Source organism: Schistosoma haematobium, chromosome 6, assembly GCF_000699445.3.
Source record: "Schistosoma haematobium chromosome 6, whole genome shotgun sequence".
Lineage (NCBI taxonomy): Eukaryota > Metazoa > Platyhelminthes > Trematoda > Strigeidida > Schistosomatidae > Schistosoma > Schistosoma haematobium.
In genome coordinates, this window is record NC_067201.1 from 10,204,245 (window position 1) to 10,332,505 (window position 128,261).

The following is a 128,261-nucleotide window of genomic DNA, read 5'->3' on the forward strand; positions in this document are numbered from 1 at the left end:
TCCTTCAGTTTGTTTAGTTCAGGCATATCACATAGCAGTGAGTTCAGGCTAGAGTGAGCGTAAATAAGGCATCCTCCGCCTCGTCCATTCAATCTATCGCTTCTATATAGGGAATAGTTATCTAGAGATATGCTTCGGTCGGAAATATTACTGTTAGTCCATGCTTCAGATATCATAATAACTGATGGTTGATATATGGATACAAACAGGGCTAAATCCGTCTTTTTGTTGCAGATCGATCGAGCGTTGATAAGACATATATTAAGCAAGTGGCCTACTAAGTTAAAATGGGTGAGGGTATTTCGGATAAAGTCGTCGTAACCCTCGAGAGTGTAAGATGAGTTTGATGTGAGGGATTGGATGTTCTTCATTAGCTCGGTATTTTGATAGTTAAACTTATTGGGAGATGTATCAAATGAGCTGGTGAAGTTGATTGGGGAGTTTACCCAGGAGGAAAGGGTGGGAGTACTCTGTGATGGAAACTGTACGGAGGAAACAAATTTATGGTTTGCATGTGGTTTGAAATAACCTGGGCTATATGCTTCAACAGAGGTGTCACTAGAGGTCTTATTCCAAAAAAATCTTGTACAGGCCTACTGTGAAGTGTATGGTTATTTACAAAATAGTCTTGATGGTTAGACTCGTAGCCCCTGTTATGGCTATTTACGTTAGCGCGAGAGGGGTCTGCTACGCGTAACTGGGAGGAGTTGCGACTGTTGTTATACATGGGAGCCGTTGTTATGTGATGGGTCGGTACTAAAGGGTATGAGAAGTTTTCTTTTTGAGAGTAATTACAGTTGCGATCCTGGGGAATGTAGGTAGGGTGTGGAGTGAGAAACCTATTATTACCGTTCTTATTTATGGTTTTAAGCTTCAGGGGGTGATTTGGGTGGCCAGTTCTCTGGTAGTTTTCGTTAGTCTGTGTGTAAGAAGGCTTGCTACGCTGAAGCCCACCACCCTTTTTGCAACTTGGTGTTGAAGGCAAGTTATACGATAGCAGCGGGGAGAACCTGTTCACTGTTCTTGGGATACCTATAGAGCAGTTGGGTTCAATCTTACGTGTTTCCCTATTCGGTATCATGAGTTTTGTCTTCCCACCCTTTATTTTCAGAGCAGGATTCTTTCGTTGTCTTTGTGAGATGAACTTACGTTCATTCAAGTCTACTTGTGGAATATCTTTAAGAGGACAAATTTTCAAGTGTATAGGTTTAGTTGCACGTGTGTTGTTACACGACTCACATTTTAATACATTACTGAATGAACAGCTGGGATTAGTCATGTCGTTATGGTTTTTGGGGTCAGTTGGGGTCCGTATCTTATCCAAAGGTTTCTGATCTGTAGACTCATCTAGATCAACAGAGTGATCAGCCGTATGTGGAGTGGTGTCATGCTTATTGTTCGTGTGTTTTAAACTATTTGTTGTGTTGCAAACTGTCTCTGGCTGATTATTAACTGTAACACTCCCATTCAATTCTATCGCTTCGCGTCTTCTTACACGACGTTGACAGGGCGTAAGGTCTGGAGTGACTTTTATATTTTTGTATGGAATTAGTGGGCTAATGTTTTTGCTCAAATCAATAAACTGCTTAGCATCGTTACAACAGCCAAACATAAACAAGAGGGGGCAAGTTGATCTGTCTGACTTTTTTCTAAGGCGGATGACTTTGCAGTTAACGTTCGGCATACCGTATGCTCTAAGGCAAATATCTCTTAACTTAGATGGGTGTGTGCGGTCGGGGAGGTTATACACAACTGCATTGAAGGAGGACATTACTCTCTTCATCACTTCTTCAGCCACTAACTCCAAAATACACTCAGCTTTAGTGAGTTGCTCAAGATTTCTGTCTGTATCAAGGCCCCATATATGAGTGAGGGGTGCTAATTGCTCAAGTTTGCCGTTAATTTCGGATAGAGAGTTTTGTAGCTGTCGGATGTCATTACTATATCTATCAGTATTTTGGTGTGTATGAGGTGGACCATTGGACTCTTTAGTTTTTGAAATTTTAGATTTAGGCCTTGGTAGCACATACTGTCTAGTAGACTGTGCTGACTTTTCGATGCGCGTAGGTATAGTGTCTTGTATGTCAACCAGTCTTACCGTTGGCATACTGCACGTAGAGATAGAGGGGCTGCGACATGGAGAATCTGGTGACGATAGAGACATTTGTGTACAATACACATATTTTTCAGTAGTTAAAGGTTCGACATTGTCAAGCACTGAGTCGTCAGTTGTAGGGGTTACAGATTTGGACCTTTTATTTGGCTTAGAAGTTGGTGAAATTCCTCTTTTACTGGAGTTATTGGACATGATATGAAAATAAGTGAGCATAGTGCTCGTTAAATTAAATATAATATCTGAGTATTAGTTGTTATTAAGTATTAACCTGGTTAATACTAGGATTAGAGACTGTGAGTATATAATAAATTGCAGACCTATTTACGACTTAAGTCCGCAATAGGTACAATACGAACTGGTAATTGTCCGTCGAATAAAAATAAGTTTTTTTCTTATGTTTCGAGGTGAGATGTTCCCGATGTACAGGATAGGATGATAATCACAGTATAATACACCCTACAAAAGAGCAAGTCGAAGAATAGGCACGCCATAATAAGAAATCCAATGCTCTATTAAGGTTTTTGCTATAGTTTCGGCTGCAATGTCTTTTATGGGTACTGTTACAGGCTATCGCGTGAATTTATCAATGCAAGTGAAAATGTAACTAAAGCCATTCGAAATCGGCAGTGGTCCCACAATATCGACATGTATGTGCTTGAATCTGCTATCGGGGTAACGGAAATGACCTACTGCGGAACTGGTGTGGCGATTTATCTTAACTTTCTGGCATTTTATACACTCTTGCGTCCAGTCACGAATATCCCCGTTCGTACTTGGCCATACGAAATGCTTGCTGATTAGTTTGATGGTGGCTTTTATTTCAGGATGCGAAATATTGTACATAGCTTCGAAAATGTTTCATCTCAGTGGCTTGGGAATGAGTGGTCGTGGTTGGCCCGTAGAAATATCGCACATGATGCTTACTTTTTCCAATGGAGTTTCTTCGACTACTAACGAGGTTGTATTGGCAGACTTTAGTCTGTTTAACTCGACATCGATATTTTGTAATGCTGCTAATTTGTGATAATCGATTTCGGATTAGATGAGAGCGTTTACCATCTTTCTGGATAACGCGTCTGCCACTTCGTTATTATTGCCTTTGATATACTGTATGTTAAAAGTAAATTGGGAAGTGAATTCTAATTGTCGAATTTCCCTCGGCGAGCAGTTATCCTGTTTGTCGTTTAGTGCTTTTGTGAGGGGTTTATGATCTGTATATACTGTGAAAATGGTACCCTCAATCATGTGTCGAAAATGTTTTATTACTAAGTAAATCACTATTAGTTCTCTTCCACATGTGTTATATCTCGTTTGAGTAGGATTTAATATCCTAGAGAAAAATGAAGGCGGTTTCCATGTACTGTGTACTAACTGCTGCGATACGGCTACTACTGCTATGTTTGATGCGTCCGCCATGACGGCTAGTGGTGCTTGGTTCTTTTGTCGTAGTAACATCGTCTTCTCGTCTAGCGCTCGCTTAGCGTTCTCAAAAGCCTGTATAGCATCCGCTGAAAGACGGAATATTCGGGTATGTCCTCGCAAAGCGTCCGTCAATGGTTGTAATATTGTTGCTCAGTTTGGAATAAGTCGTCTATAATAATTTATCAGTCTCAAGAATCGTCGTAATCTTCTTTGTGGCTTGGGCAACGGATAATTGCGAATAACAGCAACTTCTGTCGGAAGTGGCATGATACCATGTGAAGTTATCATATGACCTAGGAGTTGCAGTGATTGCTTCCTAAATGCATACTTTTCCACGTTAATAGTGACGCCATTTTCTTGAAGTTTCGTAAACAACTATCGTACATGTTGTAGATGTTCTTCCACGGTAGCGCTAGCTACTAGTATATCATCGATATATGCGTATACTTGTAACAGCATAGGTTGGTTGGTTAAGAGTTGACCCCAAACAACCAAGCATATGCCAAAACAGTATTGTTCAAGTATTCATTCACTTCCTTATTTTGTGTAGGCGTTATATTTCCTATTCGCAAAAACTCAAATAATCCTAATGGAGTGGTTACAGCCGTTTTAGGTATATCTTCTGCCACCACGTGAATATGGTAATAAACCCGAACAAGACCAATTTTTGAAAATATCGTGGCACCTTCCATATTGGTAGTAATGTCGTGGATATTTGGTACCGGATAGCTGTCTGCTATAGTTTACTTGTTAAGGACTCTATAGTCTTCACATCGCCTGATTTCTCCAGGGACTATTTGATGGTATTATGATACCGGGCTTCATCAATTTTTCGAACTCTCGTTTCGCAATATTCAAACTTATTGGGTCTAGCCTTCGTGATCTTGCGTTAGTCGGTGGACTTTTCGTTATAATATGGTGCTGTACAGTATGTTTAAGATTTCTGTTATCATATGCCCTCGTCGAATCAGTGTACTCATTTAGAAGCGATCTATATGGCTCGCTTTTGTCTTTTGACACTACTAAATACATGGATGTGTAGAATTATGGTATACTATGATATTAGTACTGCTCTAATAATAGACCTAATCCTAAAATTGTAGCTTTGTCATGATATAACTGCCTAATCTATAAGATCTTACGTGGAAGTCACACCATCGACTACACCAGCTCACTGTATCGTATCAATTACCAATACATGATGTAGAACAAGGTTAGTCTAGAGAAGGAACAATATATTTAATATGGATAGAAGATATAAGGTAACATTCAGAGGGACCACGCCTGCCATCCGATCAACTCCAATTCATTCAACTCATTGTTCGCGCCTTCTCCATTGTTAGGTGTTTATCCGCGTTAAATATTGAATATCTATTTTCTGAGTAGTCTCGTGTTCAGCTTTGTGGATTGTGCGGTTATTGTACAATGCCACTACACTACTCTCCCACCAGAATCAACGTGATGTTGGTTCGATACCGAATTGGATGGGATCGTCGTGCGCCGGAGGTTACCAAGGATAATAAGAATCCTCCGGTATGTGATGATAAGCTGAAAGATAAATCAAAAAGAAGGCGGCAGCATCTGGTCGGGAAATACATGTAATAATTTTTAAAAAAATCTGCCTTCATGCTTAACACACTTAAAATGACAATTTGAGTGAAGATTATTTGAGCTATAAAAAATGGGATTACAGTAATAATAATAAAACAATGCGTGTTAATAGCCGTTGGTTAATAACTTGACGTATAGGTAGTAAGTATTTTGTGTTTAGAAATATTAAAGTAATGAATATTGTAGAAATGTTAATATTGGTATTAGTTTTGGTTTAAATTATGAAACCAATTTACAATTATGCCGGTAACCTATCCATATGTGATTTCCAATTGCATCTGTATTAGTAGGCTAACTGGAAGAACAAAAGTATTACCATGGAAAAGAATTCCAACTAGTGTTCCAGTTAGTTTGATACGGATTATTTAGTTACGGGGAGATTTTCTCAACCTCATTTTTACTTGACCGTGATAGAATTTAGTAATACTACTAATACACATGAATGTTCATCAAAACAAAATTTAAATACGTGAGTGATGATTATATGAATTTTGGACAGATAGCTAGGAACAAATCGTTAAACATGAGTGTATTCGTAAGAGACATGCTCCGGACTCAATGTTCTGATCTGTGGCAGACTATTTATTTATACTTATATTTGCCGGCTGATGGTGCATACAAGTTAGTTGCAAGTGTGCAGTTTATTATGAGGCGGAATACGATTCAATTGAGATATAGTGATTATAAGTTACTGAAATCAGTTAAGCCTGTGTCACATTACTAAGTGATGTGGTGCTGTAAGATGTACTCGGCCAAATACGTTTTTACAAGATGATTAACCGTGAGTGATGCTCATGTGATTATCAGGGAGTACATAAGTTGTAACCAAGGGAGTACACTCCCAACTCATGTCTATGATAATGGCTTGAACCTTAGTCAGTGTTGGGGTAAATTCGACATTGATGTTTTCAGTTTGCAGGAGATTTGCTCGACTGCTTATACTGATTATTTGCATGCATGATTGTGTCGCTAAACCATCAATTAGACTGACAAGGTTTTGAGATATTTACTGAATGAACAACTGATAGAGAAACATACTGTAATCATCTGTAGTGAATGAAGATAAAAGAAAAACAACACTAGTGATAATTATAAGTCAATTTGCTGACCGATTTTGTTAATAGTTTCATTAATTTTATCAATCATATTACGTGATTGTCAAGTCATGACAATGCTTTATGACGATATCCTGAAACTATTACGTTTAACTAGTTATAGTGCTGAATGAGGATTAGTCAGTGGAAACATAGGTATTGTTGCTTTGGGTGATTCGAAATTATCAGAAATTTATAACGTTAAAGAATCCGAGACGCCTAATTTAATTATAAATATTAATTCAGAAAGATTCGTTTAGTGTTAATTCTAGTAGGCTACGGAGTTTTGATTTTAAACGTTTGTTTGGCCAACAGCCACCTAGGGATTTAGTTATTTTACTAGTGCAGTTAATAGTACCTAAATTTTTAGCCTTATTACCTAAACTATGTTCGCATTTTAGGCTGCTAATATGATTAATCAATCCATAAAGCCAAATACGATTAGCGACAACGACTATGATGGGTTTATTGATAAATGTTAAAGTCGATTCAGATGATTCCTAAATTAAGAAGACATGAAGATATAGTGTAACGTATGTGCGGGCCAGGTTGACAAGCAGGTTGTTGACGTATATGACAATTTAAAAATAATGAACATGATCAGATAAATAAATTCCAAGTTAAGACTGCTTGTGAAACTTCAAGCAGGAATATGACGCGTTATAAACATTCCATAAGAAGTTACTGCATTTAACCTAGGGACACTTACAAATATATGGCAAAAGCAACTGGAAAACATATACATGTTAAGTACAAAAAATCACTAAGTAAAATAGTTGAACTCGCCTGGATTATTTTTGAAAATCAGATTATTCAGTGGACGACATATATAACGCCATTCGTGAGGAGTAGTAATGATCCAAAAGCATCCAGAATAAAACATGCAGTATGGCAATCACTTCCAGGGTGCTTGATGCTGTTGAGGTTTTTGGGACTCGCTCTGATCAGAACAACTGAATGAATCCAGATAATTGTGTGTGCCATCTAAAATGAACTTATGATTGCAGAAAACTTATAGCTGGAACTCACCGTATTTTTGGAGATGCGTCATCCTTGTTGTTTGGCAATGGAACTCGAAAATATGAAATTAGGCAGGCAGTGGTCGGAAGAAAAGATATTACAGGATAGTGCATAGTTTAAAACAGGATGAGGTGTTAAGCGAAGGAACACTAAGAATTAGATCCAGATAACTATTCAATCCTTGATTGCATTGTTAGTCAATGTATATTTACGCTATTTACAGGTCATATTTGCTAGAGCTTGATGTTTAAACAAGTCTATGTCGCTGAAGCATGTAAATGCTATTAAAGCTTGTTAACGAACCATCAAAGCTAATTAGTTGATATAGATGATCAACTTTTATTATCGATTGAGCTAGAAAGTTATGTGAACTAATAGATATAACATTACGATAATATATGTGACCATTAATCAAAGGACTATTAGAATACTGGGTTTACAAAAATAAAAACCGATTGAGAAGGTTAAGGTGGAAATAAGGATTAACAATAATAGGTTGCGTTTCTTTAGTTGGGCTCACCAATGTAGAATTATGGTCTACTATGATATTAGTACTGCTCTAATAATAGACCTAATCCTAAAATTGTAGCTTTGTCATGATATAACTGCCTAATCTATAAGATCTTACGTGGAAGTCACACCATCGACTACACCAGCTCACTGTATCGTATCAATTACCAATACATGATGTAGAACAAGGTTAGTCTAGAGAAGGAACAATATATTTAATATGAATAGAAGATATAAGGTAACATTCAGAGGGACCACGCCTGCCATCCGATCAACTCCAATTCATTCAACTCATTGTTCGCGCCTTCTCCATTGTTAGGTATTTATCCGCGTTAAATATTGAATATCTATTTTCTGAGTAGTCTCGTGTTCAGCTTTGTGGATTGTGCGGTTATTGTCCAATGCCACTACACTACTCTCCCACCAGAATCAACGTGATGTTGGTTCGATACCGAATTGGATGGGATCGTCGTGCGCCGGAGGTTACCAAGGATAATAAGAATCCTCCGGTATGTGATGATAAGCTGAAAGATAAATCAAAAAGAAGGCGGCAGCATCTGGTCGGGAAATACATGTAATAATTTTTAAAAAATCTGCCTTCATGCTTAACACACTTAAAATGACAATTTGGGTGAAGATTATTTGAGCTATAAAAAATGGGATTACAGTAATAATAATAAAACAATGCGTGTTAATAGCCGTTGGTTAATAACTTGACGTATAGGTAGTAAGTATTTTGTGTTTAGAAATATTAAAGTAATGAATATTGTAGAAATGTTAATATTGGTATTAGTTTTGGTTTAAATTATGAAACCAATTTACAATTATGCCGGTAACCTATCCATATGTGATTTCCAATTGCATCTGTATTAGTAGGCTAACTGGAAGAACAAAAGTATTACCATGGAAAAGAATTCCAACTAGTGTTCCAGTTAGTTTGATACGGTTTATTTAGTTACGGGGAGATTTTCTCAACCTCATTTTTACTTGACCGTGATAGAATTTAGTAATACTACTAATACACATGAATGTTCATCAAAACAAAATTTAAATACGTGAGTGATGATTATATGAATTTTGGACAGATAGCTAGGAACAAATCGTTAAACATGAGTGTATTCGTAAGAGACATGCTCCGGACTCAATGTTCTGATCTGTGGCAGACTATTTATTTATACTTATATTTGCCGGCTGATGGTGCATACAAGTTAGTTGCAAGTGTGCAGTTTATTATGAGGCGGAATACGATTCAATTGAGATATAGTGATTATAAGTTACTGAAATCAGTTAAGCCTGTGTCACATTACTAAGTGATGTGGTGCTGTAAGATGTACTCGGCCAAATACGTTTTTACAAGATGATTAACCGTGAGTGATGCTCATGTGATTATCAGGAGTACATAAGTTGTAACCAAGGGAGTACACTCCCAACTCATGTCTATGATAATGGCTTGAACCTTAGTCAGTGTTGGGGTAAATTCGACATTGATGTTTTCAGTTTGCAGGAGATTTGCTCGACTGCTTATACTGATTATTTGCATGCATGATTGTGTCGCTAAACCATCAATTAGACTGACAAGGTTTTGAGATATTTACTGAATGAACAACTGATAGAGAAACATACTGTAATCATCTGTAGTGAATGAAGATAAAAGAAAAACAACACTAGTGATAATTATAAGTCAATTTGCTGACCGATTTTGTTAATAGTTTCATTAATTTTATCAATCATATTACGTGATTGTCAAGTCATGACAATGCTTTATGACGATATCCTGAAACTATTACGTTTAACTAGTTATAGTGCTGAATGAGGATTAGTCAGTGGAAAAATAGGTATTGTTGCTTTGGGTGATTCGAAATTATCAGAAATTTATAACGTTAAAGAATCCGAGACGCCTAATTTAATTATAAATATTAATTCAGAAAGATTCGTTTAGTGTTAATTCTAGTAGGCTACGGAGTTTTGATTTTAAACGTTTGTTTGGCCAACAGCCACCTAGGGATTTAGTTATTTTACTAGTGCAGTTAATAGTACCTAAATTTTTAACCTTATTATCTAAACTATGTTCGCATTTTAGGCTGCTAATATGATTAATCAATCCATAAAGCCAAATACGATTAGCGACAACGACTATGATGGGTTTATTGATAAATGTTAAAGTCGATTCAGATGATTCCTAAATTTAGAAGACATGAAGATATAGTGTAACGTATGTGCGGGCCAGGTTGACAAGCAGGTTGTTGACGTATATGACAATTTAAAAATAATGAACATGATCAGATAAATAAATTCCAAGTTAAGACTGCTTGTGAAACTTCAAGCAGGAATATGACGCGTTATAAACATTCCATAAGAAGTTACTGCATTTAACCTAGGGACACTTACAAATATATGGCAAAAGCAACTGGAAAACATATACATGTTAAGTACAAAAATCACTAAGTAAAATAGTTGAACTCGCCTGGATTATTTTTGAAAATCAGATTATTCAGTGGACGACATATATAACGCCATTCGTGAGGAGTAGTAATGATCCAAAAGCATCCAGAATAAAACATGCAGTATGGCAATCACTTCCAGGGTGCTTGATGCTGTTGAGGTTTTGGGACTCGCTCTGATCAGAACAACTGAATGAATCCAGATAATTGTGTGTGCCATCTAAAATGAACTTATGATTGCAGAAAACTTATAGCTGGAACTCACCGTATTTTTTGGAGATGCGTCATCCTTGTTGTTTGGCAATGGAACTCGAAAATATGAAATTAGGCAGGCAGTGGTCGGAAGAAAAGATATTACAGGATAGTGCATAGTTTAAAACAGGATGAGGTGTTAAGCGAAGGAACACTAAGAATTAGATCCAGATAACTATTCAATCCTTGATTGCATTGTTAGTCAATGTATATTTACGCTATTTACAGGTCATATTTGCTAGAGCTTGATGTTTAAACAAGTCTATGTCGCTGAAGCATGTAAATGCTATTAAAGCTTGTTAACGAACCATCAAAGCTAATTAGTTGATATAGATGATCAACTTTTATTATCGATTGAGCTAGAAAGTTATGTGAACTAATAGATATAACATTACGATAATATATGTGACCATTAATCAAAGGACTATTAGAATACTGGGTTTACAAAAATAAAAACCGATTGAGAAGGTTAAGGTGGAAATAAGGATTAACAATAATAGGTTGCGTTTCTTTAGTTGGGCTCACCAATGTAGAATTATGGTCTACTATGATATTAGTACTGCTCTAATAATAGACCTAATCCTAAAATTGTAGCTTTGTCATGATATAACTGCCTAATCTATAAGATCTTACGTGGAAGTCACACCATCGACTACACCAGCTCACTGTATCGTATCAATTACCAATACATGATGTAGAACAAGGTTAGTCTAGAGAAGGAACAATATATTTAATATGAATAGAAGATATAAGGTAACATTCAGAGGGACCACGCCTGCCATCCGATCAACTCCAATTCATTCAACTCATTGTTCGCGCCTTCTCCATTGTTAGGTATTTATCCGCGTTAAATATTGAATATCTATTTTCTGAGTAGTCTCGTGTTCAGCTTTGTGGATTGTGCGGTTATTGTCCAATGCCACTACACTACTCTCCCACCAGAATCAACGTGATGTTGGTTCGATACCGAATTGGATGGGATCGTCGTGCGCCGGAGGTTACCAAGGATAATAAGAATCCTCCGGTATGTGATGATAAGCTGAAAGATAAATCAAAAAGAAGGCGGCAGCATCTGGTCGGGAAATACATGTAATAATTTTTAAAAAAATCTGCCTTCATGCTTAACACACTTAAAATGACAATTTGAGTGAAGATTATTTGAGCTATAAAAAATGGGATTACAGTAATAATAATAAAACAATGCGTGTTAATAGCCGTTGGTTAATAACTTGACGTATAGGTAGTAAGTATTTTGTGTTTAGAAATATTAAAGTAATGAATATTGTAGAAATGTTAATATTGGTATTAGTTTTGGTTTAAATTATGAAACCAATTTACAATTATGCCGGTAACCTATCCATATGTGATTTCCAATTGCATCTGTATTAGTAGGCTAACTGGAAGAACAAAAGTATTACCATGGAAAAGAATTCCAACTAGTGTTCCAGTTAGTTTGATACGGATTATTTAGTTACGGGGAGATTTTCTCAACCTCATTTTTACTTGACCGTGATAGAATTTAGTAATACTACTAATACACATGAATGTTCATCAAAACAAAATTTAAATACGTGAGTGATGATTATATGAATTTTGGACAGATAGCTAGGAACAAATCGTTAAACATGAGTGTATTCGTAAGAGACATGCTCCGGACTCAATGTTCTGATCTGTGGCAGACTATTTATTTATACTTATATTTGCCGGCTGATGGTGCATACAAGTTAGTTGCAAGTATGCAGTTTATTATAAGGCGGAATACGATTCAATTGAGATATAGTGATTATAAGTTACTGAAATCAGTTAAGCCTGTGTCACATTACTAAGTGATGTGGTGCTGTAAGATGTACTCGGCCAAATACGTTTTTACAAGATGATTAACCGTGAGTGATGCTCATGTGATTATCAGGGAGTACATAAGTTGTAACCAAGGGAGTACACTCCCAACTCATGTCTATGATAATGGCTTGAACCTTAGTCAGTGTTGGGGTAAATTCGACATTGATGTTTTCAGTTTGCAGGAGATTTGCTCGACTGCTTATACTGATTATTTGCATGCATGATTGTGTCGCTAAACCATCAATTAGACTGACAAGGTTTTGAGATATTTACTGAATGAACAACTGATAGAGAAACATACTGTAATCATCTGTAGTGAATGAAGATAAAAGAAAAACAACACTAGTGATAATTATAAGTCAATTTGCTGACCGATTTTGTTAATAGTTTCATTAATTTTATCAATCATATTACGTGATTGTCAAGTCATGACAATGCTTTATGACGATATCCTGAAACTATTACGTTTAACTAGTTATAGTGCTGAATGAGGATTAGTCAGTGGAAAAATAGGTATTGTTGCTTTGGGTGATTCGAAATTATCAGAAATTTATAACGTTAAAGAATCCGAGACGCCTAATTTAATTATAAATATTAATTCAGAAAGATTCGTTTAGTGTTAATTCTAGTAGGCTACGGAGTTTTGATTTTAAACGTTTGTTTGGCCAACAGCCACCTAGGGATTTAGTTATTTTACTAGTGCAGTTAATAGTACCTAAATTTTTAACCTTATTATCTAAACTATGTTCGCATTTTAGGCTGCTAATATGATTAATCAATCCATAAAGCCAAATACGATTAGCGACAACGACTATGATGGGTTTATTGATAAATGTTAAAGTCGATTCAGATGATTCCTAAATTTAGAAGACATGAAGATATAGTGTAACGTATGTGCGGGCCAGGTTGACAAGCAGGTTGTTGACGTATATGACAATTTAAAAATAATGAACATGATCAGATAAATAAATTCCAAGTTAAGACTGCTTGTGAAACTTCAAGCAGGAATATGACGCGTTATAAACATTCCATAAGAAGTTACTGCATTTAACCTAGGGACACTTACAAATATATGGCAAAAGCAACTGGAAAACATATACATGTTAAGTACAAAAAATCACTAAGTAAAATAGTTGAACTCGCCTGGATTATTTTTGAAAATCAGATTATTCAGTGGACGACATATATAACGCCATTCGTGAGGAGTAGTAATGATCCAAAAGCATCCAGAATAAAACATGCAGTATGGCAATCACTTCCAGGGTGCTTGATGCTGTTGAGGTTTTTGGGACTCGCTCTGATCAGAACAACTGAATGAATCCAGATAATTGTGTGTGCCATCTAAAATGAACTTATGATTGCAGAAAACTTATAGCTGGAACTCACCGTATTTTTTGGAGATGCGTCATCCTTGTTGTTTGGCAATGGAACTCGAAAATATGAAATTAGGCAGGCAGTGGTCGGAAGAAAAGATATTACAGGATAGTGCATAGTTTAAAACAGGATGAGGTGTTAAGCGAAGGAACACTAAGAATTAGATCCAGATAACTATTCAATCCTTGATTGCATTGTTAGTCAATGTATATTTACGCTATTTACAGGTCATATTTGCTAGAGCTTGATGTTTAAACAAGTCTATGTCGCTGAAGCATGTAAATGCTATTAAAGCTTGTTAACGAACCATCAAAGCTAATTAGTTGATATAGATGATCAACTTTTATTATCGATTGAGCTAGAAAGTTATGTGAACTAATAGATATAACATTACGATAATATATGTGACCATTAATCAAAGGACTATTAGAATACTGGGTTTACAAAAATAAAAACCGATTGAGAAGGTTAAGGTGGAAATAAGGATTAACAATAATAGGTTGCGTTTCTTTAGTTGGGCTCACCAATGTAGAATTATGGTCTACTATGATATTAGTACTGCTCTAATAATAGACCTAATCCTAAAATTGTAGCTTTGTCATGATATAACTGCCTAATCTATAAGATCTTACGTGGAAGTCACACCATCGACTACACCAGCTCACTGTATCGTATCAATTACCAATACATGATGTAGAACAAGGTTAGTCTAGAGAAGGAACAATATATTTAATATGAATAGAAGATATAAGGTAACATTCAGAGGGACCACGCCTGCCATCCGATCAACTCCAATTCATTCAACTCATTGTTCGCGCCTTCTCCATTGTTAGGTGTTTATCCGCGTTAAATATTGAATATCTATTTTCTGAGTAGTCTCGTGTTCAGCTTTGTGGATTGTGCGGTTATTGTACAATGCCACTACACTACTCTCCCACCAGAATCAACGTGATGTTGGTTCGATACCGAATTGGATGGGATCGTCGTGCGCCGGAGGTTACCAAGGATAATAAGAATCCTCCGGTATGTGATGATAAGCTGAAAGATAAATCAAAAAGAAGGCGGCAGCATCTGGTCGGGAAATACATGTAATAATTTTTAAAAAAATCTGCCTTCATGCTTAACACACTTAAAATGACAATTTGAGTGAAGATTATTTGAGCTATAAAAAATGGGATTACAGTAATAATAATAAAACAATGCGTGTTAATAGCCGTTGGTTAATAACTTGACGTATAGGTAGTAAGTATTTTGTGTTTAGAAATATTAAAGTAATGAATATTGTAGAAATGTTAATATTGGTATTAGTTTTGGTTTAAATTATGAAACCAATTTACAATTATGCCGGTAACCTATCCATATGTGATTTCCAATTGCATCTGTATTAGTAGGCTAACTGGAAGAACAAAAGTATTACCATGGAAAAGAATTCCAACTAGTGTTCCAGTTAGTTTGATACGGTTTATTTAGTTACGGGGAGATTTTCTCAACCTCATTTTTACTTGACCGTGATAGAATTTAGTAATACTACTAATACACATGAATGTTCATCAAAACAAAATTTAAATACGTGAGTGATGATTATATGAATTTTGGACAGATAGCTAGGAACAAATCGTTAAACATGAGTGTATTCGTAAGAGACATGCTCCAGACTCAATGTTCTGATCTGTGGCAGACTATTTATTTATACTTATATTTGCCGGCTGATGGTGCATACAAGTTAGTTGCAAGTGTGCAGTTTATTATGAGGCGGAATACGATTCAATTGAGATATAGTGATTATAAGTTACTGAAATCAGTTAAGCCTGTGTCACATTACTAAGTGATGTGGTGCTGTAAGATGTACTCGGCCAAATACGTTTTTACAAGATGATTAACCGTGAGTGATGCTCATGTGATTATCAGGGAGTACATAAGTTGTAACCAAGGGGAGTACACTCCCAACTCATGTCTATGATAATGGCTTGAACCTTAGTCAGTGTTGGGGTAAATTCGACATTGATGTTTTCAGTTTGCAGGAGATTTGCTCGACTGCTTATACTGATTATTTGCATGCATGATTGTGTCGCTAAACCATCAATTAGACTGACAAGGTTTTGAGATATTTACTGAATGAACAACTGATAGAGAAACATACTGTAATCATCTGTAGTGAATGAAGATAAAAGAAAAACAACACTAGTGATAATTATAAGTCAATTTGCTGACCGATTTTGTTAATAGTTTCATTAATTTTATCAATCATATTACGTGATTGTCAAGTCATGACAATGCTTTATGACGATATCCTGAAACTATTACGTTTAACTAGTTATAGTGCTGAATGAGGATTAGTCAGTGGAAAAATAGGTATTGTTGCTTTGGGTGATTCGAAATTATCAGAAATTTATAACGTTAAAGAATCCGAGACGCCTAATTTAATTATAAATATTAATTCAGAAAGATTCGTTTAGTGTTAATTCTAGTAGGCTACGGAGTTTTGATTTTAAACGTTTGTTTGGCCAACAGCCACCTAGGGATTTAGTTATTTTACTAGTGCAGTTAATAGTACCTAAATTTTTAGCCTTATTACCTAAACTATGTTCGCATTTTAGGCTGCTAATATGATTAATCAATCCATAAAGCCAAATACGATTAGCGACAACGACTATGATGGGTTTATTGATAAATGTTAAAGTCGATTCAGATGATTCCTAAATTAAGAAGACATGAAGATATAGTGTAACGTATGTGCGGGCCAGGTTGACAAGCAGGTTGTTGACGTATATGACAATTTAAAAATAATGAACATGATCAGATAAATAAATTCCAAGTTAAGACTGCTTGTGAAACTTCAAGCAGGAATATGACGCGTTATAAACATTCCATAAGAAGTTACTGCATTTAACCTAGGGACACTTACAAATATATGGCAAAAGCAACTGGAAAACATATACATGTTAAGTACAAAAAATCACTAAGTAAAATAGTTGAACTCGCCTGGATTATTTTTGAAAATCAGATTATTCAGTGGACGACATATATAACGCCATTCGTGAGGAGTAGTAATGATCCAAAAGCATCCAGAATAAAACATGCAGTATGGCAATCACTTCCAGGGTGCTTGATGCTGTTGAGGTTTTTGGGACTCGCTCTAATCAGAACAACTGAATGAATCCAGATAATTGTGTGTGCCATCTAAAATGAACTTATGATTGCAGAAAACTTATAGCTGGAACTCACTGTATTTTTTGGAGATGCGTCATCCTTGTTGTTTGGCAATGGAACTCGAAAATATGAAATTAGGCAGGCAGTGGTCGGAAGAAAAGATATTACAGGATAGTGCATAGTTTAAAACAGGATGAGGTGTTAAGCGAAGGAACACTAAGAATTAGATCCAGATAACTATTCAATCCTTGATTGCATTGTTAGTCAATGTATATTTACGCTATTTACAGGTCATATTTGCTAGAGCTTGATGTTTAAACAAGTCTATGTCGCTGAAGCATGTAAATGCTATTAAAGCTTGTTAACGAACCATCAAAGCTAATTAGTTGATATAGATGATCAACTTTTATTATCGATTGAGCTAGAAAGTTATGTGAACTAATAGATATAACATTACGATAATATATGTGACCATTAATCAAAGGACTATTAGAATACTGGGTTTACAAAAATAAAAACCGATTGAGAAGGTTAAGGTGGAAATAAGGATTAACAATAATAGGTTGCGTTTCTTTAGTTGGGCTCACCAATGTAGAATTATGGTCTACTATGATATTAGTACTGCTCTAATAATAGACCTAATCCTAAAATTGTAGCTTTGTCATGATATAACTGCCTAATCTATAAGATCTTACGTGGAAGTCACACCATCGACTACACCAGCTCACTGTATCGTATCAATTACCAATACATGATGTAGAACAAGGTTAGTCTAGAGAAGGAACAATATATTTAATATGGATAGAAGATATAAGGTAACATTCAGAGGGACCACGCCTGCCATCCGATCAACTCCAATTCATTCAACTCATTGTTCGCGCCTTCTCCATTGTTAGGTGTTTATCCGCGTTAAATATTGAATATCTATTTTCTGAGTAGTCTCGTGTTCAGCTTTGTGGATTGTGCGGTTATTGTACAATGCCACTACAGATGCATGATCAGTTGTCACTACTCTTATCACTACTGAATAACCTCCGTTCACGAGCCGGTTTTGTCGGGTATCCACTATTAAGTCAAACTTCTTTAAGAAATCAATACCAATTATAGGTACGGTTCATCTGCGATAATGAATTCTCAGCGGAATGAAGTACTACGACCAAAATTCAAGGTTACTTTACGTTTGCCATATGTTTTTATTTATTCATTTGCTGCCTTAGGCGTAGGTGATGTATTAATATTTCGTGTTTCGTTACTCAGTGGAAGCACGACGCTTACTTCTGCTTCCGTATCCACTAAGAACTGAGCGCCTGTTACTCTGTCGACCCAAATGTCGTTCTAACAACAATAATTATAACGATTACAAAACAAAACTTCAATTTTGTAGGTTTCCGGAGCAAAAACTCTCAAATACCAAACCAGTGACAAAAAGAAACCAAAATGCCCGAAAGAAGTGATATAAACAAACAAGTTCAAAGGCTAAGTAAAACAAATACATCCAAAAACACAGTAAAATTATTGATGTACAGTAAAAAGGTTTTAATCGGCCAAATTTCTTCAGTTCTCCCGTAACAAGTAGTTCATATGGGATATATATAGCCAGTCTAAGTGGAAAAAATATATGTATAAGAAGTACTGCAAACATGGTTGATTAACCAGAAAAAGAAATTATAGAACTCGTCTGGGTTGCTTTTTGAATTCGCCATTATTGCCAGGGTTAGTTGTATGAGTTCATAGTACATGCTCACAGGGAATTTGTTCTATGTTTCCCTTCAACATTTCTTTTACTTGTCTACCCTTTTTATGTTTTTGATTAACATCACTCATCAATTGTTAAGGAATACCCAGCTTATGTATCAAGTGTTTAAAAAAAATTTAACATAACACTTATATATCAAAAGTAAAAGATCTGGGGAGTTGTGGGTAGTATAATATCGCAAACTGCTTTTTTTGGAATGTTTTTGTTGGTTAAATAAAATAGGTGAGACGGTATGAGGGAAAAATTTTTTAAATAAACGTAGGACCTTATTAGATACGTGGTCAGATTTTATTCTACAGCCAAAACTGTCAGTATCCTGGACTGACTAATCGGATGTGCCCAGCTAACCGTTTTAATCGCTTGTAAAGACTTATCGTTTTTACATTTCGATTCCGTAATTCTTTTGTCAGTTAAATGGTCTAACAACACGTATGGTGGTCCATGATCGAGATAAACCGGTTTTAACCTATCAATACTTACGGAGTCGATGTTTCCATGTATTTCTACCATGAAATATCTAGATTTTCTCGGGACAACCTTGAAAGGACCCTCGACTGGAGGGCCAAGCGGTGCTTTTATTTTGTCACATCTTATTCAAACGTGCGTGCGATTACTTAGATCTTTAGGTATATATATAGCGCGATTGTTCACGAGTATTAGTTGGCTTAAGTTTGGACATATGGTCCCGTAGTTGATCTACATAATTTTCTAAATTAAGTTTTTGATTGTCAGTATTAGGGTTAATAAATTCACCTGGTAGTCTCAGAGTTGTTCCGAAAACCAGTTCCGCAGCTGAACACTGTGTGTCAGTCTTGACAGATGTTCGTATTCCCGACATAACTAACGGTAGGAATTCCGTCCACTGATTGGGGTTTGAGTGAGATATCAGGGCAGCCTTTAGCTGACGGCGGAAAAGACCTGCCATCCCATTAGCCTGAGGATGATATGCAGTGCGGCGTATCCTATTGGAGCCTAGAAGTTTAGCCAAGTTATTAAATAGTTCGGATTCAAATTACGCTCCTCTATCAGTCGTTATTGTTATGAGCGTACCAAAAATGGTTACCCAGTTCTGCATGAAAACCTTGGCTACTGTTTCCGCTGTGATATCCGCTATCGGGATGGCTATAGGGAATCTGGTAAATCGATCTATGCATGTAAACAGATTATTAAAATCGTTCGAACGTGGTAAAGGGTCTACCAAGTGGACATGCACATGGGCAAAACGTGCATCTGGTTGCGAGAAAACACCTATGGGTGAATTTGTGTGACGATTAACCTCTGATTGTTGGCATGTTGAACACTCTCTAACCCACTTGTGTACATCCTTCTGTAAATTCGGCCATATATATATGGCGTTGATTAGCTTAATTGAAGCTTTTGCATCAGGATGAGACAACGAATGAAAGTTATTATATATCAACTTTCGCATACTTTTGGGAACGAAAGGTCGCAGCATTGCCTTGGTCGTGTCACAGTAAATTAGAATACCATCGATAGGTGATGGAAACTGTTTTAAATTAAGACTTGAATTGTTTGTTTTCAGTAGGTTTTGTAATTCTAGATCCTGCTCTTGTTCGTGTCTCAACGTCTCGAAGTTTACTGTAGACTGCTGTAGCACGTTCATTTTTAGTCTGGATAAAGCATCTGACGCCTGACTGTCCTGACCTTTGACATGTCGGATATCGCTTTTGAACTGTGATATATAGTCAAGGTGTCAGACTTCTCGAGGTGAGTGTTTATCGGCTCTCGCTTTTAATGCATTCGTTAGTGGTTTGTGATCCGTAAAAACCATAAATTCTCTGCCTTCTAACATGTGTCGGAAGTGTTTAATGGTCAGGTAGACTGCAAGAAGTTCTCGCCCGAAGGTAGAATACCTTGTTTCGGCTGGAGCGAGTCTTTTCGAGAAGAAAGCAATTGGTTTCCAGGCGTTTTTAACCAGTTGGTTAAGGGTGCCGCCTATTGCTTTATCTGAGCCATACACCATCAAAGCAGGTGGGGAAAGAGAATTCGGGTACATCAACGTAGTTGCTTGAGCCAGTTTATCTTTAAACTATTTAATGGCTTCGACAGCGTCAGAAGACAGCTTGAATTCTTTTGATTTTCCTTTAAGTGAATCTGTCAAAGGTTGCATTATTTGTGCACAACCGGGTATGAATCTGCGATAAAAGTTAATTAGACCTAGAAAACTTCTCAGTTGTGTAAGAGAACTAGGTATGGGGTATTGTTTGATGGTATCCACTCCTTTGATCGGTGTAATCCCCTCTGGGCTTATTGTGTGACCGAAAAGTTCTAGAGTTCGAACACCGAAAACACACTTTGATGTATATCCATTCCATGTTCAACCAGTCTTTTTAACACTGCTCGTACATGCTGTTCGTGCGATTGTAAATCGGGCTGGCAATTAACAAATGGTCTGTATACCCCTGTGCAAATGGCATATCTCGAAGTAGGTTATCCATGAATCTTTGAAATGTTTGTGCCGCACTTCTCAGGCCAAATGGCATGCGTACAAACTCAAATAGGCCAAAAGGTGTAGTAGTAGCTGTCTTGGGAATATCTTCATCAGCCACCGGGATATTGTGATATGCCCTGACTAAATCAATTTTAGTAAATATGTTCATACCCCGTAAACCGTTTGTGAAATCTTGGATATGTGGTATTGGGTACCTATCTGGTACAGTTTGACGGTTGAGGGCTCTGTAATCCCCGCAATGTCGCCATTGAATATCAGAGGGACAAATAATACCTGGTTGTAGCATACAGTCAAATTCGACCCTGGCGATTTTGAGCTTATCTGGTGCTAGTCTTCTGGGTTTTGCAAACACAGGTGCACCTCCGGTTTTGACAGTATGACTTACTTTTAGTTTGTCTTTGAAATGCTGTGGGTTTGGTCTAGTTAAGTTTGGAAATTCCGCGAGTATATCTTGGAATTTCGCAGTTGTTACTGGAGGAGTTTGAATCAAGTTAAGAGATGTGATGTGACTTTCTTTGCCTTCTGTGTAATTTGAAGTTTCTTTCAGTGTTAAGCGTCTTTTAATAGTGTCAGCTAGAAATTCGTATCTCTCTAGAAAGTCCATCCCCAGTATTGCCAGATCTAAATCGGCTACAGCGAAAACCCAGGGGAATCGCCTCCTGAACCCGAAGTCTAGTGTTAAAGTTTTCTGCCTAAATGTCTTTTATTGGCAGCTCGAGATGTAATTGTGGGTGTTTCTCGACTCGGCTCAGTTTTATTTTGAGGGATGATACTAAGAGCAGCGCCAGTATCTACCAGGAAGTTCAAGTCAGAGTTCCTGTCTCCAACATAAAACAAGCGACTGTTTAGGCGCCCCTCCCCAGGTCGCGACCTGAGGAGGGGTTACTCGTTTCCCGCTTTCTTGGAATTTTGCTTAGGCCAGGCGCATGGTTGCATGCACTTGGTTGAGATGACGCCAAACTTCCAGTGATACCAGTAGAACTGCCCAGATTGTCTGGACAGTTGTGACCTGTTTTTTTACTTGGGTCTTGTTCTTTGTGGTGACCGGCTCCTGTTTCTCTGACCCATTTGCATTCTGGTGACAGTCTCGGTGAGACTTTTCACACTCGCACTGAGTCCTTCTATGACTGGGTCTTTTGCTGGTTCTTCTTTTTGTGTGTGATTTATCGTGCGTGATCCAGTTTGAGGACCTCTTTCTATTATTCTATCGACTATGCGCGCTAAATGCGATAAGGAATTTTCAGGGTCTTGTGCATCCAAACAGTGTTGGACGTAGCATGGGAGAGCTTGTATCCATTCTTGTTTTAGGACTTCTTTACCCACTATGTTATCACCCACTAAGATTTGAAAGTGATGTAAAAACTGTGACGGCGACCTATCACCTAGTGTTTCTCCTTGGAAAAGCCTTTGAATTCTTTGACTGTCTGATAATGATAAACGGTTCATTATCTCTCTTCTTAAGATGGTTTATAGTTGTGGCGGACCTAAAATCAAGTCACGGACTTCTTTGGAGACTGAAGGAGGAATGATAGAACACAAGTCTCTATAGCGATTCCCTTCAGATTTGATATTGTGTCTCGTGAAATAATATTCTAGTTGAGCAAACCACAACTCAAGATCACTGGAAGTCGGGATTTCGTAGTCATAACAGTGTCTATCTCCACTGGTGACAAATCCTCCAGGTTTTGGGTTTGTATTGAGTTTGACATGAGTTATGTGACCAATATAGTAATGAAATTAGCAAAAAAGGGTACTACATAACGAATACCCTAAGATAAAAAAACTATGTATATGCACAACTTAGTTTACGGATAATCAGAAGGTCTACTTTTACGACTAAATAAAAAATATAATATTAATAACAAAAATGAGGTTAAATTTGTATTCAGTAGGGCTCACCAGTTTCGTGCCTCCAGGTAATACTCGTGATATTGATAGAAAAAACCAGACAAGTAGTGAATAGGTCTTTATTTAGATCTTCGCGCTGTCACACTGGAGCGTGGGATTATTTGTTCAGATAAACAAAGCCTCTCAACATTCAACACAAGATAATAGGAAACATAACGCCTACACAAAATAAGGAAGTGAATGAATACTTGAACTATACTGTTTTGACATACGCTTAGTTGTTTGAAGTGAACTCCTAACCAACCAACCTAAGTTGTTACAGACTACTTGGTTGGGGTCCACGTGACTATCGTAACCAATGGTTGGAGACTGTGTGAAATGGCTCAGAATCGATCACAATGGCGTCAGTGTATACACTCTCTGTCTCCCCTTAGACCGTGAGAATAAAGTCGCTCTGTATCTTTCTTTTTGCGGACTAATTCTTTCTTCCTTACTATACCCTTATACACAATTTCTCTTTTATATATTTCTACCATTGAGGTAACTACTTGTATGAATCCGGTGTTCATCTTGTCGTGGTGATGAGGTATGGCAACTTGGGCTGATGAATATTTGTGCCTGATCCTACATTGCAGCTGAATGACTGATGTAAGAGACACAACCTTACCAAATAAAGCCAACCTTTAATACTTATATATGCAGAACTTCACTCGTAAATACTAAAAATGTTCTAGCCATCCCATACGTTTCAAAAGATTCCACTATCGTACTCCTCACTAATGAAAAGGACCTGAGTGTTTTTCTACGTGACAGTCTACGTGTTTACTTTCTATTGACATTGTGTAACCAATAAGGCTTATTCACTCCCGAGGTCTCTTTCAATAGCCTAAATTCAAATTATTTTAAACCGTTTTCACTGCCCAGTTGAAGTCTTATTCGGAACTTCTACATTATATCTCCCCACGTTTGGAGGAAAATTGCTGTCCTGGGACGAGTCTAAAAGCGAGAAACTTGAAAGTTTCCTGAACTAATAAACAACTTCTGTTCAGCTTTCCTGAAAGCTTTGAATTTGTGACCTGTGTATTAAGAAAGACATGGGAAAATAGAACCATAAAATATCGATTCGGAAATGTCCAAAACAGGGCTTGAATATGCTAGGGTAACAAATCAGACTTCAGAGAATATTCTTTGGAAACAGTATGCAAACGAGCTCGAACAAAGTTCCGCACAAACGTTTTCTTGGCTAGAATCACCAAGCTGTGATATATTACGCTAAAAATAATGGTAACGGCGGTTACTTGAGAGTCGTTCAAAGGAATATTAGACACTTATTTTAGTTCCATGGGCACCAAGTCTGACTGATCTAGGTTATACTTCAAGTCCACTTCCACTATAAACTGATTTCTTTCATGCTCATCAAGTTCCACAAGGAATATAAAAGAATCAGTCAGTTCCGTGATCAAGAACGCTCTCTTCTATTACCCGAACTGTGGTCCCAGTGAATAAGTTTGCTTTTTGGCTCTCCAAGATAAGATAATATGTAGTATACATTTGAACCATTCTGTTAAATAAAGTTTGTGTCTCGCAGTACCCCGCCACGCTCAAGTGTTTGCGTTTCTCCTGGTACCTTGTTTTTAAGTTGTTATAGATTAAGTAATATACCTCTGGAAATGGGTGATCGATACAATATTCATACCCAGTTAGAACATTTGCAGTCGAAATATGTTGGTACGCCACATTCTGATGCCATTAATATTCTTTTTCTTTTAGGTACAGGTCATGCTGACACCACCAAGTGGGAATGGCTAACAAACCAGCATAGAGATAGTTGTGCATCCTATCTGGGTCACTTCGACACACTTAACTTGTTTGCTATATGCGAAAATGAGTGCAAGGCGAGGGTTCGATTTAACCTTCTCGAGAAAATGCTTCAGCCATGTGGCCCTCCTCCAGAACGTCCTGAGGCATAATTTAGTTCTTAATTCAAATACTCCATAGTGTATTCCATCAAACTACAACCTCTAACACTTGGTTTTGCCTGATAAGACCCAAATATACGAAAAACAAGATCAGAGTTCTTTTTGTGTAGTGTGTTGGGTCGCTCATCAGGAGAAGCGTCATTCCCTGTGTATTCTCGTATATGCTGTACCAATTTCACTTTTAATCATCCCAATAGTTTCATTACTAATACGTTAACTCAATTTCGTTAATAGTTTGTGATATTATTTGGAGCTTGCAAGATAGATTCAGCCAACAATTTTTTATAGATTAGTGATGTAGCTCAACTGCCAGAATAGCTTGAATAACCATTCAGTCAGTTGTTTCGAAATTAATCGTTCGAATCAAGTTATTAAATTACTGCGTTCTATGTTTTTTTTCATGGCGACAGCATCTATGTTTATGGGATTACTCGTACTTGTCATTGTAATTTGTAAATATTTAGAATCACAGTTCTAGCGTTTTGTCCGGTGGTTCTTCAATTGGTTTTTGTAACAAGTGACTTATGTGTCTTACTGTTAACCACGGAAGACCCATTTCAATAGTGAAAGACACCTCACACAAAACGTGTATTAGACATATTTCTGATTAAATAAAATGACTTCATCGGAAAACACACGTTGACTGAGGTGGCTGTAAACCTTTATTGCGTACTCCGAGTTGGTTGGAATAAAGCTAAGAGCGGCTAAACAAAGACCGATAATTCATCAAGTCACTGATTGTTAGTCTGAAGCCTGTTAGGAGGAGCGAGTTACTTGGTTGGGGCCCGCTTAGTGGTTGTAATCAATTTCCAAAATCATAGATCGCAACGCAAAATTGGTTGCGGTTGCTTTCGTTCCCCATTTAACTGTACATCTTGATTTCATCCCATGTTTTTCCCTTCCTTTAAAATTAGTTATATTACTCGGTTTTCTGCACAAATTGGTATGATTATTTTCTTTGATTCCATGTAAATTATTTTTCACACTGTTTTGCTCTAAGGATTGGCAACCTTAACCAAAACACACCCGTTACATGTCATATTTTATTAGTGACTGGTTAAGTGTTTTAGCAATCACCCTCTTATGTGGAATACAGTCGTATTAAACAGCGCAATTTATGCTTACCTCAATGGCACATTTCTTTATTCATTGCAAATAACGGAAGCAAGGACTTTATCAACACGTACCAGCATTTCCTCGAGAACTTATGAGACAATAATAGCATTGCCTCTGTTGACCTTGCTTGGGCTGTTACCCTGTTTTTTGATATACGCTTCCCGATGTAAATGACAGTTAGTGAATAATTTAAAGGTCAGGACCGGCCTGCATCAGTCTAAACTAACGGTAAGGAAATAAATAGTTGGGTGTATCAATCACTTCACTTATCCCATGTTGAGACTACTTGATTGGAGTCCTTGTGATTGACATAACCAGTGCTTAGAGACCTTGGATGATATAGATTAGAATTGGTCATATTGTAATTTTTCAAATCCTGAGTCCCAAATCCTCATGGTTTCTTCCTCCCATATCTAACCTTTTCTATTACAAGTGGTACTGTCCTTACATCTACTATCATAGGATTTATCTCACTGTGTTAATGTGATGTGACTTCCAATTGGTCAGTCAGTAACAACGTAGAACCTCGTACGTACGTACATCAGTTCGAGTTGCCATGCCACATTAGCACAGAGATGCAGTTGTCGATTCAAATCCCGTAGTTGTAGAGGTAGTAAGAGTATAAACAGTAATCGGAAAGATTAGGGTTTGAACGTGTTATTCAAGAAGTACAATCTGGTGAAGTAAATTGGGAAAGAGAAAAAAAGGGACATGAAGAATTCAGAAGATTAGAATTTGGGAGAACACAAAGAGTGTATGCACCTGCGCCATTGCAAACGATTTTGAGCCGTGTCATTTAAGGTGATATGACTTTATTTATTTGAACACAAATGTTGGTACAAGGGGGCACCAAATATAAATGCGCCACACGAAACAATGAGAATGGGGAGATAAAAAAGTAAGGAGCGCAAACGAAAAAAAGAAGATGAACAATAAAGAACAGATTAACGTAAGGAAGTGTAATAATAATAATGGGGGAAACGGAAAGGTGCAACCAGAAAAAATCTTTCAGTTAAGGAAGTTCCAACCACTTTTTATGAAGAAAGTACAAGAAGGTTACAGCAGGATCGCCACTGGCTTCTATTTTGAGCCATATCTGATAACGTATCTAGCCACTGTGTTGCACCATCTCAAGGACCCCGGACAGGGAGTCTTGAACGACCAACACAAGCCAACCCTTTGCAGCTTTCTTTCATACCCCGAAACCATGTCATACACTGACCACTTTTCCGCCTTCAACTAGTTCCAGCGTCGGCAAGTGATGCACGACGTGGAATTCTCTGGGACGACATCCGTAGAACATGTCCAAGCCACTGAAGTCGATGTCTCAAGATAGTGACATCAATTGGATTATCGTTTCTGCACCCGAACACTCGATGCAAAACCTCTGCATTACTAACATGGTGTTGCCAATGGATGTCAGCAATCCCTTGGAGACAGCGATGATCAAACACAGAGAGTCGTCTAACATTCTCAGCTCGGAGAGGCCAGGTTTCACAAGCATAGGGCAAAACTGCTCTCACCGACGCGTTGTAGATCCGACCTTTTACAGCCAGACTGACATCACGAAGGCGCCAAGGTGGCCCAGATTGGCATAAGCTGTTCTGACTTTCGCTATACGTGCATTGGTCTCACCACTCACACCTCCACCAGCACTTATGCAGCTACCTAGATACACGAACATCTCGACTACTTCTATCTGCTCACCATCCAGGGTGAGTGCAGGGTTAGAATCCTGCCACTCTTGTAGAAGTACTTTTGCACTTCGAAGGTGATATGACAGCTTGAACCAATGCAAATGTGCCAGGTTCTACTCTGGTTATGACTGACCGGGAGGTAGATTTCTCATAGTTCGATAAGAAATTCTAGTAACAAGTAGCAAAAAGTATAAATACTTTGTGACAGTCTGTAACAGAGATTGGATTGTGTTGTAAATTTAACGGAATTCTATATTACTGAGTTTTAAAACCCGACAAACATCTCAACCATGTCACCTTTACCGCGTTACCGGAACGTTTTTTGTTCGCCTTGGAAGTATTCTAAAGTGGCTGTTACTTAGTGATATTAAAACAAACAAAGAAAATGGTCAAGTTTAACCTGATTTGAAATAATCCGTCTTAGTACTTAGTCATGTGAAAGACTTTTCAATGGCAAATCTAACGTATTATCCTTTTTATCATCACAGGCTGTGAAATCTAACCAGATATAAATATATGTAAGATGATATACCACACTCTCTTAAAGTGTTTATTTAGCGTTTTCCTCTAAAGATATATGAAGTATACCTCACCTAACCTACGAAATCGCTGTTTTAAATGTTCTAGGTCCTAGTTAGTCGTAGTTAAATCGACTTCAAATGTATCTGAGTTTAGTTCTTAATAAATGCTGGTCATGATATACGGAATGCCAGAAACGCTAAAGAACACTTCCTGATCATAAATTTTTTAAACCAAAGGTCAGTGGATTATTTAATTTTGCTTCAAAGTAAATCGGGAAGTAAATTTTTTCGGGGTCAGAAGAAATCCTTTTGATCAAGAGATTTTCTCGTATTTTGTCTAATTAAAGCAACCCGTTCTTTGGTCTATATACTTAAGATGATATGACCTAGGGACACATGTACTTCAGCTAACGTACCTTGGTTAGGCCACCACAAAAGATAAACCGAAGTTGGAGCTAATGCCAGTATTTCATTAATAAAACTGAACGGTTTGATCTTCTCTAGAAATCAACTTACAACATCAACATGTATCGGTTACACAAAATGGGGCGGCTAGATTCTACCTCGATTACCATCTGTTTGATCTCCATACTAGGATATGTAACAAACTGAAGAGTGTGATGAAAAGTAATTAGCATTAGCAGGGAGAACCTTGGTTTCCCGTGGAGATATTTACTAAACTACATTTTAGACTCCCCTTCACTTCTGGTCAACCTATGATAGATCACAGTTACAGGACGTTTGTGTGATTTCGAAATGATACTGTTATAATTGCAGATGTTATAGCGGGATTTTCATTAACATCCGACTAAATGAATAATGGGGAATGAGTGATTTGAATGCATTTTGAACATTCGTCAACTGACTAGCATAGAAGGGAGGATAGTACAATGCATATATTATTAAAATAGTGATCAAGATTGTTAGGATTACAATTGGCTCTCGAAATAAATTATCGCGCGGCCATTAGGCATCATTTTGGCCTACTATGCAACAGTCACACACCATAGAGTGAACCCAAGCGTGAGATTTACGGGTTTACAGACCACATATCTATTGCCATCAATATGATCTAAATGTCCTCAGTCTGATTCTAAGTATAACGTCAAAAGTTTGCTAACTAACACTTATGGTATAAAGTACAACAACATATTGTACGGAAATTACCCTGAGAGTAAATAATTCGAGGACACACACTATTCCTTTTGTTTACTTGGTAGAAAAACAAATACCATACATATTTATAATCGTAGTAGTTATATGACTTCAATTGTGTGTTAAGTGTACAAGCAGTACCATTTAAGTACTACATAACAGAATCTTTTAAAATAGTATTATAAGTTTGTCGAAACAGATGTCATTATGTACTTGAGTTGTTGTGGGCTTTCTTTTATTTGGTTTTAATTTGGCATACATCGTTGACTAACAAATGGTAAGTCATCGGGAATTAGGTTATGATTTTTCGATTAATCTAATTGTCTAGTAAGGTGCAATCTACTTATTGATTTGTTAGTAGGTCGTAATGTAACGGCTCAATGTTAAGTGTTTGATACTGATTTTCAATGGATTTCGTAGATTTATCTGTATAGAAAAACGATTCCAAATCACCTCATGTGGCAGTTATTATTTATTACGTTTCGTGGACTATCAACATGTCACAAGGTGGGTATTTGTAAAGTTTAAATGATTAACTTACCTCAGCTGGGCAACCATTTAGCAGGTGTCTTGTCCTCAGGAGAGCTCACGCACGATCTATCAGGGATCAGATTTAAGGCAAGTTGGTGATTGAGTCTCGATAGTTGAGAAGGTAACACCGGCGTTTGAAGCGAAAGGTATTTAGTTTAAGTGTTACTGTGAAAGGTACATCCAGTACCGAATGGGACGAAGCATACCTTCTAGATTTCGCCACTATAATCCATTCATCCTATTCTCTTTCGATTTTTCTTACGGAATGATAGGGAGTGTGGAGCCATTCAGGGGAATATCTACAGTGAGAATACCGATACGGGCAGGTGTTTAATCTACAGTTGTGTTTTTTTAACAAATTAAGAGTCAGGATTAGTTATTTTGCTGATAGACGATTAGATCTGTACCCCAAAATGAAATCTAATAATGTGACGTTAGTTGGAAAACTCATGCATGATAAACAGTATCCAAAATGCTGAACAGAAATCATTTTTGACAACACGATTATAAGTATTGTTGTGAACGAGGACATAGTTGGGAACAACCGATTGTATTTAAATACAAAATTACGGAATCTCCTGGTAAGATATAAGGATCATACATTGAATATTTCATTTGCAAATTTCCATCCTTTGTCCTTTACATTCTGTGTGATTCTTCCAATCCACAATTCCTTTATATTCTCTTCAACTCGATCTTCTTAGCCTTCTGCTGCCAGGTTTTCCACTTCCGATTGGTGTTACCTACTACTTATGTCTATCAATATAAGTAGCACACACCATAGTATTCTTTCGTTTAGGAAAAATTCGTGTTTATTCAGTTAATCTTCAGAATAGGTTATACTTATGAATGAACTCAAAGCAGTTTTAGCGTTAACCAATGTGACATAAGTTTGTTCTTCTTTATACCACCTTTTTTTACAAGTTTTCAGTGGAGATGGAGATAAGTATTTATCTCAAACCACTTTCATATATATCTATAAACTCACACATACTTTTCGACACTAGAAGACTGGTAAAACATAAAGATAAGAGTTTACCTGTTTCTTTGAATATGTCACAGAAACCTTCAGGGTTAAGGAACCTTTTGCTACTTGCAAGTAAGATCGCTTTATCTGTAAATTCAGAGCATAGAATAGATAAATCTATTGATTTTACAATGATAAATCGACCGATGCCAAGTAAGTTATATTAGATATCTGAATATAAAGAAAGGATTTCTTGTTGATCTCTGGTTTCCATCTTTTTTTTTGTTTCGTCTAACTATGCGAATATGAAATATATAATAATTTCAGGTAATAGACATTTCTGTCCGGTATTGATTTATGTGTATATATATGTCTTAAATGGCTTTCTCAATGTACACTTCCGTAATACTGGTACCACTGTGACAACGTCAAGAATGCTCGTTATCGTTTTAGTTTTAAGTAATTCATTATTAAGAATTCAGTGGATATTCAGGGAGTTTACCCTAGACTGGTCTTAGCTGAACAACTAGTGTTATGCTTGTCTAACTTCAATCAATTGAAGGCCTTGAGCAATCGCCGGTGGGGTCGTTGATACCCACCGTTGGGGAATCTCATAGTAAGGAGGAACTGTCCCAATGGTTCCTGATTCCCAGTAATCTTTTTAGCTAAGGTTAGTCTTTGATACAAACTACGAATACATCGAAATTTCTACTAACCTTCTATACTAGTAGTTCAACGGACAACAGAACATGCTTTCTTAAGAGTTAAATGTTGAAACCAAGATATTTCAGATTACCCTATCTGCATGAACTACTAAAAATGCTCAAATCTGATGGTTACATTAAACTAATAATACTGATGATCAATTCCTCAGTTCATAAATTCGTTCGACTGTTGGCGAATCATCTTTAGATTATTTGAACGATACCTTTCAATTTGCTAAAATACTAGAAAAGGTTAAGAGCACTGATAAATTCATGGTTCTGTCTGATGTCTCATCATTACTTATCACAATTATATTAAATGATACCTTACAAATAATATTCATGAATATGTTGAACTTCTTCGTTTAACAAAAAATGAATTTGAATAGCGCTTACTACTTTCCACCTAAAGATATACAATTTCAACGGTACAATACCTTATTATCTATAAGTTGAGGAATTCTTTATGAGTAGCCCATTTAGTTTAGTCTTGGGAGATACATTTATACTAAATCTAGAGCAATCAAAAATGAAGACAGTTATTAATGAAACAGAATTGTACGTTAGGTTTACTGACGACACGTTGATTGCTTGTGGTAACTTCAAACATGCTTCTTCATAAAGTGCACAGTATATGGTTGACAATGAAACATGAATATGATGGTAAATTTCATTTCTTTGTTGCTGGTATTCAGCGCAATTTGAATTATCATATTGTAAAGATCTATTCATGAAAAAGACACTTCTGGTGGATTTTATTTGAATTTCGATAATTTCTTTCTAATAAGCTATAAAAAGGCTTTAGTTGAAGTATAACTCAGTCGTATACTGAAACTATGTTTAGAAGAGGAGATCGAAGAAGGATTGACCGTTGTTGAAAAACGTCTGCTACTTACAAAAGTCTACCAATAAGTATGGATAAAGTAAATAGAATTTACTAAGGTCAAGAAAAAGTCGATATTTCTACGACTTAGTTTTAGAGGTGAATAAATAGCTAGCATGATTAATTCTAGACTGACTGTTGTTCTGAAGAGGACTTATCAAGGTACTAGACTTGTTTCGATTTATCAAAAATATTGCTCAATGAGACGGACAAAAGTGGAAAAAAATCCCTACCTTATTTTTTCTCCAATCGCACCTACCAATTTACTTGTTTAGACTTGCATAGAAGTAACAGAAAAATGGGTTCTTGTTTGCACCTTGAAACACATTCTTCAATAATTAAGATTACGAGATAAACGTGTTTTCAACAGTCTCATTTCCCGTGATCTGCTTCATGATAGACACAGTGCTGATGATTCTAGAATCTGTCAAATAATAATCAATACTCAAACAACTGTGAATTATCTACGTTACGCCGATGCCATCACTATTAAAATGTTGAAGTCAAACCAATGTATTCGAAGGGATACAGTTGTAAATATCTATTCAGGTAATTTCTGCTTTTTATCGCTCGATTACGTAATATCTTATTATGTATTCTCGAAAACAAATTTCTTTTACTTTTTTCTTAGCTTTACTCATCCTACCTGATTAATCTATCGAATTTCATGTCTGTTATTTAGTAACTTAGACATACATTTTCATTTTCTAGAAACTTGTCTTCATGTATTTTTAAAGCTTTTCTTCTAAACAATGTTCACGCTTCATAACATAAATATTTACCCACTTTATCACTTTTTTTAATTCTCACATACTTATTGTCATTAATCTACTACTCTTGATCAATATGGTTATTTGAATTTTCCCATTGTCGTTGTGATCTGAAATTGATCAGTCTCTTATTAGCTTGTATGTATCCTGTACAGATTACGTTGATACCGTAATTAAATCACAAGTATTATAAGCAACAATGGATGGTGACTAACTGTGAATTCCAGGACATCCGTTTCGTTTTATTGTTACTATTGTTTTACAGGTTGTTACAAGCAACTTCACATTCACAAAATCAATGAATTCGTCATATTCTACTACACTTGTGATATTTATCATCATTTTTTTCTTTTAAAAAAAGGCTGAACAACATTTCTGTTGTTTTTCTTCGTTCTAGTCAAATATGATCCATAATGGAGTATCAATGGATCACACAGATTATTTTAAGAGATATGAATATTCATAATAACAGTGACAACAACAACAATAACCGATTACCAGAATGACATACTATTGTTTTGTAAACAAATCAGTTTCCAAAATAAACGATCACACACTTTTTTTAATCATTAACTAATCGGACGGATTTACAAGTATAGAGTTATACCCAAACTCTTCCAGAAGTTTTCCATAAACTATGCATTCCGTTATTATTATTGTTATTATTATTATTACTATACAAATGTCAGTGCTACGACGTCACATTCAACGCTACTAATGAATTTTTTCTATCTCTATCTTTGCCTTATTTTCTATTTTCCTCTCTCAATGTAGCACATAAACATACAGATACACACACACTTTTTGTTTTTGCTTATATTTCCGTGATTTTTATATTGTCAAACTAATAAGTCTTAAAATTGTGTGATATCTCTAAGCTTGATCACTTCCATTTTGATTAATAAATATTGATAATTCTGTTTTCTTTCAACAGATGAGATCATGAGTCAATTGAAGATAGACCACCATGGAAAACCTGGAAGCACTGGACGGCCGTTTCGTCATATTGTGGGATTCCTCGGCAGTGAGCATCTACGACCTCACCCTGCGGGATTCGAACCCAGGATCTATCAGTCTCTGTTTTCTTCTAGGTATTTTTAAGGTTGAATTCAAATTTATTTACATAGGCAGAGGATGAACACATACATTGTTTAACCTTTTATTGTGACTTTTAAGTTCGGCTAATTATTATGTGAATTATTCGCCAATCGGAGTTGGACTTAGTAGTGTGCCAAACCAATTATGTATCAACTGGTATGAACAGCCTGACGTCCTTATTAATCCTTTGTTCTCTTAGTCCTACCAGTTGAATCCAGAACACTAATACCAGCTTTCACTCATTTAGTTCAAACATACCTGGTTTAGATACAAACTAAGACGGACCACATCACACCATAAAATAGGAAATAACATTTGTACAAGATCAAGCTAAAAAGTGACTGTGAACGTGGACATAACTTAAAAACATTAAATCGTATGACAATAGTCTATAGGTCAAAATAAAGCCTATAATAAAAGGAATATAGATATACACAACCTAGTTACTATATAGTTATACATTAAGAATATATATAATATTAGTCCATTATTGGTTCTCAGAAGTTACCCTCAGTTTAATCTTCACTAGGATATAACACGATTATGAGTGTATATACCAGAGTCTATATTTATGTCTATGCTTGCACGTAAATATTTGAACAATCAATAATTGAGTTTCGATAAGTCTCATTTTCGTTTAAACAAGACATGGTTACTAGAAATATCGGAAAATTAGCTTAGTTAATTTCTTCAAATACCGAAAACACCAAATTGTGTTTGATTTTAATCAACACTTCATATGAGTTTTAATGTAAAATTCTATATTCTCTTTTTTAATATCATTTCACTTATTTCATACAAATTTCAAGAATGATCCCTTTGACTACACTTTCCTTATCTCACTTCTTCAAATGTGTGTTATGTTTGAAAGAAATTCCCTATTTCTAATCTGTTTGGTATTTTTTACATTTTAAAAATGTTACGATCTATACTTTCTCAAAATATGTCAATTTAACTTATGTTACCATAAAGCTTTAAAGCAAAATACTAATAAAAAAATTGACAAATGATAACAGAATGATTGTTCATTGTTTAATAACTAAGGAAAACCATAAAACTGAAACTATATTGTTTGATGAATAAATCTTACAGTTACAATAGCCAGTATTTATATAAGTGAGAATTGTTCTAAGCTGATTAAGACTACTTTATTAATTTATAATTTTTGATAATGCAATGAGAAGACGAAAGTTATCAGAATTATGTAATATATTTGAGCAATACATTTTGAACAATCTGATCACACATATACTTGTTAAGACATTTTTATACGAAAAATAAGAGGTTGACTAGACAGATTAATGATAAACCGTAACAAAGAAAAATAAAGTATCAGAAGGGGATTTTGTGGAGATTTTAGTAATTTAATAGCTGAATTCGTGAATCAATTAAAGCTAGACCACTATTAAAGACCTGGAAGTACTGCATGGTCGTTTCGTGATCTAGATGTTAGGCATTCACGAGCGAGACCAGTAGTTCCTGGGGCGGGATCGTGGATGCGCACTGCTGAGGATTCCAATACTAGAACGAAACGGCTGTCCAGTGCTTCCAGGTTTTTCATGGTGCTCTAGCTTTAACTGGCTCATGAATTCAACTATTAATAATAAGGTACACAAAAACAATACGATAAACACTAGATAATAAATCAGTATTACCAGGGTAGGTTAAGGGTAAGAACAGATTGGTTTTGAACACATGAAGAGGGTTTCAGTTTCCGTATATATAAGGCTTCAATAAACCTTAGTATAAGCCCTTGAAGACTCTTTTACAACACTACAAAGGCTGACTTTATATAAACCTTATGACCAGTCTCAACCAACTGTTTCACAATGGGGGAAGATGTCTGTCTATCCTGTAATCTTGTTCGACCGTTGGAATTCATTTTTTTTGCAGCCATTTAAGTATGTGTTCTTACAATCTTACTTGCAGGTCATGATTGCTCCTCCCTATGTACGTGTTTCCCCATAGACACAGACGTATGTGACAATCGCTTACGTGTTGTTTGGGTTTTTGGTGAAACATAGACCTTGTCTTTTTAAGAATGACAAGTTGGGCTGTACAAACTGTCCTGTTGATGGCTAATTTAAGTCTCCGTTTCAATATGAGACTATTTGAGTCGCCACTAAATGGTAACATAATGTAAACTCTCTTTCTGGGTGATAAAAGCGTCATAGGTCTAATCGTATTGCAGCCCTTTCAAGGTTTATACACTTCGATGAATAACCGTTATTCACTAATGTTTCAGTTAAGAGCTTCGTCTCTACTTCAATAGTATCGTTAGTACAAATATGATTGATTCCATTAAGTAAATCCCTTATTAATCCACGTTTGTAATGAATTGCGCAATGACCATGGAAATTAAAATATTGCCCTATCCATATTGGCTTTCTATATACAGAACGTTTGATGGAACCATAATCTCTCCTACTAATCAGTATGTCTAGAAAAGAAAGTTGGTTATTCTTCTCTTCTTCGTATTTAAGGGAAATATGCTTTTGAATTATTTCAATAGGCGCTTCACATCTTCACGTTTACCCTCCATGATTATGGTCTCATCAACGTACCGTTTATACAGACACATCTTTCGAATTGAGTCTTCAATTAGATCTTCAACATATCCCATGAACACATCAGATAGCAACGGTTCTAAAAGGCTACCCAGAGCTACGCCATCGATTTGTCGAAAGTGCTCACCCTTAAAAATGGATTTCACATTGTCAGTACACAATAATAATAAATCTTTAGGAGTTTTAACAGGAAATGGTAATGCAAGGTTATTCAATGAAATATAGTCACAAAATATCAATAGTTTTCCCAAGAGGTACATTTGTAAATAAAGTATTTACATCAAAGGAGCACATTGTGTTTGTCTTTATATTCATATCCATTAAGTACTTAATTAATCCAAATGATTCAATCAAGGAATACCTACAAAATTGATTTCGGACATTTTACAAGGTTGTGTGTAGGTGACTGACACACTGATAGGATTGGACGTAAGGGGGTATTAGGCTTATGAATTTTTGGTAATCCATATAAATTCAGATACACAGAACCTACCCTGGTAATACTGATTTATTATCCAGAGTGGTTATAATAATGTTTTATATACTTTATTTTTCTTTGTTATGGTTTATCATTAATCTGTCTAGTCAACCTCTTATTTTTCGTATAAAAATGTCTTAACAAGTATATGTGTGATCAGATTGTTCAAAATGTATTGCTCAAATATATTACATAATTCTGATAACCTTCGTCTTATTGCATTATCGTGATAACATATAGTTACCTAAAATGTCAAGATCGATTCTCATCACTGTTAAATTCACGTTTACAAAATGTACAAACGATGGATTTCTGAAGAGACTAGTGATCAAATACCAAATGATTTTGTTTGAGTGGTTATATTTCATAAAGATACAGCAAGTCAAAACACAAGGTTAATTTGTACATTCTTTTACTAACTCGGTGAACAAGTGACTATGCATTAAAGTTATTTATTGATAGAATGACATGTGAGTAGTTTAATACACGTAATTCCCTTTATCATCTTGAACAAAGCAAGAACTAAGATTTGAGCAGAATATCATGAATTCATTTTATTTCATTTGATCCTTGTCAGCTGTTTACAACCGGTGATATTTAAAAATCATAATAAAAAATGGGTTTAAATTAATTACATGAAAGAGTTTAGTTGGAAGTTACTTTGAAGGTATATCAGTATAGTATACTTATTTACGCCTGTCATCCCTCGTGGAGGAGCATAGGCCATCCATCAGCATTCTCGACCCAAAGCTATCATGGGCAATCCTTTCCAGTTACTATCCGTTCTTTTCATGTTTTCTTCCAATTCTCAACGCAGTGTGTTCTTCGGCCTTTCTCTTTTCCGTTTCCATTCAAGATTCCAAGTTGGCGCTTGCTACGTGATGCAGTTTGATGATTTACATAATGTATGTCCTATCCACTTCCAGTGTCTTTTCCTAACTTTTTCTTCAACTGGAAGCTGGTTTGTTCTCTTCCACAGTAGGTTGTTACTGATGGTATTGCATAACCACTTGTTTTTAGCTCTTTGATATTTTATTACTATGAATGTTGTAGTATGTTCTGTTAAATACGGTATATATTGTATATATATTTTATTCAGTTTATTAAATTTATTTATACTGATATACCTTCAAAGTAACTTCCAACTAAACTCTTTCATGTAATTAATTTAAACCCATTTTTTTATTATGATTTTTAAATATCACAGGTTGTAAACAGCTGACGAGGACCAAATGAATTGTAAGCAGTTGTCATTTTAGTTTTGAATAAAAGCACATTGAAATTAGTCAACCGGAATTCATTAGATTTAAACATTTTTGACGCGGGTAAAACAACTTCCATAAATAGATGTTTTGAAGTGAAATAACAATTTCCTTTTATAGAAAATCTTATTTTTGTATTAGATAAGAATAATCTCAGTTTGTTTGAACCCTGTCTTGATTTAATCAGTAGGATTGATTAAATATTGAAATACGCTCTCCCTATATTAGAAAAAACTCACAATGTGTAGGTATTTGTTAAGGAGGCGTTTTTTGTTGTTGTGTGATTTGATTAGATTTAGTTTACAATTGTTAAAATCAATGAATAGATTACTAATCAATAGATGGGTGAAGTATTATTGATTTGACCGGTTAATGATTACTCATGAGACTGGATAATTGATTTAGGCTCCTGAATAATTAGAAATCAAAGGCAAGATCATTAACTAGATGAGTCATTTTTTTCATGTCATCAAAATAACATATTTACAAAATATGAACATAAAATAAATGGGATAAAATATCATAGGGGATTAAAAGTAATCAGCTTGTTAGTCATTCATTGTTCAATCAATAAAAAGAAACTGACTGTTTGACTTAATCTTTAAGCATCGTATCAGTATTATTCTATCACTTTTTGTTCTCATTGATTTTATCGAAATGTTGACACTAAATACCATTTTTATACACCCCTTCATCCATCGCACAATCTATAATTGAATCGAGACAAAAATTTCATTAATCAGAACAAAATTTTCCTGAAAAAATAAGGTAAAATCCCAAAGGATAAAATAATAATAATAATCAAGTAAGACACTTTTTTCTTCTCGATTTACAATAAAATTTAATTTCTGATAATAATCATCTGCTCACTAGTGACTGACTTCAAGAGGCATTTCCTCGAGTTCTTGTGAGAAGCCGTTATCAGTGGAGTTCAACCAGGTCAGTTGTGAGATATCAACTCACTGAAGATATTGGTGTACGGTGGCGCAATTTCGTGGATTGGTTGAAGTTAGACATTAACACCGTCGGATGCCGGCCGTCTCAAAGGTCTAATGGTTAAGCGCTCGCGCGCGAGACTGATAGGTTCTGGGTTCGAATCTCGCGTGTGGGGGGGTCGTGGATGCCCACTGATGAGGAGTACCATACTAGGATGAAACGGCCGTCCAGTACATCCAGGTTTTCCATGGTGTTCCAGCTTCAATTCACTCATGATTTCAACTATCGAAATAAAATTTAAATCACTTATTATTAAATTAATTATCTTATAGGTTCAGTCGAACTTTATTTTTGAAGTTGTTCAGTAGACTTTAAATTTTTACAAATTGTAAATCAGTTACTTTTCTGCCGTTTTGTTGTTGTTGTTAAGTTAGTGAACTGAATAATACATAGTGTAAAGAAATGTTAGAATTCTCAGCACAAGGTACTTCAACAAGTTTCGTTTACGAAAAAAAACAAAAAAGAAAGGAAAAAGGTTAAAAGAATCTGAAAAACTGTACAACTTTCCAAATTAGAGACTAGGTTAACTCTAACAACCTGTTCGTCACAGAGTATATTTGCTAGGTATTGAAGAACTTTTATACTTTTACGTGCATGGATTTTGATGTAAATACATCTCGTTCTATCAGAAGATATACAAGGGGAAAGATATGAGTGGTTAGTATCTGATAAGATAACACCTGCCAGGAGTTTGCATAACTTTAGATGTCTATCTACAACCATATTAATTATGACCTCAAAAGATTTACCGCATACTTTGCTAACTGACTGCAGCACTCTCCGCAATACAGCAAAGTCCTTTCTCAAAAAACCGGGAAAGAACATTGGGAAACAGTAAAGAATAATAGGTAATGCGCAGGAATTGACAAATTGTAAGAGTAAATGACGAGTAACAGTAAAATGTGAGAAGACCAAGAGAGATCAGAGGAAAAGATAACACCACGCTAATTAACCTTCGATAATGTGTTTATCAAAGAGCCTCCAATGGCACAAGCTTTATAGGATCCCAAAGTGGTGGTTAGATGCCGTTCATGTCTCATGTTATAATTAACAACTTGACATTTATTTAAATATTGAATGGATGATTTTTAGGAATGTCTCGAATTATCTAATTTTTGTTGTTGTTGTGAATAAATGATTATTCCTGCTTTTAGTTGACTGTTTTCACCACACTGTTTGAGATTATTCTTGTTGCCAATATAAATAGTTGTCCCATAACAATTTTAATTTTTGTTGAGAGTAATAAAAACTATCGTAAAAGTTCAATTTTCTCTTTCTCTCTTATTCAGTTGTGAATTATTCACATTGAAGTGTTGTTGTGTATTAATTGTTCGGTCTATTTAGTTTGTATAGATTCTGTTTGTATTAGATAAACCTCCAAATCAATTATAATCCTGAAATTATTATACCATAAGCCGCCTTAAAACATAATACTTATCATATTGTTTAAGCCTTTAGTACTGTTTGAAGTCTATCAATTATATCTGACATATAATTATAACATTAAGTGACTTTATATCATAATGCACGTAATTAAGTAGTATTGAATAATTGGAAAAAAAATCGATAGATGACTTTACTTTCAACTAATTCATTAAATGGCAAGACAAATATATTTGGGTAACCTTAAATGTATACAAATGTATAGTATAATAGTATATTTTAATATAGGATAGAGATATTTCGGTGATACTAGGATTAATGGATGACATTTTAGCTACTTTACATGAACTTGAGAAGTTTTATTCACTGACGGAGTTCGAAATCGGGGTTGAGAATCAGTGTTAGAAATTCGGATTAAGAATAGGAATTAGGGTTATAGCTTCCATCATGAACTGACTTCAGTTGGGATACCAGAACGTTGCATAGCAAAGTGAATGAATGAAGTTTTCACTAAAATCCAAGAGGTACTGCTTTAAATGTAATTAACTCATTCATAAATTATTGTATCACTGTGCTAACGACCAAAAGTTGATGGTTACCCTATAGATAATATGTCGTCGGCTATTTATTGATCATAAGATATTGAAAACTATTGATCTTACCAGTAAGGGGTTGTGGAAATTGATGAATTTCATTGAAAACATGAACCAGTTGAAGTTAGACCACCATTAAAAACCTGGAAGAAACGGATATTCGTTTTTTCTAGTATAAAACTTCTTACCTGTGGGTATTCACGACTTTGTAACAGGTAATTGAACCCAGGACCTATGATCTTACTTACGAACGCTTAATCTCTAAGCCATTAGATTGACATCCAACTTCATCCACTTATATTAATGTGGTATTCATATGTAGACATCTGAAGACAATGATTGTTAGTGACTAGTACCAGGTATAAGGTATAAATTTGAATAAAACATTTGATCTAAGTTTAAAAAATAGTATTCGATCCTGATGTTTAGTTGAATTTAATGAAATTCTATTGTCGTATCATTCAAATAGGTGAGAAGCTTCTTTAACTTTGACATTTTAAACACATTTATGGTTTTATGTAAAATAATGAAAGCGCTTTATCTATATTCTATTAAACTGCTTTGAAAGTGAATAACAATTTAACTCTTCTTATTATTAGACCCACAATAGCATTGTCAATACATCTTTATTCAGAAATTAGCCGTTTAAACGCAGTATTAGTTTTATGATGTATATTCTACTTCTTGTGTAAATAAGATAACCAACTGATAGTGTTATTTAAATATAAATAAATTAGAAATCATACATTATTTGATAAGTACAATTTGTGTAATATGTATCTCATTATTTCATCGAGTAAAAATGTAGAGTATTCAGAGAAGAACATTTTCTTTTCGATGAAATCATTTACCTAAGCTGTACATTCATTAGATGGTGGTTGGAGGTAGTCGACAGGAATCCGTGGACCCGGGTTTCGTGCTACTTGGCACTCGTCAGCAAGGTGTACCTGTAATCTTGAGGGAAGTGGTGCTCCTTGGCGGATTCGATCCCGCGTCACCCAGCTTCACAGTCAGAGACGTTACCACTGAGCTATCCGGGCCGCGACCAACGGAAATATATGCAATGGATTTTGTATATTACTTATTTACGTCTGTTAACCCTAATTGAGGAGCACAGACCGCCCACTAGCAAGCATTCTTCATCCAACACTGTCATGAACAATCCTTTCCAGTTACTATTCATTCTTCTAATATCTGCTTCTAATTCTCGACACAGTGTGTTCTTCGGCCTTTCTCTTTTCCGTTTCCATTCAAGGTTCCAAGTTGGCGCTTGCTTCGTGATGCAGTTTGATGATTTGCATAATGTCCTATCCACTTCTAGTGTCTTTTCCTAATTTCTTCTTCAACTGGAGGCTGTTTTGTTCTCTTCCACAGTAGGCTGTTACTGACGGTATCCGGTTAAAGGACATTGAGTATCTTGTGTAGATAATTGTTTATAAATACTTGTACGATTTTGATGATGGTTGTGGTAGTTGTCGAAGTTTCAGTTCCGTATAGTAGAGCTGACTGTCTTGACGTTCATATTGAAGATTGTGACTTTGATAATGGTTGAGAGTTGTTTTGAGTTCCATATTTTCTTCAATTGTAGGAATGCAGCCCTTGTTTAGCCAACCACCGTCTTTATGTCTGTACCAGATCCTCCTTGTTTATGGATAATGCTGTCCAGGCACGTGGAGGACTCCACCTGTTCCAGAGTTTCTCCACCAAGTGTGATTGAGTTGATGTTCTCCGTGTTGTATTCGTGGATCTTGCTTATTCCCTTGTGTATATTGAGGCCTACTGATGCAGAGGCTTCTGCTGCACTAGTTGTCTTTATTTGCATTTCTTAGTGTGCATAGGATAGAAGGGCTAGGTCATCTGCAAAGTCCAAATCGTCTAGTTGCGTCTAAGCTGTCCATTGTATTTAGTGCTTTCCCTCAGATGTGGAGGTCTTCATTATCCAGTCAACTAACAGGAGAAAGAGGGAGGGGGAGAGTAAGAAGCCTGGTCTGACTCGGGTCCTCACTCAAAATGCAGCTGTCCTTCATGCAATCCTTGATAGTGTACTCCGTCCTAAGGATTCCGCATTATGTTGATGATCTCAGATACACCATAGTGTTGAAGAAGTTTTCATTCGGTTCTCTTACTCACACTGTCAAACGCCATCTCAGACAGGTAAATTTATGTGCAGTGACGAGTTCCATTCAACTGATTGTTCAATGATGATCCGTAGTGTAGCGATTTGGTTTGTTCACGATCTATCCTTACGGAATCCAGTCTGCTGATCTCGAAGTTGGGCATCAGCTGAATGTTTGGTCCGGTTGAGCAACACTCTGTTGAAAACTTTTCCTGGTACTGACATTAGTGTGATTCCTCTGTATTTCTTTGGTATCTTGATGAGGCGTCCTTCTTTCCAGTTCATCGTCACTTGTTCTTCATCCCAAGTCTTCCTGAATAGAATGTGGAGCATGTTTGCAGTTACTTCTATGCCTGACTTCAGTATTTCAGGTAGTGTGTTATAAGTTCCTACTGCTTTCCAACTCTTGGTTTGTCTGGTGGACATCCTGTTTTCTTCAACTATTAGTGGAGTGACAGCTATAAAAAGGTCTGTGGGTTCTGTTCGATGTTCAGTAGGTTCATTGAAGTTGGTCTATTCAATAATTCTTCAAAATTTCCTACCCATCTGTTCCTCTATTCCTGAATTCCAGTGATTAGATTTCTTTCTTTGTTCTTCACCGGTCTCTCTGGTTTACAATATTTTGCTACTGGTTTCTTCATTGTGCCATATAGTCGTCTCATATTTCGTTCTCTTGCAACTTTTCCACTGTCATTGCTAGGTCCTCTACATAATTCTGTTTGTCGGCCCTAATGCTCTTCTTCACTCGCTTGTTATTTACTGTGTATTCAGCTTCTGTCTTGAATTTCCTTGTTCTTGTTCGACTACTGTTAATTGCTTTCTTCTTCTTCTTCCTTTCTTGAATCATGTCCAGGGTTTCGATAGAGACCCACTCTGTATGATGATGCTTTTTGTAGTTCAAACCCTCCTGACATGTTGAACTTAGTGTTTCTTTGATCCCTTTCCAATTGTCCATCATGGTGGTTTCTTTTTCTTTCAGTAGATGTTGTAAGGCTTAGAACCTGTTGTTTGGAGTTATCTTGGATTCGTTGAGTTTGTTAGTATATTGAAGGAAGTCTGTATTGAACCTGGTTCTCACGTCTTCTATTGACCTTCTGAATTTTTTATTGATACAAATATGATCTGTCTGGTTCTGTGTAGTGTGATCCTGTGAGACCAATTTAGCTCTGTGTATGGGTTTGTGTGGGAATATTGTGCACTTAAATTTGCGAAACTCTCACGATTGTCTTTGTTTTTTCCCAGTCGGTCTAATATCGTCCCATGGTATCTTCATATCCGATGCTGTCCATTCTAACTTTGGCGCTTAGGTATCCCAACAGGATGGTGAGATCCTTTCTTGGGCACTTCGCTATGACTGCTTGCAGCATCTAGTAGAGGTGATCTTTATTGTTGTCGTTGTTATCATTGGTGGGTGCATAACATTGGATAACATTCATCGTGATTCTTTCCTTCTTTGTTTTAAAGGTTGCCTTAAAGATACCGTAGCCATGAGATTTACATCCTATAAGTGCTTTATATGCTTCTTATGACAGCATCAGAGCAACTTCCTGAGCGTGTGAAATATTTTCTTCGTGACCAGAGTACAGCAGCATCTCTCCCGTATCTAGTTTTTGCTGTCCAGCTTGGGCCCAATCGGTTTTTTCTGATTTCGAGAACTGTTATGTTGTATATCTTCATTTCTGTAGCTATTTGATAGATCCTCCCGATTTCCCACATTGTTCGGACATTTCATGTATTTACATTAGTTGTTGCTATGGTTGCCAGAAGTGGCATTGGCCTTGTAACTTTCGAAGAATATCAGCTTTCACCATGAAGAGTCACAATTCTTCTAACTGAAGATCCTTCAACTCCCAGGTCAGGATTTATGTGGTTTAATTTATTTATTCTGGTTAGCATTTTTCTTTAACAAGATTGTTTTCTACTGGTTAAGGTTTCTGACCCCATTCACAACCTTCTTTCTTTATACGGTCTTGATACTGACAATAACCCTAGAAGAATTACAGGCGAATTTTTTACATGCTATTGGCTAATTAAAAGCTAAGTGTTCTAAACAGCAGACCGTTAATGAAATATTATAAGTTATTAATAAATTTTCACTTCATTTATCAGACATGAAAGTATTCAATACAAAACAAGGGGTAGTGGAAACAATTTGTATCTCCAGTTGATGAGACTTCTACCTAAAGTTTATGTTAATGATATGATAATGAAAGCTCTATGATCAAACCATCCAATTCAGAGAACAAAACTCCATCAAAAACAAAACACAAACAGGTTATAGTATTCATATTATTGCTGAGAATCCCATTTACAAAGAAACCTATTTCAAAAATTTTACCATTTAAATAATACAACGTTATGAATGCCATGATCAAAAAAACAAAACAGCGAACAAATAGACAAACACATACATATATATTTCCATTCGATATATTAAAGATAATGAGGAAAGTGTTTTAAAAGAACACATTTTTTGTGCTTAATGAAGGACGAATAGAAGAAGGTAAATAAAACAAAACAATTAAAAAACCCTGTTGATACATTGAATATTGAAATATTTAAACGGTTGTTTGTTTGTTCTTTTTCTTTTACCTTAAATAACTTAATTCAATGAATATGATTTAACATTAGATTAAAATGATGGAAAACAATAGTGAATGTGTTCACAGAGAAAAACTATAATGACAGAGTAATCATGATCATAATAGTACTTATTATTATTATTATTATTGTTATACAAAACTGCCCGATTTCAAGGAATTCGCCTTGAAAGAATCCTCCGGAATATTTTGTTGATTTATATTATTTAACATCTTATTTATTTGTTCTGTACTTTTCACAATATTTATTTGATTTTGATCATTTGATATATTTATCATAACATGTTGTTTTGTACAATTTTTTAATGAATTTGATAATTTATTACTATTATTTATTGTTGATGGTATTCGACAATATTGTCCTGGTGAAGTACAATAATTCAATGATGATGATGAAGAAGAATAGGTTACAGGAGTTTGAGTAAGAAGAAGAGATTGATTATGCAATTCATTTGATGTATTCATTAACGGCTCATGATGTTGTTGATGATGTTGATGATGATGATAATGATGACGATGAAGATAAATATCATCATTATGCGGAAATAAAACTTTTGGTACAGTCATATTGGATCTATGAAAGTCTATATTATTTGTTAAAAAATGACAATTTGCCGGCATCAAATGTTTAACATAATGACTATGATTATCTGGAAGATTTAATGTCATATAATCTGATATTGGTAGAATACCGTCTGTACAAACAGTATAAATACGTGGATAACGATTACTGTTAGGTTCATTATTATTAATATTATTACTATTACCATCACTAGTATTATGTAATTCTGGTTGTGATTCATCTTGTGAAATATTTGTTTGTAAAAGTTGATTATGTTTGGTAGTAATTGTATTACCAACAGTATTAATTGTATCATTAGGTGAAATTTCACAAGTATCATGTTTATACATTGTATCCATTTCAACAGAATTCATTACAGGTACAAATGTGCTTATTTGTGGATAAATACATTGATGATTCATAGTTTTGTTAGCATAATTAAGCTTTTTATCATTACTAATCTGTTTTTGATTTGGATTGGTTGGATTAAATTCACTATGAACACTTTCCCAATCATTAGAAAATGGTATATCCATTGTCATACCGAGTACATTATATGATTTATCTGTAAAATATAAACACTATAAATGATTAGTAGACAATTCCTAGAAGGATAATATATAATTATAGTAACAGAGAGCCCTATGTTATAATACAATTCAAGTCATTAGCTTTTCGAACTAAAGGATTCGACATAATTCTGTTGACTAACTCTATATGAGACTGTTAACATAGTCCAGAATAAATGAAGACAACAAAATGAATTATAAACAAGACCATCAGTATGAATGAATATAACAATTATGGAATAACTGAAAATTTTCACTTCTGTACAAAGTGACCGCTGATAATTTTTTTATTCAGAACAAAACAACCAAACCTTATCCATTAATCAATTTAGTTCAAAGATTACAACACTACCAAAAACATTCACCTGAGATACAAGTCTCTATCATTTTAAAGGTTCTGTTTTTACTTAAATTATTATACTATGGTGTATGCTATATATGTCGGCAGACATAAGCAGTATATAACAGCAAACAAAAGTGGAACGCCTGTCAACAGAAACGTTGAGGAGATTAAATCAAATAAAACAGAAATGTAAATAGATAGCAATTTTAATAATAACAGAAATGAAAGAACAATGAAGTTTCTAAGAGACAACTGATAGAAAATGTTTTATTTTATGAAGAAAACTCTGTGATTTTGCATCAAATAATAAATTGATCTTCCTCATCCGAGTATTCGTGCACTACAGTACTCCGTATTTATGTAAATTAGAAAGATCATTTAGAAGACAAACTAACGTTACAAAGGTTACACTCACTTTTATCTTGATTTAATGCATATGATTTTGAAGAGTTCACGGTTTTAATACTTTTCGGCATTGTTTCATTATTCTAAAAAATCAATAATGTACAGTATATATATATTCAAGTTAAAAGTTATCGTCTTTTTTCTTAGATTTTATCTTAGATAATAATGTTTATTATCAATTAAAAGATATATTGTTTGGTAGGAAGAGTTATAAACTATTAACTATACAAGTAGTATAATCAGTGTTTAATCATCATTTCGATGGAGTTTTATTCTCTGAGCTGTATAGTTTGGTCGTGGAGCTTACATCATTCTTCGGAACGACATCATCAGCACAAACTTCTGGTAGAAGTGAAGTGTTCGAATTTCGCTACATGTGGTTTATAGCTTACCTTGTAGACCTCGATGTTGATTAGTTTTTGTTGACCTTAAACCATACCATCTAGCTCAGAGAACAAAACTCCATCAAAATCATTCACCTAAGCTATAAATCTTTTCCACCATCTCAAAATTATCATTTTGCTTTCTATCAAAACACTAACATTTGTTCAATGTATGGAAAGCATTAGTCGATTGAAAGAATTATTGTAAACTTTTGAACATTCATTATCTACTGTTTTATAATGTTTACTAATCAACAATAATGACTTTAACTGTTAACACATTGACAGCATAAAGATTTAACGCCATACCATATTTTTAGATTATTAAATGCGTTCATCATGAGGTCTAAATATCCTCCCATTGACCACGGGTTGGTAGGTCGTCAATGAGGACTGTTGAAAAGTTCAATTTTCAGTGTTTATCTAGCTAAAGTCAAGAAGTTGTGTAAACAGGTCTGCAAACTTGTCATTTTCTACAAATTTCCACCTTTTTTAATGATAATAACGATGTTCATAAGAAACTATTGAAAATATTCGCAGAATATCTGATTTAAAAAAACAACAAGGCTAGATTGAATTACAAATACTATCTTTTCCTAGTAAAGACATAATAATAATGGCTTTTGGCGTAAAAACATTCGAACTCTAAGAGTCTAACCGGAGGTTATCCAAGACAAAGTCAATAATTCTAACCGTTACATTATCTAATACTAACAATATCTAGTCAACGTAAGTTAATTAAATACCCACCCTCCAAAAAAAACAACTGAACATTTAACTTTGAAATAAATAGTATTTTAATTCACTTGGTATTGTTTGACTTGTATCTTCCCATTGAGGTTTAAGACTGCAATTGATCAGTCTGTTATTGGCATCTGTGCATAATGTGAGTATGCCTCGATATTACCTTAATTCACAAGCTATTTGTAAGCAATGATGGATAGTGGCTAGCAGTGGAATCCAGGACGCTTGCACAAGCAAGTGGCTATTAGGGTTCAGTAGCTGAGTGGATAACGCGATGGCGTTTGAAGCGAATGGTACTGGATTCGAGTCCCAGAGTGAACATCAACTCTGTGAGATACAGGTACATCCAGCTGACGAGTCCCAAATAGGACGAAACGCGCGTCCTGCTAGCCACTATCCATCATAGACAGTATTTTATTTAAAAAAAGAAACCGCGCCTAGTTTAACAATTTAAAAATGTTGCTATCATTTTTTTAAAGATCTCAATATTTTAAAACTTTAATAAAACAATCTATTCACAATTTGATACAATTTCAAATGTATCATTTAAATCGAAAAAATCATTTATCTGTAAAATGATAAGATTGAATTTAACTGATAAATTATAACATTTATCCTACTTAAATTGTTTATTAGTGTGATGTAATGTGAATGAAAAGTTCATTTAGTTAGTCAATTTAATTTGTTATTCACAGTTGAATAAACAATAGATATTCATTTTATTATAATTTTACTAAGAATAAATATGTGAGACAATTAATACTGTGTAAATCATTGAATTTATAATTTCATAATCTTTCTATGGAGGTTTCTTTGACACTACGATGTGCTTCAGAAGATAGTCAATATTATACAGAATTTTTGTGATGGATTAAATTGCAAAATCGTGCATATTTATTTATTTATTTGGACACATGAATATTGGTACAAGAGAGCGCCAATATATATGCGCCACACAAAACAATGAAAATTCGAGAGGAATACAAAGAAAGAAAAAAAAGCTAAGGAGCGCAACAAAAAAAAGAGAGAACAATGACGAAGAGATTGGTGTAAGGTAATGTGCTAGTAATCAGGGAACGCAAAGGTACAATCAGAAGAAATCTTTCAGGTAAAGGAGACACAACCACTTTTTATGAAGAAAGTAAAAGAAGGTTACAGCAGGATCGCCACTGGCTTCTATTCTGAGCCATATCTGATAACGTCTCTAGCCACTGTGTAGCACCATCTCTCAGACCCCAACCAGGGAGTCGTGAAGGACCGACACAAGCCAGTCCTTTGCAGCTTTCTTTCATGTCACGACACCATGTCATGCACTGACCACCTCTCCGCTTCTTCCAACCAGTCCCAGAGTCGGCAAATAATGCACGACGTGGAATTCTCTGAGACGACATTCGGAGAACATGTCCAAGCCACCACAGTCGGTGTTTCAAGATGGTAACACCAATTGAATTATCATTTCTGTGCCCGAACACACGATGCCGAGCCTCTGCATTACTGACATGGTGTTGCCACTGAATGTCAGCAATCCTTCGGAGACGACGATGATCGAACACAGAGAGTTGTCTAACGTCCTCAACTCGGAGAGGCCAGGTTTCACAAGCATAGAGCAAAACTGCTCTCACCGACGCGTTGTAGATCCGACCTTTTACAGCCAGACTAACATCACGAAGACGCCAAAGGTGGCCCAGATTGGCATAAGCTGTTCTGACTTTCACTATACGTGCATTGGTCTCACCACTCGCACCCCCACCAGCACTTATGCAGCTACCCAGATACACGAACTTCTCGACTACGTCTATCTGCTCACCATCCAGGGTGGATACAGGATTGGAATCCTGCCAGTCTTGTAGGAGTACTTTGCAATTCGAAGGTGCAAAGCACATACCATACCTACGGACACTGATTGCCAACTGATTAAGTGCGGATTGCATGCCTTGGGCATTATCGCACAGTAAGACAATATCATCCGCATACTCAAGGTCGAGAAGTCTTTCTCCAGGCAACAGGTCCACACCACCATTACTTACATTCATCAGAGCTGTTTTCAGAATGTCATCGATGGCAAAGTTGAAGAGGAATGGTGAGATTGGGCAACCCTGCCTAACCCCACTGCTCGAATGGAACAATGGAGCGAGGTGGTTGTATGCCCTCACTCTGCCTGAGGTGTTTTTATATAGGGCTTTTAGGATGTTAATAAACTTCTCAGGCACACCCTTCTTCAATAGACAATCCCAGAGAACAGTCCTGTACAACGAATCGAAAAAATCGTGCATGGAGGATAGCTGACAAACTCGTTCGAAGTAAAGATCGGTGTCAGGTAAGGTTGCTTACTCTCACTCTTCCTCTTTCTCCTGGTGATCAACTGAATCATGAAGACATCGATATCTGAAGAAAAGCATGGGATACAGTGGATATCTAGGATGCAATTAGATGATCTAGACTTCGCAGATGATCTGGCTGTTCTATCGCACATGCAATAACAAATGCAGAAGACGACCAGTATAGCAGCAGCCTTTTGACGAAATGGATCGATAAATAAATTAGAATAATAATAATTTGATTGGTATGTTTTATGTTTTATATAGAAAAAATTGGACGTGGAGCGTTTTGTTCTAATTCGGACTCGTCAGTAGGATGTACCTGTATCTCAGAGTTGATGTTCACTATGAGACTCGAGCCCATTACCTTTCACTTCAAATGCCCACGCGTTATTCACTTAGCTACTGAGTTCACATAGCTACTCACTTGTATCCTTTATGCAAACCAATCTATATTAAACACAATAAACCTAAATTCGATTTTAATCAATCAATAACAGATTAATGAAAAGGATTTTCCTTTTTTGAGAAAAACACTTCTGATAAAGTGAATTTTGAATTCGTCTATTATTCTCATAAAATTATCTCTCTGTACTACTTGAAGTACTAATGTTAAATATACTCAGAGAATAACTTACCAACGGACGATTACGGTTGATGACCAATTGTATAACATTACAGAAATGTTTCCATTTACTGGTATGACCGTTGTTTTTCCCATCGATTTGATTGTTCATGTTATGATTGTTATTGTTGCTTTTATCTGAAAAATGCATAAGAAACAAGAAAACAAATGAAAAATTATTTAAATAAACTTGTATCAAATGGAAGATTTCATTGATTTATTTATTATCATCTATTTTAACACAGATATTGGTACAGGGAGGCACCAAATAAATATGCGCCACACAAATCTCACTCGATATGTGTGGGGGCTGTGATACTGCACGGGTGCCCAAACCGAAGCAGGAGGTTTTCTTAGGGGGCCATTCCCCGAGCCTTCGACCTGAAGGTTTGATCCACAAGGCAGTGGAGCATCGTGAGGAGATGCAGTCCCATGGAAGCCGATGACCAACAATTGGTTCATAAGCCATTTGTTCCCGCAGGATACTGGAGCCCATGTGCACTATTGGTTTGGAATCCGGTTAAAGTGCCGGACATTCGCTTTTCGTCCTCTCATTTTTGTAAACAACACCCCCGCCACTAGAATGCAGTGAGTAGGACTTCCCTGACAAAGGCTATATACGCGTGGCCGTGTGAGAGCATTTGGAGAGGGAGAGCGGACTCTCCCCATTCTCGGCCATACCAGGGCATTGAAATTTATAAAGAATCACTGCGAAATTAATCATATATATAAATATATATTAAAACCCCTCAGTATTTCATTGAAGATCCCAGATGCTAGGAAAAAACTGAAAATAGTCCGACTAATCAACATTCTTCAGAAATTTCAAAGAGAACTTTAGAAAATGATGAATAATGTTTTAGTTAATATGGCTGGGCAATTATCGATGTTCCTAATCAATTTTAATATGTTTTCCAAAATGTTTGAGCCTAAAATACACCACTACCCTTTTTTTCTGAACATACATTGAATTTCGAAGAAAGTTTATTCCATACTTTCTGTCTTCTGTTTTCTGTTTGGGATTCAATAAAAGATGATTTCTAGGAAGTAGAAAGCTAATAAGAAGCAAGGGTCAAATCGTTTAATTACAATACTTATCAATACGTAAGTACAAATTAACTAAAGTATTGGTTAGGACCAATGAGTATTTTGCGTAGATTTAGAAACCCCTCACTAGTATAAACCACTGAGTACCCATACACAATCAAACTAACTAAACATGTAGTCATTTAGCTTATGGGTTCAAATACGATAGTACTAGTTTCAGTCTCAGTTTGAAGCACACTGTAATCATTATTACAATGTTATTGTTTATGAATATTCCCAATTGGTTCTGACCTGGTTCACTTCATTGATTACGAGCGGCCTTTCGGTACAATTTTTAAAAAATCTCTTTGGTGGAAGTAAGTCAATAATAAGTACAGGACTGTGGTTAAGATATATATAAAATGCTATTTCATAAAAACAAGTTATTAAAAAAGAGAATTACAATGGAAAGTAGTGTGTTACTGACCGATGAACAACGAGTAAATTAATATGAACAAATTTTATCCAAATACAATTCAATACAAACAAGTTTCTAATTCTTATCACCCATAAGTTCGCAGATATACTCAGAAACATACATTTTAATTAGTCACTTTATTATTTTAGGCTAAGTTTATCCTCGATGTTTACAAATTTACCGAAGTATGTTGTATCTAGGATTTCCAGTCATTTATCTGTTCATTAAGTTAGTGAGTTGCTGATCAGAGATCCATACTCCACGAGGAATAACAGGCGTAAGTAAGTGCTGCATATTAGAGTGTAATCATCATTAAAGACTTCGTTTTGACCCCGAATGTTCATCAAATCTGTTTTTCACCTGATATATTGAGATGTACTTAGTTGATATTCCAATACAAGCCAGATATGGATAACCACATGAACTGAAAATGAAAATAACACTCTAGTACATAGCACTGAGTCTCTAAATGAACCAAAAAATAGGCAAAATTCCTGAAGACAACATAAGTAAAACATTACAGATAAACTCGTGTCTATCTGACAAACAAAATTTGAAATTTTATAGGGAACGAATACCTTGAATAGCGTTACAATTTATTTAATATAACAAAAACAATTTTAAATCGACGTACAAGACGTTTTGGAAATAATCAGAATAATAAAAAGCTGTCGACAATGAACAATTTCCATGGAATTTATTAACCTGGTAATGTAACATCATAATGCAGTTATGAATGATATCTAGTTGAATGTTGCTTAACATTTAAGATCCCTTCAACCACTATTAAACCATTGAGATTTAGACCAATAATCAGAGTTTCTTAATTTGGCTGGAAAGCTGATATATGAGCAGGATAAAGGAAAGCTAACAGTGACCAAATCAAATGTGGCATCAGTTCGTGAAGTCAGTAACCGTTGGATCGACTTGTGTAGGTAGATGCAGACTATCTGACTTGAGTGTGAGGAATTATCAATAACAGTGGTTAAAATTTTTATTTCACATGACTCAGGATCTTTCTCAGTGTCCCTAGTGCATTCGATCTTTCTCTCCCTAAATCTCATAAGAGCTAAACTAACTGTAAATGTTATTAAACAACTGACACCTAATCACTGTTGAAGAATATTTCTAAATACAAAGATATTTTTGTTTAAATATTCACAGGTCAAATGAGAATAAGATGGGGATTTGTTAGAAAATTCATGCTGAAAACCCTTCATTGTAATCAGTATCTTAGGAATTAAAATCTAATCATGAATATAAGTCCTCAGATGATCTAGTGTATCAATTGTTCATGATGAAAATTTTAAAGCTATCAAGTTCGCTTTAAGCTGAATTGTTTAACTATAAATTTTCCACTGTTATTTCATCGACAATAATATCATTGTAGTGAATGAGAACGCAAGTTGAGACAATCGAATGTATTTGAACACAAAATTACAGAATCCCTTAGTAAAATCTGAGAACCATACAGTAAATACTTCATTTGCAAAATGTCAATCTATTATCTTAGATTTCATTATTCTCTCAATTCTACACCAATCATTCGTTGTTCTCATTCATTTTTTTTCCCGATCTTTTTAACCTTCACTTTCGATTGATAATCTATACTACTTATATCCATCGACATCAGTAGCACCTACCATATCAAAAAGAAATCAACTATTTTTACTCAATAAAACCATTTTCTAAACTCATATCATGCACACACAAAAAAAAAAGAAGAACTCACCACTTTTATATTGATATTGTTTCATAGTGTTATTATGTAACTTATTACGATCAATATGAAGTCCATTTCTATTTAATCGAATCGTTTGTACACCATGTAAAGCATAAGTTATTAATAATAGTAAACATACTAAAATAATAATTACTAATCCAATACCTAAACCAGTAATTAATTCAGTACTATTTTGATATGGATTAATGATTTCCATTGGTTCAGTATTTATAGAATTTTCATAAATTGGTATTAATCTTTCTAAATCATTATTATTATTATCATTTTGTTGATTATTTTGTAATTGAATTAATGATGGTGATTTGAATGATAATTTTTTATTCATTGATTGAGTATATTTCATTTTGGATGTAGATAATAAATTTGATTGATGATGATGATGATGATTTATTTGTTGTTTATCACTATCCAATAATTTCAATTGTGGATTATTATGATTATGATTATTATTGTTACCATGGATTTTGATATTCCTATTTGAATAGAATCCCATATATTGATTTTTATGATATTCATTCAAATCAGTTGATGAATTAATTAATTGATCAATAGTATCTAAGTTAGTTTTTATGTTTTTATGATTGATATTTAATAGTGAATTATCATGATAATGATCATTATTGTTCATTATTTGTTTATTTTGTTTTTCATTCATAAAATCAATATATAATAGGGCATAATTTCGTCTTGATGGTATACCACAATCTTCAGCTAAAATAATTAAACTTTTAGGTATTTTTTGTAAATTTTCACTAGTAATTAATTGATTAATTCGTATCTCACCAGAAATTTGATCAATAATAAAATAATTATTTAATGATTTATTATGATGATGATTAATATTATTGAATGATTGATATGAATTATATGATAATTGCCAATATCCTTCATATGCTTCAAGTTTATATATAATTTTACCATTATCACCATCATCTAAATCAATTGCATGAACTGTATAAATTAATGTACCAGGATTTGTACTATCTATATTGAATATATTAATTCGTTCAGTTGGTATATTTAATGTTTTTAAATTAGGATCATTTAAAGTTGATCGAGTATGATCATGATCAGCATGAATATGACTTATATTCAGATTTAAATTATGATTATTATATGATGGTTTTAAAAATTTTGGTGAATTATCATTCACATCTCTTAAACTAATTGTAATGGTTACTGTTGAAGATAAAGTAGGATTTTTACCTAAATCACTAATTATAATTGGTATTTCATAAAAAGGTGTTTTTTCACGATCTAAATAATAATTATTATTATCAATACTTCTATCATTGTACATTCTAATTGATTGAACAAATAGATTACCATCTGAACGTAAAAACCATTTTGGACTATTAATATTATATTGATTTTCATAGCCTAATTTAAAGATGATTTTTCCGTTTTCTCCAATATCATAATCTTCACCATTTAAACGTCCAATAAATATGTGGCGATTTGTTGAATGATATTGTCTTGTACCTAAAGTTGTACTACTACTACTACTACTACTACTACTTCGATTATGGTTACCACCATTGATCAAATGTTCCATAGTTGTATCTTCTTCATCTATCCAAAAGGTTGTATTCCCTGTTAATTTTGGTATATTATCATTAACATCTTCTATTTCCACATGTATCCATGCATGTGATGTTCTACTTGGAAATTCATCATCATATGCTATAACAGGTATTATCATTGAATCTTTAACTTCTCTATCTAATGGTACATTCGTTGTTTTAATTCTACCAGATCTTGAATCAATTTTAAAATGTGCATAAATTGTGCTTAAATTTAAATTTGTATAATTTTGTATAAATTGATCAGTGACTTGAACAAATCGATAGCCTATATGACTTTCTTCATCTTTATCATACGCATTTAATTTAATTAATTCAGTATTTTCAATGGAATTTTCTAAGATTTTCACTTCATAACGTAAACGATCAAATTGTGGTCCATTGTCATTTTCATCTAAAATATTGATTTTTAATAATTTTGTTGAAGAAAGACGTTTTGTTGAAGTTGATGAAGGCATATTATTATTATTGTGTTGTAAAGAATAACTCAAGTAAGATTTTTTTTCAACATGATCATGACATGTAAGATAAATAAAATAGAAATTTTTAACTTCTCTGTTTAAAATTGTCTTTGTCATAAGTATGTACTCAGTATCATGACGTCCTAATACACTGGACTGTTTGTGTTGAATATAACTGGATGATACTGTTGATTCAATGTTGTTTGTTATAGTGGCTGAATGAATTGAATCATCTTCAACATGATGTAATGCAAAATTTTGAAGACCTTTTAAGTAATCCGATTCAAGTGAACTACCAGATTCCTGAGTTCTTCGACCAAAGTTATCTGCTTCACTTAAGTAGCATTCCACTTCTCCTGAAGCTCCTGTATCTCGATCTCTAGCAGACACCTATTTTGTTGTTAAACAATATGCGAAATTCAGAAAAACACGTAACATTACTGAATTAGATTTAAGTAGCTCAAAGATAAATACATTGTGAAAACAACAGAATGACATTTGAAAGGATTCCGATGATACTGAGCTTTGATAAAAACCTGAAATCATACATTTATTGTGCGCTAACTTGATATATAGTCGGGATGACACTCGATTTAATGGAATCGCACTTTTCAATATTTTACTTTTCGATAATTTTAGAAGTTATAGACCGAAATTTGGAAGAAGTAATATCCGACTTTCTATAAGAATTCTCAAAAACGAAAAAAGTATTTAAATTGATCTTGTATTATTTGTTTAAATCTTCCCATAGATGTTTAGGACTTTAATTGATCAGCCTCTTATTGGGATATGTGCATCGTAAGTCGGATGCCTTAAGTCACAAGCGTTATAAGCAAAGGTGGATGATGGCTAACAGTGGAATCCAGGACTCGCGTTTCGTCCTGTTTGGGACTGGTCAGCCGGATATGCCTGCAGCCTATAGTCGGTGTATATTCTTGGACTTGAGCCAGTGGCTATCGGGACTCGTTAGATAGGTGGATAACGGGGTGGCGTTTGAAGCGAATGATACTGGGTTCGAGTCCCAGAGTGACCGTCAATTCTAGGATGCAGATACATCCAGCTGACGAGTCCTGGATTCCACTGATAGCCACCATCCACCTTTGCTTATGAAGAAAGTATTTGTCTATTAGTTCATAGGTCATTTCAATAACATCTTATTTCCAATGAAAATAAATATTTATTATGTGAAATTACTCCATTAAATGAACACTAGCATAAACTACTGGCTACTGGTATCTACTACTGCAAATTATGATGTTATTCCAGTGATTAATGAAACCGAAACTGAATTAAAAATGTTTACTTTCAAGAAATTCAATTATTAATTTCGAATATTTATTGAAAATTTATTCTGAAATAGTTTTATCAATTACAAGACGTAAAACAATGTCTATCTCACCATTAGTGGTGCTTTCAAGTCTTCTAAAATTGTTTAATGTACGAGTGAATGTAGCAAATCCGTTTATGATGTTATATACCGAAGAACTGGTCAAATAAACGGTCAAATAAATATATTAAGTTAATAACAGTGGAGAATAGATTTTATCATATAGACAATTGAATAATGAAAAAAATATCAATCGTTGACGCATAGGAAACTTTAAGCTATTAACTTCTAATATCAATTTTCGAGATTCTGTTAATCTTAGACTTGATTTAATTCAGATTGTTACCGATTGTTTTCATCATTAAATGTAAATGCACTCTGTATGTTTGTTGATTTTTCAGCTCGATCATTATCTTATTCTTTACACTTTCAGATTCTTTAACATACCGGTCTTCACAATACCTCAACATACAAGGTACTTTCAAGCTAAACGCAAACATATCAAAGGTTGAACATTACAAATTGTTTGACTAATGAGCTCTTTGTGAAACAAATAATTCAATCAAAACAATGATGTATTCGTTGACCACTGATTTTAGTGTTCGTTTGTGTAATATTACATTATTGCAGGAATCAAATTAAATTTCACTATTATAAGTCATTGTTTCACGAAGTTCCATTTAGTGGTAAATTTAATCCAGTGTCCATTATGCTGTTGTTGTTTTTTTTTACGATGAATAGTGAATAGCTAATTACAGAAGAAATAAACATTCGAGCAGTCTATGATTAACTCGGTGAATAACACTGGCCGAGTAAAACATGAAAACAAACACTATTCATACACAAATAAAGTATCACTTTTCCATACCTTTGCGATAAAAGTACCAATAGGAGAATTTTCTCTTACAGCTAATATTTGAAAATGAGTAGGATTAAAACTGTCCATTGTTGAATGTCCAATTGTACGTTGATAATTATTATGATTTATATTAGTCGATTCAATACCACGTATAGTAATACTCGGAGCTTCATCATTGACATCTAATACTTGTATAGTAAGTGTTAGTGTGCTACTCAATTGTGGACGTCCAAAGTCGATTGCCAAAATAGGCAATATATAATTACGTGAACCAGATTCATAATCTAATCGTTGTATCAATATTATCCAACCATCTTCTTTCCCTAAACGGAAATAATGTTTAACTCCGAGATCAGTTTCTTGTGCAATAAAATAATGTACAGTAATTCTAGGATGTGTTGATTGATAAGATTGGTATGGATTATTAATCGTAGAGAAATCAATTGAATCAAAATCAATTGCTTGTACACGATAGATTCGACTCCCAACATTGATATCTTCAGGTAATCCAAGAATTAAATAATTGGAATTTGGTAATTTAATATGATTGTTATCTTCGACCCGTTCTTGGTTTTGTTGTTCACCTACAATCAATTGGGAATCATATGAAAATGATTTAATTTGTACTTGTGGATGAAATCGATTAGAATGTCCAATAAATGTGTGATCAGTGTTCAATAGTTGTTGTCGAATAGTATTACCTTGTTGATTAGTAATATTAATACCGAAATTGAATTTTGGTGCATATTCATTCACTTCTTTAATATAAATGCTAATTGGTAATTGAGCTGTATTACGTAACTTAGACTGTTCAGATTGATCATAAGCTAAAAGGATTAATCGATAATCGGATTTACGTTCACGATCTAATGTGAAACGACTTATAAGATGTAGGGATTTAATGTTTTTAGGTTTAGAATCATATGAGTTAGAAATTCGGGAATCTGTTGTATGGTTTAATAATTCGAAATATTCAGCATCCGGACCCTGAATTAAAAAAAATAAAATACAATAAGTAAATAGTTAACAACTATAGAATCGTAATGGTTTAGGAAGAAAATGTGAGCACAGTCATGTGTAAAGTCATATCAGTTGCCTAAAAGATAGTATTTTGAAATCATTGATATAATTATCAACAGGATGTATATTTATGGTCACGGGTGGACCCTTATTAGGAACCTAAAACTAGAACGAAAAGACTGTTCGGTGCCTAATAATTCTCTAGATGATAACAATTTATGGTAAAAAAAAACTGTATTCATGAAATTCCGCTAAACAGTAAATTAAATCAACACTCTCCAATATCCAAGCTTTTTAATTAGATTTCTCCACAGAAAGAGTGATGGATCAATGCTTGTGACGTTAAGATTTTGGTTGCTAATTAGTAGATTCAGACGTTTCCTCGTATATATTACTTTGGATAACGCAATTACAGTGTGGCTCGAAGCCAAGTACATGAATCTGCACCAGAAAAGATAAGTTAAATAAATGAATGCAGATTTGTTTGGGTATTTCACTGATTGTTATTTCTTGATTAATTTATCATATTTAATTACTAGATACAGTAGTACTAATATTAAGTTAATTTTAAAAAATTATTTGTTATTAGCTAGGATTTGTCATTCCTCGTTTTCATATTCATGATTGAAGGTAGTCAGTCTCTGTTGCTATATATGTGTCTTGATTAAATTGCCTCGATATTAAAAGTTTGAGTATATTTGGTATATGGGTAGCAGTGGAATCTAGGACACGGGTTTCTTATTAATATGGGACTCATCAGATGGGATATAGATTCATCGAGCTAAGTTGTATACTACTGTTGCTCAATGAATCTCATTTTAGAATTAAAAATAATTTAAAAAGTTCACAAAACTGTATATACGGACGACGTAGATTTGATTCCTACAGGCCAGGCAGAGTTTTTAGCTGACTACTTCCAATTACTAAACAATTCATGTTTCCATTACCTGAGTCAAAATCAATAACCCCAAATCCAGCCAATCCCATCGACGAAACCTATCTCTCTATCTTAGTATATTGGAAAAAAACTAATTATGTTAACGAAACAAACGATGAAATTCAAGTTTTATCTCTTGATAACATCAATACAGCTAATATAATTATCTATCCAAACAGAAGATAACGAAGAAAGGTAAAGAAAGAAAGAGAAAGAAAGTGAAACTAATTGAAGGTAACTTAAATTCAATTACAAGTAATGCTGATTTGCGTTAGGATTAAATATCTTCAAAGCATAGGGAATAAAACTACTTCCTACTTGTCATTTTTATTTTCATTTTCTTAGTTGAAAATCGCTCGATTATTATTATGATAAGAGAATGTTCAGTTATATTTGAAAGCGTAAACAAAAATTCTGATGATGATTATTGTAGATAAAGGCGGGGAAAAATGTCTTTGAGATGGAAATTGTTATCAAGAAACAATATCAATATTTAACAAGCGAAATTACAGTAACTTAAACTACAATGATATTAATGAATTTTGTTTTCTAATTATATAATACTGATAATATGTTCAATAGAGTTTTGTTATGAGTGTCATGCTTCTATCAAGTTTCTCCATTATCGCAAGTTAACCTAAAAGTAACTTACCCATTATGATATTTAATGATCTAGGATTTTTATCTTGTAGGTACTGTTTGTTATCTAATAGTTTAAATACATTCTGTCAACTTGATTTGAAATATTTTTTAGAAATTATATGAAAAATGTCACTTGTTTCAAGATAGAAAAGATTACTGTAAATTCAGATCTTATATCGTATTAGCACAAATTAGCTGACATAATTAGTCAAGAAAATTATCCTACTATCTAACAAGTGACATGTTGACACAATATTAGGTTGTTAGCGAGTAAATTCTACTTGATCTGCACTTCGAGCTAGTCAGTAATCATTAACAAGGTGTACATGTGATCTTGAGAGGACCGATTCTCCTATACGACTCGAACATGTATCACCCAGCTTCAGAATGTGAGACATGATTACTAAACGAAATGAGCAGTAAGTGATTTGACATTACCGTATGAAATGAGCTTTTACAGTTAATTATTCAAAAATGTTCATGCTATTTTAACAAACTCTCGAGATACTTTACCAGAATACTGATATTACTAAGTAACTAACTTTGATTGAAAGTCTTAGGATAAGAATTATCAATGCATTTTTAACTATTCAAAATTCCATTTGTACTATGTAAGTTAGTCGTGTAATATTTTTATAAATGTGAATCTTTTTTCGAATACATAATTTTACGTATAAATTTAAGCGATTAAGATTCGTATTAAGGCTAAAATATTCTCATGTTATTATTCATTTTATTGTTGTTGATTGTATCATTACTCACACGTTGATTTGTCCATTGAACGATAATTACTAAATCCTATCTTACTCCTGTTCTCCCTCATGGAGGAGCATAGGCCACGTACCAGCATTCTCCATCCAACACTGTCATGGGCAGTCCTTTGCAGTTGCTATTCATTCTCCTAATATCTGCTTCTAATTCTCGACACAGTGTGTTCTTCGGCCTTTCTCTTTTCCGTTTCCATTCAAGATTCCAAGTTGGCGCTTGCTTCGTGATTTGCACGATGTATGTCCTATCCACTTCCATTGTCTTTTCCTAATTTCTTGTTCAGCTGGAAGCTGGTTTGTTCTCTCCCACAGTAGACTGTTACTGATGGTAAATACTTGTACGATTTTGATGATGGTTGTGGTAGTTGTCGAAGTTTCAGCTCTGTACAGTAGAACTGACTGTCTTGACGTTCGTATCAAAGATTGTGAGTTTGATATTGGTTGAGAGTTGTTTTGAGTTCCATATGTTCTTCAATTGTAGGAATGCGGCCCTTGCTTAGCCAATCATCGCCTTTATGTCTGTATCAGATCCTCCTTTATTATGGATGATGCTGTTCAGGTACGTGAGTGTTTCCACCTCTCCTAGCCGATTCGCCATCAAGTGTGATAGAGTTGATGTCTTCTGTGTTGTATTCTAGGATCTTGCTTATTCCCTTGTGTATGAGACCTACCAATACAGAGGCTGATGCTATATTAGTTGTTTTCATCTGTATTTGTTCGTGTTTACAGGAGAGAATGGCCAGGTCATCTGCAAAGTCCAAATCGTCTAATTGCGTCTAAGCTGTCCATTGTATTCCGTGCTTTCCCTCAGATGTGGAGGTCTTCATAATCCAGTCAACTACCAGAAGAAAGGAGAAAGGGGAGAGTAGACAGTCTAGTCTGACTCCGGTGATAATTGCTAAAACTATGAGTGAAACCGATTATATTTCAGTTTGCTCTAAAACACATCACTAAATAAGTGTACGTACATACACACATACATACACACATACATACATACATACATACATATCGATAGAGGTGTACATACGACAGGTACATTTCTATCATCATATAATTATCCATATCACAAACATACATCTAAAACAGAAGGGGAATACACATATGCAACAATAATTTGAAAATAATTGATTCCATTTTAATTAATAGAATACTGTAAATAAGTAAATTATAAAAGAGAAAAATGCAAAAAATGACTCATAATAACTTTATTATTAAATATAATTACTAAGCACATTACTGTGATTTTGTTTGGTTGCATTTGTTGTTGTTGTTGTTGTTTAATTACAGATTGTAAAACAAAAAAAAACAACAATCATTATATTCAAGCATTTTCAAATATCCACTACTACATGTGCGTTCTCTTTTTATTGTTGTTTTTGTTGTTTTTAATGAATGATAACCATGGTATATACATTATCTCTGCCTATTTATAAAAATGAACAAGTAACTCAATGACTATAAATACCTTTTATTGTAGTTGATTCAATTATAATTTGTTATTTTTCTTTTTTATAGCGATTGATTGATTTTTAATGTGTTTCTTTTATTGTTCTACTTAGATAACCAAAGATATCATTTACATCCAGAACAACTAGTTATTTTTGAATGAAGGATGCTTAATGTAAAAATTCCCCTCTACCTTTTACTCATTCATATACTCTATTAAAAAAAAACTATACAAGTAACATTAATGCATAAAAGATGAATGAATGAATGAATGAATGAATGAATGAATGCATATACATAGTACAGAGGGGGGGGAAGATAAAATCATTGATAAGTAAACTGTCATTGTTAATTAACATTTTCTTTCTTACTCATTTCAAATATTAATCCTCTTCAAACTCTCATTATCTTTATGATTATTATGATTATTATTATTACTGTAAATGTTTTAGAATGAATTCATGTAGAAAATGATAATTTTGTTCTTTCCCACTCTCTCTCCCTCTCCCTCCCTCTCTCTTTCTCACACACACTTTCTCACCGTCTATTATTCCTCTTTGAAAATACTATACTCCCCCACCCCTCTTTATCTTACATTAAAACTCTTCATCCGAACACACACACACTCCCTCTCGCTTTTATTTCTTTTAATTACTTTCTAAAAACTCGTTTTATTCACTTGTTTGTTTTTTTTTTACAAAGAAAAGATTATCTCTATTTTTTTCAATGAGGACTTTAAATGAAATGAGAATTTAATAATTAATTATTCATTTTTATTCCGAAAAGAAAAAATGCTTTAATTCTTTTCATTACAAATTTATAGAAACTATGCAGATGTAATATATATGCACAATTTATTATTATACTAGAATAGTAGTAATTTTGGAAATTCCTGTATTTATCACACATGAATGCATAAATTCATTTGGATAAACCAAAAACACCATAGAGAAAATTCACTTATCTAAGCGGTAGGATTACTAGTCATTGATTAAAATCAACTCCTGGACTATAGATTGTTTATTTATTTATTACTATTTCAACACATAAATATTGGTACAAGAGGGCACCAAATATATATGCGTCACACCATATTTGTGTGTGTAGGCTGTGATGCTGCCCGGGTGCCCAGACCGAAGCAGGTGCGTTTCTTAGAGGGCCACTCCCCGAGCCTTTGACCTAAAGGTCTGACCCATAAGGCAGTGGAGCATCGTGAGGAGATGCATTCCCATGGTAGCCGGTGACCAACAATTGGTTCATACGCCATTTGTTCCCTCAGGATACTGGAGCCCATGTACACCATTGGTTTGGAATCCGGTTAAAGTGCCGGACATTCGCTTTTCGTCCTCTCATTTTTGTAAACAACACCCCCGCCACTAGAATGCAGTGAGTAGGACTTCCCTGACAGAGGCTATATACGCGTGGCCGTGTGAGAGTATTTCGAGCGGGAGAGCGGACTCTCCCCACTCTCGGCCATACTAGGGCATTTGGGGGCTGGACTGTAAATATACACTTTGTAACTTTCTGTATAGTTTGGTCTAACCATCAGTGGATGCTTGTTGTTTTTCTTAATATGAATAGTACACTTTATCGAGACTTCGTATTCCATAAAAATACTAATAGATTGACTTGAAAATAATCTTCATTATTCAATGACTCTATCAGGTGTAATGAATAAGCTATCCGATTTGGTTTCGACATCTTACAATCATGCCGTATACATTGCTTACGAATTATATTTCTAAACAAATAATTTGGTAATAGTCCTTGTTTTTAGTTGTAGTTGGATCTGTTACTAATAGTGTTATTCGCACTGTTAGGAGTAGTATTGTGAGTAGTAGTATTGTGCACGAGAACTCAGGTGGGGAACATTAATTTATTGTTTAATGCAAAATCGCACAGTACCTTCCGAAAATATGAAAATAATGCATGAAATACATCATTTGCACATTTGCTGACAAACATTCCACTTCCGATTGATGCTAACATGTTACTTATATCCGTTAGCATAAGTAGCATAAACTACAGTAGTGATGATAGTGTAGTGAACGAATACTTGATGAGGATAATCACCTTATCAATTAATGCGAAATTACAGCCTTTGCTTTGCCTCTTAGCAGCGTCCCCAAAACCAGTCTTCACCTTAAACTCCTTCACACCCATCAGTTATGTAATAGCCTAAAATTCCTTCAGCGCATCTCCGTCCTCAAACTTCCTCGGCCATGATAGAGACAGCAACACCAATTGTAGTGAACGAAGACTTGGTGAGGAGTTCTTCAGTAAAATGTGGAAACCATACAACAAATAATTCATTTGTATATCTTTCGTTAACTATCCTTTGCCTCCTCCATGATTTTTCCACTTCATAGTTCCTTTTTGTTTCTCTTTCTGTTTTTTCCAGTTCAATCTTCCCAACCTTCTTTTGACAGACCTTCCACTTTTGATCGGTGTTACATGCTACTTAAATTTGCCAAAATAAGTAGCATGCATCACAGTAGTAGTGTGGGTAATGGTAGTAGTAGTAGTAGTAGTAGTATTAGTAGTAGTAGTAGTAATATTCGTTTAGATTTCCATCACAAATTCACACTTACGACTTTAAAACATGTGAAAACGAAATGATGGCCGGTTCATTATGTTCATGTACAAAAAAGGGAACAATTATTTCAGTAGTACATTATTCTTCATCAGCTGGAGAATAGATGAAAAAACCCAAAAATTACTTGGATATTGTTTTTTTCCCATAATTTTGAAATATTTAATAACGTACACCGATACCACCATACATCACACCTAGGTGTTTTCATTTGAGTTATTTTTAGACTAATCATCTGGAATACTTGACTCATATTCCTCTCTAAACATTTATTATTACGGCTTCACATCATAATCTTGATTAAAAATTAAAATGTATTCAGGATCACAGACTATAAATAAATTTTCTAGTTTATTTTTTAGTTGTTCAGTTTAATCTATTAGTTAGAGACAAACAAACCAGAGAGTATTAGACTATGAATGAACATTTTCAGCACTTTTAATCCCCATTGAGATTTGCAAACAATTCAGATATTCAATTTTAATAGTATAAAACGGTATTTTCTCCAGTTATTTAGATTTTTCACAGAATGGTTTAATTTGTATTAGCCACAGAATGATCTCATTAAGAGTACCATTAAAAGTGAAGGACAGCCGGACAACTGTTTTGTTCTAATATGGGACTACTAAACAGTGCATACTCACGACTCCATCAGAACTCGAACTACAGGCTTTCAGGCCTCACAGCATATCGTGGGTAAAATAACTGTCAGCAGTGCCATTGGATGACCATCGTAAATTTATTAAAGTCGAAATTACACTATTGAACGCAAACCCAGTGATTAAAGTTATCAAACGTTTTCTGTGGGATTCAGAAGTTCCGAGTTCGATAGTTGGCAGGGTTGTGGGTGCACATTGTTAAGACGGGAAATCTTTTCAAGGTCCTTCAATTTTCATCGATGTCCTACCGAGATCAATTTTTTTGATGAATACAACTTAGATATAGTATTAACGCTCAACAATTTATTGCGAAAATCGACTCATCTACTTACGTATTTTCACTACAAAAAGAGAAAAACCATGTATCATTTAAAAATTAATGTATTATCAGTACAGGGTTGTGGAGATTATTAAGTTATTGATTGAGATCTTGCACCGATTAATGTTAGGCCACCATTGAAAACCTGGAGGCACTGGACGGCCGTTTCGTCCTATTGTGAAACTCCTCATCAGTGCGCATACACGATCCCGCTCGCGGAATTCCGTGTTAGGTAGATACAGGTATCTACCTCAGTACAATGGATGTTGGTCGCTCTATTTCGTAGATTGGTTGAGTCTAGACATTAACATCGTTGGATTCCGGCTCAGTGGTCTAGTAGGTGAAGCGTCCGTATATAGGACTGAAAGCCTTGGGTTCAAGTCCTGCGAGCGGGACCGTCGATGAGCACCGATGAGAGGTCCCACAATAGGACGAAAAGGCTGTCCAGTACTTCCAGGTTTACGATGGTGGTCTAACATCAATCTGTTCAAGATCTCAACCAATAAATTAATGTATTCACATAAAATAAACAATCTATTGTTTCGGAATTTAAAAAAAATTCATATTAGACAACATGGATGAAATATGTGAATATTGTCTTTTATTTTAAACATCTCAATTATCCAAATAAAATAAGACGCCAATGTACAATAAAAGCAAATGAATAACATATTACATGAGTAACATTTGGGCGTTACACTGATTCCAAAAAAATATATACTACTAATACATTTCGTGATACAAGTTGTAAAATGTATTAGAGAAAGCGAGCAAACGAGAGATAAAGACCTATTTATATAAACTAATCGGAGACAATATTCATATGAGAAATAATTACTAAGCTTTAGTTATGTATTTGCTTTCCACTCATAAATGTTTCTATATAAAAAAATAACCTAATCTCTTATTCATATATTCGTTTAATTTAACCATGCAATCTAGAAATGTTTTTTGTTGTTAAGCCAACTCAATTAGAAACCAATTTAGTTTCTACGTCTACTAATACATTTCGATAAAACCGACACACATACACACACACACATGCATATTGAGGAACAAGTACTTATTAAGTGCACCGTCATCACGTATAAATTCAAATTTTGAAGCCTGTCTCTCAACTAATTATTAATCAATCGATGAAAATCTTTCACTCATAGATAACAAATTGTTTTATTTAGATAACTAAGTATGAATTGTGTTTGCCATAATAAAAGCATCAATAAAACTTGAAGTAATGAGTTGGGTAGGATTAAAAGTCTTGGATTCTTCTTCCTAGTTAAACTTATTTATTTATTTATTTATTTATAAATCATAAATAATTTTTCTTTGTATTTTTTAGCGAAAAGAAAAGTAGCGTTTAATTTAATATTCATCATTGATAATTGAATATATGAATAATTGAACAAAGAACACACATATATGGATAGTTGGATTAGAATGACTTATATTCACACATAGATACATTTACCGGTGTCGTTTAATTTTTGTTATTTTTTTCTTTGTAGTATTGATTTGTTTGATGATTACTTCTTTTTGATTATCTTAGTAGTATGCTTTTCTTTGATTGATTTTAAATGCTCTAAAAGGTTTGTCTTTATTGATTTATGTACATTCTGAGTGGTTAGGCTCGATATGATCATTTGATGATTAACATCATGAACTATTGAGAACCAGAAAATACTACTAAATTACCTCGTTCTATAATAAGACTCCTTAGCAAAGTATGTCCAAGATTAGATGTTGGTTGGAGGTAGTCAACAGGAAACCGTGGACCCGGGTTTCGTGCTACTTGGCACTCGTCAGCAAGGTGTACCTGTAATCTTGAGGGAACTGGTGCTCTCTGATGGATTCGATTCTGTGTCACCCAACTTGACAGTCAGAGACGTTACCACTGAGCTATCCGGGCCGCGACTGACCTCCAGTAGGACTGAGATGTAATCACAATTGATTGATGACTGGGTGGTGACCAATGTCATGTGTGTCAAGTCCTTATTTAGTTCAGATCGAATGCTATTAATATATAGTGCACGCAGTGTCGAGTCACCTAGACTGGTGGGGGCATTGTAACATGATTGATAGCATTCGATCTGCACTAATAATAAGGACTAGACATGCATGATCGCCACCCAGTGATCAATCAATTGTGGAAGTATGTCCAAGACCACGCCACCCGTGACTGGACTCAGATAGGACTTTCGATTTCCGGCAAAAATACAACCTCTAAACTATTAACATTTTCCAATATTAAGGAGAATGAGACATTTATTAACTATTCCTAATGGTCTCGTTCTCATTAGTATTGTATTGATGTCAGTTTGAAATAAAGTTAGCTTTCATATAAAAATGGAAGACCTATATGACAACATTTGTAAAAATCTTGTACATAAAACTTAAAATCAGGTGTTATAAGTCGGCATAGATCTGATAGTGTCAATATTGTCTCTCCTATGGCCACAATTTGATAAACGACACTCTCATTAGAAGTCAAAAAGTATCCGGTAAAGAAAGTTATTTTCGAACCTAGTTAGTCTATCGATGACCGTAAAACAGTCGCCATGGATACACAAATTGTTATGCACAACTGTATTATGTAGATTTTTTAGTATATTGTTGACTACTTCACGCTGACTATTAATGATAATATAAAGTCATTTGAACATGCTAAGTACTGGGTTACATCTGTGCAATGTCCAGCATTTTCAATTAAATAATCAAGATCACCTTTCGTCATCAATATTAACGGTAATTTACTGAGAAGTAAAAACGAAATAAAGATACAAATATAAAGATTGTTTGTTTCCACTGAAAAGACCATTCGACTTAATAAATATTCATTAATGTTAGACTAAATTATTTATATTTAAAATACCCTAGTTAATAATTAGTTAGTCGGTTTCAGAGTAGACAATTTATCGTTCGTTAAGATTCAGTTGATAAATAATGCTATGCCATATAATGGATTCATGTCTCTTCTTTCCTTAATTTTTTCACCAAAAACGGGATACCTGAAAAGAATATTTATCTAATCAATCCCAATCAAGTATCCATTTACATTTAGTCATATAGCGTTGGTTGTCAAGTATTCATGTAATAGTAAGATGATTATCACGCAAATTAGGACTTCGTTTTATGGTTATCAGTAGCGAAATAAATTCCGACGTTGTTGATAAAATAATGTCAGTTCATTACAAGAAAATACCCAATCTTAGGTGGTTGGAGGTGGTCACTAGAAAACTTTGTTCTGCTTAGGTCTTATACTGGTTGGTACTCGTTATCAAGTTTTATCCAGAACCTTTGAAAAAACAATGGTGCCTACGAAATTCCAGTTCCTGTTATCCAGCATCATAGTCTGGAGCGTTACCACTGAGGTATTTGAGCACATATCGATCTCCTATACGATTAAGATATTTGTAGTTGGTTGATCACTAAGTATTAGTGGGCAGTGTCATGTTCGCTTAGTCCTCAGTTATGATCGAATTTTATCGATGAAATTGTAATGTGGCGACCACTGGTTTAAGTGACCAGACAGGGCGCACACTATATTGAGGTGTGAAATGGTTGGTATTAGTCTGTGCGAATTCTTATTCGACCTTGATTTCATGTTTGTTGACAAACGTCAACAAGGCGCACACCACAACATGGTCCATGTGATATCAAGTCACTTGGACTAGAGATCAAATTGTCATTTGGTCGATAAAATTATAATAGCACTGACAATTGGGCAAGAATCACATTAACCACTGATACTTCTTCATCAATCAGTTACGATAATTAGTGTCTAACTGTCTAAGTAAATTTATATTTGAAATCATTTCTATTTTAATCGACTGATAAAAACAAGTTGGGCACCTACTGTCCCCAAATGATCTCATACATTGTATAAGAGTGAAATCTACCAACAGATTATTCAAATTGTTATAAACTATTCCTTGTTAACCATTTGTTTTGTTAGGAAAATTCAGAATATTTTATTGCAGTCTGTTGTTATTATTAGTATTATCGGTCAAGTCAATAATAGTAATGATCGGACTTATGTGAATACAGCGGAAATACGTTGAGTTGAGTAAAAATTAGAGGGACGGAAAAACATGTGCGTTGGTGATCATTGATCTAATAGTAACGTGATTGCAAATGAGGCATGTACCTCTTAGGTTAGGTTCCATATGAATAAAGTTCGTTGAGCTGTTTCAAGCTACAATTGAACCCAATACTTTTATCATTGTTATGTAGAAAACAAACTCGGTTTTTTCATTGGAAGCTATAAATTAAAAAACACTATGTGATATTTCGACATGAAACGATAATAACCATCAGTCAGAACGACAGGTTTTTCCAATTAAAGTATAAAATACCAAAATTGTGCTTAGTCGCAAGCAAATCAGAAAATATGTCTTTCCCATTAGTATTTGAATACATTAAAATGAAGATGTTTAAATGAAACCCTATTCAATGAATTAAATATTTGAATAAAGTTTATATCATTGATCGATGTTAACTAGATCAGAAAACAATGAAAATACAGTTGTGTACTTGTATGAATCCCTTTAGAAGGGAACACTTACAACCCCAATTTCGATTGAATCTAGAGTCTTCAAGTTTCTTGATAAGCCCTCAACTTTAGATCATCATCCAAAAGTTGGCATTTCTAACTTCAAAGATTTTGTGATATTACGCTACCACTGTCGGCTGCTATGGGTGATATTCGTCTTCAGTTGCATAAGCTCTGACCAAATGACTGGAAGGTCTTGTTGTTCAAGTATTTCATAATAAAACAACTGTAAAATGTTTCCTACTTTTTAATAATTGTCTATACAAAGTCAGTTTCGGATGTGACACTTCAATGTCAACAATCTCCACAATACCTCTATAAAAACATCTATAACAGTTTTTGATATAAACAGGAACTTACCTCTAATTTGTAAGCTACAGTACCATTTAATCCATAATCGAAATCTTTTGCCAAGGGTAAAATAGCAATTTCACGCTTTTTACCACCACCACTACTACTACTACTACTACCACTATTGTGAATTAAGGGACTTTCTGTAGTCAAATATGGCATCCAATATGGTGGCACTGATGATTGTGGTACTGATAATGATGATAACATAGATGATACATAATATTGATCAATTGTTGATACATCTTCACTTATTTCAAGTTTTAATCCACTTGTATATTGATCAAAACGTGGTATATTATCGTTAATATCTTGAATATTTACAGGAATATTGATTAAAATTGGCTTAAATGTACGATTTTGACTGATTAATGCAAATTCTAAAATAATTGTACAGTCGATTTGTGATGGATTATCAGTAAGATCTAAACAAATATAAAGAAAAAAACAAACAAACGAATATTTAACCAGGATTCATTAATTTAAATAATAATTTGTAAAAATAATATATTTGTAATATCCCAATGAGTAGAAAATTGGATTTTCTGACGTTTCGTGACTTAGTGTAAGTCACTTCTTCAGAGAATAAATAACAATGGTGTTAATGTCTAAATTCAACCAATCCACGAAGTTGCGACACCGTACATCATTGTCTTCAGTGAGTTGATATCTCACAAACGACCTGGTTGAACTCCACTGATAACGGCTTCTCACTAGAACTCATAGAAATGCCTCTTGAAGTCAGTCACTAGTGAGCAGATGATTATTATAAGAAGGGGTTTTTGTGGAGATTTTTAGAAATTTCAATAGTTGAAATCATGAGTCAATTGAAGCTAGACCACCATTGGATGCCGGCTCAGTGGTCTAGTTGGTTAAGCGCTCACGAGCGAGACTGTTAGGTCCTGGGTTCGAATCTCGCGGGGTGAGGGATCGTGGATAGGCACTACTGAGGAGTCACATACTAGGACGAAACGGCCTTCCAGTGCCTCCAGGTTTTCCATGGTGATCTAGCTTCAATTGATTCATGATTTCAATCTGTGAAATTTCTAAAATCTCCACAAACCCCTTCTGATTTTTATTTAAATTAATTTAGATAAACTAAGATTTATTAGAAGTAGCCTGTAATTTCCAATCGTAATTCTGAAGTTTATTTTCTCATATTCGAAACGATAAACACTTAGTGCTGAATTTCAGTAAAACTTGATAATTACAAAAACAAATATCTTTTACGATTCATTTGTTATCGTTGAACAAATGTCAAGTCTTGGTACTGGATGGTTGGAGTATATCAGTGGGAAATTCTGATCTATCTAAAATTCATGTTATATGACACTTTTCAGTAAAGCGTATCTACAATCCTACTGAAAGCATCAGCTCCCTGTTAGATTCGAATTCACTTCGTTCAGTTTTACAGGCAGAATTTCTACGAATAAAGAAGATCTGGAACTCAGATCAGTTGTCAGATAACACCGAAACCAGCATTTATAATTTATGGAAGAGCCGATCAGAAGCGAGTAAGCAATTTCAAGGTAATGGCGCCTATTTCAATACCCAGTGCTCACGTACGATCGGTTTACAACGAATTTAAGGATCACATTATAGTTGAACAGCTAAAACAGATGTGATTACTGAGAATTTCCTTTATTTGTGACTGAGGTGTTCAAGTGACTTCTATACAGTGTGCGGACTATCGTGACGATATTGTATTTCGATGTAATATATGTTGGGGGAAATGTTTGCTAGAACGTGGACTTTTTAACACTCGATCCCGATTGATACTAAGATAGGCTACGATAATTGTTGTAAACTGGATAATAAAAGCACCAGTAACACTGTCTGTAAACTTTGCAGATGTTCCTGAAGCTTTGGCAGTTCAGTGGTATGAGTACTGTTGAGATATATGTGCAATGAAAATAACAAGCATCAATCAGTCATTTGGAGGAATCTGGAGAATCATAGAAATCGACGGAACAGTTGCTAGAAAACGCGAATTCAGAAGAGGAAAAAGAGTTAAGAAATGACTGAGTAAGTAACACTTCCTTAAGTATACTCAGCAGGTCTTTGGGACATTTCAAGGGCGTGAGAAACCGATAGACTACAAAGATAATGCCAATTATATGAGAGTATGTGCAGCCGGATACCACAATGTACACAGATGACTGTAGAACATATCGATGGCTATCTAGGCTTGGTTGTGTGTACGCTATCGTCGCGCACAAGCAACATTTTGTTGACCCCATCATAGGAATAAACACAAATAGCATAGAAGCAATGTGGTCGGGGCTAAAATAATTTTTGTGACCTTATCATAGATCCAGAAGTCAACTATTATGGAGTGACATGGGTGAGTCCTGTACCGTACGCATTACGATTTCAGAATTGCAGAGCCTCTTTCTAACCTTGAAAAGTTTTTAAACCATGTTAAAAAAGTGTATCCACTCTGATTTTTCAGTTTTGTGTAATGTTTACTTATTCTATACCGATTGCTTTTTTGATTGGCTGAAACTTCTTAAAATCACCTAAGATTCATTCAAAGATTGTCCATAAATTACAGTCTTGACGGATTTTCAATACAAATGTCAAAACAGATTTATCGTACAGATTTGACATTTAGAGAATTACAGCAATCATCATCAAAGGAGTAGAGGTATTTATAAACAGTCGTCAACTCAAGGTACTCGTGATCCGTTGACCGGATACCAACAGCAACAACCTACCACGGCAGAGAACAAACCACCTTCCAATTGAAGAGGAAGTTAGAAGAAGATGATGGGGGTGAATAGGACATACATTGCGGAAATCATCAAACTTCATCACGAGATAAGCAGTAACTTAGAATATTTAAGGCAACAGGAAGAGTGGAAGACCAAAGAACACATTGCTCAGGTAATTGGAGGGAGAAATCAAAGGAATGGATAATACTTAGCAACAACTGGGAAGGATCGCACAGGACAGAGTTGGTTGGAGAATCATGGTCAGCGGCTTATGTTCCTCCACGAGGAGTAACAGGCCTTGAAGTACCACTCTGACTTTACCCATCCTCTGATTGGCCACTCTCACTTGTAAAAGTCACCATATGATTTATTTATTTTATTTATTTGAATTCTTCTACATATATTGGACCTCTTCCGAAAGTTCAGTTTTCTCTCTCGCTTATTCCTAGGGTGATTATTAATGTCGATGTACTTTTGTGTATTATTTGTCCAATATATCGAATTCGTGTTGATCCCGTCTCATAATAGTGAAATGTACTAATAAATCTTAAGTTGAAATAATCAAATATTATTGAAATGCTAATTTTTTTCTACTATTGATGGAGCGACATCTACAGGAAGATGTGTGGCTGCTGCTTCGATGTCCAGTAGGTTCATCGGGGCTGATCTATTCAGTAGTTCTTCAAAGTGTTCTACCCATCTGTTCCTCTATTCCCGAATCATAGTGATTAGATTTCTTTCTTTGTTCTTCACCGGTCTCTCTGGTTTACAATATTTTGCTACTGGTCTCTTCATTGTGCTATATAGTCTTCTCATATTTCGTTCTCTTGCAACTTTTCCACTGTGATTGCTAGGTCCTCTACATAATTCTGTTTGTCGGCTCTAATGCTCTTCTTCACTCGCTTGTTATTTGCTATGTATTCAGCTTCTGTCTTGAATTTCCTTGTTCTTGTTCGACTACTGTTAATTGCTTTCTTCTTCTTCTTCCTTTCTTGAATCATGTCCAGGGTTTCGATAGAGACCCACTCTGTATGATGATGCTTTTTGTAGTTCAAACCCTCCTGACATGTTGAACTTAGTGTTTCCTTGATCCCTTTCCAATTGTCCATCATGGTGGTTTCTTTTTCTTTCAGTAGATGTTGTAAGGCTTAGAACCTGTTGTTTGGAGTTATCTTGGATTCGTTGAGTTTGTTAGTATATTGAAGGAAGTCTGTATTGAACCTGGTTCTCACGTCTTCTATTGACCTTCTGAATTTTTTATTGATACAAATATGATCTGTCTGGTTCTGTGTAGTGTGATCCTGTGAGACCAATTTAGCTCTGTGTATGGGATTGTGTGGTAATAGTGTGCCGCATATAACTATTTTGTTGAATGCACATAAATTTGCTAATCTCTTACCATTGTCGTTCCTTTTTCCCAGTCGGTCTAATATCGTCTCATGATATCTTCATATCCGGTGCTGTCTATCCGACTTTTGCGTTTAGGTCTTCATCGAACAGCATCAGAGCAACTCCCTGTTTATGGCCAGAGTATAGCAGCACCTCTCCTGTATATAATCATTTCTGTCCAGCTTCTTTCCAATGGGTTTCGCTGACTCCGAATACTGCCAAGTTGTATCTCCTCATTCCCATATCTGTCCGATTGATCTTCCCAGTCTCCCACATTGTCTTAACGTTCCAGTTTAATCTTTGCTTTGGTTGCTAGAAAGGAAGTCGGCCTTGTGACTTCCGAAGAATATCAGCTTTCACCACGAGGTGTCACAATTCTTCTGAAAGAAGATCCTTCAACTCACAGGGTAAAGTTCAGATGGTTTTTAGTAATTTTTCTGTTTAGTATTGATTTTAAATTAAACAAATCTATATCAAACAAAGTTTAATTAATTTTTTGTAATACTTTTGTATAAAAATATTTTATAGTCATTTAAATTCCTTAAGGAATCCTATAGATAATAAATAGTAACTAATCAAATTTCACTCGATTTTATTTTCTCATTATGCAACATTAATTACCGTACATTCTGAATAGAACCATTATAGTCTTATATATATTGATGCATAGTTTTATGGAAAATCTTTATGATAATATTGTTGTCTTGTTAAGTACATATTGATCGTTTCTAATGGAAATTAATATTAAAACACAATCAGAGACACTTGTAAATATATTCGTTTGACACTTTAAAGTACTTCATCAAATAACCTGAAAATTAGTGTTTATCAGTAAACTCAGTTTAATAAATCAATAGTCTCCACAAACCCTCATACTAGAAATCAAACATATGGTCGGTAGTGATTCGTTTTGAGCGGTAACCATGGAAATTTTAGTGCAAAGATATGATTAATGTAGTTCAACCATGTCAGATATGAGACAGTTATTACCTTATAAGATAGGAAGGTGATGATAAAATTCGACAAATTGATTACAAATCGAAATGTAAACCAATGGATTTTATTTCAGTAATCTGAAAGATAAATGATCTCCATGAGGTATGAAGGTCTTGAGTTTGATCACAATGGTGTCGTTGATGAGTGTGATTAGGCAATTCCATGCTAGGACAAATCAGGTATCCACCGCTTTATGATTTTCATTGTTAGTTCAACTAAGGCCATTCGGCGATATGAACTATAAGGACAATCAAATATCGTTGCAAATTTATGTTAGCAACCAACGCATTTGTTGGACAATAAATGACGAATATTTCAAATTAATAACTAAACGAGTATAATTAGTATGTGGAATGATAAGTGCTCAGATCTAGTATGTATGTATAAGCATAAATAAATTTTATATTAGATGTGCTTGAAGCCAACCGCCATCAAGCTAGATTTCATGTTAGTTGACATATATCAAGAAGGGGTATCTAAATCTTTAGGGAATTGATGTATTCTGTAAGATTTCAATCTGAACCATACTATTTATAAGTAAACATTAAACTCGAATGGTTACTCATTTCAAAATATTGTACTCTAACTGATTGTCAAAAACGCGAAAGATCATTTAGAAGTTGAAAGATGTATTAGGTTCAGCAAGAGAAAATACATTCAAATTAAAAAGGATGAATAGTTTAAACTTTTTATTCACTTTATCCTTATCCAATACTAATTTTTGTTTTAATTAATTTCAGCTCAAGTAAAGTAAATCGATTTCGGTACATCTTATAAGAGTTCAGCTGCAATGGTGACGGGTCAGAACTAATCGATACCGTTAGTCAAACTAATTGAATTGGTCAATGAATAACTAATTTAATCAGTATTTGTATAACAGTTCGATCAGCATTATAGAACTAAACAAACATAACATTGGTTACTACTCAAAAACCTATTAATTTGTAACTTTTAGCGATGTACATATTTGTTGATCCATATTCCTGCAATGTTCTCTTGTTATAATAGGATTTTGTTTAAATTAATGCATAAGTGTCACAGTATTTGAATTCATAAACAATTTTATTTGTCAGGTTGAAATCATGAGTCAGTTGAAGCTAGACCACCATTGAAAACCTGGAAGCACTGGATGACCGTTTCGTCCTAGTATGGGACTCCTCAGCAGTGCGCATCCACGAACCCGGCCCCCGCGGGATTCGAACCCAGGACCTATTGGCTTCGCTGGCTTCAATGGTGGTCTAGGTTCAACTGACTCATGATTTCAACCTGTGAAATTTCCTAAAATTTCCACAAAACTCATTCTGATAATTTTATTTGTAATGACTATTTTTTAAAGTTGTTTATTGGCTAGCAGTGGAACGCGGAATACGTATCTCATCCTATTTGATATTCTTGAACTGGATATACCTAATGCTGATGTACAAAATGAAATTCAATCCCAGTATCATTTGTTGATGAATTTCAAATAAAGGGATATGCTCATCCTAGATTTCACTGATAGCCACAATCCAAATTTAGTGAAAAAAAACATGTGACTAAATCCAGGCGATATTTTCAGAATGAACATTTCCCCTTAGAGACTAAACAGTTGTAATGAATAACATCAACAACGCGAAAAGATGAATCCTAAAAACAACTTTGTTTACACTAAAAAAAAGTAAAGTCTTATCCCCCTAGAACTTTCGAACATGCATTGTAAAAACTTTTTTGATAAAGTATCGAATTCAAGAAACTTATCAACTTGAATATCTTAATACAGGAAAGTGTATTTATTTATTGGTAAATAAGAAAATTTGGGGATGAACTCAAAACAACCTAAAAGAATATTCCACCATTTCTTAGTCAATTAGGAAGTAGCTTTGGAAAATGAATAGTTTACAATGAAGAAGAAGAAGAAGAAGAAAATAATAATATTACCAAATGTAAATAGACTCTATTTATTTATTGAATGGATTAAAGTTTTACTAATAAGCCATACCCTGGGAATTCAATATATATACACACACACACGTGAATATCACATACATTTATCGATTATCAGTAATTAAAAATTGATCATTTATCACAAGTAAACTGAACAAAAATGAATTTCATTTATTTCTTCAATAAAGCATAAATCTAGTAGGAAAACACAATGATGTTTTTTCAGTCGTATGATTGATCATAGGTGCTTTTACTAGTAAGCAAATAGTATACTATGACGCAACACGTGTTCTTGATTATCAATAATTACCAATTTTTTCCCAAGTAGCATTACATTATCATAGAAGATACTACCCAACTTTGTAGAATTAACATACGTATATTATTACAATTTTTTGGGATGATTATTTTCACTCCAATTAAAGTTACCCTGAAATGGTTCAAATTTAGTTGTCTATCAAATATGATGATGACTGAGTAGACTTGAATTATGTGTAAATTTGGTATACAAGTTATTCATTCACAATGGGGTTATTGTTTTACCAATTGAGTTATCAAAGCCAAATAGATAAATTTAATTTTGCACTGGAAATGGAATAATTTGTATTTCATTGTATGCAACCCCCTAAAACTTATCACCAGTCACTATCAGTCTAAATGATTCGATATTGTGTGAGGCATATTTTCGTGTAATCTAATTGAAGTTAATCAACTTTCTAATATCCATTATCTTACATTCCTAATGTAAGTTCAGTATGTTGGTCAGATGTTCTTACGTTCTTTTTTAAGAAGTCTCCTCTACTGTAATCTCATGGAATCGATTCCAGTTCATACACTTTAATCATCTCTTTAGTAATTTCATCAATTAGTTGTAACGAATATATTAAAACAAATAACCTCAGTAATAATTTAATTGAATTTGCTTAAGAACTAAGGAAAAATAAACCGTTTTTCTACTATTTTTCAATTATCATTTGAAATCTCAATAATTATAGATTTTAATGGTGGAGGAGATTTGTAGCTCAGGTGGATGATTTTGATGGAGTTTTGTTCTCTGAACTGGATGTTTTGGTCGTGGAGCTTTCATCGTTCTTCTGAACGACATCATCAGCACAAACTTCAGATAGAGGTCTACATGAATATCAAAATATAGATTTTAATAATTGAATCTAAGCTAAACCATCATTGAAAACTTGGGAGCACTAGACGGCCATTTCGTCCATACCCCCACATCCTGATAATTAAGTATTTTCAGAAGTGGTTTTGTGGAGACTTTACAAGTTTCATTGGTTGAAATCATGAGTCAATTGAAGCTAGAACACCATGGAAAACCTGGAAACAATGGATGGCCGTTTCGTCCTAGTATGGGACTCCTCAGTAGTGCGCATCCACGATCCCACCCCCCCAGGAGATTCGAACCCAGGACCTATCAGTCTCGCGCGCGAACGCTTAAACATTAGACCACTGAGTTGGCCGGCATCCAATGGTGGTAATGTCTAACTTCAACCAATCCATGAAGTTGCACCACCGTACACCATTGTCTTCAGTGAGTTGATATCTCACAACAGACCTGGGGTGCGGGATCATGGATGCGCACTACTGAGAAGTCCCATACTAGGACGAAACGGCCGTCCAGTGCTCCCAAGTTTTCCATGGTGTTCTAGCTTCAATTGACTCATGATTTCAACCAGTGAAATTAAATATTTAACTAACTATTTTATGAATACTACGAAAAAAAGTGAAAAGATGACTGATTTCCTTTTTTGGCAGATATTATTATTATCAACATTGTCAATTTCTTAAATGTATATCCTTACGTCAGTCATCGTTTTTCTTTTTCAAAAAAAAAGAAGAAAATTCCAAGATAAGATGATAACATTAATAATTAAACAATAAACTAATTAATTAGTTGATGCATATGAAAAGTAATGAATAGTTGATTAAAACAAATACCTCTAAAAATAATTGAACAATGAATCTGTTCATTGTTCACGTATATACAATCTTATATATTTGAATTTGATTATAAAGGTTAAACTAGACATACTTCCGGTTACAAGAAAAAAGAACATGCGTTTTATTATACACTAATTCATCTTAGTTTTATGCATAGATTATTCCAAACAAAAAAGGAAACAATAACCATTGGGAATATTACTATATTACTATAATTTTGTTGAAGTGAAAGTAAATAAGTAGTATATATATATGTGATATTGACGAAAATGTTGTATTCATTGTTTAATTTTTAATTTTCTATCCCTTGAAAGATAATCTTACAAGTGATTTATTAAAAAAAACAACTCAAACATGTAAAAATTATTCAGTGAATTGCTACCTAGCATTTGTACAAGATGTCCATGACTCAGTTTACAAAAGTGAATCCATACATGAGTAAGGAATAAGGTAGTGAATAACCAGTGTATGCATAGGAATAATAAAATGGCGTTTATCAGGATTCATCAGCAGACAATTGAGATAACTGTGTAGAGATACAAATAATAACATTTTGTCAAAGCCTTGTTTTATACTGTAGCGGTAAATAAATTCCCCCCAAAAAAACGATTCTGTAAATCTCCGACACTTGATCATCACCTGACTAGTTTTAATGGACATATTTAGCTGAAGGTTCTCGGTCACTCATCCGCACCAGATCACAAATAGGTACAGCATGCTAAGCATTTCCTACAATCATTAACCTGCTTAAATCAAACGCTTGACAAGATATCAAATATAACTTCGAACCTCTTCACTTTTGTCTTCAGATTTGACTGATTTGGCATACACCAAATTATAAAGGCAAACACATTGTCAAACTTCGAATACTTATGGTATCTTTATTATATTCTGATCAAATTCTGAAGTAATTATTTTTAAAAAGACTCATAAACTAGTAATGAATTGGATCCTCAAATATTATTTATATACACAAATTAGTCTTTTTTTTTGTATAAGCTATTACTCTACATATAAATTGAATAAATCGGTTTATAACAATTAATTGTAAGTTTCGTTTTGGATTGAAAAGTCTATACTTTAAAACAATTTCTTATTATGCATCATTGAACATGAATACACACCTATTTTACTTATTTCTACTGATAATTTAAAAAGGAACTTCACCAGTATTCATTATTATCATCATCATTATCATCATCGTCTATAATGTTTACTCATGCAGAGAGATGTACATATTTATTCATACCCTGACATCAACACACTCATACACACATACACTTATAAATAATGAATTATTTGTAAATGTTAACTTTTGTTGAAATACTTTTTGTCGTTGTTGTTAAAGTTGACCCAAAAAGATTAGAATAATAAAGGTTCAACTTTATTGATGGTTAATGAACTGAATAAGAAAATTAATTGACCTTATAGATGAATGAAGTGAATATATATATAATGCTACTTTGAGATTAACGGTACATTACAGTAGACTAAAGAGCCGAAATGGAGAGAGAACAGAAAAGAAATAACGAAAGATTTCAAGAGACCTGCTGAGGAGTACCATACTAGGACGAAACGGCCGTACAGTGCTTCCAGGTTTTCCATGGTGTTCTAGCTTCAATTGACTCAGGATTTCAACTATTGAAGTTTCTAAAAATCTCCACAAAAACCCCTTCTTATAATAATCATCTGCTCACTAGTGACTGACTTCAAGAGATACTCCTGGAGTTCTAGTGAGAAGCCGTTACCAGTGGAGTTCAACCAGGTCGTTTGTGAGATATCAACTCACTGAAGACAATGATGTACGGTGTCGCAACTTCGTGGATTGGTTGAAGTTAGACATTACCATCATTGGATGCCGGCGCTCGCGCGCGATACTGATAGGTCCTGGGTTCGAATCTCCTGGGGGTTGGGATCGTGGGTGCGCACTGCTGAGGAGTCCCATACTAGGACGAAACGGCCGTCCATTGTTTCCAGGTTTTCCATGGTGATCTAGCTTCAATTGACTAATGATTTCAATTACTGAAACCTTTCAATATTAACAAGCTGCCAAAATATTAGTAGGACTTTGGACACTGTGGTAAAAGTGTGAATTTAATCCAAGGTGAGAGTATCCTTAATCACTTCAGTGTTCAATTAGTGTATTGCAATTCACAAGTACAGTCAGTTTTTGTTTATTAAATGAGTGACTACTGCAAAATGAAATGTATGTTTGGGTAAAGACTTTATTTTAAGCCCCTTAATATGTCCTTAGCCGTCTACAAGTGAAAGTATCATTGTAACGCAGCCCAAAAAGTCGGATGAGAAATTTAGATATAGCGAAACTTAGGGCTTAAAATGAAATTTCTCATGAAAATAACTCACTCATCGATTAAATGTACCAAGAAATAACTGAAATTATCAGTATATGCTTGTGGAGATTGTTGAGTTTCAATTGAGGTCATTAACAGATCAGTGTTAAACCACCATTGAAAAGCTGGAAGCACAGGACGAACATTTCGTTTCGTGCGCACTGTGCATCTACGACCATGCAATTGGTAATCGAACCCGGGACCCCCAGTTTTGCTCACTAACGACTAACCTTTAAACCCCTGAGCCGTCATCCAACAGTGTTAATGTCTAATTTTAACCGATCCATGATATTGCGCGACTGTCCTCGATTGTCTTCAATGAGTAATTACATCATACCAGACACGGTTGATAACTGAACATTTAAAATGTTGAGGATAGCGTCAGACATTACAATTCATTGGTAACAGTTATGTCAAGTTAATCATATCAATTGAAGTTCGTTATAAAATTGAAAACGTCGGTACTTTCTGTATTCTATTTTTGTTTAATAATACTTAAATCACAACAGATTTTTGAATTATCTCATTTTGACTGTTTGTTTGTGTTTTTTAGTACCGATTAAGTGAAAATAAAATTTACTGATTTCTTGCTGGTTTTTTTATTTTTCGATTGAAACTGATTATTAAAACGATTAGTGAATAGTTTGACTGATACTGACAGGTGTCTCATCTTATTTTTCTGTGTTCTGGTACGTCTCTTGTTGACTGTAATCACAAACTAATCGGGTGAAATTGAATAAAACACAGTCTATTTAAACTATGATAAAATCTGTTGTAGCGTAAACTTTTCAGATTCGAAATTTCAATCCCATTCTAGCGGTATTCAATGATTCGGTTTTTGTTTATTGAAGTAACAATTTACGCAGCCACATAAAGACAACTTCATATCTCATTGAAATCATGAATCGATATGTTATATTACCGTTGAAAATCTGGAAGCACCGGACAGCCGCTTCGTCCTAGTATGCGACTACTCAACAGTGTGCAGTAATGACCTCGTAACCAAATATCTGAAATTAGGACCCTCGGTCTCGTGCACGAACACAAACTCTGGACTACTGAGCCGCCATTCAATAATGTTGAAGTCTAACCTTAATCAATCCACGAGCTAGCCAGTATCGAGTGCGGGACAGTTACATAGAAGACAATCAAATTGGTCTGGCTGTGCTGTGGATTGATTAAGGTTAGACATTAGTACCATTAGATTCCGGCTCAGTGATGAAGAGGTTAAGCATCGTTGTGCAAGACCACAGGCCCTGAGTTCAACTCCCGGTTGCGTGGTCGTAGATGCGCACCGCTGAGTAGTCACATACTAAGACAAAACGGCCGTTCAGTGCTTTTAGGTTTTCAATATTGATCGATTCATGAGTTGAATGAAATTCAACAATCTCCACAACCCCATACTGAAGACTTCATATATGTTCTAAATATTTTAAAACTTCACAAATAATCAAGTTTTTAAGTTCTTCAGTCAACTTGGTATGAATACTTTATGGGGGCATTTCTATCTATTCAGTCAAAGCAATTATGCGCCACACTTTTCGAACAATTTCATCAGTAGTTAATTATTTTCAAAATGAAAAATAATGACAGCTTTATATATTAAAGGTGTTTATGCTTTACATAAAAGTGTAGGTGTATGCAAGGACAGATTAGACAGCAAGTGACTGAATTATTTATTTAAAATCAAACTTTCAACAAAAGTACAGAGATGAGTTTAAAACAACCGAGAGGAATTTTCAGTCATCTCTCAGTCAATTAAGAAGTAGCTTTCAATAATGAATAGTTTAGGAAGAAGAAAATAATAATATTACGAAATGTAAACATATTTTATCTATTTATTAAATCGATTAAAGTTCTCAACAGGTTGTTTTTGGCCGTAGATTTTCTGTTTTCTCAAACCATTTTATGAATCCGAATAGATTTTTAATAGTTCCAAAATATTGTCATTTTCGGTTAGATATTCAAAGTTAAGATTAAAAGGGTTTAGAGTTATGGTTTTCATCATGAAATAACATCAACTATAATGTAAGTGTGCTTTGTAGAGCCATATATAAAAGTCAACTTCACTAAGAAACTCAAGAGATGTTTTGTTTTTGGTTCTTCCACAAAATATGGTGCCACTGTGGTGTATGCTACTTGTGTTGATAGATACATGTAGTATGTAGCACCAGTCGGAAGTGGAATACCTGGCAACAGAAGATTGAGAAGATCTAATTGAAGAGAACAGGAATGAAGACAGATGGTGATTGTAATAACAAAAGAATTTAAAAAATTACAGAGCATCTAAAGGACAACTGATGGAAGATATACAAATTATGAATTCAATGTATGGTTTCCATATTTTATGAAAACACTGTAATTTTGAGATTTGCATTAATCAATTAATTGATTATCCCTACTTGAGTTCTCGTTTACTACACAACCAGATTAAGATTTATTTCGGAATTACGCTCTTAGAGTTATGATTTAAGGCTAGTGTCGATTCACCTTTTTTATATATAATCTACAGAGACAGAACTGAGCATCCGATACGTTTAACACTAACATTTTTAACGTTTGATGACAAAAAATAAGTTTTGCTTTATCATTTTATACGTTCTGAGCAATGAACAAAGGTATTTCTACTCTTCCTTACATATAATATACCAATTTTGCTTAAAAACGTGTAAAGGTCGTTTTCCTCATTCTGGTTGAGTTATCCTCGAAGCGTACTTTTTAATGAGTTTTTTAGTGGTAGGAGGTTGAAAATTTAAAAGATATCATATTAATTAGTAATTACATTTCTACTATAACGACAACTATTTTTAACTGATTGATGAGGTGGTAATCAGCGTCACATATGTTTCATCATTCAGCAGTCGTAGGACCCAATCAATTCACTAAGACTAGTGATTATAATGCAACTTGATCGATAGAATTCAATGTTCTCTAACTATCAGAAAAACATAACATTGGTCATTACTAAGTGAATCATCAACAGCGAATTTCCCAACTATACATGGAGTCACTTATGAACAACATAACTAAGTGGTGATGTCTCAGACAGAATGACCCACATTTGAATCCTACAGGTAGTGTCAGGTCCCCCCAATTCGTTGGATAACTCTTGTTGAGAAATGTTAACCAATGTGAAACCTAGGTTATTAATTTCAAGCAAACTACTTCCAAACATCTGATATAAGTAACAAGTATAAAAAGAAAGGAACTAGTCATGTAAGATTCAGTAAGATATCCATAATTTAGTGATAATATTAATTTTTTTATGGTTCAGTGTCCATTTAACTCAGTCTGCTTCGGTATACATAATCAGATAATAATACATAGAAAGTGTATACCTAAACCATATACATAAACATATAATTCACTCTTAAGTTTTATTGATAATGAATAAATACTAATAGTGGTAATAGTTATTATTAGTATAATCATTAGTAGTAGTAGTAGTATTGTGAGTAATAGTAACGGTTCTAGTAGTGATAGTAGTATTAGTGTGAGTAGTAGTAGTAGTATTGTTTAATTTATGTTCCTTCCTTTGCTATATCGGAAAGAAATATGAATCACTAATCAAATAACTTAATAAAATCTCTCAACGTAATATATTTTATAAACAATACACTGCACCGTAATAATACATGGATACAATGGGATGAAAAGGTAAAATTACATTATTTTACTCATTGTGTCTTTTTATTCAGCATTACTTCCGTTTGTTTAATTCAATATAATAATAATAATAACCCAGTGTAGTGTTTGTTTTGTTTTTCCAGATTATAATATTGTTCGTATTGAATTCATATGAATTATTTTTAGCCTAACATGCAATATGTGACTTAAGGCTATATCGAGCCAATCCGTACAGGATGCTTATATATGCCAACATGAGACAGATCAATTGTAGTCCTAAATAACAATGGGGAGATACAAGTAGAACAATATCAAGTGAATGCAATATGTGATTTTATAATAATTTTGGATGTTTTTTTTCACTTATATGATTTTACTCAAATTAATAAACAAATTGGGTATATAATCAATTTATAAATGAGGGCATTTTAGATTAGGGTCATCGTCATGTTCTACGCTTAATAAATCTTTATTTGTACCATTCCGTCGTGATGTTCATAATTCGTGTTGAAGGAATTGCAGTGATTCTTCGTTTCCTTTTCAAATATAGGTAATATGCGATGCGAATATAACATAAATCAATATGTATTTCTATCATTTTTTTGCATTTACAATAAGTTGTTCAGTCAGCAAATTTTCTTTCTAGCCTATTTAAAAAGGAATATCATTATTAACTTTCCAATGTTTCTTGAAAAAGTTTTAAGAATCACAGAAAAGATTAGAGACGCTTCGTCTAACCATCGTTCAATAGAAATTTTTCAAAGAGTTATACAGAAACAATAGGCTATGTAGCATAATCTGACAAGATAATAACCAGTCTTGTTGGCATGTTTCCGGAACATTTAAACTTATCAAAGTTACAAATAAAACTACAAATATCCTTGCTTTCTGTTTATTAACTTATCTTGGAAGTAAAGCCTACCTTCATACTTCCCGCCTTTTGTTTTCTGATCAACTTAAAAGTACCGTAGATTTCTTGGGGATTAGGAGGCGTTTTGAAAAGTTTTTGTCAAGTATCTAAGTATTAGACGTGTAAAATACAGTATTTCTTTCATCAGATCAAGTTTTTACTATAAAAAAAAGATTTTTTTCCCTCTTATCCTCATATTTTATTAATGTGATCACTATTGTTGAGATTAATTTTCTTCCCTTAACTCTCTCGCTTGTGCACATGATCACATATCCGTATACACAATAAATAAGTATGTTCAAACTAAAATCTCTTATCTACAATGGAACATTAATATGATAATGAGCAATAACAGTAATAGTTTTATCAAACACTTCAATCATTCATTTATTTATCTGTCAGATAGGCTTAAATAGTGCAAAGTGAACTTGACAGGATGAATATATATATATGTTCATAGTGAATGGCGCCGTTGAAGTGAAAACTGTTGACAATTGAATGGAACTTTCATTCATTATCTCTGTATAGAACGAGGTTGCTATTGTCATTTATGATAATTATCATGATAGAATAATATAAGCTTTTCTAACGAACGAAAATTGATACTAAAATTAGAACAGGTATTTCTCTTTATTATAGGACATTATAATGAAGTGTAAATAATGTCCTAATAGCATTCAATTTCACTATAGATTGTAATTAATTTATGTAAATAAATAAATAAATAAATATCAGTCGTTATTACAGTGGGTTTTGGAGACCAGTAGATCTGGTTTCACAGTATAGATTGCATTTGGTTAGATAATCAGTGAAAATTAGGAAGTACAGGACAACCATTTTGCCTTAGTTTATAACACTTCGGTGGTGTGCAACTACAACCCTAACATGTTAAGGTTTCAAAGTAAACCTCTATCAGGCGTGAGATAAATATTACCAATGACAGTCGATAATAATTGTGCAGTACCTCAAATAGACTGAAGCCTGGAATGTAGTTATGTTTATTAAAAATAAACCTCAATGAGGAAATCAGATCTCATTGATAAATCAATATATTCAGTCATGATTTCATTTTATTGCCTAGTGAGCGGATTACAGAATTCATATCCTTTACTTAACTATCTTTTAAATAATATTTAATCACGTCTCTTCTTGCATAGACAATGCTTTCACGATCGAAATTACGAACAGGTCTTAGCTAGACCACCATTGAAGACTTGGAAGCACTGGACAGTTGTTTCTTCCTAACATGGGACTCCACAACAGTGAGCATCAACGACCCTTACTCAGGATTCGAATGTAAGACATTTGATCTAACTCATGAACGCATGGAAATACTACAATCTCTACAAATCTCCCATACTAATGTGCACTACCAAACAAGTATTCATCTGTCAATCTGTCTTCTACCATCTAATTATTCAGGAGTTTTATGTCACCAGTCACTTAACCCATAGTCTAAACAATTATCATATACCATGATAATTCTTTATCACAAATGGTAACTGAAATAGGATCTTAAATCTCGTGGAAAAATCGAAAGAATTCATAACATATAGGTTAGACAAAATATAACAGTCAGTATCCAATCTCTTTATTTGTTGATTGTAACGATTACAAATCCAACAGCTGTGCTAATTATTAGTTATCGCTTGATATACCAACATAATTCCCATGTATTCATTCTAAATCAAGCAGTAAATATTCATGGGGATCAAGTGAGTGCTACAATTTTCAAAATTCCACTGATTAATCATTTATCATTTGAAATCAACGTCGAATTGAATGATTCTTTATAGGATATTTATTTATTATAATGAATATGAATAGTATAATTGAGAAATCTGACTTCACTATTGGTAATACATTAGTTCAACTGAAAATTCTAATCTAGATCCAGGAAAAACAATCACCCTCTAAATTTAACTTATTCCGAAAGAGTAATTCAACAAATTTTTTTGTTTTATTTTGTTTTCGTTTTCATTTCTCAGACTTTTTCAACACAGTCATTACACTCAGACATGATAATTGAATAGTGTTCTTAGTTGGTTTATATTGGCGCCATTGAATCATAATTCAATGTTTAAAACAAATGTTATCTATATGGTTATATTAATTAATAGATTATTAACATTTGAATGTTTGTCAATCATTTACATTTTGTATGAACATGATAATTTTTGGAGACAAAAGAAAAGATACAATAAATTAAATAAAGATTGAATACTTAAAACTTCTATTGAACATCGTCTTGAATTCTATTTAAGCTGCTTGTTGTACACTATTGGATTATTTGAATTAGAAATCATGGGAAGTATAGGGCTTGAGTCCCAGTGTGTACTTCAACATTGAAATCCAAATACTTTTAGCTTGCAAGTAGTACATTAGATTTAGTATAAATTATCATAAACTTTTCTAATTTTAGTCCATAAACAAATAACCTAAATTTTGATCATTCTCTTAACGGAATCTAACAAGATATTATTAAATGAACTTTAATTGAAAGGGTTTTGAGGAAACTGACTCAATGTATGGGTTGTATTCATTATAGGTTGATCTCACTTGTGCAACCATAGGAAACTAGGTAAACCAAACAGTAGTTTTGTCCTAGCACATACCTATGACTTAGCCAGGGATCGAATCTGGGATCTTCAGACTTCATAGTAAACACTTATCCATTAGAATTCCTTAGACATAGTTCAGTAGTACAGTTCCAACTTTAACCAATTTATGATATAACGGAACAACCGTACGATCTCATTAGTAACAACTATCTTACTCTAAACATGTTTAAACCCCACCATTTTAATCAAAGGTTTGATTTTAAGCGAAAATTTTAAGAATTTCATACTAGAATAAAACAGCTATCTAGTGTTCACATGTATTCGACGATACTTCAACTAATATTAATCTATGATGAATATAATCTACAATTTAAATAGAATAGTCAAATCATTCAAATTTATCATTGGATAACATTACGGTATATGGTTGATTAAAACTGACTGAGCATTGAGATTTGAGAAAGGTGATGTAAATTACCATGTAAAAACAGATTAACTACGTAAATAGATCGAAAAAATTTAATTTAAAAAAACACATTTTTATCAGTAACCATAATACAAATTGTTAACTGATTGACTGAATGACAAACCGAGCAAAAATATAATCACTTCATGATACACCCCTCAAAAAAAGTATTATATATAGGGGAAATTGAAATCGAGAGTTTGCGTTTAAATTTCGACAAACTACAGAGTGAACTGGTAAAAAAACAAAGTGGATATGACAGGATAGCGATGAAAATCATATGAGTTTCTAGTTAAAATATAATTACATTTATGACAATTGTAATAAGTTTTGTTTTAGACTATGTAACTAATGAATTTTACACTACAGGCTGATTTCAATTGAGATCATGAACCGATTAATGTTAGACCACCATTGGAAACCTGGAAGCACCGGACGACCATTTCGTCTTATTGTGGGGCTCCTCAGCAGTGCGCATCTACGATCCCGTTCGCGGGGTTCGAACCCAGGGCCTTCAGTCTCACGCGCGGACGCTTAACCTACTGGATCACTGAGCCGGCATCCAACAGCATTAATGTTTAACCTCAGTCGATCCATGACCTTGCTCAACCCTTTATCCATTGTCTGAGATGAATAAATGTCTCCACCAGACACAGATTGGACTGCACTGGTCACGGCTTCTCACTAGAACTCTAAGAAATTTATCTTGATGCTAGTTAATAGTGAGCATATAATTATTATCAGAGTTGATGAAGTGTTGCAAAAGATCATGGATTGGTTGAAGTTAGATATTTACACCGTTGGATGATAGCTCAGTGGTCTAGATGTTAAACGTTCACGACCGATGGTCCTGCGCTAAAGCCCCACGTGTGGGAACGTGTACGCGCAATTCTTAGTAGTTCCATACTAGGACGAAACGGCTGTCTAGTGCTTCTAGGTTTTTCATGATAGTCTGGCTTTAATTGATTCATGAATTCAAGTATAAATCACTTAAATCCCCACAAAGCCCCCTTCTAATCATAATTTTATTGTTACATCGTCTCAGCTTCTAAATTTCTTCATCGAAACTAAAATAGAATAAATAACGTTTAAGACGTAAGTTCAACATAAATAATTTACAGGTATATTTGTATTTTATATCACAGACCAACTGAAGTGCTATGATAGAAAGACAAGCCAAAATTTGATTGATTTACTCATTATGAGTTTTGCTCAAAATTACTTCCGTTTTGATTCAATATGATGATCATTCAGTGTTGTATTTGTTTTGTTTTCTCGTATGATATTTTATTTTGTAGAATATACGATATTCTTGTATTCCATTGACATAAACTATGCTCAGTCTGTGATTTGTTATATATGTGATTTCATCCTAATTATTAATCAAAATGGGTGTACAATCAATATATAAATGAGTGCATTTTCTACTAGAGTTGTCTTCTTCGTCGACGTCGTCGTGTTTTGGGGTTAATAAATCTTTACTTATACCAGTCTTTCTGTCCTTACTTTCGCATCGTGGGAATAGCGGAGGTCCCTCCTTTCGAGTATAAGTGATAAGCGTTTTCGACACAACAATCAGCGACGATCAGATATAAAATGTAGCATTAAACGACAACACAATCAGCATTCAACTGACAAGTTATGACATGAAGTTAGAATTATGAATCGTTTTGTCCTAATTTGACTAAGGGTAACAAGCTCTATGTTAGCTCTGAAATTCCTACTCTTAATACCTTCCTGAGTTGTAAATAAGCAGTCTTGAATAATTTCATACCAGAAGAAAATGGTTATTCATTTTCATTTATTTTTTGTATAACCACTGATAACCATATAGCAGTGAAGTGCTATTTAACCTTTGTATAGTACTTCATAACGTTGTGTATTCTCAAACCCATATGAAATGAAACAACATAACTTCTGAATTATCTCAGACATCATAGTACATTTAGATCATTGTATCTGAATCATAGCTTTGTTAGTAATTAGCTTCATGAATGATTCATGTAATTCTTGTGAGAAGCTGTGACCAACAGAATCCAAACATGTTCTGAGTGATACAGATATACATTGATTATATTGTATGACGATTGGACTTTATTATAAATTAGTTGAAACTTATATCACTCAATTCAAACTCAATAACCCAAATATTGTCATGATCGTTTTAAGACTTAATGATCCCGAGATTCGATTACTTATATGGAGTCATACATGAGTAAATATTATTGAGACATATCTAATTAATACAAAATAGTTGTTCAGTAATGCCTGATTTTCAGTACTATTCCATTTGAGATTAGTCTATGACTCGAACTCCTTTTTTTTCAAATTGAATACTGTCGACAAATTCCACCCCTCCATATATTTACAATTTCTGTTTCTGGGGTATATTTTTAATATATTAGAAGAAAAAATACACAAAGATATTTTATGACTGTATAGAATACAGACTTTGTCGTCTTGTTTTTAGATTTTGATTGTAAATTAAATCCTATAATTGACTTATTTATTTATTATTCTAATATTGTAATGAATTGTAATGCATTATACATATAATCAGTCAATCATCTGTTAGTAACCAATTTTCTAACTGTCATTTATCTTATTAACAAAGAAACAATAATAATTAATTGTCTCTTAATACTATTTCATTCTAATTCCCTAATGTTTCACTGAATTTTTTGGCTCATCGAAAAAAAACGTAACTGAAGGTGATGAGTTACTAACAGTAAAACCTAATGAATTTATATTTATTGTTCAGGGGTGAATAATACAAACCAATTGGATCACTTAACGGTGATCCTATTTCACCTCTCTAATTATCTTCGTGTAGTCAAAGTATATTACAGAGTTGAGTGAAATTTTCCAACTATATATCTATAGGCAAAGATGGATAGTGGCTAGCAGTGGAATCCAGGACTCGCGTTTCGTCTCATTTGGGACTCGTCAGTTGGATTTACCTGCATCTCAGAGTTGATGTTCACTCTGGGACGAAACGCGCATCCTGGATTCCACTGCTAGCCACTATCCATCTTTACTTATAATGCTAGTAAATTAACGCAATATCGAGGCAATACGCACAGTATGCACATACGCCAATAAGAGACTGATCAATTGCAGTCCTAAACATTCAAGTAAAACAATACCAAGTGAATCATATATCTATAGGCTCTTTCTAGTTCCAAATATTTTACAAAAATCAATAGCACTGTACACCTAATTCAAACCTTTCCGTTTAACTTAGGTAAAGATGATATGACAAAATCAAAAGAGTAATATTTTAGTCAGTATGAAAATCGATCAGTATGATATTGCAAAAGTGTGCTCATATAAAATAAAACGTTATTGATCAACAGATATTAACTACTTTTCAGTTTAGATTAGATAAATCTGAGTGTGAGATGGTGGAGAAGATTTGTAGCTCAGGTGGATGATTTCGGTGGAGTTTTGTTCTCTGAGCTGGATGGTTTGGTCGTGGAGCTTTCATCGTTCTTCTGATTGAAATCATCAGCACAAACTTCTATCTGAAGTTCGTGCTGATGATGTCGTTCAGAAGAATGATGAAAGCTCCACGACCAAACCATCCAGCTCAGAGAATTAATCTGAGTGTTGATTTAACTGTAAACAAACTCTATAAAAAGTAATGCATTCGCTTATCAATCTGACATATTTTGGCTGTTAAATTAATTCATATCACCAGTCTTTGTGTTCTCACTACGGGTTATAAAATTTAGAGTTTCCAGTACCAAGCAAAAATCAGTTAAACGTTTCATAAACACAACAAGTAACAGAAATAATAAATTGTATATTTAGTATGCATTTAGCAGTGGAACTTCAGGATCCTCATTTTACTCTATTTATGATTTGTTAGTTGGATGTACTTGCATCCTGTTGTTACTATCCAAATTGAAAATCAAATCTAGTAAATTTTTCTTCATAAAGTAACATTTTATTTACCAATCTGTAATTTCCTCCTGTTTGTATTCAATTACTATTTTCTTCTATGCATCATATGTAAATTGCATTGATATAGCTTTTAATCACAAGTTTTAAATCATAACTGCTAGATTTCACTGTTAGCCGTATATTAGATATGATAAGACTTGTAAATAAAGATTATTTTAAGAAAATACATTTAGAATACTCACATGCACATAGAGATTCATCATCATGCGGTATCGAATATCAGCAACAAGAAAGTGCAAACAATTACTGATTATTGATTAGAAATACAATACAATTATCATGGGTTAAATATTTAATAGGATTCATAAATTGCATATTGAGTTTTTATCACTTGTTAAGGCCAGGAACTGTGATTTGAAGACTGAAATGTACAACAAAGAATTTTAGAAATGTTTTGTAGAAATCATTTCTGACACTAATGGTATATGATTTTAATAAATTACCATGTAATAGATTAAAGCTCATTGAGGTTACTAACCGACCTAAGCTAGATAACCTTTGAAAACGAGAGGATACAAAGCAGTTACTTTGTCCTTTATTGATTAAAAGTTAGTTTCACTAACCAACAGACCGTTAGTTCATCCGCAGAATATAATTACTATTCATTTTATATTAGTCATTAATTTATTATGTGATATATCGTTTTCAACGAAATTAAAGTATAAGAAGGGGTTTTGTAGAGATTGTAGTAATTTAAACAGATGAGATCATGAAACAATTGAAGCTAGATCACCATGGAAAACCTGGAAGTCTTGAGAATTATTATTAGCTTGCATGAAAATCATGATATTATGAATAGTGATAAAATGATACATGAGAAAAAAAATTCAGTTTCTATTAATCTCTAAATCCCCTATTTTCAAAAAAAAACATCAATATTAGTAGTAGAAGTAGTAGTGTTATTAGTAGTAGTGTGAGTAAGAGTATTAGTAGTGGAAAGAATAAGAAAAGTGAACTTAGAAGGGTAGGGGAGTAATAATTCTCTTTATTAGAAGTTTACTTAATCGATTATATATCATCATTACTAGTAATTGTAATATTATGTGCTCACAAGAGAATCTCGTGTATAAAATTCTCTGACTAATAACAAATATTTAAATTGTTGCCGTCCTATAATTCCTAACACCCCCCATCCTTCTAAACCATTTCTGTTGCTTGCTATATTTTGTATTATTTAATTGTATACAATATGTTTAAAATAAAGTGAAAAATTATAAATTTGGAAGAAACAATTTTAATTTTATCACCATTCAATGTGTTCATTACCGACTATTTGTTATTCTTCTTTTTGTTAAAATATTGTTGAATATAATGATACGTGTACTAATTCATTATTATTATTATTATGTTTATCATAGTGATTGATATAAGGATGTTCATCTATAAGCTTTTTGTTACTGTATCCCTTTTGAAATCAATTGAGGTGGAAATCGTTTTTCTTTGTTGTTGTTTTGTTTTATAGTACTCTACTATATTATCCACATCCACAACCACACTCTTGTTTGTGTGTTTGTGTGCGTATACATGCACTCATGTGTGTATAAGCTCGTAAATATAAATAAGGTTAAGTAACAATTATTTTATGCACAAGTGCATTTTTGTCTTTTTATTTTGCATTACACATAATAATCTAAAAATTTTCTTATAGAATAAAGAAAAATGTCGAGAATGATAACAAAGAAATGATACAGATAACTTTTGTATTGTAACAAATTCTTTTTTCCTGGTATATAGAGAAGAAAACAAGGAGTAAGGGAATAAATGGTATGAAGAATTCTCACAATTGATTGATCACTGGGTGGTGATCAATGTCATGTGTGTCAAGTCCTTATTTAGTGCAGATCGAATGCTATCGACCATGTTGCAATGTGGCCACCAGTCTAGGTGACTCGACACTGCGGGCACTATATATTGAGATTAGATGGTGGTTGGAGGTGGTCGACAGGAAACTCTGGGTAGCTCAGTGATAACGTCTCTGACTGTGAAGCTGGGTGACACGAGATCGAATCAGCCAGGGAGCACCAGTTCCCTCAAGATTACAGGTACACCTTGCTGACGAGTGGCAAGTAACACGAAACCCGGGTCCAGAGTTTCCTGTCGACTACCTCCAACCACCATCTGATATGAAGAATCCTATCATATGGTCTTGTTGGAATTCTTTCAATAATGAATTATCTGGTGATTATTATTTTTTTCTTTTTGAGGATCTTTATCTTATCAATGTTAAAAAATACTAAATAAATTAATGTTACCTAGCCAATAGCTATAATTCATGAATATGTTGTAGACATATTTATTGAGGTTTCACAGATTGAAATCATGAGTCAATTGAAGCCAGACCACCATGGAAAACCTGGAAGCACTGGACGGCCGTTTCGTCCTATTGTGAGACTCCTCACCAGTGAGCATCCACGATCCCGCACCCCGTGAGATTCGAACCCAGGACCTATCAGTCTCGCGCCAGGCGCTTAACCACTAGACCACTGAGTTGGCCGGCATCCAATAGTGTTAATGTCTAACTTCAACCAATCCACGAAGGTTCAAAGGTAGGGATAGAGATTTATGATTTGAATTAAGAGTTTATAGTTGAGATTTAGAAAAATAGGGTTTATATTGTAAAATTTTATTCATAGTAAATAGTAAGAACTCAGTATTTCATGCGTTTAACAGTACGACTTCCATGTTGCAGCAAGAAAGTATGAGTTTTTCAATTATCATTTTTAACATTTTGAGCATTTTACAAAAGTATTTTGTACCGCTTGTCTTACACAAACTAAGATATACAGTATATATTTTAAAATTTGATGCAAAACTTAAGAGTCATTCTCAACTTAGATTGGCTTACTTTTACAATTTATTTAAAATATTTTCACTTCATTTTCATATTGGTTGTTTGGATCTTGATATTGATGTTTAGGTTTGTAATCGATCAGTCTCTTATTGATATATGTGCATCCTGTGCGGATTGCCTTGATATTGCCTTAACTCACAAGAATTATAAGTAAAGATGGATGGCGACCGGCAATGGAACTCAGCCGATGAGTCCTAAAATAGAATGGAACGTGTATCATAGATTCCACTGGTATCCATCATATATCTCTGCTTATATTTTTACTTCGCTTTTCGAAGGTATAAGTATTTATAAACCGGTTTCCAGCTGAAGAAGAAATTAGGGAAAGACGATGGAAATGGATAGGACATACATTACGCGAATCATCAAACTACATCACGAGGCAAGCCCTAACTTGGAATCCTGAAGGGAAGCGGAAAATAGGAAGGCTAAAGAACACATTACGTCTGGAAATAGAAGCAGATATGAAAAGGATGAATAACAACTGGAAGGAGCTGGAAAGGATTGCCCAGGACAGGGTTTGATGGAGAATGCTGGTGAGCGGCCTATGCTCCTTCACGAGGAGTAACAGTCGTAAGTAAGTAAGTAAGTTTTCAATTTTTGTGCAAAAAGAGAAGAGTTACGATCTTAAATCTGATTGCTTTTTCAGTATAATACAGTTTTATCGAAATATCAAATGTATAGTTGATCGTATTCATTTACATTAATTATTAAGATTAGCATTATCTATGCGAATTGCGATCCTATGCCTAACTCAAGTTCAATAAACACAAAACGAATAGTGTAAAGGAAATTATCACACAAAAACTCTTTATACGTCTATGTATTGACTTATCTCTTCTTTATTTTAAAGATTTTAATCATGTTTTATTAGTAACAAACATTACAATTTGATATTATCATTTGAATAGGTTCCCATCAAATGGATTTATTTCTGTGCACATTTATCTTAATTTCACATAATTTGATCATACAATTAAAAGAAACGATAAGGTTTGTGGACTTTTCTTTCTAGTGAGAAAACAGTAGTAGATAAATAATTTTTGTGGATCTGTAAAATTTATTCCTAATACAATGCCACATACTAAACTAGTTTATTTCGATTAAATAAATTATTAGTATAGATGTTGTGGAGATTATTGAGTTTTGATTGAGATCATGAACCGATTGATGTTAGACCACCATTGGAAACCTGGAAGCACTGGACAGCCGTTTCGTCCTAGTATGGGACTCCTCAGCAGTGCTCATCCACGATCCCGCTTGCGGAAAATCACAAATGTACGTCTCATCGTATTTGGTACGAATTATACATATTTAATTTCATTTTAGCATTGTTATTCATACTGGGAGTTGAACTCAGTACCTTTCTCTTCATATAACAGCACATTATCTGCTGAACAACTGAGATCAGATAGCTGTTAGCTTGTTCAATAGGTACGATATCTGTATTGTGACAAGATAAGTCTAACTTTAACTAATAGTGATATAAATTAAATATTTTGGAGATAGAAAATGAACTAGTGAACGGTGGCTAGCAGTGGAATCCAGGACATAAGCTTCATCCTAGTCATTTACAACTATCTATGTTGTTCATTATAGTTTGTTATGCTTGAAGGACCCATAGAATATTAAATATATTCCAACTTTATTAGTTTGATTGAACAATTCAAAGTTCCCTAACAAAAAAAACTCTTATTAAATAATAATTTTCCTAAACATTCCATACTGATGTGAGCAAACACAATTATTGTGTTTTACATAGACTTTATATCACGAACTGGTCTTAATTGGGTTACCATTGAAAATTTGGAAGCACTGGACTTCTGCTCACTTCTTTAAGATAGTTACTCAGAAGTGCTCATTTATTATCACTCAACATAGAATCGAATCCAAGAACTTCAAACCACTGGATAGGGGATATCCAGCTCTACAATCACCTAGTCCTATTTATGATAACTGTTTCACTTCTGAAACATCTGAATTCCCACACACTCATATGTCACTGAACAGTAAAGAAGGTGACATTGCTTGCTTAAATTGTATAGATTAAATTGTGACCTAATCAATAGACTAGATTGGTTAACACCATAGTGTAGTTTGTCGAATGTTGACTAATTGAAAGCAGGAAAATCTGAACCTTGGTTTTACTAATCGATAGCACTCATCTGAGAATGAGTCAATAACCATTTAAAAATTTAATATGCTCTATGAGATTTCAGCATACCTTACTTATGGTTCCAACCAGAAAATTAGTTTCTAAACTACTCAAGTTATGATTTACGATGACTTTTGCAATTGGTACTAACTACGGTAATGAATTATTATAACAAAAAGAAATCTACAACTGACTGACCATTGAGTAATGATCAATGTTATGTTTATCCAATTCCACTTATCAAGTTCCAACATGATCATTGGTGTAAGTAACTTAACATAGCTTGCCTGATAACAACCAACTTTACAATCTGAAAAGCTACAATTTAGCTATTTTCATCTCATAGAAAATCTATGTAATTTTAGTTACTAAATCACTATTCAATTTGAAAACAAGCAACTCAAAGTGATCCAGGACTCTAAACAAGAATATTTTTTAAGATTTAGAGAAAAAAGATGAATTAGTTGTTTTCACTCCCTTCTCCCCTCCCACTCTATTCTTCTCTCTCTCACAATCTCCCCCAGTTCATTGATCATTATTTTCTAAAAACGAAATTATTCACATGTATCCAAAACTTAATTTTATGTCATTAATTTCTTATTTTGGTTTTTAGGTATAAAAAGTAAACAGAAAAAGAATTATCATTACATTTTGAATATATCAACCTCATCTCCTTCAACAGTACCAACTCATCAGTTTACTTATCTTTTTATCCTTACAAAGAGGAGATAACCACAGACATATAGACATAAATACGCAAGTGCACACACGTGAACACCTTCACTAGTGGCAAAGTGAATTCAATCATCCAGGATTTAATAAAATGATCAGCATTAGAAGTATATAGATTGCTACAACATTCAAATTATCACCATCATCAATGATAATTTTGTTCTAGTTAGTAACTGATGTTTACAACTTACTATTGTTATAATTATCACTATATTAATCATTATTAATATTATTATTATTTATGCAGTAGGCGTTGAAAATTCACACAGACACATGTACATGCGCACACTAGCACACAGACATACAAACTCATTAAATAATTGATTTCTTCTATAAATTAGTCAAATGTATTCAGTTTGTTAATTCTTTTTTTCACATTTTTTTTGTTGATTGATTGAATAAATTAATCTCGTTATTATATGGTGGTGGTGGTGGTGATGATGATGATGATGGTAGTGAATGGGTTATCTATTTTGTTTTGTTTGTTTATTTTTCCTTCTAATGAATTCGTTTGTCTCGCTTAGCTTGTTCGCGTTTCATGAATGACACTGAATGAATGATAAGTAGTAGTAGTGGTAGTGGTAGTAGTATTGAATTAATATCGTGTTTATCACTATTACTATTGTTGTAAGTACTAGAATGAGTTATTATTATTATTAACAAGTGGTAGTCAATGCTGCATTACCTCACAGTCCGTTACATATGAATTGTGAAAAGTGTATGTATGCGTGTATGTATATATGTATGTACCTGTACACAAGTGGAGACTATTTCCAACCCTTTCTTCATCCATCCATCCTTCTTTCTTTCTTTCTTTTATCAGGTCCCATTCCTTAGTTTTCATAAAATTACAATACATTTGTAGAAATGAAAAGTCATTGATGTATCATTAATTAATTAGTCCTAATGGAATTCGGTTTGTATTTGAAACACAATAAAATACAGGTAAGATGGATTATACTGTCGTTGTGTCAAATATTACAAAAGATGATAGATTTGTCGGAAAAAATTCATATTTCCACTATCACATCACCATTATTATTATTATTATTATTATTATTATTATTATTATGGACATATTCAAAATATGGAAAATTTTATTCCTAATGAAAATCCAAGTAAATATGAATTAAAAGAACTAAGATATGAATGAAGAATGTTCTTTCCCACAAATTCTCTCCAAGTATTCTGTAGTTATATATCCAAATTACTAATCCGAAAAAATGGTCAGATTTAAGGCAAAATGCATCGTTTAAAGTTATAACATGTGAACTAAGGGTTGTTAAGTTAACTCATATACAATTCTAACTTGAATCAGTTTATACGAGAAGTGAAATTTTTTTTTAGATTCATGATCCGAATAAATATGGGTCAAATAGGGTGAGAGAAATAATACTGGTTGCATGTAATCGGCAGAAAGCTTTCGACACTTGTGAACACGGGGAGCAGAACATCTATAACCTTATTGAGCTTTGTGAATATTAAAAAATAGGTCTTAATTGTCTTTTTAGTCACTGATGTTACTATTGAATTTTTCATAGTTTCAATTGACAATTTATAGAACTGAGATATCTGCATTGATTAACTGGTGAATAGTCAAGAGAGAGTTTAAATGGTTTAATTTATTTATTCTGGTTAGTATTTTTTTAACAAGTTTTTTTCTACGCGATGAGGTTGCTAACCCCATACCCGAACCCCCTCCTTTACTCAGGTTTGGGACCGGTAGTAGCCCTAGGAAAGCTATAGGCGTCGATAATTGGAGGCAGACATCAAAAGGAACAATAGCATCTAGGAACAACCGGAAAGAATTTTCCAGGACAGAGTTAGATGGAGAACATTGTTGAGCGGCCTATGCTCCTCTACGATGGGTAAAAGGCTTAAATAACTGAGTGGGCAAGTCACATTACACATCCATTTGATACTGTGTGATTTAAAGTAATCAGTAAGAAACCATGGACCCAAGTTTGTAGTAATATTTCACACCATGTTATTGGATGACTCAGATTTGAATTCCACAGAGACTGAAAATACTCGTTGATTTGAGTTCCCATTAGCTGGGAATGGTTTTCCATCAACTGCATACAACCACCTACGATAAAAAAAATACATAGAACATATCGAATCACTTAGACTAGTAACTCCATTGTAACTTGATCGATAAAACTCGTTTATGACCAAGGTACTAGACTGATACAATTAATTATTAATCAGTGTAACAAATTATCCTCCTCGGATAATATTCAGTGTAGTTGGTTTTTTCCCTTTAATACCATTACTACATACAACTGTATGACTCGCATCACAGTAACTTCTTTGACTGAAACAGTCAGTGAGGTGGAATTGAATTGTGAAGAGAAAAAAATTTTACGACAAAAATCAATGAACACCATATCCAAGTTAGTAAAAGCTTATTGTTAATTGCTTTAACCCATTAAAAATGCAACAGTCATCACAGAATTTAATTTGATAGTGTAAACCTACAGTTGAATCTATTTTATAAATAAATAATTGTATTATTGATTTAAGGATTTGTAATTTTTTGAGACGATCCTCTCAGGATCTAGATACTCCAAAAAAGATTAATCAATTCCAGTGGGTAATATAAACAATCGAAAGATAAAAATTCATACTAACAAAATTTAAACCCGTTGAATAAGCTAGTGATTAGTTGAACTCAGTGACTCAGTCGATAACGTCTTAGACGTTTGAAGTGAAAGGTATTGGGTTAGAGTCTTAGTGCAACCATCAATACTTAGATGAAGGTACCTCTAATCGACGAGCCCCAAATGGGATGAAATGTGTATCATGGATTCCCATGCTCTTCACTATACAACTTCATTGATAAATGCAACATTATTTATCACAATCTATATTCATCGTGATAAAAGAATACTAGATAACTACATTGTTCGATAATGATATGTAAAGTATATTAAACCTGAAATATAAAACTATATAGTTGTAAAAAGATTTGGAAAATTAAGATGAAATAAACTTAAAAACGTTACACTCGATATCGTGTTATGATCTCCAAGGAATTAATCTGAACTAAAATTTTAATTCAGATCATGAACGACTAAATGTCAGACCACTAGTGAAAACCTGGAAGCACTGGAACGCTGATTCGTCCCGTAGGCGGGATCTTGGATGCACACGACTGAGAAGCTCCATACTAGGACGAGACGGCCGTCAAACAGTGTTTCCATGTTTTCAGTGATGATCTAACATTGATCCATTCATCATCTCAATTAAAACTCATCAATCTCCACAACCCTATACTGATAAATTTAATTTACCAGATAGAAATTAGGTCAGAAAATAGCTATGCACACTTAAACAAAATATCCAGTCATATTGAGACGTTGAAAATGATTTAGTTTATGAGTATTGACCAATTTAGTATTGAAATGTTCTCAAAATGTAAAAAATGTTTAAATCTATTAATAATCTGGACGTGGATTTAGATTGTGCGAATATGGTTTCATTTTAAATTTCATTGAAGGTTATTCACAACGTTTTCATTGTTCAATAAATGTAATATATTAGGCTGATTCGGATACTTTTCCGTTTATTTAATAAAGAAATCTGTGTATAGTTTCTTATCGAACGTTTCATTTCACTTACACGAAACTGTTAGATATAACTATACAAGTGTAGTGCAAAAGGACAAGGTGCATAAAAAAAACGAGAAATATAGTGTTGGTAAAGACTTGAAATGAAGTCACAAATAACATTTACATTTGACCAAATGGTCACAAAAAATAATAGAAAGTACTAAATGGGTATTCTTATATGCTTAAACCTCACCTATACATTCAATGTTTCACTATTCTGGAAATAATCATTCCAACTTTGACTAAAAATTCTTATGTACTACAATTAACTTAGCTTAATACAGTCTTTAGAAAATGAAATGAAATAAATCTATGGTTTTCCTGAATGATTGATTACAAAATTACTCAATATTTCAATTATACATTCACATAGAGCTTTATATGGTTTATTATTCTTAAAAGGGATTTACACATTTCATTTTCTGGTTACTTCTTTTAAAACGTTCCTCAAACCAGTATTCATTACAAGGGATTTTGCATTCGTATACCCGTATAAGTGAGTAATAGTACATTACATATATTCATTTTATTCTGTTCAGTAATTTCATACACCAAAAAGTGTTTATACTATTGTATTTTAAGAGTTTAATTTGTACAGACAAATATTGGATGCATAATGAAACTTTAAGGAATAAGGAATTCATTGGATACTATTTGTTAAAATATCATGTGAAGGTAATCACCCTTTTTCAATGTTCAATAAAACTATGTTATCTAATATTTCCAAGTAATCACAATTGATTGACCATTGGGTGATGATCAATCAATTGTGATTACATCTCAGTCCTACTGGAGGTCAGTCGCCGCCCGGATAGCTCAATGGTAACATCTCTGACTGTCAAGTTGGGTGACACGGAATCGAATTCATCAGGGAGCACCAGTTCTCTCAAGATTACAGGTACACCTTGCTGACGAGTGCCAAGTAACACGAAGCCCGGGTCCAGAGTTTCCTATCGACTACCTCTAACCACCATCTAATTTCCAAGTAACTTTTTTCGTCCATATAGTGTGTCAGTGCTGCATATAAGAATGTAGTTTTAATTGAAGACGCTATCTACATATCTTTTATGAACACGCCACTGTAGAGTATCCCAACTTTTCAGATGAAAAAAGCAAATAAAGTGGGAGTTGAAAGTTAAATTGAAATCATCGGTGAAAATTATGCTCTAATATCCAACACTTACCTAATAAACGAACAAAAAAAATGTTCAAAAATACTTAATACCGCACACATATTAGGCATTAGAAAACGAATGCTCTACAAATTCACGGACACGCATCCTATCTTGGTATTTTTTCTAAACTTATTTTTCGAAGAGACAATCAATACAAAACTATGGTAGTTGGTTGGAAGCAGTTGACAAGTAATTTTGGGCATAAGTTTCATGCCATTTAGCATCTGTCAATAATGGATAACTTCATTCATGAAGAACTTGGTTCTATCCATTTGTTTATAACTTAAATCATCCAATATTTCATCTCCAAACTATAGATGAAATAACTAGTCTACTATGGGATATCACTGCTACTCAAACCTTGGTGCATTCTTTTTCATAACTAATTGAATCATGATCATATATTTACATGATTCATTTAATGTTTAATGTTTTGTTTGTGAGTTTTTAAGCAATTAATGTCTAGTCAGTGTAAAATGTAAATATAACCAAATTTTTTAAAACAAATTCCTTCAGATATTGTTAATTTATAATGAGTAGTTTGCAAATTATACAAAAGTTTCCTGATCGAATCATCTTAGTAAATGTTAGCTATGCTGTGTGTAATAATTGTTTAAGGAAATATTTATGATCAGAAGAGGGATATATGGAGATTGTAATAAATTTAACAGTTGAATTTATGAGTTGATCTATGCTAGAACACCATTGAAATCCATGTCGGGTGTGAATGGATGAAGGGTTGAGCAAGATCATGGATAGATTGAAGTTAGACATTTACACCGTTGGATGGTAGCTCAGTGGTCTAGAGGTTAAATGTTTGCGTGCGAGACCGATGTTCCTGCACTGGAGTCCCACGTGTGGGAACGTGTATACCCAATGCTGAGTAGTCCCATACTAGGACGAAACGACTGTCCAATGCTTCCAGTTTTTCAACGGTGGTCTAGCATAAACTGACTCATGAATTCAATTGTTAAAATATTTATGATTTTAGAGGAATGTCTGTACAAGTATATTTATCTAAAGTTAACTCAATGTTACTGTACAAAGTGATGATTAAGTTTTATTTAAATTATTTTACTGAAATTGCATTCTCTCAGTTGAATAGTTTAATTAAAAAGCTTTTATTGTCATTTTGGACAATATTATCAATGCCTACTTCACATAAATTAAATGTTAACGGTGTTTTTAAAAGAATAGCTAGCTCAGACAATACAATATTATCAAAAGTATCCATGTAGGGAATAAATCTTCATAATCATTTTCGATCATACGATGCGATAATGATAAGTTTACTCTGAACAGAAAATATAAGTATCTAATAATAAAAGCCATCAAAATAAATGAAATAGGTTAGTCAGTACCCCTGATATTCAACAATTATCCGATTTAAACAGATTTATAGTAAAGAAAACTAGTTACATATAAGTAATAATGTCAAACTTTTCTTTACAATATAAATAGCTTAGTATTCCATGTAAACACTTGCAATATAATTAAACATATGCCCACTAGTGACTGACTTCAATAGGCATTTACTGGGGATCTAGTGAGAAGTTCAACCGGGTCAGTTGTGAGATAGTAACTCACTGGTGACAATGGTGGATATGTCGCTCAATTTCATAGATTAGTTGAAATTAGACATTAACACCGTCGAATGCCAGCCAGCTCAGTGGTCTAGTGGTTAAGCGCTCACGCGTGAGAATGATAGGTCCTCGGTTCGAATCTCGCAAGGTGGGATCGTGGATGCCTACTACTAAGGAGTCCCGCAATATGACAAAACGGCCGTCCATTGTTTCCAGGTTTTCTATGATAATCAATTGACTCATGGTCTCAACTATTGAAATATAATTAAAGTTTGTAAACTAAACAATACTTTATGTTAGACAGTTGACAGTCTTCAGAAAATAAAAGAAAACACTTTGTCTCTTAATCAAATCTTTACGTTAAATATCGACTATAATAGAATTCATATTATAGTTTTTAGTTTACATTCAGTCTAGAAAAACAACATATTTTTTGCAGCAAAAATAGACCACTGCATACTTTACGTTATTATTATTATTATTTACTTTCATTCAACTACTTATAATACAAAAATCCTTAATTAAATTTATTTGATCATCTCCAGTCACTTAATCAACTGTGGAATATTCATTGTCTATATATATATATATATATATATATATATATATATATATATATATATATATATATATATATATATATATATAATTTGAAACGTATCCAGTTTTTAAAAATTATTGATTCCCGCCGCTGTCACTGCCGCCGCCCCCTCCCTCTCCACTTTATTTTTAATTAAATCCAATGCAAAAATCAATATTGATCAGAATCAAAATAGGAATCAGTATCAATAACTTTGTGTGATAATCATTGGAAATTGTTTAGAAGAGAATATCATTATAACATTATTATAAAATGAAAGGAGGATAGTTCATTTCGTCTGTTCTTTTTTTCTTTTCCTATATACACATTTAATAATTATATAAGTATATGAGAAGTTTTACAAATATAGTTTTCTTTTTCTTTAAATAGAGACTATTTACTACTGTATAATTAATCAGTCAGTAAGTAGTGAATAATGTCACTTTTATAGGTTCGCATCTTCACAGCTTCTGTTATATAAAGGATATGGGATTGAGCTCTATTTGAAAATGACGAAGGTAGACGATAAGTCACTTGAAATGATTTGGTTTATGACAAGGTAATCCTATATTGTCATATTCGTCTGGCACATTTTAGACCACACTGAAAAGTGTTTACCTATTCGCTGATTAAGTTCCCTGGTAATGCGCTCAATATATCAGAAGTTATAGATGCACACTGAAGAAACGAACTCAAGTAATTTATCATTTTGTTAAAATAGACATCGCCAGTTGAATAGATGTCAGTGTAAGATGAGTTGCGTAAAATATACATTTAACTCCGATTCATAATCTATAATGCGGGATATCACTAGTCACACTCCTGATGAATTGTAGTTTCAGGAGGGAAGATCGCTTAAGAACGATCTGAATCTACAACTTCTTCCCTCTACACATCCACTTCTTTAGAAACCTTTAATATTATTTATCAAGTCTTTTAGTGTTGACTGAATTTTCTTGATTAAGTTGCATTTAGAGCCACAAGCCAATAGAATTCAATTAGCACTAAAGGATTGGAAAATTGTGACACTGATCACTACTCAGTAATCAGTCAATCTTAAATATTTCAGTTCTACATGAGCTCAGTGGCCCACCGAATAACTTAGTAGTGACGTCTCAAACTGTATAACTGGGTGGCTTGGGTCCGAATCCTATAGTAAGAATCAATTCCTGAAAGAATTTAGGGATGCCTTGTTGACGAGTATCAATCAGCACGCAACTTGGGTTAATCAGGATTTCCTACCAATTATCTCTAACCTCCTAAATTATCTAGCAATGTTATGGGAAAGAATATCACTGATATAGGTCAAGTAACAGATTTAACTACGAGGCTTTAAGCAATCGATAGACAAAATAAATATTGAATAAATGGTTATGTAGAAGCAGATGTAATTCTTCGTTTAAACATACTCCTCAAAAGAGTTTATAGCTAACCTGGCACTGCCGTGGTAATTTGATGTTACTCATTCAAATATATTTTTATCGACTCACAAGATTTATAAACACTGTTCATTATTTTCACCAACTTTCGATTGTTGGAGTTAATACCTTTCAGTGAAATTATGAAGAGATAAACGTTAGACCACCACTGAAAACTTGGAAGCACTGGATGGCCGTCTCATCCTAATATTGGACTACTCAACAATATGCATCCACAATCTCACATGCGGTAATCGAACTCGGGACACTCGGTCTCACCCACAAATACCTAAAATTTGAACCATTGAGTTGTTATTCAACGGTGTCAGTGCCTAACTTCGATCAATTCACGGTATTGCGCGCCCATCTTACATTGTCTTCGATGGGTGATTGACTCACATCCGACACAGTTGAACTCCACCAGTCATAACTTCTCACTAGAACTCCGAGAATTACCTCTCGAGGCTAGTCACTACTATTTAACAAATAATAATTATCAGTACTGGGTTATACAGACTGTTGAGTTTTCACATGAAATGCATTTGAAAAACATTTTTCTTTTTGAAACTGTTGTGTGTGTGTGTAGAGAGAGAGAAAATTTATAGAACGCAAAATGAAATGGAATCTATTCACATCATTTAAAAATTTAGATAAATAACAGAGACAAATAAGATGGTCATAAATTTTATTTTTAACATGCAGTAAAGCTGAGGTACATCAGATCAAATAAAGAATACACAAATAAACGTGGATAATAAGTATTATCTGAAGGGATTTTATGGAGATTGATTTTAGTCCGTAAGTTGCATTCATCACGGATTTATCTGATTTGAGGTACTATTAAAAAGCCAGGGAACACTGGACAGTTGTTTCTTAGTTACTTGTAATTGATGGAGTTTAGACATGTTGTACGTGAAACCTTTGAAAACAATGGCATATCACAAATTAATTAAAGTTCGTACTGTGTACCCAGTAGTTCTAATGTTTAGGTATTTGTTATGAGACCTGATTGTCTTCGGTTCAATCTCTGATAGGAGTGTGGGTTCACACTGCCGACTAGTTTGAGATTTAAAACAAAACACATGTCTAGTACCCCCTGATTTTTAGTGATACCCTAACTGAAATCAATCTGTAACTAATATAACCCATTTATACATTCTTATTGACATATTTTGATTTCTTACTAGGTCAATCAAACAGCCATTTGTCTTCAAACACCCTAAAACTATTTAACGACTTATCATATGACTTTTGTCATAGTAATTAATTCATATTTGTATGTGTCAAAATTCACCCCCCCCATTGAACATATATCATGCTTAGGAATACATGTATTAGTATTTTGTCTGTACACATACGTATTAGACTTTGAAAATATGCTTCTTCCCATGCAAACTTTCACAAGTCTGTGACAGTATTAGAATGAAAGAATAATAATAATAATAAACGAGAAAGACAATTGGAAAGAAAAAGAGATTTATCATTTGGGAAACAAAACTTTCTCAATTAACTAAATAGATATCACGAAACTTATTCAACAGTTTGTATTAACTAAGAAAAATTGATATAGAATATTTAATTAACAATCTGGGAATCAAATCATTAATCAATTTTTGATAATTTATCTGTTGAATGATAAAGTGATCACTATGAGTTGATAATAAATACACTTTGTTAGTAATATAGAAAAGCGTATTTAAGAAGTAAGTATCTGTTTCAATCGATAATGTGTTTGCGTTCAATATGATGCATCGATTTTTTTTAGTTGATAAGATCTTGGATCTGGAGAACTACGAAAGCCATCATCCAGAAAATACAGGTGTTTATTAACAGTTGTCTATGCTAAATACTTAGGATCCGTGGGTCAGACACTATTAGCAACAGCCTACTGTTGGAGAGAACAAATCAGATCCCAGTGGAGGAAGAAATCAGGAAGAAGCGCTGGAAGTGGATAGGACACACATTGAGGAAAGCACCCAACTGCGTCACAAGACAAGCCCTCACATGGAATCCTCAAGGACAAAGGAAAAGAGGAAGACCAAATAACACATTACGCCGGGAAATGGAGATAGACGTGAGAAAAATGAACAAGAATTGGATGGAACTAGAAAAGAAGGCGGAGGACAGAATGGGTTGGAGAATGCTGGTCGGCGGCCTATGCTCCATTGGGAGTAACAGACGTAAGTAAGTAAATAAGATCTTGGATGTCTGACAGAAAATTAAGGAATACAAAAATGACTATTTTGTCATCTTATCTATCGAAAGATTTATTTCATCAATACATTTGTCCATCAAATTTAGCTCATTTCATCTTGAAATAAAAACTATTTCAAAAGACATTGATTATCTGGTATTAATTTGTTTGGTTTTTGTGTTGTAGTTACGAAGCATTTGTCTAAAGTTTACTAAATATAAATACTTTAAAAAATCACAATTGATTGATCACTGGGTGGTGATCAATGTCATGTGTGTCAAGTCCTTATTTAGTGCAGATCGAATGCTATCGACCATGTTGCAATGTGGCCACTAGTTTAGGTGACTCGACACTGCGTGCACTATATATTGATAGCATTCGATCTGCACTAAATAAGGACTTGACACACATGACATTGGTCACCACCCAGTCATCAATCAATTGTGATTACATCTCAGTCCTACTGGAGGTCAGTCGCCGCCCGGATAGCTCAATGGTAACATCTCTGACTGTCAAGTTGGGTGACACGGAACCGAATCCGTCAGAGAGCACCAGTTCCCTCAAGATTACAGGTACACCTTGCTGACGAGTGCCAAGTAACACGAAGCCCGGGTCCAGAGTTTCCTATCGACTACCCCCAACCACCATCTAATAATTTAAACATTTTTTTACATACATCATCTGTAGTTTTGAACAGAGCATAATGAGCAAGTGTTTCGTGTCTACACACACACACACATACAGACACACATACACGAATCCCCATATAAAGTCAAAATAAAAACAATAACCATGTTTTAGTATGATTCTTTTGTTAACGTTGATTTTTTTAGAATCAAGGAAACACTTCTTTTCTACTGGGATTAAATGGTGGCTAATAATTGAATCCATAACAAATAATTCGTATTTTTCGAAACCTGTCAGTTGACTGCACTTGTGTTTCGATGGTAATGTTCACAATCAGATTAAAACACAATTTCTTCCGATTCGAACGTTCAATATGTTATTAACTGAGATACTAATTTCAGATAACTCTCAGCCTATCCAACGGGTATAGATTTTATTTGTAAGGGACTGTATTCTCCCGTTGTTGGTGTTAAGCACTCCAATTGATCAATCTCTATTTACTAGCCATAAATGAACTTTATGATAAAGTTCTAAGTGACCTAAGTATCAAAGCGATTCGCTTAGGATGGATACTTACTACTAGTGACTCTTACTAATTGTGATTAGTTATTTGGTCCCTTTTCGCTAATATTGTTGTCGACCTTCAAATTGCCTCGATTGGTTTTAATGTAAATTAGAGTAAAACCCGATGATCTAATTGAGAATAATATTATTGGCTTATGTATGTTGTTCCAACAAAAAATGATTTGTTTCAGTCCTTAACATCAACAGCAGGACATTGAAAACACTTGCAAATAATATACAGTTCTCTTTAAATAAATATTAATTATCATTATAGGGTTTCGCAGGAATTGTAAAATTATCATACAGCATAAGTCGAGGATTGATCCTAATTAGACCACCATCGGAAACCTAGAAGCACTAGACGTCCGTTTCTCCCTAGTGTGCGGTTCCTCAATGGCAGTAAGAGTTTAGAAACTTTGATCCAGAAATCGTACGCAGAACCTTCGGCCTCTCTCTCGAATACTCAACTGCCAGACCACTAAGCCGACATATTGTAGTGTCGGTTGCTATGTCAAGCCCACATAACTTATTTTAGCTTATGGACAGGTCAATTTATCCATTCTTCTTGAATCCCATTTTGACCTTGTTAATTATTCGCTTATCAACCTTGACTTTTTATGTAAGCGTATTTGCGGGAAATTCCTATCTTACTCATCACATGTCTGTAACTTATTTTTGTGTGACTATGAATATCGATTCACGCTTGGTTAAATCGAGTTGGCTCACTCTCCTTCTTCGTTGCGCATCATTTCGTTTCTCTTTGTTTCTTTGATCGTCTGTCCAGATAAATGGTTGTATGAAATATACTCATTCGAAATCCATTCTCGTATTTGACTAATTTAATTCCGTAATATACTTACGCGAGTTAAGTCGATAATTATATAGGAGGATTGGCGATATGTACAAGTAGATAACGATAATCACACGATCCAATTGGAGTCAGATATTCAAAGGCCACTAAAATCTAACGAATGACACATTAATCTACCTCAAGGCAATCGAAGATGGTTACGCAATATCATGAATCGATTGAATGCCCATCCATTGATCTACAGCTTAGGGGTTCATGCGCCAGTCCAAAGGTCCTAACTTCGATCCCCGGATGCGAGATCGTAAGTGCTCACTGACATTGTGGAATTGCACACTTGAACAAAACTACTGTCTTATGTTTCCATATTTTCGATGATGATCTACCTAAGATCAGTTTATGATTTAAAATATTTAAGATTATTATTTAAACAATTCAGTAATTACTTGAATGTTACAGTTAGAAATTTTCATATTGATTTGTGCATGTTGAATGGGATGAAAATAAAAAATCGTTCCGTTTTCAAGAAAAAAATTAAATAATTCCCACTTTATGTTCTTTTAATCTAATAGACAAGAAACTATTTACCTTTCAGGAAAAAAATGGAAAATTTTCTTACAGATTGCAGAAAATTAAACAAGTTTTATACATCCTAACCAATTTAAGAAGAAAAAAGAAATTTTCTAAATTTAGTAACCGAATAACAACATATTGCATTTTCTTAAAAAAAATGTTTTTGTTTCAATGATTTGAACAGATTATTTCTCTATTTATCCCAGTAACAGGAACTAACAATTAAAAATTCTTTAGAATTTTATACATTTATAAAGTGATTCGTTATGAAAGATGGATAGTGGCTAACCGTGAAATCCAAGACGCGTGTTTCGTCCTATTTGGGACTTGTCAGCCGGATGTACCTGCATTTCAAACTTGATGTTCACTCCACCGCTAACCACTATTCATCTTTGCTTTAAAAAAAGCTTGTGACTTAAGGTTATATCGAGGCATCCGCACAGGATGCACATATGCCAATATGAGACTGATCAATTGTGGTCCTAAATAACAATGGGAAGATACAAGTAAAACGACGCCAAGTGAATTTGATTTGTTATGAACTTAAATTTCTTTATATGCCAATTAATTAATGTATAAAATTAGACAACAGTTTAGATTTAACATTGAAGTGAAATTCAAATGAATAACAAATTGAATTGTGTTGTAATGAGAAGTGATAAAATAAATTGAATATAAAAATCCATAGTAGTAACATTTCACTGGTATTCTCAAGAAGATAAGGAAGTGGGAGACGCAAAGAGAGGGATAGGAAGAACAGGAGAAGGTGAATGAGAATGATGAAGTGTTCAGATTGCTACAACTTTGGAGAACTGTCACTTGCTACTAGGATCTATGTGTTATATCTGAATGTTATATCTAAATGAATGGAAACTTCCAGGACTAATTTATGGCCTATTATATATATATATATATATATATATCCTTTATCACGAGTTTTATTTTAACCCATTAATTACTGTTTCGTAACTTACTGTTCTTAATTTATTTCCAAATTATCACTTAAAGTTACCCTTACTCGCAGCCAATTTTTGGCTTGATCATGTATAATTGTTATTTTACATTTTATGGTGTGATGCGATAAGGTATTTCTGTATATAAATTACGTATGCATGAAATCTAATATTAGTATAGTTGAGGCTTATTACTGTGTTCTATACTCAACGGATGGAGTAAGAAGAGAAACTACTAAATCGAAAATCAATAAAGTTAGCAATGAATCAAAGCTGGCTAGCATGTGAGTGGTTAACTCAAGAGCAAAGTCATAGAAATCGTTATTTTGATTGATAGTTTATCATGTAATATTATTAAGTGACTATTAGTCATAACACTGTGAACTGCACAACGTAAGGCAGAACACAAAGATGATAAATGTGGATTTATTTGACACCGAAACTCGATCAAAACAATCCCTGAATACACTGATTTTTCTATGAATTATTTATATTGTTCAACAGTGAGATTTGTATAAAGTGAGCTGATTCGTACTTCATATTAATTACTGTGTAAATACAAGCTTATTGTATCATAAAATTAAACGTCTATAACCAACAGTTATAACTAACTGATTAAATTATGAAATTACTTATTGTGAAAAATGTGAGTTTTATAGCAAAGACATTTGGAAAGAATCAATGTTGTATATGATTAGTACTTCGATCGAATAGTACTTTGGTCAGCGTGTCAGCGGATATCATTTATGCTTTTCGGTAAAACTATATAGCATAGTGTTTTGTTTTGTTTTCATTAATGTTTTAAAATTACTTACTATATTAGTTAATAGAGTACTTAAACAATTTTTTTTCAGTCATCAAAGATATAGTTTGCATTGTTAATAAAAACTCCTTAATAAGTACATAAGAGTTTTCACAAGTTGAAATCATGAGTCAATTGAAGCTAGACCACCATGGAAAACCTGGAAGCACTGGACGACCGTTTCGTCCTGGTATGGGACTCCTCAGCAGTGCGCATCCCATTGACTCATGATTTCAACTTGTGAAATTTCTAAAAAATCTCCACAAAACCCATTCTGACATAAGAGTTTTGTCAAGCAAATGTGTTTCATCAGCAATTTAACAACTAAACAATCCTATTTGAATTGTTCACTTTAATATTCAGTGATTTATCTTTTAGTCTGTAAGTCTTGAATCATTCTTTTAATGACCTCTATGCAGATTTCATATCATTGTAAGATAATTACTATTATGAATTGGGATCAGCAGGAAAACCATTGAAAGCCAGTGCTCATAGGGTTTAAGCACCACCATCCACATCTCAACAGCAGTTCAAACTCAAATCATATCACAAAGATAAACTTAAGACTTTCCACTTCAGCGGTAAGTATCATGGCATTATATCACTGAGCTCAAGGTGAATGAGTAACATTATTTTGCTTAAGTCAATTTTTATGCAATTCTCACTTAATAAAACAGACGAGTCATCTCTCACTCTCCTTCTGTGGTTAATCCAACAGTAATATAGTAAGATTCCGAATGAGGCTTTAGTCTGATGACCGATATTATCCTCAATATCTCCGATGTTTAATTTCTGTATTGTTTTGGGAACCTTCAACCACATTTTCATCTATTTAATGGATAAAGGTTGTATAGTAAAATGATATTACCACTAGGAATTTCACTTTAGGTGCATGAAGTAATGCACAACTGTCTTCTGTGGAAATGTTGATGTAGCGTAGATAACACGTCAAATAAACACAAACATAGTGGTCATAATGACTAATTAAAATGTTTAATATAAAGTACACTCCAGTATGTAGTATCTACTTGTCAAATGAACTGAAGAATTATTGAAAGGATTGGATTTATTGGAGTCAGACATTGGCACCGTTGAATAACAACTCAATAGTTCAGATTTTAGGTATTTGTGGGCGAGACCGAGTGTCCCGGATTCAATTTCCACATGTGGGATCGTGGATGCGTACTGTTGAGTAGTCACATACTATGATGAAACGGACGTCCAGTGATTCCAGGTTTTTAATGGTGATCTAACTTAGATCGATTCAGCATTGCTATGAAATGATATTTATTATTATCGTTATCATCATATCATAAAATACAAAATGAAACCGGCGCGTTGCTTAAAACCTTCATAAGTAGTATGTAGGTATACAGTGAATATAAAACTTGTACACGACTAACGTATGGATAGTGTTTGTTTGATTGAAATCAGTATTGTTATTCCGTTTTTATATTCCAAGAAAATGGTGACGATTTTATACTTACAAATAGAGAAAGAAAAACAGTCCAATGATTTGATATGAATCATTCAAAGTAAAAGAAAATAATCAGATTGAATTTACTGCACAATTTAAGAAATCAGTCAGCCAGTCGATCAGTCTGTTTATCAGTTACAAGCAACGTAGAGCCCTGGGAGAATGTGTTATGTTTCGAGTTGTGAAAGAACATCAGCATAGCGCGATGAAAACACTAAGATAAACATAAAGATTCTCTAAATATGATAGTTAATTTTATAAAAAACCATTAATATGTTGTTGACGTTCCTGATTGTGAAAGTTAATACAATCCACATAAACTAATTATAGAGTTTCCAAGTTGATATTTATCCGGCTTCACTCTATATGTACGGGATTATTAAATTAACCCAGCCAGTTTATGAGTCTATGACCACAGTGAAATAGATTGCATAACTACGCATAAATGGTAAAATATACAAACTAATAATAGGAAAACAAGTGTACTAGTAGCGACAAGAACAGTAAAATATCAAGTTTTAATCAATAGTTCCACACAAGGTGTAGGTCAAAGTTGGATAAAACCAATTAGAATTACACAATAAGTGTGTAAATGATCACATAGTGAAGTATGTGGACGGAAGATATAAAATAGGGTCATAGGTTCGAATCTTTAATGTCTCTGTGATATGTAGTAGACAGTATAGATCTCTATTAGGAAATAATAAAGGTAAATAATAGATCATTACAACCATCATCAAAAGGATACAAGTGCTTATAAACATTTGTCTATACAAGATATTCCAAATCCGTTGGCCTGACATCATCAGCAACGACCTATTGTGGCAGAGAACAAACTAGATTCCACCACCACACTCTTGGTGGATAGGACACACATTGAAGAAAATGCATCGCAAAGCAAGCCCTAACCTGAAATCCTCTGGGCAAAAGGAATCATTTGACCACTGCTAATCAGGTTTGTTTAGATAGAGCTATGTTTATTTTTTAACTTTACCCTTTCAAAACCACACAAGAAGATGTTCTCTTATTCGTTGGTAGGTTCACATTAAAGAAGTAAACTCAGATACTTTATCTTTTGTTTAAATACAAATCATTGGTTCAAAAGAAACCATCACTGTAAAATCAGCTGCGTAAAATGTCTTTTATTCACGTATATTACAATAAAGCCTTACGAAGATCTAATTAGAAACAGTATTGTTTGCTTATATGTATTGTTCTAATAGTATATATGTGATAAATAGATTACAGTGTTACTCAAGAAATTTTTTGCAAGTTCATTTGTCTTTTCATTATCAAGTTATTTAATCATTCAAATAGTTTTTAACTAGTCAAACAAAATAGAGTGTGGAAATGGTGGTATAAAAACTGTAACATTCGAAGAAGAGTCCAACTGATGACACACAATCGATAGGAAAATAGTAAAGAGAGGAGAGTTAAAGAGTATTACACAATGAAAATTTGTAAAAATTTCAAATGAAAAGTTTGCATTCCTTTGTGTTTCTCTGAAGTTAAATATGTTATTTGAGATATTTAGTAAATGATGTAATTATCAAAGAGTTGCTGAGCTATTTAAGCCGTTTCACAGATTGTGTCTAATTAATTAACATCGAGGTAAAGTGCACGGAATATCAAGTCACTTAGGATGCGGAATAAAAATCCATAAATGGCACCAAATCTTTTTTACATTATCGATACATCTATCCGTTGGGTGTCAAGAAAACATAAAACGTAAGTTCAAGGTTTCCGATAAACTATTCTACATCTGTTCAACTCTTCCAATTTTCAAAGAAAATTAGACTGATCATCAGTAGATTTATGAATTCCTAGTTTTTCATAATTATAGATACATGTTCATTTTTATATTTGTTGTTTGAATCTTCACATTTAAGTTTATGACTACAATTGATCAGTCTCTTATTGGCATATGTGCATTATGTGCGGATTGCTTCGATATTGCCTAAAGTCACAAGCATTGCTAGCCACCAGCATGTGTTTTAATTAATTCATTTTTAATGCATTATTGGTGTACATTATTTTCCTTAAAAAGCATGCACTATACACACTCCTAAGCCATCTATACATTACCAACAGCTCATTACATTATTAAAAACTCACTATAAGGTATAATATAGCAATCTCTGCTCTTCGAGTAACCAAAAGGGTTTTTTAAATAGTAGTTGGTGACCAAACATCCTAAGAAAATCGAAGCTAACTGTCACGTTATCAGTGTTAAAATAATAAGTTATATCCAATACTTATGACTACATTTCTACTCATTTAATTGGTGAGTATTGCATATCCTAGTATAATTCTCATTAAAGTTTGGAGGTATACAACAACAATGTGTTATGAACATGTCAATGTAGCACAGCCAAACATGGTGAATAAAAAACTCAAATATAATGAGATTAAAGGCTCAAAATAAAATCTCTAATATGTATTACTTATCTCCATTTACTGAACAGATAAAATGTTTCATATTGTCAAATATTACACATTACTTCAATAATAAAAACAAATGACTGGTTAACCCAAATCCCCAAGGTATTACATTTTATCACCTACTCATCAGGAAAAAAACTTTTCCTTATACAAATCATAATATGAAATTAAAGTTCAGTTTGTCAACACATACACACATATGCATGGAAACACATACAAAAAAACAAATTGAACACAACAACAACAACAACAAAAAACTCACCTTCATTTAATAAGGAATAATCCTCGTCAAAATTCATTATCATATTATTATTCTTTTGAATATTTTGGCATAATTTTTCAAATACATAATGTTCACGATCAATACGTCCTCTTGTTACTAATTGATGATTATCAATAATTTGAAAATGTTGATTTTCATTTAAGATATTTAATATCAGTGAAGTCTTTGATGTATTTTTCGGTGTATAATGATCATAAAGAAACATTAAATCACATACAAATGTACTAATCAGGATTTCTTCTATAATAATACATTTATTATTATTATTATTATTACTATTATATACATCCTTATTATGATTGTCGTTTGGTCGACTTTCATCAGCTGTTATTATAAAGTAATGTAATATACTTGTTAAAAAGATTGAATGAACTATTGTAAACATTGAAATGATTATGAAATAATGAATATAAAATGTGTACATAATTTATATTGATTAAAGAAAAGTGTTATTTCAAAGAAGAATGGAATAAAGTTGATTTGTTTCAGTGTCATTTTATTCCCAGGAATTGAACAATTCAAAATTATAAAGAGAATTTCTATGAAGAACAAAAAAAGAGGAGAAAAGAAAAGAAAAACTATCATGTTATTCATGAATTAGACATATTCTTAATTTTTTTTACACTTATCCAATGGTGTATTAAGTGGTACATAAAAGTGAGGTATATCTATTTTTAATTCCAAACAACAGAATAGTGTTAGTTGTTTCTAAGTAATTTATCTTTTGATATGTCTAATCACAAATGAATTACAAATCATCCAGTCAGTATTCATTAACCTGGTTACTTGTTGGTTGTAAACACATACACACATATGCATGGAGAGAAAGTGTGTGTGAGAGAGAGAGAGACGTATATATGCACTTACGTATATACAAGTTCGGGAAATCAGTAAACTTGACTCACAATGACATTTTCAATTGACTCAGGAATGATAATGATTATATTGTTCCACATATAATTATTATTAACATACTTTCAGATGTGTGAATATGACAATTATGTACAAACGAGTATTAATGAGATGTGTGTTATTTTCTGTGTGTGCACACGCCATATATACTTATACACATATATATACTAACACAAATACATACATTACATATATTGTGTGAGTCTTCTAAAAAATCATGCCAACTATTTCCCAAAATTATTTTTATTCTATTTTGAAAACTACACACTTCACCAAATCAACCGAACTATATATATATATATATATATATATATATATATATATATATATATGTTGGCTAGAGATGTCCGTTCATCAATTTTTATACTGAGAAAAAGGGAATGAGATAAAATAAATGCCGTTATATTATGTTTTTGGCGAGGATGTATGCATGGTAGTGAAGCATTCGTCAGTTACTTTTGTTCTCTAATATACTGGTTGATTGGATAAAGAAACAACAGTTGATCAGGTTATCTATGTGAATAGATAAATAAGCCTATAATGTTAACCTATGATATATATATATATATATATATATATATATATATATATATATATATAATTAAAGTGCCGTCGGTGTTGGAAAGATAAATTTAGTGCACATGAACACACTAACTCCTTCATGAATGCACTGGGCTAGTAGTAGTATTTATAGTTCACTAAAATTTGCCTCATCATTTGTACAAATTACTCATTCTTTTATTAGCTTTTCCATTACAGTGGATAAAACATAATTCTCTTCATCATTGGGAGCTTAAGGTAGGATTTATGAGTCATTAACATTTGAATATAAATATATACATGTGTGTTGTATACTTGGTTTATAGTTACAGTACAATCTAGGACACCCGTTTCATCTCATTTGAGACTCACCAGCTAGATATTCCTGTATTCAGTATCGCAATGTTTAAAATGAGATTCAAATTCAGCCATTGAGTTCAGATAGTTATTGACTTCTTCAGCAGGTATGAATTTATTTGTAAAGGTTTTTACTTACCCTTTATTGATATAATGGACTGTAATTGATCAGTCCCTATTTTCGTATGTAAATCCAGTGTGTATTGTCTCGATATCGCTACTGAGATATAAGTTTTTAGGAAATTGAAATCTTGAACACTTACATGCGTAGACACGATACAACAGAAGGAATAAAGATAGTCTGTCTACAGTGCAGAGGAATTCTATTAAAACAATGAAACTAGTATGGCCTATATGTTCTAAACTATATGAACTACTTTCTAGGCCTACTGTGCAACTGGATGATAACGTATTTGGATGACAGTGATGAGTTTCTACAAAATTCGAATCATCGATATGCTGTTCCAATAGACAGCCAGAAAGATCTCGTCACCAAAATATAAGTCGTTCCGTATAGTCGAATTATACACGGGTATACAAAATATTTATCAATGAATTACTAAATCTGTTCTTTTAGGCCATTCACTAACCAAAGAGATTATCTAATTAACATGCTCCCTTAATACAGAACATATGGATTTATGGATTACTGATTGGTCAATTATAAATGAAATAACAAACGATCATTGTATATTTAGATATGCACTTTCTGAAATCATAATTTTCCATGAAAACCACCCATAGTGGCTATACAAAGACGTAGTTTATTGGTAAATCGAGTTTCTTTATAAGTGTGTGAATGATTCAAATGAATACATCTTGCAAATCTTTGGAATACTCAGTGGTTTACAAACTGCTGATGCATCTTTTGTCGGAGAGGGGAAGTAAGAGTCAAATGCGAATATTTATGAAATCGTGCACCTTTGATTCTAGAAGCAACAGTTGAACAATAGATACTGACATTCTGTTAGATATGAAGTTTGATACGATCATCCAATCGAGAACTATCATGTTCCAAATCAAACTACTACTAACATGTATAACGACAATAGATTTAACTGCCACAAAGTTATTTCTGAGAGGACCAAGAAAGTCATGATAACAAATTTATCAAACACCATGTGACGGAAAAACTCATCATCAAACTAAATGCTTTTCCAGGGGGCAGCTGATTAACTGGGTGTAGATAAATTATATTTTCCTATATATATCATTTAATGTATATAAGATAGATTACTAGATAATTACATAAACTACGAGGTGTGATCATTGATATAAAGGTTTTCATTATTCTGATGACAACCACTTAACATACTTCTAAGAACCAACCGTCACTTTGATTTTTTCTAAGGAAGATAACTCCCCTGTTACGTAACAGAAGGCAGCAGTGTGAATTATGTAAAATGCTATTTAACTCACTAGTTGTTATATACATAACACGAAAATATTTATGAATAAAATCCATTCAAAACTTGAGTGATCGTAGGATACTAATTTTGAAAGTCATTCACAAACCAATATAACTGCTACTCACTAATGAACAAGACAAACGTAACATTCGTCAATCAATGCTAAGTGCCACAGTCCTGAAGAGAGGACGTTCAAGGCCAGAAGATCCCAGAGGCAACGTAACAGATTATTAAACTGGATGCCGAAAGTTTGAGCTCCACAAGTTTTCAGGAATACTTTTCCAACGATTGCCAACTTACACGAAACTTTGGTTCAGAAAAATATAGTGCCGTCTATCTCCATCCTTCTACCGACTCAAATTAAAACCTAAACATCATGGCCAATTATTTCAAACTTTATTCGATATTTTTTATCGAGAATAATATTATTATGGACGATATTGTATGTATCGAAAAAAGAAATGACAGAAAAGCAAAGGTTTCACGAAAAGTTTGGTTATCCAGGTTTTATACGGTGGTTCCGCAAAAATAACGAACTTGATACAATTTCATAAAGTGACAGATCCTATCTAGTACTGTCCTGAAAAATATATTGAAGTAGAATTCGAAGACGTATTTATTGTAAAATTTTATAATTATTCTAGCATAAATATACTTTACTGACGACCTTTGGCGGATCGTAGAATGATCTTGTGACAATGAAGCCAATTTTAAGTCATCTAGAATGCAGATGATATGAAGGAATAATTTATTACATAAAAATCTTAAACAAAATGTAAAAATTAGGACTGAGAGTTGTGATCTTTAGTTTGGGTCAGAATAGGAGGATCCTTTACAGTCATATTGATTTATCTCACATGTTATATAAGTACAAACATGAAAGCACTGAATATCTGATTGTCCTAATAATGGAACTTCTTAGAAGTATGCATTCATAGCACCCTGTTTGGCTGAACTTATAACTTTCAGGTTTTGTAACAGACGCCTAACAATTAGAACTACTAGTTTAATGGGTTTGATGGTGCAATTTCAAATTCAATCAACGATGATCATTCATTGCAGTTGATTACGATTAGTTCACTCCTGACATATCTGAACTTCATTAGTTATCACTTGTTACTAGCTGTTCAGGAACACCCTTAAAAAAGTTGACAGAGAGTTGATTGTCATAGTCTAGTTGAAAAAGTTTTATACAAAGATTAGTGTAATTTATAGAATCTATTCTTTACAGATTGATCTATTTACTGGTCACACCCTGCCTAATGTATTGAATTTGATAGATTGAAAAAAAACTTTTCCTCTCTCACCAATATTAACAAAAATAACTTATTATTATTATACACCTTTGTACTATAAATAGATTTAAAAGTACTTGTATATTCTGAAACATTTCATCCATTGAACAGTTTGACAACAAGTGTACGCATATATTTCAACAATAAGTACACGATTCAATTTAATGTTTAGCACATTTCATGTCATCTGTGGATCAGATAATAATAATATTTACTGAGTAGTTGTTTAGAGAGAGATAGAGAGAAAAAAAACACATTGAGAAGTCCCTATAAATACCATATTGATGTCGGGTTATGAAAAGATTTAAAAACATCATTTGAATTGTGCAGTAATTATTATTTCCCTTTGATCAATCAGAAAATTATGCAATTTCAAATATAACCAAATTCAAAATAGTTTTATTTAAATCATTTTTGTTCATCAGTCTGTTTAAAATTTTCTGCATAGTCATCAAAGATGAAATCTATATTTATTGAATAACTTTTTTAAAATATTTCAATTGTATCAGAAGGGGTTTTGTGGAGATTGTAGTAATTTCAATAGTTGAGATCATGAGTCAATTGAAGCTAGATCACCATGAAAAACCTGGGAGCTCTGGGCGGCCGTTTCTTTCTATAATGGAACTCCTCACCAGTGCGCATCTACGATCGCGCCTCACGAAATTCGAACCGAGGACCTATCAGTCTCGCGCATGAGCGCTTAACCACTAGACCACTGAGCTGGCCGGTATCCAACGGTGTTAATGTCGAATTTCAACTAATCCACGAAATTGAGCGACACATTCACCATTGTCAACAGTGTGTAACTATCTCACAGTAGACCTGATTGAACTCCACTGATCACTGCTTCTCACTTGACTCATGATCTCAACCATTGAAATTACTATAATATCCATAAAACCCCTCCTGATATTAACCAATTTATTCTTTAATACAAAATTACAGAATATCTTGATAAAATATGAGAACTATACATTAACTATTCGATTTGCAAACTATTCATCAATTGTACTTTACATTCTATATGATCCTTCTAAATCACAATTCATTTCCGTTTTCTTCAACTTGATCTTCTTAGCCTTCTGCTGAAAGGTTTTTCACTTTTGATTAGTGTTAACGTCGAAAGACATAAGTAGCATATACTACAATATGACTGTATTATAATTTATTAGTTAGACGCAAAACTGAAACATTTTATTACATCATACAACTCATAATCTCTAAATATCTAAGAAGAACAACAACAACTAGTATATGCTCTAAAATAATCATTTTCATTTCATTACTCTTCAACTAATTAGTTCAACCGTTTAGTTACTATATTTGAATCAATTTAGTATTTCAATCCAAATATATGTAAGTGTTAACCCTCTAATTGAATACTATTATTACGCTGTAACTGTCAGTTCGCATTATTTAAGTTTTACATTTACAATGAATTTATTTATTAGATCATGAATAACTCTAGGTCTAATCGTGTGGAATGAAATATATGTCACATTAAAACAAATAACTAATCAATGGATTGAAGAAATAAACGTGTTGAAGTATGAAATGAACAGTAGTACAACCATTAAACATTTAAAACTCTTAACAGTTGAATGACTCCGATATTTATACATATATCATAGCTATATATATAGCTATATAACTGTAAAAATCATTCATACATCATCTAATCTGTATGATAATAATAATCTAAAAATAAATAACAATAACGATTAAGTTTGCACAGAACTACGATAAAATGAAAACACACAGAGTGAGAGGGAGGGGATGAATTCTAAAAAAAGAAAAAAAACTTTTTTTAATTTGGCACAAATTTGGCAACTATACTTACAATTATTATCTTATCAGAAGGGGTTTGTGGAGATTTTAGAAATTTCACAGATTGAAATCATGAGTCACTTGAAGCTAGACCACCATGGAAAACCTGAGTTCGAATCTTGAGGGGTGCGGGACCGTGGATGCGCACTGGTGAGGAGTCCCATACCAGGAAGAAACGGCCGTCCAGTGCTTCCAGGTTTTCCATGGTGATCTACCTTCAATTGACTCATGATTTCAATCTGTGAAATTATTGTCCTGATCAACTAATATTTACAGCAATTTCAAAGATCTTTGTAAGGAAAAAAGTTACTATGAAACTAAATTGTAGTAACATCAACTTAATTGTATTTAAACATCACAACTCACTACTGGAATATTGGCTATATAACTTTAGAAATAAGTTACTGTTTGATTGAAAATTATTTATTAAAGTTAATATTGATCATTTAACTAATTTAATGTTTATCATAGACTGGAATTAAGTGTTTAGAAGTAGTTAAAAGGAAACCCTGTTTCATGTTAGTTGGCACTCGTCGACTAGGAATAGATGAAGTCTTCAAGAAGTTGATGATAGATGTGAGACTTTAATAAAGGCCATTCAGCATCATAATTTGAAGACACAAAATTGAGGTATTTGGACAGTAGTTGACCTCCTATGACTGAAATAATCAGCGAGCATTGACCAACGTTATATTTATTTAATCCCCTAGTGCTAAATGAACTGTATACGCCAAGTAAAGTTGGATATTGAGGGTTCGAGTACCACGGGAAACATCAGTTCAGAATGACGAGTGTCGACTAACAAGAACTCTAAACAAAGTAAGGATTCCTGTTGATTACTTTTAACCACCTGACATCAAGACATAGTGAATATGACCTTAAGCCACTTAGATTATTGGTCGTGTTGTTACAGTAGTAAAGGACTAGACAAACATGATAAGCAATTAATTAATTTCAGGTAAACTAAATTCATTTCTAATACAAAAAATGTAGAATGTGCTGAATAAATGTTCTATCACAGTACAAAACAATTTGGTCATATCAACTTATTGACCACATGAAAAATCATACTCAAAATAGTTTCAGCTACTTTGCTCCTATATAAATGTCAATATCGACAATTGTGGTTAATTCGTCATACCTTATGATCATTACTAGAAAAAGAATAGAAGAAAGTTGACTCTAAATATATCATA

At 33.8% G+C, this 128,261-nt stretch overlaps 2 protein-coding genes across 2 annotated transcripts; one reads left to right on the plus strand and one right to left on the minus strand.

Annotated features, from left to right (window-relative positions):
• The first annotated feature begins 24,503 nt into the window (after positions 1 to 24,503).
• On the plus strand, positions 24,504 to 24,975 carry SF3B5 (Splicing factor 3B subunit 5). The gene is made up of 2 exons (XM_051219445.1): positions 24,504 to 24,634; positions 24,677 to 24,975. The coding sequence occupies exons 1-2, from the start codon at positions 24,577 to 24,579 to the stop codon at positions 24,874 to 24,876; spliced, it is 258 nt and encodes an 85-aa protein (XP_051065441.1). The 5' UTR covers positions 24,504 to 24,576; the 3' UTR covers positions 24,877 to 24,975.
• Positions 24,976 to 46,454: 21,479 nt separating this feature from the next.
• On the minus strand, positions 46,455 to 121,300 carry CDH2_8 (Chromodomain-helicase DNA-binding protein; the record flags this gene model as incomplete). Its single annotated transcript, XM_051219446.1, has 15 exons — positions 120,705 to 121,300; positions 118,601 to 118,661; positions 112,767 to 112,844; positions 111,892 to 112,014; positions 111,297 to 111,408; positions 106,024 to 106,196; positions 103,616 to 103,721; positions 100,970 to 101,050; positions 98,000 to 98,012; positions 73,045 to 73,460; positions 59,759 to 60,736; positions 55,508 to 57,953; positions 52,285 to 52,409; positions 48,212 to 48,284; positions 46,455 to 47,449 (listed from the first exon to the last, which is right to left on the minus strand). Exons 1-15 carry the CDS (start codon positions 121,147 to 121,149, stop codon positions 46,455 to 46,457), a joined length of 6,225 nt encoding a protein of 2,074 aa, XP_051065442.1. The 5' UTR covers positions 121,150 to 121,300.
• Between the last annotated feature and the right edge of the window lie 6,961 nt (positions 121,301 to 128,261).

Excerpts from the sequence above, each read along its gene's own strand:
- SF3B5 (XM_051219445.1), top strand. The coding sequence starts at position 24,577 with ATGGGTGATCGATACAATATTCATACCCAGTTAGAACATTTGCAGTCG. Across the intron at positions 24,635-24,676 it reads TTTGCAGTCGAAATATGTTG|GTACAGGTCATGCTGACACC; the intron begins GTACGCCACATT and ends TTTTTCTTTTAG.